The 120,876-nt window shown below is 37.5% G+C and overlaps 9 protein-coding genes across 17 annotated transcripts; all 9 read right to left on the reverse strand.

The window, feature by feature from the left end:
* Nucleotides 1–2,988: 2,988 nt before the first annotated feature.
* Nucleotides 2,989–3,729, reverse strand: LOC141376555 (E3 ubiquitin-protein ligase RBBP6-like). Its single transcript, XM_073916537.1, has 3 exons — nucleotides 3,595–3,729; nucleotides 3,352–3,491; nucleotides 2,989–3,256 (listed from the first exon to the last, which is right to left on the reverse strand). The coding sequence occupies exons 1-3, from the start codon at nucleotides 3,727–3,729 to the stop codon at nucleotides 3,082–3,084; spliced, it is 450 nt and encodes a 149-aa protein (XP_073772638.1). The 3' UTR covers nucleotides 2,989–3,081.
* A 30-nt stretch (nucleotides 3,730–3,759) lies between these two features.
* Nucleotides 3,760–4,778, reverse strand: si:dkey-27d5.5. The gene is made up of 4 exons (XM_073916540.1): nucleotides 4,573–4,778; nucleotides 4,272–4,371; nucleotides 4,088–4,163; nucleotides 3,760–3,856 (listed from the first exon to the last, which is right to left on the reverse strand). The coding sequence occupies exons 1-4, from the start codon at nucleotides 4,730–4,732 to the stop codon at nucleotides 3,764–3,766; spliced, it is 429 nt and encodes a 142-aa protein (XP_073772641.1). The 5' UTR covers nucleotides 4,733–4,778; the 3' UTR covers nucleotides 3,760–3,763.
* A 9,565-nt stretch (nucleotides 4,779–14,343) lies between these two features.
* si:dkey-27d5.4 lies at nucleotides 14,344–32,051 on the reverse strand. 4 transcript variants are annotated; one of them, XM_073916498.1, is made up of 7 exons: nucleotides 31,734–32,051; nucleotides 31,433–31,532; nucleotides 31,249–31,324; nucleotides 30,920–31,008; nucleotides 30,747–30,843; nucleotides 14,712–14,851; nucleotides 14,344–14,616 (listed from the first exon to the last, which is right to left on the reverse strand). In XM_073916498.1, the coding sequence occupies exons 1-7, from the start codon at nucleotides 31,891–31,893 to the stop codon at nucleotides 14,442–14,444; spliced, it is 837 nt and encodes a 278-aa protein (XP_073772599.1). In that variant the 5' UTR covers nucleotides 31,894–32,051; the 3' UTR covers nucleotides 14,344–14,441. The 4 variants fall into 4 exon arrangements, with proteins under 4 accessions (XP_073772599.1, XP_073772598.1, XP_021330346.3 ...); XM_073916497.1 differs by lacking the exon at nucleotides 14,712–14,851 and adding an exon at nucleotides 30,504–30,643; XM_073916499.1 differs by lacking the exons at nucleotides 14,344–14,616; nucleotides 14,712–14,851 and adding exons at nucleotides 30,142–30,408; nucleotides 30,504–30,643.
* LOC141376556 (E3 ubiquitin-protein ligase RBBP6-like) lies at nucleotides 15,035–16,796 on the reverse strand. Its single transcript, XM_073916539.1, has 4 exons — nucleotides 15,920–16,796; nucleotides 15,619–15,718; nucleotides 15,440–15,515; nucleotides 15,035–15,216 (listed from the first exon to the last, which is right to left on the reverse strand). The coding sequence occupies exons 1-4, from the start codon at nucleotides 16,077–16,079 to the stop codon at nucleotides 15,124–15,126; spliced, it is 429 nt and encodes a 142-aa protein (XP_073772640.1). The 5' UTR covers nucleotides 16,080–16,796; the 3' UTR covers nucleotides 15,035–15,123.
* An 11,133-nt stretch (nucleotides 32,052–43,184) lies between the features above and the next one.
* LOC141376553 (E3 ubiquitin-protein ligase RBBP6-like) lies at nucleotides 43,185–63,458 on the reverse strand. Of its 3 annotated transcripts, XM_073916511.1 has the most exons (7): nucleotides 62,923–63,431; nucleotides 62,622–62,721; nucleotides 62,443–62,518; nucleotides 62,124–62,212; nucleotides 61,951–62,047; nucleotides 61,708–61,847; nucleotides 59,834–61,612 (listed from the first exon to the last, which is right to left on the reverse strand). In XM_073916511.1, exons 1-7 carry the CDS (start codon nucleotides 63,080–63,082, stop codon nucleotides 61,438–61,440), a joined length of 837 nt encoding a protein of 278 aa, XP_073772612.1. In that variant the 5' UTR covers nucleotides 63,083–63,431; the 3' UTR covers nucleotides 59,834–61,437. The 3 variants fall into 3 exon arrangements, with proteins under 3 accessions (XP_073772614.1, XP_073772612.1, XP_073772613.1); XM_073916512.1 differs by lacking the exon at nucleotides 61,951–62,047 and having other exon boundaries at nucleotides 62,923–63,458; XM_073916513.1 differs by lacking the exons at nucleotides 59,834–61,612; nucleotides 61,708–61,847; nucleotides 61,951–62,047; ... (2 more) ...; nucleotides 62,622–62,721; nucleotides 62,923–63,431 and adding exons at nucleotides 43,185–43,451; nucleotides 43,547–43,686; nucleotides 43,790–43,924.
* LOC100005157 (E3 ubiquitin-protein ligase RBBP6-like) lies at nucleotides 43,870–45,277 on the reverse strand. The gene is made up of 4 exons (XM_068219429.2): nucleotides 44,741–45,277; nucleotides 44,442–44,541; nucleotides 44,258–44,333; nucleotides 43,870–44,051 (listed from the first exon to the last, which is right to left on the reverse strand). The coding sequence occupies exons 1-4, from the start codon at nucleotides 44,898–44,900 to the stop codon at nucleotides 43,959–43,961; spliced, it is 429 nt and encodes a 142-aa protein (XP_068075530.2). The 5' UTR covers nucleotides 44,901–45,277; the 3' UTR covers nucleotides 43,870–43,958.
* A 16,690-nt stretch (nucleotides 63,459–80,148) lies between the features above and the next one.
* Nucleotides 80,149–82,805, reverse strand: LOC141376550 (E3 ubiquitin-protein ligase RBBP6-like). 2 transcript variants are annotated; one of them, XM_073916500.1, is made up of 7 exons: nucleotides 81,738–82,791; nucleotides 81,439–81,538; nucleotides 81,260–81,335; nucleotides 80,933–81,021; nucleotides 80,760–80,856; nucleotides 80,517–80,656; nucleotides 80,149–80,421 (listed from the first exon to the last, which is right to left on the reverse strand). In XM_073916500.1, the coding sequence occupies exons 1-7, from the start codon at nucleotides 81,895–81,897 to the stop codon at nucleotides 80,247–80,249; spliced, it is 837 nt and encodes a 278-aa protein (XP_073772601.1). In that variant the 5' UTR covers nucleotides 81,898–82,791; the 3' UTR covers nucleotides 80,149–80,246. The 2 variants fall into 2 exon arrangements, with proteins under 2 accessions (XP_073772601.1, XP_073772602.1); XM_073916501.1 differs by lacking the exon at nucleotides 80,760–80,856 and having other exon boundaries at nucleotides 81,738–82,805.
* Nucleotides 82,806–92,844: 10,039 nt separating this feature from the next.
* si:dkey-27d5.14 lies at nucleotides 92,845–96,134 on the reverse strand. 2 transcript variants are annotated; one of them, XM_073916518.1, is made up of 7 exons: nucleotides 94,612–94,929; nucleotides 94,311–94,410; nucleotides 94,127–94,202; nucleotides 93,801–93,889; nucleotides 93,628–93,724; nucleotides 93,385–93,524; nucleotides 93,020–93,289 (listed from the first exon to the last, which is right to left on the reverse strand). In XM_073916518.1, the coding sequence occupies exons 1-7, from the start codon at nucleotides 94,769–94,771 to the stop codon at nucleotides 93,118–93,120; spliced, it is 834 nt and encodes a 277-aa protein (XP_073772619.1). In that variant the 5' UTR covers nucleotides 94,772–94,929; the 3' UTR covers nucleotides 93,020–93,117. The 2 variants fall into 2 exon arrangements, with proteins under 2 accessions (XP_017213790.3, XP_073772619.1); XM_017358301.4 differs by lacking the exon at nucleotides 93,628–93,724 and having other exon boundaries at nucleotides 92,845–93,289; nucleotides 94,612–96,134.
* An 8,733-nt stretch (nucleotides 96,135–104,867) lies between these two features.
* On the reverse strand, nucleotides 104,868–107,238 carry LOC137487325 (E3 ubiquitin-protein ligase RBBP6-like). 2 transcript variants are annotated; one of them, XM_073916524.1, is made up of 7 exons: nucleotides 106,421–106,948; nucleotides 106,120–106,219; nucleotides 105,936–106,011; nucleotides 105,649–105,737; nucleotides 105,476–105,572; nucleotides 105,233–105,372; nucleotides 104,868–105,137 (listed from the first exon to the last, which is right to left on the reverse strand). In XM_073916524.1, exons 1-7 carry the CDS (start codon nucleotides 106,578–106,580, stop codon nucleotides 104,966–104,968), a joined length of 834 nt encoding a protein of 277 aa, XP_073772625.1. In that variant the 5' UTR covers nucleotides 106,581–106,948; the 3' UTR covers nucleotides 104,868–104,965. The 2 variants fall into 2 exon arrangements, with proteins under 2 accessions (XP_073772625.1, XP_021330318.2); XM_021474643.3 differs by lacking the exon at nucleotides 105,476–105,572 and having other exon boundaries at nucleotides 106,421–107,238.
* Nucleotides 107,239–120,876: the final 13,638 nt, after the last annotated feature.

Consider the following 120,876-nt stretch of genomic DNA (forward strand, 5'->3'; position numbering starts at 1 on the left):
TAAAACTGAAGAAATAAAGATTTAGAGATGTATGATGACTATATGCATTATTAATAGTAAGTAATAATTAAAAGTTTACTAGCAGACTTCAGAAAGTTTATTTGTAAACAAAAATACAAAAATCATCTCAATTTCATGTCTATATTTTAAAAATATGCCTTAGACAGAAATATATTGAATTTAATTGAAAATATATCAAATTAAAAAATAAATATAGAGAATAATTTTACTTTAAACATAAATGGCACATTATAATTTTTGGCCCCATCAGAAACAAAAGTAACACACGGGTAGGTCACAACCAGATTTACTGGCTTCATCATGTTTGTTTTAATTATATCTGACTATGACATTGTTAATTTTTTTTTAATACCACCTGATATTGACGGTTAAAAAGCTTCCAGTACAAAATGGCATTTTTATTGATAAATTAGTTATAGAGTATTATGCCAAATGCAGTTTTAATCTAGAAAGTTTTGTTTAATAAAATAGAGGAGGGGGATATATTTAAGAAATTAATAACACTTAAAAATAGTAAAGCAACAGGGTTAGATAATATTCCAGTGCAGTTCCCTCAAAGACTCCCTAAATGCGTCACTCCGATGGTTACACATATTATCAATTTTTCTATTTGTCAAGGTAAAGTTGAAAAAAGCAAGAGTTATTCCTCTTTTTAAGAAAGGTAGTAGGTTTGAGGTTAATAATTCTAGGCTGGTATCAATTTTGAGTGCTTTGTCAAAAGGGAGGGAAAAAGTTATTTATTAGCAGATTGAAAAATATTGTTTAAAATGTGACGTATTGCAGAGTTTCAATCGGGTTTTAGAAAAATCATTCCACTGATTCAACAGTTTCTTTTATTTAACAAATTATATAAAGAGCGATATGGATAAAGGAAGTTAAGTGGGATGGTTTTCTTAGACCTGCAAAAAGCTTTCAATACAGTCGATCACAGGATATTGATTTTAAAAGTAAAGGCAATGGGTTTTGGTGTTTTGGCCTGTAAATGCATGAAGTCTTACCTTGAAAACAGATGTCAAATAGTAGATTTAAATGGTGTGTTTTCAGATTATTCGACCGTTTCTTATGGGGTTTCACAAGGCAGTGTTTTAGGTCCTTTGCTTTTTTAATATACATCAATGATTTGAAAATGGCCCGTTCAAAAAAGCTTTTGTTATTTGTGGATGATGCAGCAATAATTGTGTCTCATGAGAGGAAGGAATTTATTGAAAATGAAAAAAGTAAACAAACTGAGGAAGTCTCTTAATGGTTTAACCTTAATAAATTGTCCTTACACTTGTGTAAACCAGAATTTATTTTATATGGTTCAGCTGCGAAACTGAGAAAATGTGTCAGATCAGAGGTAAAAGTAGAGCATCAAATTAATGAACCCAAACATGAAGGGAAATATTTAGGTTCCATTTCAGACAGTAATTTGACAGGTGAGAAGATGGCTGTTATAGTCCATTCAAAAGTTCTAAAATTAAGTTTTTAGCAAGACAGACAGAGCTCTTAGATTTTCAAACTTTACAAATATTGGCTAGTGCATTAGTGCAGTCATACTTTGACTATGCTGCAGTCTTTTGGTACAGCAGTAGTTCCACAAAAATGAAAAATAAATTGCAGACGGCCCAAAATAAGTTGCAGAATTGTTATCAAAGTACTTCTACTGACACATTTAAATAATGAATATTATAGTCAAACTAATTTATTAAAAGTTGGAAAAAGGGTCACTTTTCTGAAATTGGTGATGGTGTTTAAGATTTTAAAATATTTAATTATTAAGTTTTAGTTAGTGAGGTACACTGTCATTCTACAAGAGCGAGTAGCAGGGGTATTTGTCCTTGTAGATTTAATAGTGAAACAGGTAGAAAGTCTTTTCTGTGTACTGTTGCTTGGAATATACTGCCGAGGAGTTTTAAAGAGATTCAATTTGAGAGTTTTTAGAGAGGAAATTAAAAAATGGCTGTTTTTCGGTTGAAGTTGAGGATTTTTGTTGTGCTGAGTTTCTGAGCTGATGATGTTTGCACTTTATGATTTGCTCGTTCATTTTTTAAGAATATCGATGACCACGATGGAAATCAGCCTGTGGCTTTATTGTGTATTTTATCCTCGACAGTTTTTAAGATATGAATGTCAAACTGGACTTGTTTGTGTATTTTTGTTAAAATTGTCAAATAAAATCAATCAATCAATTTATTCATTCATTTTCATTTAGCTTAGTCCCTTTATTAATCTGGGGTCGCCACAGCGGAATGAACTGCCAACTTATCCAGCATATTTTTTACACAGCGGATACCCTTCCAGCTGCAACCCAGTACTGGGAAATATCCATACACCCTCATTTACACACACACACACACACACACACACACACACACACACACACACACACACACTATGGCTAATTTAGTTTATTCATTCACCTACAGCATAGCACATGGGCTTGGAGCACCCAGAGGATGAACACGGAGAGAACAAACAAACTCCACACAGAAATGCCATCTGACCCAGTCGGGACTCCCACCAGCAGCCTTCCTACAGTGAGGCCATGTGTATATATATATATATAAAGATACATTATTTTTTCCCTTAATAGCTACATTTTAAAGAAATCTATTTGCTTAAGTCAGCTGAACAGTAAACAACAACAGCAATAGAAACCACCAAAGGACACCATATGAACACAGCCAAAATGACTTATTAGAGCATGCACATCTTTGTCATTCCAATGGATTTTTAAAAATATGTACATGCCGCCTTTTCTCTTTCCCCTTAATGAGGAAAACTATTGAATTCTATAAAAGCTGTTCAGCGTTTTATTTTTTTCAGATTAACATTCAATAAACTTAAACTAAAAGTTTTAGATTGTGAGCAGGACAGCACACTGGTTCTCCCGCAGCATGTTTGTTCATCATTTCTATCTTAATGTGTTGATCATTTTCTTTTGTGTTTCTGTATTGTGTGAAGGTCAACCAGTCCACAGTTTATGCTGCTATAATCTTTATTCAGTTTTATTCATAAACTATGTACAATATATACACTGTGCTCACGTCGACTCCAGGTCTCTTGGGTGAAGGTCTCTCAGTGACGTGGTCTCTTCTGGTCGCCGTGCGTCTCTGGTGGAGATGGGGAGCGGGAACGTTTCCCTCTGGCGTCCTGGACTGAAGATGCTGCACCAGCTGAGGAAGAGGAGGATAGTGGCTTGGTCTGGCAGGAGAAGGACGGCCTCTTTTTCTTCTCAGCAGCATAGGCCTCACTGAACAGATCGAGCGCAAACACACACAAGCAGACATAATGTGAGATTTTCACAAACAATAGAACATGCTGCAATGCCAAGTACAGTTTACTCACGCGTCTATGATGGGAATGACGTATTTGCGGCTGCCGTCCATCATGACTCCCTTTCGGTTTGGGTCGTCCACCTCCAACAGGAAGCTGCGGGGAATCCCTGTGCTCCTCCGGATGCGCTTAAGCGGAGCAGAGCTGCTGCCCTGTGAATTCATGAGTGACAGTCAAACTACAGAGCAAACAATCTGACTGATGGAGACAAGAGCTCAAGTTCACAGCAACCATAAGCTTAGAAAACCCAGTTACCCCTTTAGAGGGGCAGTGCCTAATGTGGTGTCCTGGGATCCCACAGTGAAAGCAGACATAGTTGGGTGGAAGAAGCCCAAGCAGTGTCATGGCCTCACTGATGAACATCAGAACCATGAGAATCAGCTCTAACATTTCTCACAAACCAAACCTGTCAGTGTCTGAACGCTCACCTGCTGGAGTAGTAGCACAGACTGGACTGGTACATCACCGCTTTTAGCTTGTCCTCCTCTGATGCCTTTGCCTCAGCCAGATTCTCAGTCTGTTTCACAGGCATTTGCACATTAGAATTTTATTTCACTGATTTGCTCTAAATAAACACCCTCAAATCTCCCTAAGAAGCTGTGTGTGTTTGTGTGTTTGTGTGTATTGTTGTTTGCTAAACACTGTGTATTGATATTCTGCACAACATGTCATTATGACGCCTCAAATGCAAACACTGCAGTTCAATACAGAGCAGCACAGTGGGGTGAATTAATCATTTGTTCAATACCTTCAACAGCTGCTCCAGTGAGAGGAGTGAAGAATCACCTGTTTGAGAAGATTTAGCTGATGGTCCAGCTTGATGTCTGCAAAACAAAACAAAGGAGCTTGTGTGACCAAAACACCACAGACAGACTCAAACTCTTGATATAACATCTATCAGAGGATGATTGCACTCATTTCACATAACTTACCCAACAAATCTTCTGTTGGAGGACTTAAGTCCAGCCGCAGGGACCCGTCTGATGATGACCGATGTGTTTTTAGGGATGAGAGCATCATCATCTGTGTATTCTGACAGCAAAATAAAGTTTGAATATAGTAATAATTATTTACCATGGTATACTTTGAGTGCCATTAGCATTTTAAAACACTCAGAACATCACTATATGTCACCATCAGAGTCATGATAACACATGTCAGCTTCTACAAGTCTGTCTGATAACACATCTAATGTTAGTGTATTATAGTTTAAGTGGCTTTTCCTCATCTCACCTTCATCAGTTTGGGCTTTGCTGATCTTCAGCTGGCAGAACTTCAGCCTCTCGCGCCTCATGATCTGCCGCTTCAGCTCTCCCGCAGTGATGTTGAGGCCCTCAAACTGGAGCGAGTCGTAGGTGAGTCGACTCTGAAACCTGTAATGAACACAAGACATACTGAACACAAAACACAGTGTGATAACAAGGGTCAAACCTGAATGAAGGGAGAAGAAGACGATCAATCGATGTATCCAACAATCAATAATCTGGGAATCAGTTGCCACGAAGGACGCCGAGATCAGATGCCAATGAGCGAAGTTCAAAACAACACAAAAAGAACCGTTGCCATGGATATTGACGATCACGTGACGAGGCGCTAAAAACTTCCGCGTTATTTTCTCATTAATAATAGTGAAATCATTACTATGATAATAATAAAATAAACAGCAGAACAGTTGGCCATCTCTGAATAATAAACAGTGGCGTTTCCTTACATGAATGATTCAGGACTCTGTATAGAGTCGGGCGAGTCACTGAATCAGTAGCTGCGTCCCAAATCGCATACTTATGCACTATTTTACGCCATTTTGTAGTATAAATAGTGTAAGTAGTGTGTTCACATTGAAAACTCTCAAAATAATAAGTGCACTTTAATTACCCGGATGATGCACTCATTCAGCCGGTATAATGAAGTGTGTAATGATGGACACTTCACGCACTCAACGACCGCAGGTTTGCTTACGTAGCGGAAGGGGCGGAGCTATCTGACGCACATGTTGAATAACTTTATTTATTTTGGATGGTGAGAGCAAAATTCTCCTACAAGAGTGATTATAGCGCCTCCCGATGGTGAATGCGGTTATACTCACGGCAGGTATTATTTGATAATTCAGTCGTTTATTTCACTGATTTGGCAACAGTCAAACGTCATCAGGGAAACGGTTTGAATTTCCGCTTAGTAAAAAAACATTAGTGTGCCATTTGGGACAACACTACATACATATACTATCCTGTTGAGTGTGTAAGTGCATAAGTACATAGTGCATGAGTGCATAGTGTATAGTGTGCCATTTGGGACGCAGCTAATGATTCGTGGCTGAATGAATCACTTAAAGCTTCACTCGATTAAAGAGGTCTCTTGCTGCCACCTATTGGCGATTTGTTTTTCCGTTTTAAAGTAATTTAACACTTTTTAAAAACACCTTTAAATGTATTTTCTACAAATGTTCATCTCTGTATGTTAAAATGATTTAAAACTCTCTAAGCTCATCATTTATTTGTTTGCCCTTGATCTTCATTATGTGTTACAGTTTTTTTTCCAATTGTTTTGCCACAAATTTCAGAACCCTGATGTCAATTAAAAAAACTCTAGACACAAAATCCTAAACAGTCACTACTTTTAACACTCTCCAGTGTTCTGCATACAGCATTCATTCCCTTAAAGAAGTCTTGCATTTGCAGGATCATTGATTCACATAATCCTTTTATAATACAAATACTACAGGAACACTACTTTAGATCACCAGCAGCACACAAGATGTACATCGCTTCAATATACAATCATTAACAATCATTAAATATTGTTGTTTAAAATATATGATACAGGTTTCATTATGGTCTATAAGTGTAAAGGGAAACAGTGCAGACAGTGGATATACTGAACTAGTTTTATTCATTCCATCATAATGTTGGTTTACTGTATTTTTTTTTTCTCACTTCACGTCCCCATATAGAAAGCTGATAAATGGCATGATATATGGTCCCATCTGCAAATTACATTATTATAAAATGTCATAATAGTCAATAATTTGTCAAAATAGTGAAAAAAATCATTGTTTATATTATTTTCAACCATATCATATATATATATATATATATATATATATATATATATATATATATATATATATATATATATATATATATATATATATATATATATATATATTTGTAGGGGTAAAATATATAACATAATGGATCATATATATATACGTAACATATATGTACATATTTGTAATTCTAATATTTTAACAAATGGCAATATTTTGACATGTATAACATATTTTATATATGTAAAATTCATATGAACTATTATGTCACATATGTAATTTGCATATATTTCTATATATCAGATTTCTATTTTGGGATTTTGTGTTACCATCAGTCTGGTCTTGTGGATTTGGTCACGGGTTCTCCTCTACATTTCAGTGGTGTTTTCATTACTCAGAAATCTTGGAAAGAACCTTCTGTCAATGTAAATCCAGGCCTGACATTGGTTTGCTGTGACTGGGCTTTCTTACAGTGATGTCAAATATATAAACATTGTCTGTAAAAGTGGTACACAGAACAAAGAAATCATAAATATGGACTAAGGATGAATAAAGATGACATCTATAGATAATGTAGTTCAGTTGGGTCATCTTCTGTGGTAACTGATGTCATTTGATCTATCCTGATTATTTCATCATCTAAACATGTAATATTGTACATCAGTTTCCCCACATCAACAATAATGCAGCAGTTATTCATCATTTGGAGTGCTTGTATCAGTTGATAATAACATCATGTGAAGTAAATGAATACATGGTTATTTCAATTGTAATGTTTGAGTTGCATTTTGAAATGGGATCAATTTGAAGTTTAATTGTGTTATATTGAAAAGGTGATTTTAGTTCAATGAATAAAGTATGTTTGACTTGTGTGTGTTGTATCCAAGCATTTGAAAAAAGAGTTAAAAGTTTTGCAAAAACGTACAATTTTGGCAAAGGTTGTGAATTTTGTGTCTAGACTTTTAAAAATTGACACCAAAGTTCTGAAATTTGTGGCAAAATAATTGTAAAAAACTGTAATAAAAAAAGAGAAAGGACAAATCTTATAGATGATGAGCACAAATCTGAAAGCATCTGTGGATCTGTCACAATCCACTCATTTATTATCATTACTGTGGGTTTCTTCATCACAAAAATAAGCCCATATACATGTAAATAAATAAAACACCACAAGCAGATTTAAAACATCAGAATCTGCAGAACAAGGATCAGCACTGACCTTTCCAAGAAGAAGAGCGACTGCAGCAGGCTTGAACTGAAAGGCTGATTCATATTATTGAGTGTTTCTAATTCAAAAACTCTTTTGTTTAGGGTTAGTGATTCAGATCTCATTTAATGTTTACAGAATATTGAAAAATGATTTACAGACCTAATTTGCATCAATGAATTAAAACAAAACAAGAAGACTGCAATGAATAATCCCTGATATAAGGATCATTTCTAATCATTTATCAGATTTACCATTGTTTTAATTATTACGAAAAATCTGTGAAATGCAAATTTTACTCATGCAAAAAAAATATTACAGACAATGGATTATCAAATTATGAATTCCTAATAGTGAAGGTGGCGAGGCAGTGGTGCAGTTTCTGTGTGGAGTTTGCATGTTCTCCCTGCCTTCACGTGGGTTTCCTCCGGGTGCTCCGGTTTCCCCCACAGTCCAAAGACATGCGGTACAGGTGAATTGGGTAGACTAAATTGTCCGTAGTGTATGAGTATGTGTGTGGATGTTTCCCAGAGATGGGTTGCGACTGGAAGGGCATCTGCTGCGAAAAAACTTGCTGGATAAGTTGGCGGTTCATTCCGCTTTTTAATAAAGGGACTAAGCCGACAAGAAAATTAATGAATGAATAATAGTGAAGGTATTATACTAATAGTGAACTATATTGCTATTGTAAGTGAATTATTAGCACAGGGTATTAAAGCATTAGTTCACTTCTATAAAAGTGAGTTTTCCTCCACTAGAGGTCGCTGTGATGATCAGATTCTCCATAGCTCTGATTCTCTCAGCTCTCGCCGGGTTCAGTCAGTGGCGCGCGCCTGTAATCCAAGCTACTGGGAGGCTGATCGCTTGAGCTCAGGGTTTCTGGGCTCCAGTGGACTATGTCGATTGGGTGTCCGCACTAAGTTCGGTATCGATATGGAGCTCCTGGGTGAGCTCGAGACCCCCAGGTCGTTTAAGGAGGAGTGAACCGGCCCAGGTCAAGTGGTCCTCACTGCAGAGCTATTTGGGCAGAGCTGAGCTCCAGCAAGGGGGAGCTTGAGCTCTCGCTCCTCCTTTCTTGCGCTTCTTCTACGAGTGATGTCACTGGGGGTAGGTGTACGCATTAAAACAGCTTATCCGCCTGTTAAGTGTGACGTCACGCGAAGCGGCTTCCGGGTCCAAGCGCTCTATTCAACTGAATGGGGAGACTCATGAAATGGTAATAATAAAGTTTTACAAAGCGATTTAAGGCTTTCGAAAATCACGATCGCAATATCATGCCTAATATCCGATGGCCAGAAAGTGATTTTTTTTTTTTTAAATTGTTACATTTTTGGTATTTTTTATGCAGCAAGCCCAGAGATTGTTGTGTACACTATGATTTTATATAAAATTAACTTTAATGTGTGATAGGAATAAAACGTGATCATAAACAAATGATTTCTCCACTCAAATGAGTGGCGGCTTGGACCCGGAAACAGTATACATACGTCACAAACACGTCACCATTTAACAAGCGGATAGGAGGAGGAGCTAGAGCTCATGCTCCCCCTCGCTGGAGATCAGCTCTGCTCAAATGGCTCTGCAGCGAGCAGCGTCTCGCCCAGGTCGGACACGGAGCAGCAGGCACGTGCACACATAGGGCTCAACCTGTGCAGTGCACATGCCCTTTTTAGTCTTGGATAGAAAGTGCCCTTCCAAAAGGATCAAAAGTGCCCCCGTGACGCGGCACACCTTCCGTCCCGCCCTTCAGTAGGCGTGCGACAACACCGCTCTTGAGTACGCGCGCGGCAACACAGCTGATCAGTACGCGCGCGATAACACCGCTCTTCAGTACGCGCGCATCCACTCTGCAGATCTGCAGCACCCAATTTTAATTTTTTAAAGTAAAGTAAAGTAAAGTAAATTTTACTTTAAACATAAATGGCACATTATAATTTTTGACCCCATCAGAAACAAAAGTAACACACGGGTAAGTCACAACCAGATTTACTGGCTTCATCATGTTTGTTTCAATTATATCTGACTATGACATTGTTAATTATTTTATTTAATACCAGCTGATATTGACGGTTAAAAAGCTTCCAGTACAAAATGGCATTTTTATTGATAAATTAGTTATAGAGTTTTAGTCTATAAAGTTTTGTGTTTAATAAAGTAGAAGAGGGGGATTTATTTAAGAAATTAATAACACCTAAAAATAGTAAAGCAACAGGGTTAGATAATATTCCAGTGCAGTTCCCTCAAAGACTCCCTAAGGGCTCTATTTTGACGGTCCATGCGCAGAGCGCAAAACACAGGGCGCAAAAGCTTTCAGGGTGTGTCAGAATGCATTTTTGCTAATTTAAGGACATGAAAATCCGCTTTGCGCCATAGCGCATGGTCTAAAAGGGTTGAGTTTATTTTCTTAATGAGTTATAGGTGTGTTTTGAGAATTAACCAATTAGAGTCTCATCTCCCATTACCTTTAAGAGCCAGCTGCGTCGCGTAAAGGAAGTCTAAGTGGAAAATCTGAGCATTTCACTAGCAAACAGTAAACAGTTTTTTTAACAGAAAACTGTTAAACAGAGCATCTACTGCGAGAGAATGAGAGATAAAAGATCACTTTCACTTTCGCTCTTGGATAGGGAAACCTTTACGCAAAGACATCAAATAGTCTATAAATAATTGTGTTTGTCAAGCGCAAATATTCGTTTCAAAACTATTTCTAAATTCAGTTCTAATTTCAAACAAACGAATAAATGATCAATATTAATGAAGTGTGCTCAAAAACCTGAGTTATATCCTAAAACACATGCTATGCCCCTTATGGTCTAAAACATGACAGGTGGGCAAATCTAAGCTTGTTTTTAATAAAACAAATATAAATATGGATTTAATAAATAATACTGCTAATAATAATAACATTATACAAAAGCAAATTGTTATGAATGAACTGATAAAGCCTCCCGAGATGAAGAAGACATAAAAGCAGTGATTTTTCATATCTATGTAGGCTAGAAAATAATATGTTTTGTAATATTTTAATCCTTTATATTTAAATCCTATATCTATTCTTTTTATATCCTGTATATATATATCCTTAATATTTAAATGTTTTTATATGTAAAGATATTTGCCTATTGCTCTCTTAGTGTGGTTTATTCATAAACTAATTTCGAGAGGATCACGGGCTTATAATCAAAACGGCTGGCTCCTTGTTAGCTACGTAATCAGCCCTATTAGATGATTACGCAAGCATTATAAATAACCTGAGTTTTTTACTCCAGTTATCTTCGTCTTGAAGCTTGCTTCCCGCTACAAAACGCTCCAGCATTGCACCATTTAACCTATCGATACAGAAGAACAAACAACAACAACAACAACAACAACAAACAAACAACAACAACTCCAGCCAGAACTCCACTCTCCCTGAGAATTCAGTCGCAGCCTCGCCAAAATTGAGCCAGAATTCCCGCAAAAACGCCGGTGCTGCCCACCAGCTCTTCCACCTCCAGTCCGCAGTCCACAACTCCACCTAAACTCTCTAGGCGTCGACGATCCAAAACATCGCAAAAGCCTAACTCACTGCTTCCTAGCGGTGCACCCTCGGTAACGTATAGCACGCTTTTAAGGGGAAGCATCGCGGAAATAACTAATCTCCATCAAAGACTAAACCCATTTATAAATCTTTTAAAAACAAGATTCGCGTGATTAGAAGATTCATAAGAACTCGCCCTTCAAGCCCGTCCACAAATCCATAAGTAAATCACTGCAAAGATCACGACATTAGTCCACGACATATTGATACGTCGATGAAGCGTGCTGTTATCATCCAAACTAGTCTCTGGTGTGCCGCAGTGTCTTCTCACAACACTGGTAAACAAACTTGGCCTACGATCTTGATTGACGCCCCATCGAGCCAATAGCTGAAGGAGCAGCGCCCTCATCCAATGCGCTTTTAAAACTCGATATGGTTCCGCCCTCTCAACAATTCATGAATGAACCCAGCCATAAAAGACTCGTGAATGAACTGAGACGGATATACTTGCGAATTAAGTTAAGATTAAGAAGTTAAGATTCCTAACATGTATTTAAACAAATGAAGTAAAGCCCATAACAAACATTCCATTCATACAGTTTCCACTAAGTAGTGAATTAAGTTAAGCGTTTGATGTTGGGATTTGATATAATAAATAAATAAATTGACAAAATAATAAATGAATGAATAAATAATAATAAGAATAATAATATAAAAAAATAATAATAAAATAAAAAAATAAATAAAATAAATTAAAAACCTCTGCCAGATCTAATAGCATTTAACTTCTGTAAAGACTATTACCCAACCAGTGAGAATTTAACACAAAAGTCCAATCGTAATACGCCAACGACCCATACTTGCATATACAGTGCCATATGTAACTTATAATGGCACGCCGGTTGGAGGTGAAAATGGTAAAGAAACTAACTTCTCGCTTGACTGCATGAATAGGACATTTAAATAAATCTTCAAGAAGAACTTCTAGGACCACCAGACAAGCTACACCCCAAATCCCCAGCTCTGCATCCACCTGCTATCCTGTGGGGGAACAAATGCCCACCTCTATCATCCTCGCACACTGCGACAACGAAGCTCACAATTGTCCATGCTCTTATTAAGATGCCTTGCATAGATATCAGCTACAACAATTTTGTCATGTCTGCTATACATGTATCATGTTGTAAAATTTAATTTCTGATTTTCTCTTGTTTCTCATTCCAGAGATTAGGACAGCCGGCCCAGAAGCTGACCTTCATCCAACCTATTACACTCCACATCCATTCCAAATGCAATCACAATCTACACAAGGATGCATTTCCAATCATACAGTCCACATCCACAATGCCATATTCACACTAGTCTTTGGGTTTTGAGATTCTCTGAATTAACATCAGTTGCAATCCCACAATCCACCTCACCATATCTGATCTGACTGGAGGAACACTATCTCTCTCCATTAAGCAAGCAAACCGATTAATTCGGCAAAGCACGTTCTATATACATTTTCGACATCCCTTCCCCCACTCACACAATTCAAATGTTTTAAAAGTGATACTAAGAATAAGCACAACTTGAACTATCCCATACACCCATACATTTTCACTCACCACAGTTCCAACTTATTTAGGGGTTGCCTAAATTTTTCTATTATTGCAGCAGGGATGCTCTAAGCAAGCTCTATACACTTACAAGTCCAATAACACTCGTCACACTGCCCTGCACTAATACAGCAATGACAGGTGAGAAGATGGCTGTTATAGTCCAATCAAAAGTTCTAAAATTAAGTTTTTAGCAAGACAGACAGAGCTTTTAGATTTTCAAACTTTACAAATATTGGCTAGTGCATTAGTGCAGTCATACTTTGACTATGCTGCAGTCTTTTGGTACAGCAGTAGTTCCACAAAAATTTAAAAAATAAATTGCAGACGGCCAAAAATAAGTTGCAGAATTGTTATCAAAGTACTTCCACACACACACACATTTAAATAATGAATATTATACTCAAATTAATATATTAAAAGTTGGAAAAAGGGTCACTTTTCTGAAATTGGTGATGGTGTTTCAGATTTTAAAGAAAATGGTCCCAAAATATTTACTTATTAAGTTTTAGTTAGTGAGGTACACTGTCATTCTACAAGAGCGAGTAGCAGGGGTATTTGTCCTTGTAGATTTAAGAGTGAAACAGGTAGAAAGTCTTTTCTGTGTACTGTTGCTTGGAATATACTGCCGAGGAGTTTTAAAGAGATTCAATTTGAGAGTTTTTAGAGAGGAAATTAAAAATGGCTGTTTTACGGTTGAAGTTGAGGATTTTTGTTGTGCTGAGTTTCTGAGCTGATGATGTTTGCACTTTATGATTTGCTCGTTCGTTTTTTAAGAATATCGACGACCACGATGGAAATCAGCCTGTGGCTTTATTGTGTATTTTATCCTCGACAGTTTTTAAGATATTAATGTCAAACTGGCCTTGTTTGTATATTTTTGTTAAAATTGTCAAATAAAATCAATCAATTTATTCATTCATTTTCATTTAGCTTAGTCCCTTTATTAATCTGGGGTCGCCACAGCGGAATGAACTGCCAACTTATCCAGCATATGTTTTACACAGCGGATACCCTTCCAGCTGCAACCCAGTACTGGGAAATATCCATACACCCTCATTCACACACATACACTATGGCTAATTTAGCTTATTCATTCACCTATATAGCACATGTCTTTGGAGCACCCAGAGGAAACCCACATGAACACGGAGAGAGCATGCAAACTCCACACGGAAATGCCATCTGACCCAGCCGGGACTCCCACCAGCGACCTTCCTACAGTGAGGCCATATATATAAAGAAATCTATTTGCTTAAGTCAGCTGAACAGTAAACAATAACAGCAATAGAAACCACCAAAGGACACCATATGAACACAGCCAAAATGACTTATAAGAGCAAGCACATCTTTGTCATTCCAATGGATTTTTAAAAATATGTACATGCCGCCTTTTCTTCCATGTTTCTTGAACTTTTCCCCTTAATGAGGAAAACTATTGAATACTATAAAAGCTGTTCAGCATTTTATTTTTTTCAGATTAACATTCAATAAACTTTAACTAAAAGTTTTAGATTCTGAGCAGGACAGCACACTGGTTCTCCCGCAGCATGTTTGTTCATCATTTCTATCTTAATGTGTTGATCATTTTCTGTTGTGTTTCTGTATTGTGTGAAGGTCAACCAGTCCACAGTTTATGCTGCTATAATCTTTATTCAGTTTTATTCATAAACTATGTACAATATATACACTGTGCTCACGTCGGCTCCAGGTCTCTTGGGTGAAGGTCTCTCAGTGACGTGGTCTCTTCTGGTCGCCGTGCGTCTCTGGTGGAGATGGGGAGCGGGAACGTTTCCCTCTGGCGTCCTGGACTGAAGATGCTGCACCAGCTGAGGAAGAGGAGGGCAGCGGCTTGGTCTGGCAGGAGAAGGACGGCCTCTTTTTCTTCTCAGCAGCATAGGCCTCACTGAACAGATCGAGCGCAAACACACACAAGCAGACATAATGTGAGATTTTCACAAACAATAGAACATGCTGCAATGCCAAGTACAGTTTACTCACGCGTCTATGATGGGAATGACGTATTTGCCGCTGCCGTCCATCATGACACCCTTTTGGTTTGGGTCGTCCACCTCCAACAGGAAGCTGCGGGGAATCCCTGTGCTCCTCCTGATGCGCTTGTGCGGAGCAGAGCTGCTGCCCTGTGAATTCATGAGTGACAGTCAAACGACAGAGCAAACAATCTGACTGATGGAGACAAGAGCTCAAGTTCACAGCAACCATAAGCTTAGAAAACCCAGTTACCCCTTTAGAGGGGCAGTGCCTAATGTGGTGTCCTGGGATCCCACAGTGAAAGCAGACATAGTTGGGTGGAAGAAGCCCAAGCAGTGTCATGGCCTCACTGATGAACATCAGAACCATGAGAATCAGCTCTAACATTTCTCACAAACCAAACCTGTCAGTGTCTGAACGCTCACCTGCTGGAGTAGTAGCACAGACTGGACTGGTACATCACCGCTTTTAGCTTGTCCTCCTCTGATGCCTTTGCCTCAGCCAGATTCTCAGTCTGTTTCACAGGCATTTGCACATTAGAATTTTATTTCACTGATTTGCTCTAAATAAACACCCTCAAATCTCCCTAAGAAGCTGTGTGTGTTTGTGTGTATTGTTGTTTGCTTTACACTGCGTATTGATATTCTGCACTACATGTCATTATGACTCCTCAAATGCAAACACTGCAGTTCAATACAGAGCAGCACAGTGGGGTGAATTAATCATTTGTTCAATACCTTCAACAGCTGCTCCAGTGAGAGGAGTAAAGAATCACCTGTTTGAAAAGATTTAGCTGATGGTCCAGCTTGATGTCTGCAAAACAAAGGAGCTTGTGTGACTAAAACACCACAGACAGACTCAAACTCTTGATATAACATCTATCAGAGGACGATTGCGCTCATTTCACATGACTTACCCAACAAATCTTCTGTTGGAGGACTTCAGTCCAGCCGCAGGGACCCGTCTGATGATGACCGATGTGTTTTTAGGGATGAGAGCATCATCATCTGTGTATTCTGACAGCAAAATAAAGTTTGAATATAGTAATAATCATTTACCATGGTATACTTTGAGCGCCATTAGCATTTAAAAACACTTAAAACATCACTATATGTCACCATCAGAGTCATGATAATAAATCACAGCTTCTACAAGTCTGTCTGATAATACATCTAATGTTAGTGTAATATAGTTTAAGTGGCTTTTCCTCATCTCACCTTCATCAGTTTGGGCTTTGCTGATCTTCAGCTGGCAGAACTTCAGCCTCTCGCGCCTCATGATCCGCCGCTTCAGCTCTCCCACAGTGATGTTGAGGCCCTCAAACTGGAGCGAGTCGTAGGTGAGTCGACTCTGAAACCTGTAATGAACACAAGACATACTGAACACAAAACACAGTGTGATAACAAGGGTCAAACCTGAATGAAGGGAGCAGCAGGCGATCAATCGATGTATCCAACAATCAATAATATCAATAATCTGGGAATCAGTTGCCACGAAGGACGCCCAGATCAGATGCCAATGACAGAGCGGAGTTCAAAACAACACAAAGAGAACCGTTGCCATGGATGCTGACGATCACGTGACGAGGCGCTGAAAAACTTCCGCGTTATTTTCTCATAAATAATAGTGAAATCATTACTATGATAATAATAAAATAAACAGCAGAACAGTTGGACATCTCTGAATAAAACACAGCTGCGTTCCCTTACACGAATGATTCAGGACTCTGTATAGAGTCGGGCGAGTCACTGAATCAGTGATTCGTGGCTGAATGAATCACTCAAAGCTTCACTCGATTAAAGCGGTCTCTTGCTGCCACCTATTGGCGATTTGTTTTTTCGTTTTAAAGTAATTTAACACTTTTTAAAAACACATTTAAATGTATTTTCTACAAATGTTCATCTCTGTATGTTATAAAATGATTTATAACTCTCTAAGCTCATCATTTATTTATTATTAAAATACTTTGTCTTGATATTAAGTAGATAACAGATCTATGGGGACCACATAAAAAATCTCCTAAATTGAGTAAGTATAGGGTTCTGCCACTTTAGGAGAGTGGTTAATCGCCTCTGTTTAATTACCAAGACTGACAAGCTTGTATTAAGAGATTGTATACCCGGCCGGTGCAAGACTCGAGATGCTATAGGAATCTGAGTAAATGAGAATAAGGTATAATAACAAATTAAAAGAATATTCAATCATAATCTAAAATAATGTGAAAGGAAACAAAATAATCTTATCAATGTTTTATAATTGGAGTCAGATAAAACGAGGATAAATATATTAATATTCTAAACCACCTCATACTAAAATTGGAGTCAGATATGAGTTAAGTTTAATATAAATCAACATTGTGCACTGGAAAGACCGAACATGCAGTGAACCTTCATCCACCATTGGATACCGTCATTGGACCAACTGGGTGGACCCTACACCCATATACAAATAAATAAAACACCACAAGCAGATTTAAAACGTCAGAATCTGCAGAACAAGGATCAGCACTGACCTTTCCAAGAAGAAGAGCGACTGCAGCAGGCTTGAACTGAAAGGCTGATTCATATTATTGAGTGTTTCTAATTCAAAAACTCTTTTGTTTAGGGTTAGTGATTCAGATCTCATTTAATGTTTACAGAATAATGAAAAATGATTTACAGACCTAATTTGCATCAATGAATTAAAACAAAACAAGAAGACTGCAATGAATAATCCCTGATATAAGGATCATTTCTAATCATTTATCAGATTTACCATTGTTTTAATTATTACGAAAAATCAGTGAAATGCAAATTTTACTCATGCAAAAAAAAAAAATATTACAGACAATGGATTATCAAGTTATGAATTCCAATAGTGAAGGTGGGGAGGCAGTAGCGCAGTTTCTGTGTGGAGTTTGCATTTTCCCCCTGCCTTCACGTGGGTTTCCTCCGGGTGCTCCGGTTTCCCCCACAGTCCAAAGACATGCGGTACAGGTGAATTGGGTAGACTAAATTGTCCATAGTGTATGAGTGTGTGTGTGTGTGGATGTTTCCCAAAGATGGGTTGCGGCTGGAAGGGCATCCGCTGCGTAAAAACTTGCTGGATAATAGTGAACTATAATGCTATTGTAAGTGAATGATTAGCACAGGTTATTAAAGCATTAGTTCACTTCTGTAAAAGTGAGTTTTCCTCCACTAGAGGTCGCTGTGATGATCAGATTCTCCACAGCTCTGATTCTCTCAGCTCTCACCGGGTTCAGTGGCGCGCTCCTGTAATCCAACCCAGCAAACATTTTTTTTTATTTATATTTTTATTTATTTTTTTTATTATGCTTTAAACAACATATACAAGACAATACAGCAAACAAAACAATGCCAGGGTGATAGAAAGTAAATGATAACAACAATACATAAAATAACATAAAATAAAATAACCATAAAAATAAGAGTATAAATACTTAACTAAGATTCTTACAAATATAAACAAGCAGGACCTTTACATTAATCAAAGATATTGAAACTAGAGCACAGTTGGACAGTTTTAATGGCCTTTCGATTAGCACTATGCTGAATAGTGCAAAAGTAATTTTTCAGTTCCTTATAAAACACAGTAAAACAAGTTTTTTTGTTGGAAAATTTACACTTATGAATATGAAACTTAATTAGCAAAATAAATAGGTTAATAACAAAAGCTTCATTATTCAAATTATCATAATTAAAATACCCAAAAATTACAGTTTCATAATGCATATTAAAGTTAAAGAGTACCCTTTTCTTTATAAAAACAGGAGCATCATACCAGAGCTTTTTAACATAACCACAGTGCCAGAAAAGGTGGGGTACAGCTTCCGAATGCAAAGAACAAAAAGAGCAATTTATATCAATATCCTTTTTAAATTTACTTAGGAAATGTTTAACCGGATAGAATTTATGAATTACTTTAAAAGATATTTCTTTTATCTTATTTGTAACCAAAAATTTGTGAGGCAATGACCAAATACTTTCCCATTTAGGAATTCTTACAAAATTATTCCAATAGGTAATAGAGCAAGGTTTAGATACAACTTGATTTACAAATAGAGAGCAAATAGATTTGTTATTTTTAGACTGAAGACAAATTTTACCACACGCTGTATCAACTAGATTGATTATGGGCTTATGAATCCAAGTTACACCTTTAAATAAGGAAACAATATTAGAATTAATTGCAGAGAAAACAAGAGAAAATTCCTTGGGAGTTACAGGAAAGTTAAAATGTACAAGAAACTCGTCATATGTCATAAGATACCCTTGAGTGTTAAACAATTGACAAACTAAAACAATACCCTTTTCAAACCACCTCTCCAAAAAGATACTCTTGCATTTATACAAAATACATCTATTGTTCCAAACAAAATAACGTTGTGGTGAAAAATTGTGCTTGTAGATCAGTTTCCACGCCAACAAGGCTTGAGCATGAAAAGCAGAGAGCTTCACTGGTAATTTCTCAATTTTATAATCGCATAATAACAAAAAGGAAAGACCTCCAAGTTGGTCAAAAATAAAATTGGGAATAAAATTCCAGAAAGAAGGTTTATTTAGACAAAACTTTAACCAATTAATTTTAAGAGTGTTATTTAGAGAAGAGAAATCCAAAAAGTCAAGACCCCCATTTTTAAGGGAATTTAAAACAACAGATTTGCGCATGTAGTGTACACGATTCTTCCATAAGAAGTTAAATAAAATCGTATCAATAGACTTGACTGTTTTATTATCTAGATATAAGGTTGAAGCAAAATAGATTAATCTAGAAATTCCTACTGCTATTGAAAGAAGAACTCTGCCCCTTAAGGACAAATCCCTTAATAACCAAAGATTGAATTTACTTTTTATCCTTTCGAAAACAGGGTTAAAGTTTAAGGAAACTCTGTCTTGTTCTTTTTTTGAAATGCCAACACCTAAAAAGTTAACGGCTTCTTTAACTGGTATACCTTCTACAGATAATAGGGGAGAGTTTTTTAAAGCTAATATTTCACATTTTTTAAGATTAAGGTGCAAACCCGAGGCTTTAGAGAACAATTGAATGGATTTGATAGCCTGATGAACCTGGTTTGAGTCTTTTAAAATTGGGCTGTATCGTCCGCTAACTGACTAATTAAAATATTTCATCCAGCAATTTGAATTCCATCTAGTTTACTTGCCTTAATAAAGTGACAGAAGGCTTGGCCTACTATAAGAAATAAGTATACAGAGGCTGGACAGCCCTGCCGAATTCCTCTTTCTAATAGAAATCTCTGTGTAGTTCCATGTCCTAATTTCACTGAGCTATTTCCCCCAGCATACATTGTACTCATTGCATTACAAAAGTAGGGTCCAAAACCGAATTTTTCTAAACAAAAATAGATGAAAGGATGCTCAATGGTGTCAAAAGCTTTGAAGAAATCCAAAAACAAAATTAAACTATCATCTTGAATAAAATCTGAATAATCAATTAGGTCAAAAACAAGTCTAATGTTATTAAAAATGTGACGATTTTTCATAAAACCTGACTGATTTTCATCAATAATGGAGTGTAAAACCAACTTAAAACGCTTTGAAAAAATAAGGGCAAACAATTTATAATCGTTATTAAGTAAACTGATGGGTCTCCAGTTATCTAAAAGAAGTGTGTCCTTTTTAGGTTTAGGTATCAAACAAATAACACCTTGTTTCATACTAACAGGAAGCTCAGAACACTTTAAACCTTCTATAAACACTTGGGGAAGGAACGGAGATACTAATTCAGAATATAGTTTATAAAATTCGGCTGTTATCCCATCACTACCAGGTGACTTGTTACTTTTTAAATGCAAAATTGCCTCCTTAACCTCACTAATAGTAATTGGTGAGTCACACACAGTTTTTTCATCATTACTAATAGAATTAATATCACCAAGAAATGTTGTAAAGGTATCCAGATCAGCTAGATTAAATTTTGATTTATACAAATTGGAATAAAACGTATAACAATGTTGGGAAATTTCTTTGGGATTTTCAGAGACAAGCTCTCCAATTTTTAATTGACAAATAGAGTTATGTTTTGACCTATTTTTTTTCAAGCTTGAAAAAATAGGAAGACATTTGTTCACCATGTTCAAGCCACCTTTGCCTTGACCTTATGAAAGCCCCTTCTGCTTTTAATTTGTATAAATTATCCAACTTGAATTGTAAATCAATTAAGTGTTCCTTCTGGTTATCAGAGAGATTTTCAGGCAGGATCCCGGTAATAGATGAAATTTCGCTGACAATATTAGTTTCCTCAAGACGCTTAGTTTTAGCCAAATTAGCACTAAATTTTCTGAAGAATTTTCCAATTTCATATTTTAACAGTTCCCAATTAATACCAAATGAGCTTTCCTGTTTAGCTTTATTCCAATAAAAACCTATAAGCCTTTCTAGCTCTACTTTAACCTCATTATGTTCAAGTAAAGAACTGTTCATTTTCCAATAAGAGCAGCCCTTGTTAAGTTTAGAATCAGAAGAAAATAAAATTTTAATGGAAACAGCCTTTTGATCTGTTAGTGGCGTTGTTGAGATATCAATATAAATATTATCTTTATCAAGGTTTCTGGAGACTAACCAAAAGTCAATTCTTGAAAGTCTAGAAGAATTTTTATTGCTCCATGTATAAGCTCTATTATTTACATTTTTAATCCTCCAAATATCTATAAGCTCTAACCTATCCATAAATGCTTTCAAAGTTGTATTTGAATTTGACGAGCGACCAGGTGGCCACCTATCAAGAGATTCATTTAGGACAGTATTAAAATCACCACCAATCACTAAATATGCATTTGGGAATTTTGACTGCCAATAAGTAAGCTTATCTTCTAAAATAAATAGTAATTGATCATATTCAGCTTTAGAATTATACCCATAGTAATTAACAAGAATAAGGTTCACATTATAACACTTTAAAATTAAAAAAATAAAATGCCCGCTTTCATCACAGTAAGTGTGCAACACATCACCTGCAAAATTATTTTTTAAACTGGATACTCCAGCAGAGTGGTTTGTACCATGTGAGAACCATATCTCCCTACCCCACTGCGATTTCCAAAAATTAACATCAGTGACTTCTGAATGAGACTCTTGAAAAAACACAAAATCAGAACTAAATTGCCTAGAAAACAAAAATAAGGCCTTGCGTTTAACAGCATCTCTTAAACCCCTGGCGTTTAAGGACACCACAGACAAAGACATTTAAAGAACACACAAACAATGGAACAATTAACCTGTTTAAGGAAAGTTCTGTTGGCTCAGATAACTTTGTAATTATTAAAAATATATATTCTCCAAAAAAGGTCTCAAAATAAAAAACCCTCAAAAGAGCAGCACCATCTTAAACGACAAAAATTAGCAAAAAGAACTTTTTTTATAACAAATAAAATATATATAATAAGAGGCATACTCTAAATTGTATGCAACAATTCCATGTCAATGTTTGAAAAGTGCACATTAAAAGTCAAAGTCAAAATGCTAAACGTCTGAAGGCACCATGTATGCAGGATAATTTCTCCCTGTCCTTGAATGTAAGCTCTGCCTCCGACAAAAAAGGCCGTCTTCCCATCCGCACATGCTTTTTGAACCTCGGGCCACAACTTTTTTCTCCTTTCACGGTCTCCCGCTGAGAAATCTTCCATGAACCGCAGACCACTCTCTTTCAAATATGAAGAATTCTTCGCGGCTTTCCAGATAGCATCTCTGTACGAACGAACAGAAAACTGCATAATGGTCACCCTGGGAGGCTCCTTGGGACCACCTTGCTGCATCTTCCCGAGACGATGGACCACATCAATAACATCTGAGAGCTTATCCTTTGCACTTGGAAGAACATTTTGGCAGATTTTGACAACTTCAAGCCGAATGTCTTGCACAGATTCAGGATTTCCAGCTATCCTCAAATTACGTCTTCTTAAATAAGTTTCCATATCATCTATCCTTCGCTGCATATGAGCCACAGGCTGTTCGACATCATCCATGCGTTTCTCAAGATTAGTAACTTTCTCAACGACAGCTTTCAGTTCAATGGACATATCCGAGATCTTTTTCTCTATTCCGTCTGATCGGCTGTTGATTAACTGAGTTATGTCTGACAACTGTGACGAGATATCAACTCGAGTGTCATCACTTGCTCTTTTCTTTATGACTGGTGATTTACACGGAGTGACAGGCAGTGCAGGAAACTCTTCTTCAGCTAAACAGAAGGCATCATCTTCGCTCATGCAGGAAACAACATAATCATGGCCCGTAGTGGCCGGTGAGCATGCGTTAAAGCTAACGCTAACGTTAGCCGTCTTAGCATCAGCCGAAGAATTACCTGAGTGACCACGTTTACGCCCCATGACAACGCGATTCCGGGAAAAACGTAGAATTAACAACTACATAAAACGATAAACACTATAAACGACAAGTTAAAAGTTCTTTTATACTATCTAAATACTTGTGGTGCAGGAGCTCGAACAAACACGTCTGATCAGGTAGCCATCTTGGCCGCCCCACCCAGCAAACATTTGGATGTCTGATTACTGTTGAAAAGACGTCGCTCCGTCACGTGTCGTCCTGGTTGAAAAGTAGTGCCAAAATGAAAATCCAACTGACGTCTTTTACGTCTTCTGGCCGTGAATCGCACGTCTTTTCTACACGGTCCCTGCACGTCGAAATATGTCATGTTCTGGACGTTTTCTGGTTGCTTTTAAAACGTATTATTTCTTTATAATAAGTGTTTTAATAGCCTAATTATACATATAAAATAATCAAACTTATTATTTAAAGCTGTGAAATTCAATCAGGTCCAATTTCAGTCCAGTTATACCTAAACGTCTTTATAGCATTGTAATCCTGGTAAACCATAAGTAATACATTATGTAAGGATGCAATAGTGTTATGATTAAGCAAATTATTTATTGTGCATATAGTAACAGATGTACATCACTGTTAAACAGACACATCTAATAAGAATAAATAAAACAACAACACAGGGTTAATTGTTGGGGTAGTAAAATATATTTTCCTGAAATATTGTGTAGAAATAAACACAAACAATGCAAGATAAATATGTACCTGTTTATCACTCTTTTAATCAGGCTCGGACAGAACATCCACCAACTCCGGACAGTTGCTGAACCTAAATGTGACACCAAAATCACAGTCAGAGCGATCCAGACAGACAGAGACATTCTTTCACATTTAAAACTTACACAGATCCAGTTCTTCTCTTCAGCTTTGATGAACACTTCACAGGATCTCGCTCTCAGAATCCAGTCTCTTAACAGAACATGTAGACCTGCTGGAGTTCACAATGACAATTACTGTAACAGAGCAGCAGCTGACATCAGGCTAATGATGACGTGAACTTTTCTAGTTGCAATTATTTACTAAAGCGTTTATCAGAATATGCAGTAATAAGATCACAATACTCACCATAGGTATAAAACTAGCTCTAGGTTTGCAAATGTGAACTCATACACATTATACACCTAAATAAACTTTTAAGCATTCAACAAGTTTCTCACCTACTCTGGAGTGTCCTCAGGGAGTGTGATGACAGAGGATCATTTGCACTGGAGACAATTCTACAGACAAACAAAACAACAGTGAGAAAGGTAATAATTCAATTATTTAATGAACAGAAAATAAATAAATGCAAAGCCTTATATGATTCTTACAGTCGGCCTGGAGAAAGAGTCTTGAATTCTGTCTGACAGATGACTGATTGTTATTGACCCTGCAAGACAAATTTGAACCTTAATGCAGTTTAATTAATTAACAGTACAAAAACTATTTTACAGGAGCAGTTAAAAGAAAAGTGGTTAGACTTTACCTGTTAAACCTCCACATGAGCTAATAACACCTACATGCATACATTTACCATTTTATGTTAGTGTAAAATATTAAGTAAATAACTTTTTTTATATACATGCTCATGAGTTTTGCTCTTATTGTTAATGACAGCCTATTAATGTAGGCTAAACTGAATCATCAATACTGGTATTGTAGTAAATGCTGGAGACATATCTACAATAGCATGATACTGTATAGCTTTTTGTTAGGTTTTCTAACAAATTCGTGCATTATTATCATTATTAAAATGTTTTATTTCTACACTATTCCACTCCAAACTCACCTGAAATGGTAATTTTCAGCTCTGACTGAACACACAGCAGGTGGATGCTGGAAAACATGTTGACCAGCTGTCTTCCAGGACCAGTGTAGGGAACCCCTGGTAAACTGCACCAGATTGCTGTAATAACATGACATATTGCCCAAACCTGACTTACTTTTAGCATAACGGCTAATTTTAGCCTAATCAAAGCAACGCCACATCGCTACTGACAATGTGCATCATTTATTTCAGTTCCTTCGAGTAAAACTCAATAATGTTATTAAACGAATACAAACTGTACTTACACGGTAGGAGATTTGTGATAATTGTCCAACTTTTCGCCGCGTCCTCATGTTCTCGTGGTGCTGAACAAAACCGGAAGAAAATGAGATTTGAAAACAGCGATGTTAGACATATCGCGAGATTTGTTAGCGTTAGGTGCAAAAAATAAATAATTGCATTATGGTTTTAGAAACAGTGACTTTACTATCCTTTCACCGCACAGGACACTTTATGAATGTAATTGGTCAGTTGACAAGATGTAAATAAAAGTGATTTCTGTATTTCATAAAGATAAATCTGTTTTTAATGAGTTTAGATGCTTGAAATCTGTCCACGAACCCACTTGGGACACACATATATTAAGTGTATACCCAGATGTAAGTGCAATACTTTTTAATATTTCATAATTTCAGCAAGGGTTTATGATCAATGACTGTAAAAAATATGGACGACGCGACAGCCCTTTTTCCCATTGAACGCCTTGAGGGCAAAACGCCTGCTTGACGGGCACAAACTGTCGCAAAAGACTGCTGAAATTGGAGCCAGACATGCGCAGAAGGACTGTCTGATGGAGCCAGAGGAGGAGCCGCGAAAATGAGCAGAGTCGAGCTTCCAATCAAACGCTTTATGTAAAATCAACTACGCCCCCCGAACTTCTCAGCATGCGTTTGCTGTCATATCAACACAAATGGATGTAATAACGTTAACAAATATGAGGGTTTTATATATTCAATCGCGCCAGCTCCAGGCCGCAGCGCATAACTTACTCGCGGCGTCGCGGGCTGATTCCGGCTCGCATGCGGCAGCGCCTGCTCGCTCGGCCGCCGCATCTGGCTCGATTGACTCGGGCTGGAATTGGGTAGTGAGTCCAGGCATCCGGAGTAGGTCCAGCAGAGGTAACATTAGTCAGTCTGAGCTCTAAGAGATAAGTCTCCGGCAGGCGAGAATCTAGCCGGAACTGTGTTTTGCTATCTGGGTGGCTAGGCGTGTATCAGCAAACTAATAAAGCCCGAAAAAAGCCCTGAACTTAGCGAATAAACAGTGTTCCACCAGGATCATGTATGTCAGAAACTATAGTTTACTGCTGAACTCATTTTGTCATGGTAAAATAACAGAAATCGAATAATAACATTTCAGTCTCCTGCCGAAGCTCAGACGCCGCGCTTTGAGAAACTGTCAATCACAGCTGTCAATCACGATGACACGCCCAGCATTAAATTACTGCTAAAAACAAACTGTTTACAAAAATGAAGATCTGCACCTATTTCAGCACAATAACCAGTGCCTTAATCGACCAGAACTATCTTTCGGGACATTTTATTGCAAGTGTAATATTTTTTTTTATTTGGGCTCAAGTCTCCTTCATTGACACGGAGGAGGCGGGCTTTATGACTTGTACTGCAACCAGCCCCCAGGGGGCGATCTAACGGCCGAAACCTTCACTCAAACGTAGGCTTGCGGCACACTTGTTTATGATGGACTATAAATGCACGTGTAAAGGACGTCATTTTTGGACTTAATCAGGACATGGTATATATTAAACTACGTGTACATTAAATCGTAAATACACGCAACCCCAAATATAAATAGACATGTTTAAATGTATACAAGCATATATTAATGCATTTTAGGACATGTTGTGCATTTGTGCCGTGCGTTCGCGACGAATTTTGGCTGTGGAAAGCACGTCGCTTTCAGACCATCAGTACACAGTTGATGCCGTCGCGGAGCGACATCTTTTGGCCGGGGAGAGCACATCGTCGTCCGACCAATGTTTACTGGGAAGCTACTGGGAGGCTGAGGCTGCGGATCGCTTGAGCTCAGGGCTTCTGGACTGCAGTGGACTATGTCGATCGGGTATCCGCACTAAGTTCGGTATCGATATGGTGCTCCCGGGTGAGCTCGGGACCGCCAGGTCGTTTAAGGAGGAGTGAACCGGCCCAGGTCGGAAACGGAGCAGTTCAAAGCTCCCGTGCCGATCAGTAGTGGGATCGTGCCTGTGAATAGACACTGCAGTTCAGCCTGAGCGACACAGAGAGATGCTTACTTTTACATTAGTTTTTTTTTTTTTTTTTACTTTGATTTGTCTTTCTAACTGTAAAACTGAAGAAATAAAGATTTAGAGATGTATGATGACTATGCAATATTAATAGTAAGTAATAATTAAAAGTTTACTAGCAGACTTCAGAAAGTTTATTTGTAAACAAAAATACAAAAATCATCTCAATTTCATGTCTATATTTTAAAAATATGCCTTAGACAGAAATATATTGAATTTAATTGAAAATATATCAAATTAAAAAATATATATAGAGAATAATTTTACTTTAAACATAAATGGCACATTATAATTTTTGACCCCATCAGAAACAAAAGTAACACACGGGTAGGTCACAACCAGATTTACTGGCTTCATCATGTTTGTTTTAATTATATCTGACTATGACATTGTTAATTATTTTTTAATACCACCTGATATTGACGGTTAAAAAGCTTCCAGTACAAAATGGCATTTTTATTGATAAATTATATTATAGAGTATTATGCCAAATGCAGTTTTAATCTAGAAAGTTTTGTTTAATAAAATAGAGGAGGGGGATATATTTAGGAAATTAATAACACTTAAAAATAGTAAAGCAACAGGGTTAGATAATATTCCAGTGCAGTTCCCTCAAAGACTCCCTAAATGCGTCACTCCGGTGGTTACACATATTATCAATTTTTCTATTTGTCAAGGTAAAGTTGAAAAAAGCAAGAGTTATTCCTCTTTTTAAGAAAGGTAGTAGGTTTGAGGTTAATAATTCTAGGCTGGTATCAATTTTGAGTGCTTTGTCAAAAGGGAGGGAAAAAGTTATTTATTAGCACATTGAAAAATATTGTTTAAAATGTGACGTATTGTAGAGTTTCAGTCGGGTTTTAGAAAAATCATTCCACTGATTCAACAGTTTCTTTTATTTAACAAATTATATAAAGAGCGATATGGATAAAGGAAGTTAAGTGGGATGGTTTTCTTAGACCTGCAAAAAGCTTTCAATACAGTCGATCACAGGATATTGATTTTAAAAGTAAAGGCAATGGGTTTTGGTGTTTTGGCCTATAAATGCATGAAGTCTTACCTTGAAAACAGATGTCAAATAGTAGATTTAAATGGTGTGTTTTCAGATTATTCGACCGTTTCTTATGGAGTTTCACAAGGCAGTGTTTTAGGTCCTTTGCTTTTTTAATATACATCAATGATTTGAAAATGGCCTGTTCAAAAAAGCTTTTGTTAAATGCGGATGATGCAGCAATAATTGTGTCTCATGAGAGGAAGGAATTTATTGAAAATGAAATAAGTAAACAAACTGAGGAAGTCTCTTAATGGTTTAACCTTAATAAATTGTCCTTACACTTGTGTAAACCAGAATTTATTTTATTTGGTTCAGCTGCGAAACTGAGAAAATGTGTCAGATCAGAGGTAAAAGTAGAGCATCAAATTAATGAACACAAACATGAAGGGAAATATTTAGGTTCCATTTCAGACAGTAATTTGACAGGTGAGAAGATGGCTGTTATAGTCCATTCAAAAGTTCTAAAATTAAGTTTTTAGCAAGACAGACAGAGCTCTTAGATTTCCAAACTTTACAAATATTGGCTAGTGCATTAGTGTGGTCATACTTTGACTATGCTGCAGTCTTTTGGTACAGCAGTAGTTCCACAAAAATGAAAAATAAATTGCAGACGGCCCAAAATAAGTTGCAGAATTGTTATCAAAGTACTTCCACTGACACATTTAAATAATGAATATTATAGTCAAATTAATTTATTAAAAGTTGGAAAAAGGGTCACTTTTCTGAAATTGGTGATGGTGTTTAAGATTTTAAAGAAAATGGTCCCAAAATATTTACTTATTAAGATTTAGTTAGTGAGGTACACTGTCATTCTACAAGAGCGAGTAGCAGGGGTATTTGTCCTTGTAGAATTAATAGTGAAACAGGTAGAAAGTCTTTTCTGTGTACTGTTGCTTGGAATATACTGCCGAGGAGTTTTAAAGAGATTCAATTTGAGAGTTTTTAGAGAGGAAATTAAAAAATGGCTGTTTTTGTTGAAGTTGAGGATTTTTGTTGTGCTGAGTTTCTGAGCTGATGATGTTTGCACTTTATGATTTGCTCGTTCATTTTTTAAGAATATCGATGACCACGATGGAAATCAGCCTGTGGCTTTATTGTGTATTTTATCCTCGACAGTTTTTAAGATATGAATGTCAAACTGGACTTGTTTGTATATTTTTGTTAAAATTGTTAAATAAAATAATTCAATCAATTTATTCCCAATTTACACAGCGGATACCCTTCCAGCTGCAACCCAGTACTGGGAAATATCCATACACCCTCATTCACACACACACACACACACACACACACACACACACACACACACACACACACACACATACACACACTATGGCTAATTTAGTTTATTCATTCACCTACAGCATAGCACATGGGTTTGGAGCACCCAGAGGAAACCCACATGAACACGGAGAGAACAAGCAAACTCCACACAGAAATGCCATCTGAACCAGTCGGGACTCCCACCAGCAGCCTTCCTACAGTAAGGCCATGTATATATATATATATAAAGATACATTATTTTTTCCCTTAATAGCTACATTTTAAAGAAATCTATTTGCTTAAGTCAGCTGAACAGTAAACAACAACATCAATAGAAACCACCAAAGGACACCATATGAACACAGCCAAAATGACTTATTAGAGCATGCACATCTTTGTCATTCCAATGGATTTTTAAAAATATGTACATGCCGCCTTTTCTTCCATGTTTCTTGAACTTTTCCCCTTTATGAGGAAAACTATTGAATTCTATAAAAGCTGTTCAGCGTTTTATTTTTTTCAGATTAACATTTAATAGACTTTAACTAAAAGTTTTAGATTGTGAGCAGGACAGCACACTGGTTCTCCCGCAGCATGTTTGTTCATCATTTCTATCTTAATGTGTTGATCATTTTCTTTTGTGTTTCTGTATTGTGTGAAGGTCAACCAGTCCACAGTTTATGCTGCTATAATCTTTATTCGGTTTTATTCTTAAACTATGTACAATATATACACTGTGCTCACGTCAGCTCCAGGTCTCTTGGGTGAAGGTCTCTCAGTGACGTGGTCTCTTCTGGTCTCCGTGCGTCTCTGGTGGAGATGGGGAGCGGGAACGTTTCCCTCTGGCGTCCTGGACTGAAGATGCTGCACCAGCTGAGGAAGAGGAGGACAGCGGCTTGGTCTGGCAGAAGGAAGGTCTCTTTTTCTTCTCAGCAGCATAGGCCTCACTGAACAGATCGAGCGCAAACACACACAAGCAGACATAATGTGAGATTTTCACAAACAATAGAACATGCTGCAATGCCAAGTACAGTTTACTCACGCGTCTATGATGGGAATGACGTATTTGCCGCTGCCGTCCATCATGACTCCCTTTCGGTTTGGGTCGTCCACCTCCAACAGGAAGCTGCGGGGAATCCCTGTGCTCCTCCGGATGCGCTTAAGCGGAGCAGAGCTGCTGCCCTGTGAATTCATGAGTGACAGTCAAACGACAGAGCAAACAATCTGACTGATGGAGACAAGAGCTCAAGTTCACAGCAACCATAAGCTTAGAAAACCCAGTTACCCCTTTAGAGGGGCAGTGCCTAATGTGGTGTCCTGGGATCCCACAGTGAAAGCAGACATAGTTGGGTGGAAGAAGCCCAAGCAGTGTCATGGCCTCACTGATGAACATCAGAACCATGAGAATCAGCTCTAACATTTCTCACAAACCAAACCTGTCAGTGTCTGAACGCTCACCTGCTGGAGTAGTAGCACAGACTGGACTGGTACATCACCGCTTTTAGCTTGTCCTCCTCTGATGCCTTTGCCTCAGCCAGATTCTCAGTCTGTTTCACAGGCATTTGCACATTAAAATTTTATTTTACTGATTTGCTCTAAATAAACACCCTCAAATCTCCCTAAGAAGCTGTGTGTGTTTGTGTGTGTGTGTTTGTGTGTATTGTTGTTGTTTGCTTTACACAGTGTATTGATATTCTGCACTACATGTCATTATGACGCCTCAAATGCAAACACTGCAGTTCAATACAGAGCAGCACAGTGGGGTGAATTAATCATTTGTTCAATACCTTCAACAGCTGCTCCAGTGAGAGGAGTGAAGAATCACCTGTTTGAGAAGATTTAGCTGATAATCCAGCTTGATGTCTGCAAAACAAAACAAAGGAGCTTGTGTGACCAAAACACCACAGACAGACTCAAACTCTTGATATAACATCTATCAGAGGAAGATTGCGCTCATTTCACATAACTTACCCAACAAATCTTCTGTTGGAGGACTTCAGTCCAGCCGCAGGGACCCGTCTGATGATGACCGATGTGTTTTTGGGGATGAGAGCATCATCATCTGTGTATTCTGACAGCAAAATAAAGTTTGAATATAGTAATAATCATTTACCATGGTATACTTTGAGTGCCATTAGCATTTTAAAACACTCAAAACATCACTATATGTCACCATCAGAGTCATGATAACACATCACAGCTTCTACAAGTCTGTCTGATAACACATCTAATGTTAGTGTAATATAGTTTAAGTGGCTTTTCCTCATCTCACCTTCATCAGTTTGGGCTTTGCTGATCTTCAGCTGGCAGAACTTCAGCCTCTCGCGCCTCATGATCTGCCGCTTCAGCTCTCCCACAGTGATGTTGAGGCCATCAAACTGGAGCGAGTCGTAGGTGAGTCGACTCTGAAACCTGTAATGAACACAAGACATACTGAACACAAACCACAGTGTGATAACAAGGGTCAAACCTGAATGATGGGAGAAGCAGACGATCAATCGATGTATCCAACAATCAATAATATCAATAATCTGGGAATCAGTTGCCACGAAGGACGCCGAGATCAGATGCCAATGACAGAGCGGAGTTCATAACAACACAAAAAGAACCGTTGCCATGGATGCTGACGATCACGTGACGAGGCGCCGAAAACTTCCGCGTTATTTTCTCATTAATAATAGTGAAATCATTACTATGATAATAATTAAATAAACAGCAGAACAGTTGGACATCTCTGAATAAAACACAGCTGCGTTTCCTTACACGAATGATTCTGGCCTTTGTAAAGAGTCGGGCGAGTCAATGAATCACGGATTCGTGGCTGAATGAATCACTCAAAGCTTCACTTGATTCAGCGGTCTCTTGCTGCCACCTATTGGCGATTTGTTTTTTCGTTTTTAAAGTAATTTAACACTTTTTTTAAAGCCACCTTCAAATTTATTTTCTACAAAAGTTTATTTCCGTGTGTTAAAAATGATTTAAAACTCTCTAATCTCATCATTTCCTGATGCGTTTATACTGTAAATCCCTTCATGTTTGCCTTTGATCTTCATTATGTGTTAAAATCAATAAAATATTAAAGTTGCCTCATCCAAATCCAAAGTTTAGTTCAAAGCTTTATTATACAGCAATGTGTGTGTGTGTGTGTGTGTGTGTGTGTGGGTGTGTGTGTGTGTGTGTGTGTGTGTGTGTGTGTGTGTGTGTGTGTGTGTGTGTGTGTGATTGTGGCAGTGGATTACAGTGAATGTAGAAGTGATCAGAAGTGTGTGATATTTATTGTCTCTGATAATCAAAAGAACATTTTAAGAGTCCAAAAGATTTACTGCCTGATGAAGCCTGTTATAATGCAATTATGATGACCCTATAAATCTAGAATGGTCAGAACAATAAAAAATTAGGGAAAGAGATTAATTAGTATTTCTCCTCTTTTTTTTTTTTGTATGTGTAAGTGCTCCTGGAAGAAAAAGTCTGCGTCTCTCTGTGTCACTCAGGCTGCACTGCAGTGTCTATTCTCAGGTGTGATCCCACTACTGATCAGCACGGGGGATTTGACCTGCTCCGTCGCCGACCTGGGCCGGTTCACCCCTCATAACACGACCTGGTGGTCCCAAGCTCCCCCAGGAGCACCATATCGATACCGAACTTAGTGTGGACACCTGATCAACATAGTCCACTGCAGTCCAGAAGCCCTGAGCTCAAGCGATCCGCAGCCTCAGCCTCCCAGTAGCTTGGATTACAGGCGCGCACCACTGAACCCGGCGAGAGCTGAGAGAATCAGAGCTGTGGAGAATCTGATCATCACAGCGACCTCTAATAGAGAAAATGATAAATGATGAAGTAAAGTTGACTTTTTATTGGTCTTATGGCACTGTTTGGATAAAAATAAACAGCAGTACGGTCCCAAATAAAATATAGTTATTTAAACTAAATACTATAGTATTTTAGAACCACATAGTAAAGTTTATTGTACTGAATAGTATAATCACAATGTTGTGCTATTTAAAGGCAACTGTGGTGCAGAGTCGGGTTGGAAGAAACTTCAAGCATTTCTGTTTTCGTGAGGTTAAGCTGAAGATGATGATCTTTCATCCAGTGTGAAATGTCCAACAGGCAGGCTGAGATGCGAGCTGGAACCGAGGGATCATCAGGGTGAAAAGAGAGGTATAGTTGGGTATCATCAGCATAGCAGTGGTAGGAGAATCCATGTTTCTGAATGACTGGTCCTAGAGATGTCGTGTAGATGGAGAAGAGAAGTGGCCCAAGAACAGAGCCTTGAGGTACCCCAGTGTTTAGATGCTGTGGGTTGGACACTTTTCCCCTCCAAGACACCCTGAATGATCTGTCAGAGAGGTAAGATCTGAACCATTGAATAACAGTGCCTGCAACCCCCAGTGACTCATTTATATATATTATATATATATATAATGATTAATACATATGGAAACAATATTTTCATAACTAAATTATTTATGATTTGCCGTTTAACAGCGAAACATCTCGTCAAATAGGCCACAGTTCATCAGGAAATGAAAATCTTTTAAATGACAACAGAAAAGCAGTTCAGCGACTAACATTCACTCATTCAGTGAGTATCTCATTTATTCATTCATTCATTCACTAATTGAATCAACACTTTTTCAGTCACTAAATATGGTGTCAGATGCAGATGTGGCCTCTAGTGTAATCCACAGTTCATATATTGCACAATGACGCTAAAGGCCATCATATTATAAAATACTGCAGGTTGTTGGTTGCAGATTAATAATCACAAACATAATTTTTTATCATAAAACAGCTAAAACATATTTAGTGTCAGAGAGGACAAAGTGGTTTTAGTTTACCTTTTATCTTTAATATTAAACAGCTTTTTAGTCTTTAGACCAGATTAAATAACTTGTGGTACTTGTATAAACAATGTTCAGCTCAGGATCAGTAATTCAGCATGATGTGCTGCTAAAGCTGAAACAGTCTATCAATTTATGCCACAGATTGTGTGAGATTCTGTCGAGTCTTATAGATGTTAAAAACACTGATGGAGGTCAAAACCGCATCTGACACCACAGTTAGTGGATGAGTAAGAGTAAACTGAATAATAAATATGTAACTCAGTTAATGATAGTTATTCACTGCATGAATGAATGTTAGATGAGGAACTGGTATTTAAGTGGAAAATTAAAACATTAAAGCTTTACTTTTTCAGAGGTTCACTGTTTGCACAATCTTAAATGGATAGTTCACCGCATAAATATGATTGTGACGATTATGAATTAACATTTTTGGGTCAATTATCCCTTAGCTCACATAAATTATCCCAGAGCATTATTTCAGCATCGATGATCATTCACAATAGTCACATCACAAGAAATACAAGGTTGAGTCTGGATTATAATTTAGCGTTTGCGTGTGTTTCTGAGGCCTGTGACTGTAAAAGCTTTAGGTCTAATAAAATGCATAATTTGTCATTTTAATTGCAAATCATTTTATTTAATTAAAAAAAATGAAGACAATAGCAGTATTATTTTACATTTCATTTTTACATTACTGTACCTGAATACTGTTTGACTCGTTGAAAAACAACAAAGCTCTGTTCATTTTATTTCAGAATTTCATATTGTATTTTTCTCTGCTCGTAGATTGTTTGTAATGTTTTATGCAGATGCACACCTAATATAAACAAATCACCCATTCTGTAATATGTTTTCTACAGCTATATGTATTATGATACAATAAACCACTTTTACTGTAGTAAAAAAAACTAAAGTATACTACAGTATTTATTACAATTTATCAGTTGATACAGAAAACAGAATGTTGTGGCACTCATAAAATGAGTTGTAAAGGCTAATAAATATGGTATAATAATCTTTAGTTCAAAAATACTATGTTGATACTAATTACTGTAATTTTTTTATTTGTGATCATACTGCTGTATATTATTATCTAATGTCATAAGGCTATGAAGTCAGTTTTTATTCATCATTCAGTTTTCCTCCACTAGAGGTCGCTGTGATGATCAGATTCTCCACAGCTCTGATTCTCTCAGCCCTCGCCGGGTTCAGTGGCGCGCGCCTGTAATCCAAGCTACAGGGAGGCTGAGGCTGCGGATCGCTTGAGCTCAGGGCTTCTGGGCTGCAGTGGACTATGTTGATCGGGTGTCCGCGTTAAGTTCGGTATCGATATGGTTCTTCTGGGGGAGCTCGGGACCACCAGGTCGTTTAAGGAGGGGTGAACCGGCCCAGGTCGGAGACGGAGCAGGTCAAATCCCCCGTGCTGATCAGTAGTGGGATCGCGCCTGTGAATAGACACTGCAGTGCAGCCTGAGCGACACAGAGAGACGCAGACTTTTACACTAGTTGTTTTTACTCTGATATATCTTTCTAACAGTAAAAAAGAAGCAATAAAGGTTTTGAGATGAATGACACAGAAATTATCTCAATTTCATGAGTATATTTTGAAAAGATGATGTTTTAGACAGAAATATGTTTTGCTGTGGTTACTAACTCATAAGTGTGGTCTATCAATATCGGGTGGTATTTAAAAAAATTATAGAAGAATTTCACTTTAGTTCTCTCCGTGTTGGTGTGGGTTTTCACTGGTTGGTCTGGTTTACCCCACAAGTCCAAAGACATGCGGTATAGGTGAATTGGGTAAGCTAAATTGTCTGTAGTGTATGGGTGTTTTCCAGTAATGGGTTGCAACATGGGAGGGCATCCTCTGCGTAAAACATATGCTGGAAAAACTGGCGGTTAATTCCGCTGTGGTGACCCCCGATTAATAAAGCGACTAAGCCGAAATGAAAATTAATGACTGAATGAATTTCACTTTAAACATAATTTACACATTGTTACTTTGAACCCATCATCTGATATTTGGCAGCTCCATCAAGGGTTCTGCATTGTGTTTTCTTTTTATTGTGGGTATAACCAGACAGGTATCAGCAGTTGTGACGGCTCTTTAATCACTCCTGATGTAAACAAAAGCAGAGATTTTACAGTGTGTCTTCGCCCTCATCACTTTTACATGCTTCAATCAGACAAATATAAATCAAAACCTCAATTAAAGTGAAAACACAAAAATAACGAACTATGTGAAATATGTGAAAAAGAAAGTTATACATAATATTGAAACATAAGAACTGGCTTCAAAAGACAAGTAAATATGATTTAAGATTAATTAGAGCTGCAGACACCCACCTCTCCCATGTGCAGTCAGTACAGAAAAGGAGGAGGCGGGTGCAGAACAGGAAATTAAAAAACTTAAGCTTTCTTAGAAATTTAAAGGAGCAGGTATACTTAATAAACACTTCAGGTAAAACACACATTTTGTGTAATTCTATAAATAAAGTGAACTATTATTTCCATACCTGTTACACAGGCCCGGATTGGCTAATCGGGAGCACCGGGAAAGTTTTTTGGCCGCGAGGGCCGGTGTCCCTAGCTGCTTGCACTCTCAGCAGTCGCACTTTTTTCATTTATTTATTTGACCATAGCCTCACTCTTTTTATTTATTTTCTCGCAGGCAGCAAAACGCAGCCGGCAGGTTAATGATGATCATTTAGCATTCGACCTTAAACAGCGGCACCTTAGTGAAAAAAAGAATTTGAATAATTAATATTAATGAATATTACACCTGCTCAATGAAAATCAGATGATTCACTACATTAATAAATCTGACATAACTTGATCAGAAATATAAAAAAGGGGTGAAAAAGATTAAGCCTTCAATAGAAAGTAACACTGTGGTTAAAAGAGTCTTGCAGATACCAGCGCAATATTTATTTATTCTTCCAAACTCACCAACATAACAGCTACATTGTGGTCCAGTGGTCAGTATGTTGTGTTGTGATGCTGCTGCTCTAACCTCTCCTGAGTAAAGTGTTATTTTTATTATTATTATTTCATTTTTAGTGTTAGGAGGACAATATAATACTGTTTGGGTTACTTATGTGGGTGTACATATTTTATTTAGATTTTTTGTGTGACCACCGTTACAAAAGACCGCATATCTATAAATAATTTTGCACAGAATATATTGTCAGATATTGCAGGAAGGGACAATGTGATGTTTAAAGTATAGCTTTGGAGATTTAGCTACCCTTTAATCTTCTCATATTTATGAAAAACATTTGAAGTTCTAATGCAGCTGTTTCCTTGAAAAAGACGTGATAGTGTCTTTAGAAACTGAATTGCAAATGACCTTATTTTAATATAGTCAGTCGTGAACAGAGGTGGGCCGGTCAAAGGCTTGAAACTGCAGGGCTGAAAAGAAGTCCCACTCCTGCCCTGCTGTTACAGTAACGGGCTGAATATGCTGTCATAGCCTGGAAAGCCAATGTTATCTGGCCTTTGTTACTTTCGTCCAGTGTTACTTTCGTCCCCGCTCTCCCCTACTATAAGGCACACAGAATCATTTATCGTGTACAGACATGAACAGTCATATAGGGGTTTCACTGTCACATTTCTGTCAAAAACAGTGAAAAGTTCAGGCTGATTTATACTTCTGCAACAAGTTATCACCGTGACCTATGGCACATGCCTTGCGTGAAGCCATGCACTTAAACTTCTGTGTTCTGTTAGTGTTGCTCTGCAATAACACTTCCAAAATGCTAGCTGGCAACAGGTTTTCCTTGTTCCTTTGTGTTGAGTTTTTGCTTGTTAATGCAAAATACTGTAGCTCAAACTCACTCATTCAGAGACGGGAACCAGGGAATGTGCAACAACTTTAATCATAAGGTAAACACAAAACAAAAGTTTCCATATAGAGCTCCTTTACCAGATTCAACACCTGTAAACACTCTCCCATGGCTCTCAGCCCTGACCACACATCTCAGCTCTACCAAGCTGACCATTCACAGAGTTTGTGATACGCATTGTCGTGATATATAGTTTTATTTTTTGAGAGGTCAGCGTCAGTGTCCATACTCCATACACGTAAACTTGATGCAGAAGTATAAATCAGCTTTAAAACGCATATGTGTGTGTGTCTGTGTGCGCACAGAAACTTTGTAATGACATTGTGTGTGACTCATCATTGCAGAAAGGCTTGAATTAACTCCACATTATAAAGTAATTCAAATACATATGAAAAGTGCTTGACTACCGTTCTTTTACAGTATTTTTCAATCATTTTGCCACAAATTGCAGAACCCTGATGTCAATTTTCAAAACTCTAGACACAAAACTCTGAACAGTCACTACGTTTAACACAAACTCTCCAGTGTTCAAAACTCTGCATGCTGCATTCATTTCCTTAAGGAAGTCTTGCATTAGCAGGATCATTGGTTCACATAATCCTATTATCATACAAATACTACAGGAACACAACTTTAGATCACCAGCACACAAAATGCACATTGTTTCAATAAACAATCATTAATAATCATTAAATATTGTTGTTTAAAATATATGATACAGGTTTCATGATGGTTTATACATAAGTGTAGAGGGAACGGTGCAGACAGTGGATATACTGATCTAGTTTTATTCGTTCCATCATAATGTAGGTTTACTGTAATGTTTTCCTCACTGCACATCCCCATATAGAAAGCTGATATATGGCAACATGTGCAAATTACATTATTATAACATGTCATAATATAGGTAAAATTATAGGTAAAATATTTTTAGGGGTAAAATATATAACATAATAGATCATATTTATATATATATATATATACGTAACATACATGTTTATATTTGTAATTCTAATAGTCACAGTTTTTCTCGATTGCTTGGATGCAGTTGTCAACTGAAACTCCACCTTTTCAAAACAGTAGACACACAGGCCTAAACAGCAGCACTCATGGTCAAAATGACACATTTTGCTTGCAAAAGGCACATATCGTGTCAAAACATTTAAAATATGAAACAAAAGCTAGTTTTACCTTCAAACAACACAACTTGCAAACAAATATATGAGCTCTTTGAATTAATCATTACACAATGGACAACAAAATACAAAATATAGAAGTCAGTGCACCACCATTGATTGTCATTGTAGCCTATTGCCAATGCCATTTGTTGTCTTTCTATTTGGGCCGTCAAGTTTGCCTTTTTGCAAAGAATTGGATCCAGAATAAGAAATGCTTTGATTAAATTTATATTGAATTCATGACAATTTTCAAACTGTGGCTGAAAACTAAAATACTGTAAAAACAGACAAAAATAATAAAATACTGTAAATATTAAACACATTTAAACCAATGTACAGTCAAATCTTTTGGGAGTATAGGACATAGCCACTATTGACCTCCTCCATCCATGCTGGCACAGAACAACACAGACCTTCCACCATTTATATAAGGTTTGCAGACTGATTGCTAATTGAAGACTTGAGTGTAGGAGTTTCAAATCGCTGCTTCAGTGAATTCAAACTGATCTTGGTAGTGTCTAATGGTTAGGAATAGATGGTCTCTGTTTGGTTACCATAGCTAAAACAATGGAGTTTGGACTGCTTGAATGACATCTGTGTTAACTGTTTTGAAAAATGCTAAGGAAAATGTGTCAACCCAATGAGAAAAGGTTTACAAATTTGCAAGACCTGTCTTCTGCTCTGCTGGGATAGTGAAAATGAAAATGAAGTGGAACCTAGTTTCTTTAACCAGGTCAAAGCAAACAAGAAAAACTGTAAAAAATGGCAATATTTTGACATGTATGACATTTTATATATGTAAAATTCTTATGAACTATTATGTCACATATGTAATTTGCATATATTTCTATATATCAGATTTCTATTTTAGGATCTGGGTTTCCATCTTTCTGGTCTTGTGGGTTTGGTTCTCCTCTACATCACAGTGGTGTTTTCATAAGTCAAAAATCTTGGAAAGAACCTTCTGTCAATGTGAATCCAGGCCTGATATTGCTGTGATTGGGCTTTCTCACATACATACAGTAATGTCAGATATGAAAACATTGTCTGTAAAAGTGGTACATGGAACAAAAAAATTAAGGATGAATAAAGATGTCATCTATAGATAATGTAGTTCAGTTGGGTCATCTTCTGTGGTAACTGATGTCATTTGATCTATCCTGATTATTTCATCATCTAAACATGTAATATTGTACAAAAGTTTCCATACATCCAGAGTAATGCAACAGTTAATTATTATTTTGAGTGCTTGTATCAGTTGATAATAACATCACGTGAAGTAAATGAATACATGGTTATTTCAATTGTAATGTTTGAGTTGCATTTTGAAATGGGATCAATTTGAAGTTTAATTGTGTTATATTAAAAAGGTGATCTGAGTTCAATGAACAAAGTATTTTTGACTTGTGTGCGTTTTATCCAAGCATTTGAAAAAAGAGTTAAGGGTTTTGCAAAAAAATGTGCAATTTTAGCAATGGTTGTGAATTTCGTATCTAGAGTTTTGAAAATTGACACCAGGGCCCGGTTTTTCAAAAGTAATCCACTAGGATTTTGGATAAGGGATTGGATCAAATCTTGAAAATGGGTTTTTTAAAAGAAAAAACGAATTACATAATCGGATTAGATCACGTAATCTAATCTTGGTTTTGATCCAGATCAAACCTTTAGTTTGGGTTTTTCAGATCTTTTTTGTAGGATCTGGATCATTTTGATCCAAAAAATCTGGATAGTGATTTCCTATCCTGTTTGAGCACTGGTTATCCAGATTTAGTGATCCTGAAAAATTCCTATCCGGATCAGATTGATCCAATTCGATGTTGCTTTGAAAAACTGGCTCAAAAAGTAAGCTGGATTACCTGATCACGGATCGCAAAAACATAATTACTAAATCTGGATCAATTTGATCCGGATTAAACCTTTTGAAAAACCGGGCCCAGCAGCTGACCGTTACAGATACAGCATGCAGCACCGAGGACCGTCTATCTCTACAGCTTCAGACAGGGTTTTATGACAACTTTTTAAATGTTTGCAATTAGGAATCCTTCTGCAGAAGACATGTCAGTGTTTATTTTTACGTAAAATGTTATTTTATGAAACATTTAATGTTGAGTGTTTATATGCATATTTTTATATATAATAAATGAATACACATTTAAATACATATGTTTGTGTGTTTTTGTTTCTCTGCTGAAGCACCGCAGTAAAAATTATCTTAGGGTCTCCTTTTGACCAGCAGCAACTCTGGTTAGTGGGTTCCCACTTAGGAAGAGGTCAAATTTCATTTTTACTGTTGATCATCAGTTGGCACCATTAAATCCTTTACATCCTTTACCCGTACAAAAGCGTGTCTGATTTTTATATGGAGTTCTGTGGAGTAAAACTGCAATTTATAGAGTACATGCATAAGTACACTTACTATGTTTACTATGTTCTGACAGCTGAGGTGCCTATTTTGTATTTTCTCCTACACATCAATATATGTGTGTAAAAGTCTCTCTTACAACCTCACACACTCACTAAACACCAAATAAAAGCAAGAAATCAAGCTTTTTTGAACTGTAACTGATGATCACCAGTAAAAATCACAAATCTTACCTCTTCCCAACAGGAAAAACCACCAACAATCAAGAATGCATGATTATACGCTGTCATGATGTTGCATTTAAAAATAATGGAAATCATTTGGGCAAAAACAGCCATGAACACAATGAAAGGGTGGTAAATTTGCTCAGAGTGTATTGTTGAGTTTTTAAAAAATTCTAAAAGTATTTTCCCAAAATATGTGTCAACAAGATTTGTCACCAAAAATCATCCCATTTGCTGAACCACAGAGAAAGTTGTTGTTAAATTAAGCCTCAAAATCAGCCCAGAGAGGACCAAAACTTCACCAACAGCACAGAAGGGTTAAACACCCCCAAATCCTTGATGGCATGGTTCTAAGAGGCAGTGCTCACTTCTGGACACAGGGGCAAGTGTAGCAAGTAGCAAGTGGAGATGTTTTGAACCTTCAGCTGACAGCCAGTGTAAGTGGAGAGGTAAGAGAGGTGTGACGTGGGCTCTCTTGGGATCATTGAAGACCAGATGAGCTGCAACATTTTGTTTGGCCAGGATTGATTAGATGAGCATGTCATCGGTGTAAATCAGAGATGCCCAAACTAGGGCCCGTGGGCCAAAGTGGATCCACGGTAACCTTTGATTTGGCCCTCCATCCCATCTGAGAAGAGAGGGAGAATGATGGGGAGTTTTGGGGGAAAGTATTTAACAGAGATTGTCATTTCTAATACAACATAACTTTATTTTTTAACTGTTGAGATACAAAAATAAACAAACTGAAATTAAACGTTTCAATGAAATGTTGTGAATGAATCAAATAAAATAAGTCACTTGAAGGAGAGCAGACATTACAGAAGACATCAGCAAGCGAAGGCAAAGTGTATTTTAGTGTTATAAATGGGATTGTTCATGTTTTATTGTAAGACTTTCATTCATTATAAAATGTATAATTATTAATACAATTAAATAATTTGAAATGTTGTAAATTACAGTATTCAGTGAATCATGTAAATTATATAATGAATAATAATAATAAATTAGGAAATTACATTGACAATTTTACAGTTTGGTAGATTTACCTCCAGCCCACCACCCTCAGACGAGTTTAGTTTTTGGCCTTTCATAAGAAAAAGTTTCCCTGAAGCACCTCTGAAATAAACTTTAACTAAAAGTTTTAGATTCTGAGCAGGACAGCACACTGGTTCTCCCGCAATATGTTTGTTCATCATTTCTATCTTAATGTGTTGATCATTTTCTGTTGTGTTTCTGTATTGTGTGAAGGTCAACCAGTCCACAGTTTATGCTGCTATAATCTTTATTCAGTTTTATTCATAAACTATGTACAATATATACACTGTGCTCACGTTGGCTCCAGGTCTCTTGGGTGAAGGTCTCTCAGTGACGTGGTCTCTTCTGGTCGCCGTGCGTCTCTGGTGAAGATGGGGAGCGGGAACGTTTCCCTCTGACGTCCTGGACTGAAGATGCTGTACCAGCTGAGGAAGAGGAGGACAGCGGCTTGGTCTGGCAGAAGGAAGGCCTCTTTTTCTTCTCAGCAGCATAGGCCTCACTGAACAGATCGAGCGCAAACACACACAAGCAGACATAATGTGAGATTTTCACAAACACTAGAACATGCTGCAATGCCAAGTACAGTTTACTCACGCGTCTATGATGGGAATGACGTATTTGCCGCTGCCATCCATCATGACTCCCTTTCGGTTTGGGTCGTCCACCTCCAACAGGAAGCTGCGGGGAATCCCTGTGCTCCTCCTGATGCGCTTTTGCGAAGCAGAGCTGCTGCCCTGTGAATTCATGAGTGACAGTCAAACGACAGAGCAAACAATCTGACTGATGGAGACAAGAGCTCAAGTTCACAGCAACCATAAGCTTAGAAAACCCAGTTACCCCTTTAGAGGGGCAGTGCCTAATGTGGTGTCCTGGGATCCCACAGTGAAAGCAGACATAGTTGGGTGGAAGAAGCCCAAGCAGTGTCATGGCCTCACTGATGAACATCAGAACCATGAGAATCAGCTCTAACATTTCTCACAAACCAAACCTGTCAGTGTCTGAACGCTCACCTGCTGGAGTAGTAGCACAGACTGGACTGGTACATCACCGCTTTTAGCTTGTCCTCCTCTGATGCCTTTGCTTCAGCCAGATTCTCAGTCTGTTTCACAGGCATTTGCACATTAGAATTTTATTTTACTGGTCTGCCTAAGAAGCTGTGTGTGTGTGTGTGTGTGTGTGTGCGTTTGTGTGTTTTACACTGTGTATTGATATTCTGCACTGCATGTCATTATGACGCCTCAAATGCAAACACTGCAGTTCAATACAGAGCAGAACAGTGGGGTGAATTAATCATTTGTTCAATACCTTCAACAGCTGCTCCAGTGAGAGGAGTGAAGAATCACCTGTTTGAGAAGATTTAGCTGATGGTCCAGCTTGATGTCTGCAAAACAAAACAAAGGAGCTTGTGTGACTAAAACACCACAGACAGACTCAAACTCTTGATATAACATCTATCAGAGGACGATTGCGCTCATTTCACATGACTTACCCAACAAATCTTCTGTTTGATGACTTTAGTCCAGCCGCAGGGACCCGTCTGATGATGACCGATGTGTTTTTGGGGATGAGAGCATCATCATCTGTGTATTCTGACAGCAAAATAAAGTTTATATATTAATAATCATTTACCATAGTATACTTTGAGTGCCATTAGCATTTTAAAACACTCAAAACATCACTATATGTCACCATCAGAGTCATGATAACACATGTCAGCTTCTACAAGTCTGTCTGATAACACATCTAATGTTAGTGTAGTATAGTTTAAGTGGCTTTTCCTCATCTCACCTTCATCAGTTTGGCCTTTGCTGATCTTCAGCTGGCAGAACTTCAGCCTCTCGCGCCTCATGATCTGCCGCTTCAGCTCTCCCACAGTGATGTTGAGGCCCTCAAACTGGAGCGAGTCGTAGGTGAGTCGACTCTGAAACCTGTAATGAACACAAGACATACTAAACACAAAACACAGTGTGATAACAAGGGTCAAACCTGAATGAAGGGAGCAGCAGGCGATCAATCGATGTATCCAACAATCAATAATATCAATAATCTGGGAATCAGTTGCCAGGAAGGACGCCGAGATCAGATGCCAATGACAGAGCAAGTTCAAAACAACACAAAAAGAACCGTTGCCATGGATGCTGACGATCACGTGACGAGGCGCTGAAAAACTTCCGCGTTATTTTCTCATAAATAATAGTGAAATCATTACTATGATAATAATAAAATAAACAGCAGAACAGTTGGACATCTCTGAATAATACACAGCTGCATTTCCTTACACGAATGATTCTGGCCTTTGTAAAGAGTCGGGCGAGTCAATGAATCAGTGATTCGTGGCTGAATGAATCACTCAAAGCTTCACTCGATTAAAGCGGTCTCTTGCTGCCACCTATTGGCGATTTGTTTTTCCGTTTTTAAAGTAATTTAACACTTTTTTTAAAGCCACCTTCAAATTTATTTTCTACAAAAGTTTATTTCCGTGTGTTAAAAATTATTTAAAACTCTCTAATCTCATCATTTCCTGCTGCGTTTATAATGTAAATCCATTCATGTTTGCCTTTGATCTTTATTACGTGTTAAAATCAATAAAATATTAAAGTTGCCTCATCCAAATCCAAAGTTTGGTTCAAAGCTTTATTATACAGCAATGTGTGTGTGTGTGTGTGTGTGTGTGTGTGTGTGTGTGTGTGTGTGTGTGTGTGTGTGTGTGTGTGTGTGCGTGTGTGTGTGTGTGTGATTGTGGCAGTGGATTACAGTGAATGTAGAAGTGATCAGAAGTGTGTGATATTTATTGTCTCTGATAATCAAAAGAACATTTTAAGAGTCCAAAAGATTTACTGCCTGATGAAGCCTGTTATAATGCAGTTATGATGACCCTATAAATCTAGAATGGTCAGAACAATAAAACATTAGGGAAAGAGATTAATTAGTATTTCTCCTCTTTTTTTGTATGTGTAAGTGCTCCTGGAAGAAAAGTCTGCATCTCTCTGTGTCACTCAGGCTGCAGTGCAGTGTCTATTCTCAGGTGTGATCCCACTACTGATCAGCACGGGGGATTTGACCTGCTTCGTCTCCGACCTGGGCCGGTTCACCCCTCATTACACGTCCTGGTGGTCCCAAGCTCCCCCAAGAGCACCATATCGATACCGAGCTTAGTGTGGACACCTGATCAACATAGTCCACTGCAGCCCAGAAGCCCTGAGCTCAAGCGATCCGCAGCCTCAGCCTCCCAGTAGCTTGGATTACAGGCGCGCGCCACTGAACCCGGCGAGAGCTGAGAGAATCAGAGCTGTGGAGAATCTGATCTTCACAGCGACCTCTAGTGGAGGAAATGATGAATGATGAAGTAAAGTTGACTTTTTATTGGTCTTATGGCACTGTTTGGATAAAAATAAACAGCAGTACGGTCCCAAATAAAATATAGTTATTTAAACTAAATACTATAGTATTTTAGAACCACATAGTAAAGTTTATTGTACTGAATAGTTAATCACAATGTTGTGCTATTTAAAGGCAACTGTGGTGCAGAGTCGGGTTGGAAGAGACTCCAAGCATTTCTGTTTTCGTGAGGTTAAGCTGAAGATGAGGATCTTTCATCCAGTGTGAAATGTCCGACAGGCAGGCTGAGATGCGAGCTGGAACCGAGGGATCATCAGGGTGAAAAGAGAGGTATAGTTGGGTATCATCAGCATAGCAGTGGTAGGAGAATCCATGTTTCTGAATGACTGGTCCTAGAGATGTCGTGTAGATGGAGAAGAGAAGTGGCCCAAGAACAGAGCCTTGAGGTACCCCAGTGTTTAGATGCTGTAGGTTGGACACTTTTCCCCTCAAAGACACCCTGAATGACCTGTCAGAGAGGTAAGATCTGAACCATTGAGTAACATTGCCTGCAACGCCCAGTGACTCATTTATATTATATATATAATGATTAATACATATAGAAACAATATTTTCATAACTAAATTATTTATGATTTGCCATTTAACAGCGAAACATCTCGTCAAATAGGCCACAGTTCATCAGGAAATGAAAAGCTTTTAAATGACAACAGAAAAGCAGTTCAGCGACTAACATTCACTCATTCAGTGAGTATCTCATTTATTCATTCATTCATTCACTAATTGAATCAACACTTTTTCAGTCACTTAATATGGTGTCAGATGCAGATGTGGCCTCTAGTGTAATCCACAGTTCATATATTGCACAATGACGCTAAAGGCCACCATATTATAAAATACTGCAGGTTGTTGGTTGCAGATTAATAATCACAAACATATTTTTTTATCATAAAACAGCTAAAACATATTTAGTGTCAGAGAGGACAAAGTGGTTTTAGTTTACCTTTTATCTTTAATATTAAACAGCTTTTTAGTCTTTAGACCAGATTAAATAACTTGTGGTACTTGTATAAACAATGTTCAGCTCAGGATCAGTAATTCAGCATGATGTGCTGCTAAAGCTGAAACAGTCTATCAATTTATGCCACAGATTGTGTGAGATTCTGTCGAGTCTTATAGATGTTAAAAACACTGATGGAGGTCAAAACCGCATCTGACACCACAGTTAGTGGATGAGTAAGAGTAAACTGAATAATAAATATGTAACTCAGTTAATGATAGTTATTCACTGCATGAATGAATGTTAGATGAGGAACTGGTATTTAAGTGGAAAATTAAAACATTAAAGCTTTACTTTTTCAGAGGTTCACTGTTTGCACAATCTTAAATGGATAGTTCACCGCATAAATATGATTGTGACGATTATGAATGAACATTTTTGGGTCAATTATCCCTTAAATCACATAAATTATCCCAGAGCATTATTTCAGCATCAATGATCATTCACAATAGTCACATCACAAGAAATACAAGGTTGAGTCTGGATTATAATTTAGCGTTTGCGTGTGTTTCTGAGGCCTGTGACTGTAAAAGCTTCAGGTTTAATAAATTGCATCATTTGTAATTTTAATTGCAAATAATTTTATTTAATTAAAAAAATGAAGACAATAGCAGTATTATTGTACATTTGAATATTACATTACTGTACCTGAATACTGTTAGACTTGTTAAAAAACAACAAAGCTCTGTTCATTTGATTTCAGAATTTTATATTGTATTTATCTCTGCTCGTAGATTGTTTGTAATTCAATTCAATTCAATTCAATTCAGCTTTATTTGTATAGCGCTTTTACAATGTAGATTGTGTCAAAGCAGCTTCACATAAATGGTCATAGTAACTGGAACAGTGTGGTTCAGGTTTTAGTGTTTAAGTTCAGTTCAGTTCAGTTTAGCTCAGTTCAGTGTGATTTAATCATTACTGAGAGTTCAAACACTGAAGAGCCAATTCATCGATGCGTAGCTCTACCAATCCCGAACCATGCGAGGCAGTGGCGACAGCGGAGAGGGAAAAAAAACTTCACCTGATGGGAGTGAAGAAAAAAAAACCTTGAGAGAACCAGACTCAGTTGGGCACGACCATTTTAATTTCTCCGCTGGCCAAAAGTCTTGTGCAGAACTTCATTCGCCGTGGTTTATGCTGGAAGATGGCCTCAATGAAGACTCGTCTGTCCCTGGAGCGTCGCTGGAATCAGACTCATGTTCTCCACTCCCCACGACCATCAGCGTAGCAGCAGCTCAGGATATGGCCTGGTCCCGGATATGGAATCCTTGGGATCATCACGTCGCTGGTCTTGGATCCAATCAGTGACTCCGCCTAATCTGAGGACCTCGGGATGAGTATCCCCAGGTGAACATAGAGAGAAAGAGAATAATTAGCGTAGCTGCTGTTCATAGTGTATATAAGCAAGATGTAGAAGCCAGTGTGGAACCCGCTAGGTGATGCACTGAGTGTATGCTTTACTAAACAGATAGGTCTTTAATCTAGTTTTGAACTGGGATAGTGTGTCTGAGCCTCGGACATTACCAGGAAGGCTATTCCAGAGTGTAGGAGCCATGAAAGAGAAGGCTCGACCTCCTTTACTTGATTTTGCTATTCTAGGTACTACCAGAAGCCCTGAATTTTGAGATCTTAAGGAGCGAGTTGGTTCGTAGCGAGACAGAAGGTTGGTTAGATAAACAGGAGCTAGATTATTTAGAGCTTTATAGGTGAGAAGTAATATTTTAAATTCAATACGAAATTTAACAGGCAGCCAGTGTAAGGAGGATAAAATTGGGGTTATATGATCATATTTTCTGGACCTGGTCAGAACTCTGGCTGCTGCATTTTGTACTAATTGAAGTTTGTTAATAGAGGATGCTGGGCAGCCAGCAAATAAAGCATTACAGTAATCCAGTCTCGAAGTCATAAAAGCATGGACTAGCTTTTCTGCATCTGAGATGGATAGCATATTTCGTAATTTAGCGATATTTCTCAGATGAAAGAAGGCAGTTTTTGTGACATGGGATATATGGTTTTTAAAAGTTAGATTGCTGTCTAATATGACACCCAAATCTTTTATAGTAGAGCTAAAGCTAACTTTGTATCCCTCTAATTGTAAATTGAGTTGCGAGATCTGCTGTGCAAATAATTGTAATGTTTTATGCAGATGCACACCTAATATAAACAAATCACCCATTCTGTAATATGTTTTCTACAGCTATATGTATTATGATACAATAAACCACTTTTACTGTAGTAAAAAAAAAAACTAAAGTATACTACAGTATTTATTACATTTTATTAGTTGATACAGAAAACAGAATGTTGTGGCACTCATAAAATGAGTTGTAAAGGCTAATAAATATGGTATAATAATCTTTAGTTCAAAAATACTATGTTGATACTAATTACTGTAATTTTTTTATTTGTGATCATACTGCTGTTTATTATTATCTAATGTCATAAGGCTATGAAGTCAGTTTTTATTCATCATTAATTTTTCCTTCACTAGAGGTCGCTGTGATGATCAGATTCTCCACAGCTCTGATTCTCTCAGCTCTCGCCGGGTTAAGTGGCGCGCGCCTGTAATCCAAGCTACTGGGAGGCTGAGGCTGCGGATCGCTTGAGCTCAGGGCTTCTGGGCTGCAGTGGACTATGTTGATCGGGTGTCCGCTCTAAGTTCGGTATCGATATGGTTCTCCTGGGAGAGCTCGGGACCACCAGGTCGTTTAAGGAGGGGTGAACCGGCCCAGGTCGGAGACGGAGCAGGTCAAATCCCCCGTGCTGATCAGTAGTGGGATCGCGCCTGTGAATAGACACTGCAGTGCAGCCTGAGCGACACAGAGAGACGCAGACTTTTACACTAGTTGTTTTTACTCTGATATATCTTTCTAACAGTAAAAAAGAAGCAATAAAGGTTTTGAGATGAATGACATGACTGTGTGTTAATAATTAGAAATAACTAAAAGTTTAGTTTTTTCGAGTGATGGGTTGCAGCTGGAAGGGCATCTGCTAAAAACGTGCTGGATAAGTTGGGGGTTCATTCCGCTGTGGTGAACCAACGAGACTAATCTGAAAAGAAAATGAATGAATGAATAAAAGTTTATTTGTAGATTAGACATTTTATTTGTAAACAGAAATACAGAAATTATCTCAATTTCATGAGTATATTTTGAAAAGATGATGTTTTAGACAGAAATATGTTTTGCTGTGGTTACTAACTCATAAGTGTGGTCTATCAATATCGGGTGGTATTTAAAAAATTATAGAAGAATTTCACTTTAGTTCTCCCCGTGTTGGTGTGGGTTTTCACTGGTTGGTCTGGTTTACCCCACAAGTCCAAAGACATGCGGTATAGGTGAATTGGGTAAGCTAAATTGTCTGTAGTGTATGGGTGTTTTCCAGTAATGGGTTGCAACATGGGAGGGCATCCTCTGCGTAAAACTTATGCTGGATAAGTTGGCGGTTCATTCCGCTGTGGTGACACCCGATTAATAAAGGGACTAAGCCGAAATGAAAATGAATGATTGAATGAATTTCACTTTAAACATAATTTACACATTGTTACTTTGAACCCATCATCTGATATTTGGCAGCTCCATCAAGGGTTCTGCATTGTGTTTTCTTTTTATTGTGGGAATAACCAGACAGGTATCAGCAGTTGTGACGGCTCTTTAATCACTCCTGATGTAAACAAAAGCACAGATTTTACAGTGTGTCTTCGCCCTCATCACTTTTACATGCTTCAATCAGACAAATAAAAATCAAAACCTCAATTAAAATGAAAACACAAAAATAACGAACTATGTGAAATATGTGAAAAAGAAAGTTATACATAATATTGAAACATAAAAACTGGCTTCAAAAGTCAAGTAAATATGATTTAAGATTAATTAGAGCTGCAGACACCCACCTCTCCCATGTGCAGTCAGTACAGAAAAGGAGGAGGCGGGTGCAGAACAGGAAATTAAAAAACTTAAGCTTTCTCAGAAATTTAAAGGAGCAGGTATACTTAATTAACACTTCAGGTAAAACACACATTTTGTGTAATTCTATAAATAAAGTGAACTATTATTTCTATACCTGTTACACAGGCCCGGATTGGCTAATCGGGAGCACCGGGAAAGTTTTTTGGCTGCGAGGGCCGGTGTCCCTAGCTGCTTGCACTCTCAGCAGTCGCACTTTTTTCATTTATTTATTTGACCATAGCCTCACTCTTTTTATTTATTTTCTCGCAGGCAGCAAAACGCAGCCGGCAGGTTAATGATGATCATTTAGCATTCGACCTTAAACTGCGGCACCTTAGTGAAAAAAAGAATTTGAATAATTAATATTAATGAATATTACACCTGCTCAATGAAAATCAGATGATTCACTACATTAATAAATCTGACATAACTTGATCAGAAATATAAAAAAGGGGTGAAAAAGATTAAGCCTTCAATAGAAAGTAACACTGTGGTTAAAAGAGTCTTGCAGATACCAGCGCAATACTTATTTATTCTTCCAAACTCACCAACATAACAGCTACATTGTGGTCCAGTGGTCAGTATGTTGTGTTGTGATGCTGCTGCTCTAACCTCTCCTGAGTAAAGTGTTATTTTTATTATTATTATTTCATTTTTAGTGTTAGGAGGACAATATAATACTGTTTGGGTTACTTATGTGGGTGTACATATTTTATTTAGATTTTTTTGTGTGACCACCGTTACAAAAGACTGCATATCTATAAATAATTTTGCACAGAATATATTTTCAGATATTGCAGGAAGGGACAATGTGATGTTTAAAGTATAGCTTTGGAGATTTAGCTACCCTTTAATCTTCTCATATTTATGAAAAACATTTGAAGTTCTAAAGCAGCTGTTTCCTTGAAAAAGACGTGATAGTGTCTTTAGAAACTGAATTGCAAATGACCTTATTTTAATATAGTCAGTCGTGAACAGAGGTGGGCCGGTCTAAGGCTTGAAACTGCAGGGCTGAAAAGAAATCCCACTCCTGCCCTGCTGTTACAGTAACGGGCTGAATATGCTGTCATAGCCTGGAAAGCCAATGTTATCTGGCCTTTGTTACTTTCGTCCAGCGTTACTTTCGTCCCCGCTCTCCCCTACTATAAGGCACACAGAATCATTTATCGTGTACAGACATGAACAGTCATATAGAGGTTTCACTGTCACATTTCTGTCAAAAACAGTGAAAAGTTCAGGCTGATTTATACTTCTGCAACAAGTTATCACCCTGACCTATGGCCAGGGGCGTACTGGCCATCTGGCAATTCTGGCAAATGCCAGAAGGGCCGGATCATTTTTTAAATGTGGGCCGGTCAGGTTTTTTTTTTTTTTTTTTTTTATGTATTGTTTTTACATGCTTTTACAAGCTTTTATCTCTTACAAGATGTGATATTATGATGATGATAATAATAATAATAATAATAATAATAATAATAATAATAATAAATGTTGAGCATTTGGTCCAAACGGCGACGACCGGCTGGTTTTGAGAGGGGCCGACCCAATCTGAGGTTACGCGGACGTAATCAAAATCTAGCAAGAATGTAAAACAAACAATAAGTGCCACACAAGCTAATTGTCAGAGATGGACCGTAAAAAGAAAAGGCGGGGCCGAAAAGCTCAGATAAAGAGCGCAAAAGGGCTCTAAAATCGAGAGGGTGGTCGCTGCAGAGCCATTTGAGCAGAGCTGGGCTCCAGCGAGGGGAAGCATGAGCTCTCGCTCTGCCTCCTGTAAGCTGTTTTAATGCGTCCACCAACCCCACCCCTAACCCTACCCCCAGTGACATCACTCGTAGAAGAAGTGCAAAAAAGGTGGAGCTCAAGCTCAAGCTCAAGCTCCCCCTCACTGGAGCTCAGCTTGCCCAAATGGCTCTGCAGCGAGCACCACTTGGCTAAAATCAGACGCTGCCAAATGCATAAAGTTACTGAAATGTATACGAACATTCGGCTGCTGCGTCGGAGGACAGCAGCGCAGTAGAGGAGGTAAGAAAACAGAAAATGTACTTCTAATTCATTATACTAAAACATACCAAGTAAATGTCTCGCCATTCACGCTACTTCTGACAGTTTGTGACAGTGCATTAAACACAGTGACTAACGTTACATTGTGTTTAACAGTTGTCAGCTTAGCGTAGAACTCCTGCACATTTTAATGTCATTATCAGCAATTAACGTGATTTCTGTTATACAGACTGCTGTATGCTACTAGGAATATATTCTAACATTCAAAAGAACTTAAAGCTATAGCCACAGTACTGTATGCATTTGTTGTGAACTCTGAACACATAGCTAGTCTTTAAACTATTACATTAAATACATGCATAGGTTACAGTACATAATCATCTCATTTTCAGGGAAATGAGATTCAATCTATCCAGAATTATTTTGACTCTTTATTCTTTCCACAACGTTTCCAACAAGTACTGAGTATGCAAGTGCTAGCAATCACTTTGGGTATCCTTGTGGGTTGGTGTGGTCTACAACAAATTAAAATAAACAAATTAAGGAATCAGAAAAAACTTATACAAATAAAGATACTAAAACTCTTCCATGTACAATCAACAAGGGGTATGAGATTACTGATGGCCAGAAACACTTCAAATTTAAAAATAAATTAACCCTTATGATAGGAGCCTGTGAATGTGTATCACACACACACACCTTTACACACAAATGGAGATGCAGCACTAGCAACACTTCAGCATAATTTCACAAATAACTATATATCATGAAGGATTAAAAATGTACAAATCCGCTGGTACACACAAATATTGCTGCTTTTTTCGTTTTTGCTTTATATTCTATTCATTTCGGTGCAACTGTTATTACTTAATTGTATTAATTTGTATACTGGGTTTCTGCAGTGTCTTAAAAAGTCTTAAAATGTCTTAAATTAAAAAAATATATATATATTAGGCCTTAAATAGTCTTAAGTTCACTGAAATATTGTGTTGTAGGTCTTAAATCATTTTAAACAGTTCTTAATTTCCCTTTATCCAAGTAAAGCTACCCAATCTGGCCAAATCAGTTTTTTTTATTGCAAAGAGATTCAGTTTAAAACAGCTGTTACATTATTTTCAGCAAATTCTCCAAATTAAATTCCCTAATCATGGAAGGAAAAATAAAGCAACTAATCCCTTTACATTATCTTCAATTAATACAAAAATTTACTAAAGTTACCAGACCATTAGAAAAAATCTTTTGTGTTTAGCCCTGTATAAGTCTAAAATTTTATTCATAATGGTCTTAAAAGGGTCTTGAAATGTTTTAAATTTGATTTGAAGAAACCTGCAGAAACCCTGTTATTCAAATGTTCAGAGCAGTCAGTAAGAAAACATTTTGCTGCAATCTTTACATCCAATACTGTGTTAATTAACTAGGGTATTGCCAATACCAGTGCTGTGAGAAAGGATGCTACGGTAGGCCTAGCAGAGACAGAAAGGAGTGTGGTAGAGGTAGAAAAAAACAAATAAACGTTACACACTGTACTTTGGGTTTGTAGTTAACTCTACAGTAGAGGTGAACTCATTACAAAAAAATGTAGTTAAGTCTACATAGTTACATTTGAGCTTAACTGTAGAATAGGCCATAATTGTTAATATTTATTCTTTAGGTGACCTATAATTGTTTCATAAGCACATATTTATTCAAAACTAGAATGAGTCAAGCCTAGCATAAGCAGTGATTCAAATAATGATGACACAGTGACTGCAGAGACCAGCAAGAAGCATGGACACAGTAAGAGTCAGGCAAGAGTGAGGAACAACTATAATCTCAGACAGCCATACAGACATATTAAAATTGCAGAGTTACAGAGGTAAAATGGATGAAAAGATGTAGAATCAGACAATGTGTTTACTGTCAACATAGTCTATAGACCGTGCCAATAAAGAACAACACTTCAGGGAATGACAAGTATTGTTTATGAACAAAAGTATGCTGAATGTAGTGCTGCATGTCCATTTGTTTGTAAAGGTGTGTGTGTGTGTGTGTGTGCGTGTGTGTGTGTGTGTGTGTGTGTGTGTGTGTTTGTGTGTGTGTGTGTGTGTGTGTGTGTGTGTGTGTGTGTGTGTGTGTGTGTGTGTGTGTGTGTGTTTGATACACATTCACAGGTTACTTCTATAATAAATAGCAGACAAATGGTATAAACAGGTAGCACACAGACTCTACGAGATTCACATATTATTTTAATTTAGTTTTACTGTATGAATTTGTTATAAACAGGTTGTTTTTGTTTTAGTCACATACATTAAATGTTTAAATATCTATTAGATATATATGGTTCTGCTTATATTATTTCACCATCTGTACACCAATATAAGTAGGAAATGTGCGTGTCCGTCTGTGGGGCTGTGTCGGTGTGGTAATGTGGGCTGGTGTGGCTACAGTGCCAGGGCCGAATTTTTGTCCCAGTCCGCCCCTGACTGGGAGGCTGAGGCTGCGGATCGCTTGAGCTCAGGGCTTCTGGACTGCAGTGGACTATGTCGATCGGGTGCCCGCACTAAGTTCGGTATCAATATGGTGCTCCTGGGTGAGCTTGGGACCGCCAGGTCGTTAAAGGAGGAGTGAACCGGCCGATCAGTAGTGGGATCGTGCCTGTGAATAGACACTGCAGTTCAGCCTGAGCGACACAGAGAGACGCAGACTTTTACATTTTTTTTTTAAACTTTGATTTGTCTTTCTAACTGTAAAACTGAAGAAATAAAGATTTAAAGATGTATGATGACTATGCATTATTAATAGTAAGTAATAATTAAAAGTTTACTAGCAGACTTCAGAAAGTTTATTTGTAAACAAAAATACAAAAATCATCTCAATTTCATGTCTATATTTTAAAAATATGCCTTAGACAGAAATATATTGAATTTAATTGAAAAAATATCAAATTAAAAAATATATATAGAGAATAATTTTACTTTAAACATAAATGGCACATTGTAATTTTTGGCCCCATCAGAAACAAAAGTAACACACGGGTAGGTCACAACCAGATTTACTGGCTTCATCATGTTTGTTTTAATTATATCTGACTATGACATTGTTAATTATTTTTTAATACCACCTGATATTGACGGTTAAAAAGCTTCCAGTACAAAATGGCATTTTTATTGATAAATTAGTTATAGAGTATTATGTCAAATGCAGTTTTAATCTAGAAAGTTTTGTTTAATAAAATAGAGGAGGGGGATATATTTAAGAAATTAATAACACTTATAAACAGTAAAGCAACAGGGTTAGATAATATTCCAGTGCAGTTCCCTCAAAGACTCCCTAAATGCGTCACTCCGATGGTTACACATATTATCAATTTTTCTATTTGTCAAGGTAAAGTTGAAAAAAGCAAGAGTTATTCCTCTTTTTAAGAAAGGTAGTAGGTTTGAGGTTAATAATTCTAGGCTGGTATCAATTTTGAGTGCTTTGTCAAAAGGGAGGGAAAAAGTTATTTATTAGCACATTGAAAAATATTGTTTAAAATGTGACGTATTGTAGAGTTTCAATCGGGTTTTAGAAAAATCATTCCACTGATTCAACAGTTTCTTTTATTTAACAAATTATATAAAGAGCGATATGGATAAAGGAAGTTAAGTGGGATGGTTTTCTTAGACCTGCAAAAAATTTTCAATACAGTCGATCACAGGATATTGATTTGAAAAGTAAAGGCAATGGGTTTTGGTGTTTTGGCCTGTAAATGCATGAAGTCTTACCTTGAAAACAGATGTCAAATAGTAGATTTAAATGGTGTGTTTTCAGATTATTCAACCGTTTCTTATGGGGTTTCACAAGGCAGTGTTTTAGGTCCTTTGCTTTTTTAATATACATCAATGATTTGAAAATGGCCTGTTCAAAAAAGCTTTTGTTAAATGCGGATGATGCAGCAATAATTGTGTCTCATGAGAGGAAGGAATTTATTGAAAATGAAATAAGTGAACAAACTGAGGAAGTCTCTTAATGGTTTAACCTTAATAAATTGTCCTTACACTTGTGTAAACCAGAATTTATTTTATTTGGTTCAGCTGCGAAACTGAGAAAATGTGTCAGATCAGAGGTAAAAGTAGAGCATCAAATTAATGAACCCAAACATGAAGGGAAATATTTAGGTTGCATTTCAGACAGTAATTTGACAGGTGAGAAGATGGCTGTTATAGTCCATTCAAAAGTTCTAAAATTAAGTTTTTAGCAAGACAGACAGAGCTCTTAGATTTCCAAACTTTACAAATATTGGCTAGTGCATTAGTGCAGTCATACTTTGACTATGCTGCAGTCTTTTGGTACAGCAGTAGTTCCACAAAAATGAAAAATAAATTGCAGACGGCCCAAAATAAGTTGCAGAATTGTTATCAAAGTACTTCTACTGACACATTTAAATAATGAATATTATAGTCAAATTAATTTATTAAAAGTTGGAAAAAGGGTCACTTTTCTGAAATTGGTGATGGTGTTTAAGATTTTAAAGAAAATGGTCCCAAAATATTTACTTATTAAGTTTTAGTTAGTGAGGTACACTGTCATTCTACAAGAGCGAGTAGCAGGGGTATTTGTCCTTGTAGATTTTGGAGTGAAACAGGTAGAAAGTCTTTTCTGTGTACTGTTGCTTGGAATATACTGCCGAAGAGTTTTAAATTGATTCAATTTGAGAGTTTTTAGAGAGGAAATTAAAAAATGGCTGTTTTTCGGTTGAAGTTGAGGATTTTTGTTGTGCTGAGTTTCTGAGCTGATGATGTTTGCACTTTATGATTTGCTCGTTCATTTTTTAAGAATATCGATGACCACGATGGAAATCAGCCTGTGGCTTTATTGTGTATTTTATCCTCGACAGTTTTTAAGATATGAATGTCAAACTGGACTTGTTTGTGTATTTTTGTTAAAATTGTTAAATAAAATCAATCAATCAATTTATTCATTCATTTTCATTTAGCTTAGTCCCTTTATTAATCTGGGGTCGCCACAGCGGAATGAACTGCCAACTTATCCAGCATATTTTTTACACAGCGGATACCCTTCCAGCTGCAACCCAGTACTGGGAAATATCCATACACCCTCATTCACACACACTCACACACACACACACACACACACACACACACACACACACACACACAGACTATGGCTAATTTAGTTTATTCATTCACCTACAGCATAGCACATGGGTTTGGAGCACCCAGAGGAAACCCACATGAACACGGAGAGAACAAGCAAACTCCACACAGAAATGCCATCTGACCCAGTCGGGACTCCCACCAGCAGCCTTCCTACAGTGAGGCCATGTGTGTATATATATATATATATATTTACAGGGCTGATAGTGGAAAAAATTCCTGAGCCTGAACTTTTTTTCCTTGCCCCTGAGGTGAGTAGGGGTGGGGGTACTATGTATGCAACGCACTTTTAACACATAACTTGTGGGCCCCTGGGCCCTAATATATTAACAGCCTATGTGTAACCCTGATCATCATTATTGTCAAGTGGCTCTTTTTAGACACATGCCAGTAATGTCAGTGACACATGCCAGTGTCAATGATCTTGTGACATGTGCCAGTAGGTGTCAGTATAAGCACGTTATAAGCACATTAATCTTATAAGTCTCTTTGCTTTAATATTTAAAAATCATTAGGCAAATGACACCTGTTATCTTACATGCATATATGTTATGAGTTTTCAACATGCATTTTATTATAACTTTTTAAAGGATATCATTTAAAATACCTTAAAATGAAAATAAGTTAAATAATAAAATAAATGAATGAATTAAAAACATAGAAAAGTCCATATTGTAGGGAACAAAGGAACTGCCAGGATGCAATAATATACAGTACAACAGATAAGTGTAACCCCTCCCATACATAAGCATGTCACAATAAATTTGACTGACATGTACTGTCAAATGACTATATTACGTACGGAAGTATGATTACGAATACATAAAATAAATGCTTTTAAATTAAAACATCGTGGAGTAGCTCAGCAAATAAACTAACTTGCGACGCGATAAATTAGGTTAAAAGTCGCGTAATGATTAAATATGGTTTTGCTCGTGTTAATTAATGTCATAAGCTTCGCCGGGTGTCGATGTCACTGCAGTGACATGCAGCGCGACACTCTGAGTGACACAGGTCACTACACATGCCACTAGCGAGTGACACATGACAGTGAAAAACCGGACGTGCCACCGGAAGTGTCACTACACTCAGTGGCATGTGCCAGTGTCATCTGTACGTCAGATGTCGTGTCACTCCATGTTAAAACTGCTACCGTGAATCCGCGTTCAAGCGCACACAATAAGCTAAAACTCGCCCCAAGCACCGGCAAAAACAAATAACAATGAATGTGTCGAGGAAAGAGTAAGGACATATCTTAATTATTTATTAATAAACTTATTCTGAGTCAGTGTCGCAAAGATCCTGACTGGCAATCTCCTCTTGGACTCGCCTTTAGAGTGAAATTCATCTTTACGGATTACATGAAGGAGTTTTTTTGTTTTCGATTTGTTTTATTTCGTTAAATAATAATTTAAAGCTTTCTATAAATATATTTATTATGTCTGTGAGGCATATACATTTTGCTTCATTTTGTTAAGCGCTCCTGTTCAAAAACCAGACGACAGAAAGCGCATAATTTTGGTTTTCTTTATTTTATAAAAACACTGTAACGTTTTTTGATGTATTACTCGTACTTTGTGAGCAAAAATGACGGATAACTTTAAATTGCTCCCACTGAAAAAATGCAAATGAATGCTCTGGCGCCCCTATGTCCTGCAAGCGTTTTATAAGCAAACTATGCGCCTAATAGCACACATTCTTTAACGTTTAAGCTACCATTGTTTTATACTTGAACTGTTTTATATCTTTTATTTTAGGCAAGTCGTGATGATCTGAGAAGGCAAACTGATCAAACAGACAATGATGGTCTTCCGCTGGGCGCTGTTCGTTAAAAAAACAAACGTATTTTTAACGAATAAAAAAATGCTCCAAACGTTTTTCTAAATAAGCTGAATAAAAAAAGAAACTAAATATAAACACTTTGCCATTAGGCTACATACAAAACTGAACTATTTCATAGCTGAGACACTAAGTTGTTTAAGGAGAAGGGGGAAATATATTTTTGTCCCATCTATTGCTTCACCGTTATTTCGAGAATAAACCCAGCGTAAATATGCAGATGTCATTCCCAAAACATATCAGCGTATATGTGCCGAAAACGAAAGTTTCATACAAATTCTGAATGGATTATAGCCTGGAAAGTGCAAAGCACGCTCCTCTTATTATCACTAAAAAGCGTCACTTATCTTAGTTCATAGAGATCTCACAAAGATCCGTTATAATTTATAAAGCTCTCTAAATTACACAATTAATCTTTTATTTACATGGCGTCTACACTCAAAAGATGATTCACGAGCACACAAAATGGCACTTAATAAAAACCAATCCGGCGCTTTCAGCAGTGAGTGAATTCTGTGAATCTAGAGAAATGACAGATCAATATCCGTGAACCTGATTTTTTTTTTTTCCCGCAGCCACAGTACGCCGGAAATCCGGCGTGGTGCCGGAACGCTATCACCCCTGTATATTTATAAAGATACATTATTTTTTCCCTTAATAGCTACATTTTAAAGAAATCTATTTGCTTAAGTCAGCTGAACAGTAAACAACAACAGCAATAGAAACCACCAAAGGACACCATATGAACTCAGCCAAAATGACTTATTAGAGCATGCACATCTATGTCATTCCAATGGATTTTTAAAAATATGTACATGCCGCCTTTTCTTCCATGTTTCTTGAACTTTTCCCCTTAATGATGAAAACTATTGAATACTATAAAAGCTGTTCAGCGTTTTATTTTTTTCAGATTAACATTCAATAAACTTAAACTAAAAGTTTTAGATTGTGAGCAGGACAGCACACTGGTTCTCCCGCAGCATGTTTGTTCATCATTTCTATCTTAATGTGTCGATCATTTTCTTTTGTGTTTCTGTATTGTGTGAAGGTCAACCAGTCCACAGTTTATGCTGCTATAATCTTTATTCAGTTTTATTCATAAACTATGTACAATATATACACTGTGCTCACGTCAGCTCCAGATCTCTTGGGTGAAGGTCTCTCAGTGACGTGGTCTCTTCTGGTCGCCGTGCGTCTCTGGTGGAGATGGGGAGCGGGAACGTTTCCCTCTGGCGTCCTGGACTGAAGATGCTGCACCAGCTGAGGAAGAGGAGGGCAGCGGCTTGGTCTGGCAGGAGAAGGATGACCTCTTTTTCTTCTCAGCAGCATAGGCCTCACTGAACAGATCGAGCGCAAACACACACAAGCAGACATAATGTGAGATTTTCACAAACACTAGAACATGCTGCAATGCCAAGTACAGTTTACTCACGCGTCTATGATGGGAATGACATATTTGCCGCTGCCGTCCATCATGACTCCCTTTCGGTTTGGGTCGTCCACCTCCAACAGGAAGCTGCGGGGAATCCCTGTGCTCCTCCGGATGCGCTTATGCGGAGCAGAGCTGCTGCCCTGTGAATTCATGAGTGACAGTCAAACGACAGAGCAAACAATCTGACTGATGGAGACAAGAGCTCAAGTTCACAGCAACCATAAGCTTAGAAAACCCAGTTACCCCTTTAGAGGGGCAGTGCCTAATGTGGTGTCCTGGGATCCCACAGTGAAAGCAGACATAGTTGGGTGGAAGAAGCCCAAGCAGTGTCATGGCCTCACTGATAAACATCAGAACCATGAGAATCAGCTCTAACATTTCTCACAAACCAAACCTGTCAGTGTCTGAACGCTCACCTGCTGGAGTAGTAGCACAGACTGGACTGGTACATCACCGCTTTTAGCTTGTCCTCCTCTGATGCCTTTGCCTCAGCCAAATTCTCAGTCTGTTTCACAGGCATTTGCACATTAGAATTTTATTTTACTGGTCTGCCTAAGAAGCTGTGTGTGTGTGTGTGTGTGTGTGTATGTGTGTGTGTGTGTGTGTGTGTGTGTTTGTGTGTTTTACACTGTGTATTGATATTCTGCACTACATGTCATTATGACGCCTCAAATGCAAACACTGCAGTTCAATACAGAGCAGCACAGTGGGGTGAATTAATCATTTGTTCAATACCTTCAACAGCTGCTCCAGTGAGAGGAGTGAAGAATCACCTGTTTGAGAAGATTTAGCTGATGGTCCAGCTTGATGTCTGCAAAACAAAGGAGCTTGTGTGACTAAAACACCACAGACAGACTCAAACTCTTGATATAACATCTATCAGAGGATGGTTGCGCTCATTTCACATGACTTACCCAACAAATCTTCTTTTGGAGGACTTCAGTCCAGCCGCAGGGACCCGTCTGATGATGACAGATGTGTTTTTGGGGATGAGAGCATCATCATCTGTGTATTCTGACAGCAAAATAAAGTTTGAATATAGTAATAATCATTTACCATGGTATACTTTGAGTGCCATTAGCATTTTAAAACACTCAAAACATCACTATATGTCACCATCAGAGTCATGATAACACATGTCAGCTTCTACAAGTCTGTCTAATAACACATCTAATGTTAGTGTAGTATAGTTTAAGTGGCTTTTCCTCATCTCACCTTCATCAGTTTGGGCTTTGCTGATCTTCAGCTGGCAGAACTTCAGCCTCTCGCGCCTCATGATCTGCCGCTTCAGCTCTCCCACAGTGATGTTGAGGCCCTCAAACTGGAGCGAGTCGTAGGTGAGTCGACTCTGAAACCTGTAATGAACACAAGACATACTAAACACAAAACACAGTGTGATCACAAAGGTCAAACCTGAATGAAGGGAGCAGCAGGCGATCAATCGATGTATCCAACAATCAATAATATCAATAATCTGGGAATCAGTTGCCACGAAGAACGCCGAGATCAGATGCCAATGACAGAGCAAGTTCAAAACAACACAAAAAGAACCGTTGCCATGGATGCTGACGATCACGTGACGAGGCGCTAAAAACTTCCGCGTTATTTTCTCATTAATAATAGTGAAATCATTACTATGATAATAATAAAATAAACAGCAGAACAGTTGTACATCTCTGAATAATACACAGTGGCGTTTCCTTACACGAATAATTCAGGACTCTGTATAAAGTCGGGCGAGTCACTGAATCAGTGATTCGTGGCTGAATGAATCACTTAAAGCTTCACTCGATTAAAGCGGTCTCTTGCTGCCACCTATTGGCGATTTGTTTTTCCTTTTTAAAGTTTTTTTTTTTTTTTTTTTTTGATGGTGCAATAGTTTTTTTTATTTTTTTTATTAGATCTTATAAGAACATACAGAAAAAAGAACAAATGACCGAACAAAGAAACATCTTATTCATCTAGAAAGTCCAAATAGCAGCATTCACACAAAAAACAGATAAAAAAAACAAATAAATATATATTAAAAAAATAATAAAATTGAAATAAATAAAAAGCAAAATACAATGCACTATAATACAAAGGGGTTAATCATCAAAAAATGCCTTTAACAGACTACACAGTTTAAGGGCTTTTTTATGTCTCATCAGCTTTAAGGAATTGAAGAAGACCATTAAATCCTTGTGGAAACGCAGAAAAGTGGGGGGGTTATTAAAAAATCTGCATTTATGAATGAAATAGTTTACCAAAGTCACAATATTGTTAACCAAAAATTCCAGCTCAGAATTCTGACAAAAAGATAAATATTTTACAGTTTTAAAATCAAAATCAGGTATTACATATTTTAATCTTAACCAAACAGTAATGTCATCCCATAACTTTTTTGAAAATTTGCATAAATAAAACAAATGTTCCAATGACTCTATGTCTGCTTCACAAAAGGTACAAACGTTACAATCCAAATTAAATCTGTGTCTGAGGAACTCATTACAAGGATAAATATCGTTAATAATTTTAAACTGAACTTCTTTTGCCTTTGGTAGAAGTGGAAAAGAGAGAAATCTTGTTCGAATTCGAACCACCTTGTCTTCTGGAAAATCTAAAACAAGGGGTCTTTTCTTAACTTTAGAAGGGAAAAGCTGTGTATTTACTAACCTTCTTAAGGTCTTATTATTACAGCTCTGCCCAGTAAAATTAATACCAGAAATAATAAGGTTGCCCAATCTTGGTATCACAGAAGAATAACCCAATTCCCCTTTGATTAGCTGAACCAAACCACCAGGAATAGCTTTCAACAAAGACAAATACAATTTCTAAGTACGAATAATATGGTATTTTTCACAAAAATCATCATAATTAAGGAAATTTCCAACCCCATCCAAAATTTGTAAAATAGACCAAACACCTTTGTCCATCCACTCTTGAAAAAACACAGATTTCCTCTTAATAAGTATATACTTATTATTCCACAAAGAACAGCTATGTGGCGAAAAATTATGTTTGTATATTAACTTCCAATACTGTAATACCTGACTATGAAAAGATGACAATTTACACTTTAACTTTGATGGCTCAAAATCGCATCTTAAAAGAAAGTCTATGCCCCCAAAGAAATCAAAAATTTTAGAAGAAAACCTAAACCAGAAAGAATGTTTATGTCGAAGGAAGGTTTGAAGCCACTTCAGCTTAAGGGTACCATTCATAACATCAAAATCAATTACATTCAATCCACCTTCAATGATTGGTTTCACTACATCTGATTTTCTTAGAAAATGATGCTTATTTTTCCATAGAAATTTATATTGCATTTGATTCAGATTTTTAACGCACCTATCAGAAATACTTAAAGAAAAAGCTGGGTAAATCATCCTGGAAAGTGCTTCTGACTTTTGTAAAACAATTCTACCAAAAATAGATAGATCCCTTTGAACCCACAAATTTAATATTTTTTGACTTTTTATCAAATTATCCATCAAATTAGCTTTTTCCCTATCTTTAGGGTCTTTAGAAATAACAACACCCAAGTATTTTACCTCATTTTTAACTGGAATATTGAACAGTTGTGTTTCGGTATGGTTATGGATTGCCATAAGCTCACATTTTTTTAAATTCAATTGCAGACCAGAAGCATTTGAAAAATGAGACACCAGATTAATGGCAACTGAAATCTGCTCTGCATTACTGAGAAACAGGGTGGTATCGTCTGCTAGTTGACTTATTATTAATTGACTCCCTAAAACATTCAAAGTTCTGATAGCTCTGCAATTTTTAACATACAATGCTAATAATTCAGCTACTAAAATAAATAAATATGGGCTTGTTGGATCCCCTTGTCTGATGCCTCTATTAATGTTAAACCTCTTCGAAGTCCCAAATGGTAATGATACTGAACTATTTATGTCTTTATATAACTTTTCTATTACTTTAACAAATTTATGAACAAAACCAAAAAAATTCAAAATAAAATTATGTTCTACAGTATCAAATGCCTTGTAGAAGTCAAGAAATAAAAACAAACCCATCCTCTTTAATTAAATGTCCATAATCAATTAGATCTAAGACAAGTCTAATGTTGTTGTGAATTAGCCTTCCTTTAATAAAACCAGACTGAGTTTCACTTATAACTTGATTCAATCTAAATTTCAATCTATTAGCTATAGCAGATGTAAGAATTTTATAATCCACATTGAGTAGAGTAATCGGCCTCAAATTCTCAATAATTCTTTTATCTTTGTTTGCCTTTGGAATAAGAATAATTAAGCCCTGTTTCATAGTTGTAAGTAAAGTATTAGAATTAAAACACTATTTTAATGCTGCAAATAACAAATGTTTTATATCCTCCCAAAAAAAATTTGTAGAAGTTAGTAGTCAAACCATCCTGACCAGGAGACTTACCCAAACACATTTTTTTAATAGCTGCTTTAAGTTCCTCTAGCTTCAAATCCTCATCACACATTTCTTTAAATTCAATATCTATCTGTGGGATATAATCTTTAACCTTTTCTAGAAATTGAATAGCATTATTTTCAGAATATGATGTAGAATAAATATTACTACAAAATGAATATATTTCCTCAGATATCAGTTTAGAATCCGTAATTATTGTATCCTTAATAACTAAAGTATGAATTGCATTACTTTGCTGTCTCCTCTTTTCTAATTGACAAAAGTAAGCTGTGTTCTTCTCTCCTTCTTCCATCCATTTTGCCCGAGACCTTACAAAAGCTCCTTGTGCTTTCATTACATACATGCTGTCTAATTTAGCTTGAAGAGTGATTCACTTTTCCACATCTTTAACCATATCGTGTGTTACAGCAATCATTAATTTCCTGAATTATTCTTTATTCTTTTTGCAATATATCGCTTCTCTTTTGTTTACCAAACCGAATAGAAATTTCCCTTGTTTTAAATTTAAAGTACTCCCATTTAATCCCACTGGAATTTAAAGAGAAATCATTCTCAACCTCACTAATTAGGTTTTTTAATTTGACTACAATAAACTTTATCCTTTAAAAGTTCTGCATTGAACTTCCAATAGTCTTTCTTAGTAGTATTTTTTCTTACTTGTGTCAAAGTTAATGAAATCAAACAGTGATCTGTCAATGGTGCAGCAGAAATTAAAACCTGGTTCGCAAGCTCCAGATATTCCTCAGTTATGAGCCAAAAATCTATTCGTGACCTAGATGACCCATTAGGTTTGATCCAAGAGAACTGATTGGTATTAGGATTCTTGACTCTCCATACATCTGAAATGATAAATGATGAAGTAAAGTTGACTTTTTATTGGTCTTATGGCACTGTTTGGATAAAAATAAACAGCAGTACGGTCCCAAATAAAATATAGTTATTTAAACTAAATACTATAGTATTTTAGAACCACATAGTAAAGTTTATTGTACTGAAAGTTAATCACAATGTTGTGCTATTTAAAGGCAACTGTGGTGCAGAGTCGGGTTGGAAGAAACTTCAAGCATTTCTGTTTTCGTGAGGTTAAGCTGAAGATGATGATCTTTCATCCAGTGTGAAATGTCCGACAGGCAGGCTGAGATGCGAGCTGGAACCGAGGGATCATCAGGGTGAAAAGAGAGGTATAGTTGGGTATCATCAGCATAGCAGTGGTAGGAGAATCCATGTTTCTGAATGACTGGTCCTAGAGATGTCGTGTAGATGGAGAAGAGAAGTGGCCCAAGAACAGAGCCTTGAGGTACCCCAGTGTTTAGATGCTGTAGGTTGGACACCTTTCCCCTCCAAGACACCCTGAATGACCTGTCAGAGAGGTAAGATCTGAACCATTGAATAACAGTGCCTGCAACGCCCAGTGACTCATATATATGATATATATATATATATATATATATATATATATATATATATATATATATATATATATATATATATATATATATATATAATGATTAATACATATAGAAACAATATTTTCATAACTAAATTATTTATGATTTGCCATTTAACAGCAAAACATCTCGTCAAATAGGCCACAGTTCATCAGGAAATGAAAAGCTTTTAAATGACAACAGAAAAGCAGTTCAGCGACTAACATTCACTCATTCAGTGAGTATCTCATTTATTCATTCATTCATTCACTAATTGAATCAACACTTTTTTAGTCACTAAATATGGTGTCAGATGCAGATGTGGCCTCTAGTGTAATCCACAGTTCATATATTGCACAATGACGCTAAAGGCCACCATATTATAAAATACTGCAGGTTGTTGGTTGCAGATTAATAATCACAAACATAATTTTTAAATCATAAAACAGCTAAAACATATTTAGTGTCAGAGAGGACAAAGTGGTTTTAGTTTACCTTTTATCTTTAATATTAAACAGCTTTTTAGTCTTTAGACCAGATTAAATAACTTGTGGTACTTGTATAAACAATGTTCAGCTCAGGATCAGTAATTCAGCATGATGTGCTGCTAAAGCTGAAACAGTCTATCAATTTATGCCACAGATTGTGTGAGATTCTGTCGAGTCTTATAGATGTTAAAAACACTGATGGAGGTCAAAACCGCATCTGACACCACAGTTAGTAGATGAGTAAGAGTAAACTGAATAATAAATATGTAACTCAGTTAATGATAGTTATTCACTGCATGAATGAATGTTAGATGAGGAACTGGTATTTAAGTGGAAAATTAAAACATTAAAGCTTTACTTTTTCAGAGGTTCACTGTTTGCACAATCTTAAATGGATAGTTCACCACATAAATATGATTGTGACGATTATGAATTAACATTTTTGGGTCAATTATCCCTTAGCTCACATAAATTATCCCAGAGCATTATTTCAGCATCAATGATCATTCACAATAGTCACATCACAAGAAATACAAGGTTGAGTCTGGATTATAATTTAGCGTTTGCGTGTGTTTCTGAGGCCTGCGACTGTAAAAGCTTTAGGTCTAATTAATTGCATAATTTGTCATTTTAATAGCAAATTATTTTATTTAATTAAAAAATAAAGACAATAGCAGTATTATTTTACATTTGATTATTACATTACTGTACCTGAATACTGTTAGACTCGTTGAAAAACAACAAAGCTCTGTTCATTTTATTTCAGAATTTTATATTGTATTTATCTCTGCGCGTAGATTGTTTGTAATGTTTTATGCAGATGCACACCTAATATAAACAAATCACCCATTCTGTAATATGTTTTCTACAGCTATATGTATTATGATACAATAAACCACTTTTACTGTAGTAAAAAAAACTAAAGTATACTACAGTATTTATTACAATTTATCAGTTGATACAGAAAACAGAATGTTGTGGCACTCATAAAATGAGTTGTAAAGGCTAATAAATATGGTATAATAATCTTTAGTTCAAAAATATTATGTTGATACTAATTACTGTAATTTTTTTATTTGTGATCATACTGCTGTTTATTATTATTTAATGTCATAAGGCTATGAAGTCAGTTTTTATTCATCATTCAGTTTTCCTCCACTAGAGGTCGCTGTGATGATCAGATTCTCCACAGCTCTGATTCTCTCAGCCCTCGCCGGGTTCAGTGGCGCGCGCCTGTAATCCAAGCTACTGGGAAGCTGAGCCTGCGGGTCGCTTGAGCTCAGGGCTTCTGGGCTATAGTGGACTATGTTGATCGGGTGTCCGCGCTAAGTTCAGTATCGATATGGTTCTCCTGGGGGAGCTCGGGACCACCAGGTCGTTTAAGGAGGGGTGAACCGACCCAGGTCGGAGACGGAGCAGGTCAAATCCCCCGTGCTGATCAGTAGTGGGATCGCGCCTGTAAATAGACACTGCAGTGCAGCCTGAGCGACACAGAGAGACGCAGACTTTTACACTAGTTGTTTTTTTTACTCTGATATATCTTTCTAACAGTAAAAAAAAAGAAGCAATAAAGGTTTTGAGATGAATGACATGGCTGTGTGTTAATAATTAGAAATAACTAAAAGTTTAGTTTTTTCGAGTGATGGGTTGCTGCTGGAAGGGCATCTGCTAAAAAGGTGCTGGATAAGTTGGGGGTTCATTCTGCTGTGGTGAACCAACGGGACTAAGCTGAAAAGAAAATGAATGAATGAATGAATAAAAGTTTATTTGTAGACTAGACATTTTATTTGTAAACAGAAATGAGTATATTTTGAAAAGATGATGTTTTAAACAGAAATATGTTTTGCTGTGGTTACTAACTCATAAGTGTGGTCTATCAATATCGGGTGGTATTTAAAAAATTTATAGAAGAATTTCACTTTAGTTCTCCCCGTGTTGGTGTGGGTTTTCACTGGTTGGTCTGGTTTACCCCACAAGTCCAAAGACATGCGGTATAGGTGAATTGGGTAAGCTAAATTGTCTGTAGTGTATGGGTGTTTTCCAGTAATGGGTTGCAACATGGGAGGGCATCCTCTGCGTAAAACTTATGCTGGATAAGTTGGCGGTTCATTCCGCTGTGGTGACACACGATTAATAAAGGGACTAAGCCGAAATGAAAATGAATGATTGAATGAATTTCACTTTAAACATAATTTACACATTGTTACTTTGAACCCATCATCTGATATTTGGCAGCTCCATCAAGGGTTCTGCATTGTGTTTTCTTTTTATTGTGGGAATAACCAGACAGGTATCAGCAGTTGTGACGGCTCTTTAATCACTCCTGATGTAAACAAAAGCACAGATTTTACAGTGTGTCTTCGCCCTCATCACTTTTACATGCTTCAATCAGACAAATATAAATCAAAACCTCAATTAAAGTGAAAACACAAAAATAACGAACTATGTGAAATATGTGAAAAAGAAAGTTATACATAATATTGAAACATAAAAACTGGCTTCAAAAGTCAAGTAAATATGATTTAAGATTAATTAGAGCTGCAGACACCCACCTCTCCCATGTGCAGTCAGTACAGAAAAGGAGGAGGCGGGTGCAGAACAGGAAATTAGAAAACTTAAGCTTTCTCAGAAATTTAAAGGAGCAGGTATACTTAATAAACACTTCAGGTAAAACACACATTTTGTGTAATTCTATAAATAAAGTGAACTATTATTTCTATACCTGTTACACAGGCCTGGATTGGCTAATCGGGAGCACCGGGAAAGTTTTTTGGCCGCGAGGGCCGGTGTCCCTAGCTGCTTGCACTCTCAGCAGTCGCACTTTTTTCATTTATTTATTTGACCATAGCCTCACTCTTTTTATTTATTTTCTCGCAGGCAGCAAAACGCAGCCGGCAGGTTAATGATGATCATTTAGCATTCGACCTTAAACAGCGGCACCTTAGTGAAAAAAAAATTTGAATAATTAATATTAATGAATATTACACCTGCTCAATGAAAATCAGATGATTCACTACATTAATAAATCTGACATAACTTGATCAGAAATATAAAAAAGGGGTGAAAAGATTAAGCCATCAATAGAAAGTAATACTGTGGTTAAAAGAGCCTTGCAGATACCAGCGCAATACTTATTTATTCTTCCAAACTCACCAACATAACAGCGACATTGTGGTCCAGTGGTCAGCATGTTGTGTTGTGATGCTGCTGCTCTAACCTCTCCTGAGTAAAGTGTTATTTTTATTATTATTATTTCATTTTTAGTGTTAGGAGGACAATATAATACTGTTTGGGTTACTTATGTGGGTGTACATATTTTATTTAGATTTTTTGCGTGACCACCGTTACAAAAGACCGCATATCTATAAATAATTTTGCACAGAATATATTGTCAGATATTGCAGGAAGGGACAATGTGATGTTTAAAGTATAGCTTTGGAGATTTAGCTACCCTTTAATCTTCTCATATTTATGAAAAACATTTGAAGTTCTAATGCAGCTGTTTCCTTGAAAAATACGTGATAGTGTCTTTAGAAACTGAATTGCAAATGACCTTATTTTAATATAGTCAGTCGTGAACAGAGGTGGGCCGGTCTAAGGCTTGAAACTGCAGGGCTGAAAAGAAGTCCCACTCCTGCCCTGCTGTTACAGTAACGGGCTAAATATGCTGTCATAGCCTGGAAAGCCAATGTTATCTGGCCTTTGTTACTTTCGTCCAGCGTTACTTTCGTCCCCGCTCTCCCCTACTATAAGGCACACAGAATCATTTATCGTGTACAGACATGAACAGTCATATAGGGGTTTCACTGTCACATTTCTGTCAAAAACAGTGAAAAGTTCAGGCTGATTTATACTTCTGCAACAAGTTATCACCGTGACCTATGGCCAGGGGCGGACTGGCCATCTGGCAATTCTGGCAAATGCCAGAAGGGCCGGATCATTTTTTAAATGTGGGCCGGTCAGGTTTTTTTTTTTTTTTTTTAATATGTATTGTTTTTACATGCTTTTACAAGCTTTTATCTCTTACAAGATGTGATATTATGATGATAATAATAATAATAATAATAATAATAATAATAATAAATGTTGAGCATTTGGTCCAATCGGCGACGACCGGCTGGTTTTGAGAGGGGCCGACCCAATCTGAGGTTACGCGGACGTAATCAAAATCTAGCAAGAATGTAAAACAAACAATAAGTGCCACACAAGCTAATTGTCAGAGATGGACCGTAAAAAGAAAAGGCAGGGCCGAAAAGCTCAGATAAAGAGCGCAAAAGGGCTCTAAAATCGAGAGGGTGGTCGCTGCAGAGCCATTTGAGCAGAGCTGGGCTCCAGCGAGGGGGAGCATGAGCTCTCGCTCTGCCTCCTGTAAGCTGTTTTAATGCGTACACCAACCCCACCCCTAACCCTACCCCCAGTGACATCACTCGTAGAAGAAGTGCAAAAAAGGTGGAGCTCAAGCTCAAGCTCCCCCTCACTGGAGCTCAGCTTGCCCAAATGGCTCTGCAGCGAGCACCACTTGGCTAAAATCAGACGCTGCCAAATGCATAAAGTTACTGAAATGTATACGAACATTCGGCTGCTGCGTCGGAGGACAGCAGCGCAGTAGAGGAGGTAAGAAAACAGAAAATGTACTTCTAATTCATTATACTAAAACATACCAAGTAAATGTCTCGCCATTCACGCTACTTCTGACAGTTTGTGACAGTGCATTAAACACAGTGACTAACGTTACATTGTGTTTAACAGTTGTCAGCTTAGCGTAGAACTCCTGCACATTTTAATGTCATTATCAGCAATTAACGTGATTTCTGTTATACAGACTGCTGTATGCTACTAGGAATATATTCTAACATTCAAAAGAACTTAAAGCTATAGCCACAGTACTGTATGCATTTGTTGTGAACTCTGAACACATAGCTAGTCTTTAAACTATTACATTAAATACATGCATAGGTTACAGTACATAATCATCTCATTGTCAGGGAAATGAGATTCAATCTATCCAGAATTATTTTGACTCTTTATTCTTTCCACAACGTTTCCAACAAGTACTGAGTATGCAAGTGCTATCAATCACTTTGGGTATCCTTGTGGGTTGGTGTGGTCTACAACAAATTAAAATAAACAAATTAAGGAATCAGAAAAAACTTATACAAATAAAGATACTAAAACTCTTCCATGTACAATCAACAAGGGGTATGAGATTACTGATTGCCAGAAACACTTCAAATTTAAAAATAAATTAACCCTTATGATAGGAGCCTGTGAATGTGTATCACACACACACACACCTTTACACACAAATGGAGATGCAGCACTAGCAACACTTCAGCATAATTTCACAAATAACTATATATCATGAAGGATTAAAAATGTACAAATCCGCTGGTACACACAAATATTGCTGCTTTTTTCGTTTTTGCTTTATATTCTATTCATTTCGGTGCAACTGTTATAACTTAATTGTATTAATTTGTATACAGGGTTTCTGCAGTGTCTTAAAAAGTCTTAAATTAAAAATATATATATAAATATTAGGCCTTAAATAGTCTTAAGTTCACTGAAATATTGTGTTAGGTCTTAAATCATTTTAAACAGTTCTTAATTTCCCTTTATCCAAGTAAAGCTACCCAATCTGGCCAAATCAGTTTTTTTTATTGCAAAGAGATTCAGTTTAAAACAGCTGTTACATTATTTTCAGCAAATTCTCCAAATTAAATTCTCTAATCATGGAAGGAAAAATAAAGCAACTAATCCCTTTACATTATCTTCAATTAATACAAAAACTATTTACTAAAGTTACCAGACCATTAGAAAAAATCCTTTGTGTTTAGCCCTGTATAAGTCTAAAATTTTATTCATAATGGTCTTAAAAGGGTCTTGAAATGTTTTAAATTTGATTTGAAGAAACCTGCAGAAACCCTGTTATTCAAATGTTCAGAGCAGTCAGTAAGAAAACATTTTGCAGCAATCCTTACATCCTATATTGTGTTAATTAACTAGGGTATTGCCAATACCAGTGCTGTGAGAAAGGATGCTACGGTAGGCCTAGCAGAGACAGAAAGGAGTGTGGTAGAGGTAGAAAAAAACAAATAAACGTTACACACTGTACTTTGGGTTTGTAGTTAACTCTACAGTAGAGGTGAACTCATTACAAAAAAATGTAGTTAAGTCTACATAGTTACATTTTAGCTTAACTGTAGAATAGGCCATAATTGTTAATATTTATTCTTTAGGTGACCTATAATTGTTTCATAAGCACATATTTTTTCAAAACTAGAATGAGTCAAGCCTAGCATAAGCAGTGATTCAAATAATGATGACACAGTGACTGCAGAGACCAGCAAAAAGCATGGACACAGTAAGAGCCAGGCAAGGGTGAGGAACAAGTATAATCTCAGACAGCCAGACAGACATATTAAAATTGCAGAGTTACAGAGTTAAAATGGATGAGAAGATGTAGAATCAGACAATGTGTTTACTGTCAACATAGTCTATAGACCGTGCCAATAAAGAACAACACTTCAGAGAATGACAAGTATTGTTTATGAACAAAAGTATGCTGAATGTAGTGCTGCATGTCCATTTGTTTGTAAAGGTGTGTGTGTGTGTGTGTGTGTGTGTGTGTGTGTGTGTGCGTGTGTGTGTGTGTGTGTGTGTGTATGTGTGTTTGATACACATTCACAGGTTACTTCTATAATAAATAGCAGACAAATGGTATAAACAGGTAGCACACAGACTCTACGAGATTCACATATTATTTTAATTTAGTTTTACTGTATGAATTTGTTATAAACAGGTTGTTTTTGTTCTAGTCACATACATTAAATGTTTAAATATCTATTAGATATATATGGTTCTGCTTATATTATTTCACCATCTGTACACCAATATAAGTAGGAAATGTGCGTGTCCGTCTGTGGGGCTGTGTCGGTGTGGTAATGTGGGCTGGTGTGGCTACAGTGCCAGGGCCGAATTTTTGTCCCAGTCCGCCCCTGACTGGGAGGCTGAGGCTGCGGATCGCTTGAGCTCAAGGCTTCTGGACTGCAGTGGACTATGTCGATCGGGTGCCCACACTAAGTTCGGTATCAATATGGTGCACCTGGGTGAGCTTGGGACCGCCAGGTCGTTAAAGGAGGAGTGAACCGGCCCAGGTCGGAAACGGAGCAGGTCAAAGCTCCCGTGCCGATCAGTAGTGGGATCGTGCCTGTGAATAGACACTTCAGTTCAGCCTGAGCGACACAGAGAGACGCAGACTTTTACACTAGATTTTTTTTTTTAAACTTTGATTTGTCTTTCTAACTGTAAAACTGAAGAAATAAAGATTTAGAGATGTATGATGACTATGCATTATTAATAGTAAGTAATAATTAAAAGTTTACTAGCAGACTTCAGAAAGTTTATTTGTAAACAAAAATACAAAAATCATCTCAATTTCATGTCTATATTTTAAAAATATGCCTTAGACAGAAATATATTGAATTTAATTGAAAATATATCAAATTAAAAAATATATATAGAGAATAATTTTACTTTAAACATAAATGGCACATTATAATTTTTGACCCCATCAGAAACAAAAGTAACACACGGGTAAGTCACAGCCAGATTTACTGGCTTCATCATGTTTGTTTTAATTATATCTGACTATGACATTGTTAATTATTTTTCAATACCACCTGATATTGACGGTTAAAAAGCTTCCAGTACAAAATGGCATTTTTATTGATAAATTAGTTATAGAGTATTATGCCAAATGCAGTTTTAATCTAGAAAGTTTTGTTTAATAAAATAGAGGAGGGGGATATATTTAAGAAATTAATAACACTTCAAAATAGTAAAGCAACAGGGTTAGATAATATTCCAGTGCAGTTCCCTCAAAGACTCCCTAAATGCGTCACTCCGATGGTTACACATATTATCAATTTTTCTATTTGTCAAGGTAAAGTTGAAAAAAGCAAGAGTTATTCCTCTTTTTAAGAAAGGTAGTAGGTTTGAGGTTAATAATTCTAGGCTGGTATCAATTTTGAGTGCTTTGTCAAAAGGGAGGGAAAAGTTATTTATTAGCACATTGAAAAATATTGTTTAAAATGTGACGTATTGTAGAGTTTCAATCGGGTTTTAGGAAAATCATTCCACTGATTCAACAGTTTATTTTATTTAACAAATTATATAAAGAGCGATATGGATAAAGGAAGTTAAGTGGGATGGTTTTCTTAGACCTGCAAAAAGCTTTCAATACAGTCGATCACAGGATATTGATTTTAAAAGTAAAGGCAATGGGTTTTGGTGTTTTGGCATGTAAATGCATGAAGTCTTACCTTGAAAACAGATGTCAAATAGTAGATTTAAATGGTGTATTTTCAGATTATTCGACCGTTTCTTATAGGGTTTCACAAGGCAGTGTTTTAGGTCCTTTGCTTTTTTAATATACATCAATGATTTGAAAATGGCCTGTTCAAAAAAAGCTTTTGTTAAATGCGGATGATGCAGCAATAATTGTGTCTCATGAGAGGAAGGAATTTATTGAAAATAAAATAAGTAAACAAACTGAGGAAGTCTCTTAATGGTTTAACCTTAATAAATTGTCCTTACACTTGTGTAAACCAGAATTTATTTTATTTGGTTCAGCTGCGAAACTGAGAAAATGTGTCAGATCAGAGGTAAAAGTAGAGCATCAAATTAATGAACCCAAACATGAAGGGAAATATTTAGGTTCCATTTCAGACAGTAATTTGACAGGTGAGAAGATGGCTGTTATAGTCCAATCAAAAGTTCTAAAATTAAGTTTTTAGCAAGACAGACAGAGCTCTTAGATTTCCAAACTTTACAAATATTGGCTAGTGCATTAGTGCAGTCATACTTTGACTATGCTGCAGTCTTTTGGTACAGCAGTAGTTCCACAAAAATGAAAAATAATTTGCAGACGGCCCAAAATAAGTTGCAGAATTGTTATCAAAGTACTTCTACTGACACATTTAAATAATGAATATTATAGTCAAACTAATTTATTAAAAGTTGGAAAAAGGGTCACTTTTCTGAAATTGGTGATGGTGTTTAAGATTTTAAAGAAAATGGTCCCAAAATATTTACTTATCAAGTTTTAGTTAGTGAGGTACACTGTCATTCTACAAGAGCGAGTAGCAGGGGTATTTGTCCTTGTAGATTTAAGAGTGAAACAGGTAGAAAGTCTTTTCTGTGTACTGTTGCTTGGAATATACTGCCGAGGAGTTTTAAAGAGATTCAATTTGAGAGTTTTTAGAGAGGAAATTAAAAATGGCTGTTTTACGGTTGAAGTTGAGGATTTTTGTTGTGCTGAGTTTCTGAGCTGATGATGTTTGCACTTTATGATTTGCTCGTTCATTTTTTAAGAATATCGATGACCACGATGGAAATCAGCCTGTGGCTTTATTGTGTATTTTATCCTCGACAGTTTTTAAGATATGAATGTCAAACTGGACTTGTTTGTATATTTTTGTTAAAATTGTTAAATAAAATCAATCAATTTATTCATTCATTTTCCTTTAGCTTAGTCCCTTTATTAATCTGGGGTCGCCACAGCGGAATGAACTGCCAACTTATCCAGCATATGTTTTACACAGCGGATACCCTTCCAGCTGCAACCCAGTACTGGGAAATATCCATACACCCTCATTCACACACACACACACACACACACACACACACTATGGCTAATTTAGTTTATTCATTCACCTACAGTATAGCACATGGGTTTGGAGCACCCAGAGGAAACCCACATGAACACGGAGAGAACAAGCAAACTCCACACAGAAATGCCATCTGACCCAGTCGGGACTCCCAGCAGCAGCCTTCCTACAGTGAGGCCATGTGTATATATATATATATATATATATATATATATATATAAAGATACATTATTTTTTCCCTTAATAGCTACATTTTAAAGAAATCTATTTGCTTAAGCCAGCTGAACAGTAAACAACAACAGCAATAGAAACCACCAAAGGACACCATATGAACACAGCCAAAATGACCTATTAGAGCAGTGGTTCCCAACCTGGGGTCAGCGCCCCCCTAAGGGGGGCGCCAGAGTTCACAGGGGGGGCGCGGGAGAGAATAAGTATTGAGGTAGAAAAAGGCATAAAAATGGTCCACTATTATAAAGGGCTTTGCAATTAATCGAAAATCTGATTTAGATTTCGGTTTCAAACGATTATAAAAAAGCATTAATCGAGATAAATGATTATTGCATCATATTTCGCCACAGTTGTACACGTGTTGCTCTTAAAAGCGCGAAAGAGCTTATGTGTGTGTGCAGCACGATCACGCAGTCAGAAGCATGCGGCCGGTCAGCATTCGCTCTCATTCGCACACTGAGACGAGCAGAGGAGCGCAGACATCTAAAGTCATCCTAACGTGAACGCTTTAATGGTCAAATAGGTGTCAAAACGCGGTGTTTAGTGATTATTTACATTAACCCTCATTTGTGTAATAAACGAGTTGAGGATCAAAAGACGTGAAAGAGAAACCATTAAAGATACAGCGCGCTATATAATCCTTCTGCCGCCTGTTTTTATTATTATTATTAAACAAACATAACGAGAAAACCTTTGCTGCTCTTGACTGAAGGACTGCTGTAGCTAAAGTGTTTTTCTTACAGTGAAGATGCTTAAAGCACAGTTTGTTTCATTTTTTTTTTCTATTGTATTCATTTCTCTTTCCTTTGCAGGGTGGAAAATAACTGTATGTATACAGTTGAAGTCAGAATTATTAGCCCTCTTGAAAATTAGCAAACCTTTTCCTGCCCAATTTCTGTTTCATGGAAAGAATATTTTATTAACTTATTTCTGAACATAATAGTTTTGATATCTCATTTCTAATTACTGATTTCTTTTTGTCTTTGCTATAATGACAGCACATAATATTTTACTAGATATTTTTCAAAATACAAGCATTCAGATTAAAGTGCAGTTCAAAGGCTTAATTAGAGTAATAAGGCAAGTCATTATAACGGTAGTTTATTCTGCAGACAATCAAAAATATATATTGCTTAAGGGGGCTAATAATATTGACCTTAAATTGGTTTCAAAATATTTAAACCTGTCTTTATTCTAGCTAAAATAAAACAAATAAAAGAAAAAATATTATAGGAAATACTGTTAAAATTCCTTGCTCTGTTAAACATAATTTGGGAAATATTTATAAAAAAAAAATCTCAGGAGCGCTAATAACTTTGACTTTACCTGGCAATGGTTTTGAATAATCGTGATTACAATTATGACCAAAATAATCGTGATTATGATTTTTCCCAAAATCGAGCAGCCCAAAAAATAAAAAATAATCTAAACACATGCTTAAAATTCCAACATAATAGTGAAAATAATTAAAATAAATAACTTTAAATAATTATTTAAATTTTGCTCACTCGGGCAATCTGCTTGTCAACGTGTCGTAAAGGCAAAATCAAAACAAAAATGGCAGACAAACGTAAATGCTGTGATTCTTCAGAGGCGAAGAAAAAGATTAGACAGTATGACAAAGCCTACCTAAATTTTGGTTTTATTGAAGGGCAAGACAAGTTAAAACTGATTAATTAATATTTTCTATACATATTACTATATATTAATATTACACAAACACACACACACACACATATATATATATATATATATATATATATATATATATATATATATATATATATATATATATATATATACACACAGTACATATGTGTGTGCGTGCGTGCGTGTGTATTTATATGGTGGGGGGGCTCCAATGTTTGTATATGTTTATGGGGGGGGCCCCAAAGAAAAAGGTTGGGAACCACTGTATTAGAGCATGCACATCTTTGTCATTCCAATGGATTTTTAAAAATATGTACATGCCGCCTTTTCTTTCATGTTTCTTGAACTTTTCCCCTTTATGAGGAAAACTATTGAATACTATAAAAGCTGTTCAGCGTTTTATTTTTTTTCAGATTAACATTTAATAAACTTAAACTAAAAGTTTTAGATTCTGAGCAGGACAGCACACTGGTTCTCCCGCAGCATGTTTGTTCATCATTTCTATCTTAATGTGTTGATCATTTTCTTTTGTGTTTCTGTATTGTGTGAAGGTCAACCAGTCCACAGTTTATGCTGCTATAATCTTTATTCAGTTTTATTCATAAACTATGTACAATATATACACTGTGCTCACGTCGGCTCCAGGTCTCTTGGGTGAAGGTCTCTCAGTGACGTGGTCTCTTCTGGTCTCCGTGCGTCTCTGGTGGAGATGAGGAACGGGAACGTTTCCCTCTGGCGTCCTGGACTGAAGATGCTGCACCAGCTGAGGAAGAGGAGGGCAGCGGCTTGGTCTGGCAGGAGAAGGACGGCCTCTTTTTCTTCTCAGCAGCATAGGCCTCACTGAACAGATCGAGCGCAAACACACACAAGCAGACATAATGTGAGATTTTCACAAACACTAGAACATGCTGCAATGCCAAGTACAGTTTACTCACGCGTCTATGATGGGAATGACGTATTTGCCGCTGCCGTCCATCATGACTCCCTTTCGGTTTGGGTCGTCCACCTCCAACAGGAAGCTGCGGGGAATCCCTGTGCTCCTCCGGATGCGCTTATGCGGAGCAGAGCTGCTGCCCTGTGAATTCATGAGTGACAGTCAAACGACAGAGCAAACAATCTGACTGATGGAGACAAGAGCTCAAGTTCACAGCAACCATAAGCTTAGAAAACCCAGTTACCCCTTTAGAGGGGCAGTGCCTAATGTGGTGTCCTGGGATCCCACAGTGAAAGCAGACATAGTTGGGTGGAAGAAGCCCAAGCAGTGTCATGGCCTCACTGATGAACATCAGAACCATGAGAATCAGCTCTAACATTTCTCACAAACCAAACCTGTCAGTGTCTGAACGCTCACCTGCTGGAGTAGTAGCACAGACTGGACTGGTACATCACCGCTTTTAGCTTGTCCTCCTCTGATGCCTTTGCCTCAGCCAGATTCTCAGTCTGTTTCACAGGCATTTGCACATTAGAATTTTATTTTACTGATCTGCCTAAGAAGCTGTGTGTGTGTGTGTGTGTGTGTGTGTGTGTGTGTGTGTGTGTGTGTGTGTGTGTGTTCGTTTGTGTGTTTTACACTGTGTATTGATATTCTGCACTACATGTCATTATGACGCCTCAAATGCAAACACTGCAGTTCAATACAGAGCAGCACAGTGGGGTGAATTAATCATTTGTTCAATACCTTCAACAGCTGCTCCAGTGAGAGGAGTGAAGAATCACCTGTTTGAGAAGATTTAGCTGATGGTCCAGCTTGATGGCTGCAAAACAAAGGAGCTTGTGTGACTAAAACACCACAGACAGACTCAAACTCTTGATATAACATCTATCAGAGGACGATTGCGCTTATTTCACATGACTTACCCAACAAATCTTCTGTTTGAGGACTTCAGTCCAGCAGCAGGGACCCGTCTGATGATGACCGACATGTTTTTGGGGATGAGAGCATCATCATCTGTGTATTCTGACAGCAAAATAAAGTTTATATATTAATAATCATTTACCATAGTATACTTTGAGTGCCATTAGCATTTTAAAACACTCAAAACATCACTATATGTCACCATCAGAGTCATGATAACACATGTCAGCTTCTACAAGTCTGTCTGATAACACATCTAATGTTAGTGTAGTATAGTTTAAGTGGCTTTTCCTCATCTCACCTTCATCAGTTTGGGCTTTGCTGATCTTCAGCTGGCAGAACTTAAGCCTCTCGCGCCTCATGATCTGCCGCTTCAGCTCTCCCACAGTGATGTTGAGGCCCTCAAACTGGAGCGAGTCGTAGGTGAGTCGACTCTGAAACCTGTAATGAACACAAGACATACTGAATACAAACCACAGTGTGATAACAAGGGTCAAACCTGAATGATGGGAGAAGCAGACGATCAATCGATGTATCCAACAATCAATAATCTGGGAATCAGTAGCCAAGAAGGACGCCGAGATCAGATGCCAATGAGCGAAGTTCAAAACAACACAAATAGAACCGTTGCCATGGATGTTGACGATCACGTGACAAGGCGCTAAAAACTTCCGCGTTATTTTCTCATTAATAATAGTGAAATCATTACTATGATAATAATAAAATAAACAGCAGAACAGTTGGCCATCTCTGAATAATACACAGTGGCGTTTCCTTACACGAATGATTCAGGACTCTGTATAGAGTCGGGCGAGTCACTGAATCAGTGATTCGTGGCTGAATGAATCACTTAAAGCTTTACTCGATTAAAGAGGTCTCTTGCTGCCACCTATTGGCGATTTGTTTTTCCGTTTTAAAGTAATTTAACACTTTTTAAAAACACCTTTAAATGTATTTTCTACAAATTTTCATCTCTGTATGTTAAAATGAATTAAAACTCTCTAAGCTCATCATTTATTTGTTTGCCCTTGATCTTCATTATGTGTTACAGTTTTTTTTCCAATTGTTTTGCCACAAATTTCAGAACCCTGATGTCAATTAAAAAAACTCTAGACACAAAATCCTAAACAGTCACTACTTTTAACACTCTCCAGTGTTCTGCATACAGCATTCATTCCCTTAAAGAAGTCTTGCATTTGCAGGATCATTGATTCACATAATCCTTTTATAATACAAATACTACAGGAACACTACTTTAGATCACCAGCAGCACACAAGATGTACATCGCTTCAATAAACAATCATTAACAATCATTAAATATTGTTGTTTAAAATATATGATACAGGTTTCATTATGGTCTATAAGTGTAAAGGGAAACAGTGCAGACAGTGGATATACTGAACTATTCAATTCAATTCAATTCAGCTTTATTTGTATAGCGCTTTTACAATGTAGATTGTGTCAAAGCAGCTTCACATAAATGGTCATAGTAACTGGAACAGTGTGGTTCAGTAACTGGAACAGTGTGGTTCAGGTTTTAGTGTTTAAGTTCAGTTCAGTTCAGTTTAGCTCAGTTCAGTGTGATTTAATCATTACTGAGAGTTCAAACACTGAAGAGCCAATTCATCGATGCGTAGCTCTACCAATCCTGAACCATGCGAGGCAGTGGCGACAGCGGAGAGGGAAAAAAAACTTCACCTGATGGGAGTGAAGAAAAAAAACCTTGAGAGAACCAGACTCAGTTGGGCACGACCATTTTAATTTCTCCGCTGGCCAAAAGTCTTGTGCAGAACTTCATTCGCCGTGGTTTATGCTGGAAGATGGCCTCAATGAAGACTCGTCTGTCCCTGGAGCGTCGCTGGAATCAGACACATGTTCTCCACTCCCCACGACCATCAGCGCAGCAGCAGCTCAGGATATGGCCTGGTCCCGGATATGGAATCCTTGGGATCATCACGTCGCTGGTCTTGGATCCAATCAGTGACTCCGCCTAATCTGAGGACCTCGGGATGAGTATCCCCAGGTGAAAATAGAGAATAAAGAGAATAATTAGCGTAGCTGCTGTTCATAGTGTATGTAAGCAAGATGCAGAAGCCAGTGTGGAACCCGCTAGGTGATGCATTGAGTGTATGCTTTACTAAACAGATAGGTCTTTAATCTAGTTTTGAACTGGGAGAGTGTGTCTGAGCCTCGGACATTACCAGGAAGGCTATTCCAGAGTGTAGGAGCCATGAAAGAGAAGGCTCGACCTCCTTTACTTGATTTTGCTATTCTAGGTACTACCAGAAGCCCTGAATTTTGAGATCTTAAGGAGCGAGTTGGTTCGTAGCGAGACAGAAGGTTGGTTAGATAAACAGGAGCTAGATTATTTAGAGCTTTATAGGTGAGAAGTAATATTTTAACTTCAATACGAAATTTAACAGGCAGCCAGTGTAAGGAGGATAAAATTGGGGTTATATGATCATATTTTCTAGACCTGGTCAGAACTCTGGCTGCTGCATTTTGTACTAATTGAAGTTTGTTAATAGAGGATGCTGGGCAGCCAGCAAATAGAGCATTACAGTAATCCAGTCTCGAAGTCATAAAAGCATGGACTAGCTTTTCTGCATCTGAGATGGATAGCATATTTCGTAATTTAGCGATATTTCTCAGATGAAAGAAGGCAGTTTTTGTGACATGGGATATATGGTTTTTAAAAGTTAGATTGCTGTCTAATATGACACCCAAATCTTTTATAGTAGAGCTAAAGCTAACTTTGTATCCCTCTAATTGTAAATTGAGTTGCGAGATCTGCTGTGTGCAAGATTTAGGCCCAATAAGTAATAATTCTGTTTTGTCTGAGTTTAAGAAAAGAAAATTGTTGGTCATCCAGTCTTTGATGTCTTTGATACACTCAGTTAGTTTAGAAAGTTCAGACGTCTCGTCAGGTTTAGTGGAAATATATAATTGAGTATCATCTGCATAGCAGTGAAAGCTGATCCCATGTCTTCTAATAATGTCTCCCAGAGGTAGCATGTAAATTGTAAACAGTAAAGGGCCTAAAACTGATCCTTGAGGCACCCCATACTTTACTGGGCAGATTTGTGAAGGCTGTCCATTAAGATTCACAAACTGGTAGCGGTCAGTTAAGTATGACTTAACTAGTTTTATTCATTCCATCATAATGTAGGTTTACTGTATTTTTTTTCTCACTTCACGTACCCATATAGAAAGCTGATAAATGGCATGATATATGGTCCCATCTGCAAATTACATTATTATAAAATGTCATAATAGTCAATAATTTGTCAAAATAGTGAAAAAAAATCATTGTTTATATTTTTTTCAACCATATCATATATATATATATATATATATATATATATATATATATATATATATATATATATATATATATATATATATATATATATATATTTGTAGGGGTAAAATATATAACATAATGGATCATATATATATACGTAACGTATATGTACATATTTGTAATTCTAATATTTTAACAAATGGCAATATTTTGACATGTATAACATATTTTATATATGTAAAATTCATATGAACTATTATGTCACATATGTAATTTGCATATATTTCTATATATCAGATTTCTATTTTGGGATTTTGTGTTACCATCAGTCTGGTCTTGTGGATTTGGTCACGGGTTCTCCTCTACATTTCAGTGGTGTTTTCATTACTCAGAAATCTTGGAAAGAACCTTCTGTCAATGTAAATCCAGGCCTGACATTCGTCTGCTGTGACTGGGCTTTCTTACAGTGATGTCAAATATATAAACATTGTCTGTAAAAGTGGTACACAGAACAAAGAAACCATAAATATGGACTAAGGATGAATAAAGACATCTATAGATACAGTTTTTCTAGTTTGCTTTGACCTGGTTAAAGAAACTAGGTTCCTCTTCATTTTCATTATCACTATCCCAGCAGAGCAGAGGACCGGTCTTGCAAATGTGTAAACCCTTTCTCATTGGGTTGACACATTTTCCCCACCATTTTTCCAAACAGTTAACACAGATGTCATTCAAGCAGTCCAAACTCCATTGTTTTAGTTTTGGTAACCAATCAGAATCCATCTATTCCTAACTATTAAAAACTACCAACATCAATATGAAATCACTGAAGCACCGGTTTGACACTCCTTCACACAAATTTTCAATTAGCCATCATTCTGCAAACCTTATAAAAACGATGGAAGGTCTGTGTAGTTCTGTGCCAGCATTGATGGAGGAGGTCAATATGGCTATGTCCTATACTCCCAATAGATTTGACTGTATATTAGTTTAGATGTGTTTTCTCTAATATTTACAGTATTTTATTACGTTTGTCTGTTTTTTTTATATACAGTATTTCAGTTTTCAGCCACAGTTTGAAAAATGTCATGAATTCAATATGAATTCAATCAAAGCACATCTTATTCTTGATCCAATTATTTGCAAAAAGGCGAATTTGACAGCCCAAATAGAGACAACAAATGCCATTGGCTATAAGCTACAATGGTAAGCAATGGTGGTGCATTTTGAGTTTTGTATTTTGTTGTGCATTGTGTAATGATTAATTGAAAGAGCTCATATACTTGTTTGCAAGTTGTGTTGTTTGAAGGTAAAACTAGCTTTTGTTGCATATGTGAAATGTTTTGACATGATGTGAGCCTTTTGCAACCATAATGTGTCATTTTGACCATGAGTACTGCTGTTTAGGGCTGTGTGTTAACTGTTTTGAAAAGGTGGAGTTTCAGTTGACAACTGCATCCAAGCAATCGAGAAAAACTGTAATGTAGTTCAGTTGGGTCATCTTCTGTGGTAACTGATGTCATTTGATCTATCCTGATTATTTCATCATCTAAACATGTAATATTGTACATCAGTTTCCCCACATCAAGAATAATGCAGCAGTTATTCATCATTTGGAGTGCTTGTATCAGTTGATAATAAGATCATGTGAAGTAAATTAATACATGGTTATTTCAAATGTAATGTTTGAGTTACATTTTGAAATGGGATCCATTTGAAGTTTAATTGTGTTATATTGAAAAGGTGATCTGAGTTCAATGAATAAAGTATGTTTGACTTGTGTGTGTTGTATCCAAGCATTTGTAAAAAGAGTTAAAAGTTTTGCAAAAATGTACTATTTTGGCAAAGGTTGTGAATTTTGTGTCTAGACTTTTGAAAATTGACACCAAAGTTCTGAAATTTGTGGCAAAACAATTGTAAAAACCTGTAATAAAAAAAGAGAAAGGATAAATCTCATAGATGATGAGCACAAATCTGAAAGCATCTGTGGATCTGTCACAATCCACTCATTTATTATCATTACTGTGGGTTTCTTCATCACAAAAATAAGCCCATGTAAGAAATGAAATATTACAAATATTTTTGATGTCTTTGACAATTCAAAACATGAGCTGAAAACAGAGACTGTTGACCACAACCCAGCAGGTGTGAATGCGGGAAAAACCAATTCCTGCTGCATTTGCATCTGAGTCTGCTGAAACTCGGCTTCAACCACCCCAACTCACACATATGGTCATTTCAATGTTTGAATGTTCCAGATTAACCTAAGTGACTTTATCTATCATGTTTGATATCATTTGAAATGTCTCAGTGTGATTGGTACAATGGTCTCATTCTCTCAGAAATAGACATAATCAAAACAATAAATATATAACTTCAGGCATCTTTTGAACCACTGTGAAGGGTGTGACTTTTCCACAGGAAGCACTAAATGCAAATGTCTTTTGTTATGCACACACCCCTGTCCTTGAGGGAATTCTTGGATTACTTAAGGTAAGGTTTGAGAAAGGCTCAGCGCGATTCTGCTTACCCCGATCAGCCCGTAACATGGAGCTTATGCTCCATGTTATGTATATTTTAAAGTCAGGAATGTATCTTTTAATCTTGGATTTATCTTTGGTAACTTGATGTATTTATTGATCTTTTATGAATTGACTGATTGAATTGGCATAATACACATTTACCTGACTAATAAATTGTTATGTTTTGAATTATTCAAACAGTCCTCGTGTTATTATCACTGATAAATGTTGTTGTCCATAGCAGTACAAGCCACTGTACAGGTTAGTAACGGACTAAAACATGTTAGACGGAGCAGTGTGGCACGCTATACAATGTTGCTAGAGATCCGACTAACATATTGGCATTACAGTTTTTCTCGATTGCTTGGATGCAGTTGTCAACTGAAACTCCACATTTTCAAAACAGTTAACACACAGGCCTAAACAGCAGCACTCATGGTCAAAATGACACATTATGCTTGCAAAAGGCACATATCGTGTCAAAACATATAACATATGCAACAAAAGCTAGTTTTACCTTCAAACAACACAACTTGCAAACAAGTATATGAGCTCTTTCAATTAATCATTACACAATGGACAACAAAATACAAAATGCAGAACTCAAAATGCACCACCATTGCTTGCCATTGTAGCTTATAGCCAATGGCATTTGTTGTCTCTATTTGGGCTGTCAAATTCGCCTTTTTGCAAAGAATTGGATCAAGAATAAGATGTGCTTTGATTGAATATATAATGAATTCATGACATTTTTCAAACTGTGGCTGAAAACTGAAATACTGTATATAAGAAAACAGACAAAAGTAATAAAATACTGTAAATATTAGAGAAAACACATGTAAACTAATGTACAGTCAAATCTATTGGGAGTATAGGACATAGCCATATTGACCTCCTCCATCAATGCTGGCACAGAACTACACAGACCTTCCATCGTTTATATAAGGTTTGCAGAATGATGGCTAATTGAAGATTTGTGTGAAGGAGTGTCAAACCGGTGCTTCAGTGATTTCATATTGATGTTGGTAGTTTTTAATAGTTAGGAATAGATGGATTCTGTTTGGTTACCAAAACTAAAACAATGGAGTTTGGACTGCTTGAATGACATCTGTGTTAACTGTTTGGAAAAATGGTGGGGAAAATGTGTCAACCCAATGAGAAAGGGTTTACACATTTGCAAGACCGGTCCTCTGCTCTGCTGGGATAGTGATAATGAAAATGAAGAGGAACCTAGTTTCTTTAACCAGGTCAAAGCAAACTAGAAAAACTGTAATTCAAGTATACTTAGACTGTAAAAGGCCAACTATGAGTTTTCTATTTAGAACAACAAAATATTGTTAAAACTAATCTAAATGTGGGTATTTAGGCCTTCATCTACAAACTTATAATCCTGTGCGATTATTATTAAAATACTTTGTCTTGATTAAGTAGATAACAGATCTATGGGGACCACATAAAAATCTCCTAAATTGAGTAAGTATAGGGTTCTGCCACTTTAGGAGAGTGGTTAATCGCCTCTGTTTAATGACCAAGACTGACAAGCTTGTATTAAGAGATTGTATACCCGGCCGGTGCAAGACTCGAGATGCTATCGGAATCTGAGTAAATGAGAATAAGGTATAATAACAAATTAAAAGAATATTCAATCATAATCTAAAATAATGTGAAAGGAAACAAAATAATCTTATCAATGTTTTATAATTGGAGTCAGATAAAACGAGGATAAATATATTATTATTCTAAACCACCTCATACTAAAATTGGAGTCAGATATGAGTTAAGTTTAATATAAATCAACATTGTGCACTGGAAAGACCGAACATGCAGTAAACCTTCATCCACCATTGGATACCGTCATTGGACCAACTGGGTTGACCCTACACCCATATACAAATAAATAAAACACCACAAGCAGATTTAAAACGTCAGAATCTGCAGAACAAGGATCAGCACTGACCTTTCCAAGAAGAAGAGCGACTGCAGCAGGCTTGAACTGAAAGGCTGATTCATATTATTGAGTGTTTCTAATTCAAAAACTCTTTTGTTTAGGGTTAGTGATTCAGATCTCATTTAATGTTTACAGAATAATGAAAAATGATTTACAGACCTAATTTGCATCAATGAATTAAAACAAAACAAGAAGACTGCAATGAATAATCCCTGATATAAGGATCATTTCTAATCATTTATCAGATTTACCATTGTTTTAATTATTACGAAAAATCAGTGAGATGCAAATTTTACTCATGCAAAAAAAATATTACAGACAATGGATTATCAAGTTATGAATTCCAATAGTGAAGGTGGCGAGGCAGTGGCGCAGTTTCTGTGTGGAGTTTGCATTTTCCCCCTGCCTTCACGTGGGTTTCCTCCGGGTGCTCCGGTTTCCCCCACAGTCCAAAGACATGCGGTACAGGTGAATTGGGTGGACTAAATTGTCCGTAGTGTATGAGTGTGTGTGTGTGTGTGTGGATGTTTCCCAAAGATGTGTTGCGGCTGGAAGGGTATCCGCTGCGTAAAAACTTGCTGGATAATAGTGAACTATAATGCTATTGTAAGTGAATGATTAGCACAGGTTATTAAAGCATTAGTTCACTTCTATAAAAGTGAGTTTTCCTCCACTTGAGGTCGCTGTGATGATCAGATTCTCCACAGCTCTGATTCTCTCAGCTCTAGCAGGGTTCAGTGGCGCGCGCCTGTAATCCAAGCTACTGGGAGGCTGAGGCTGCGGATCGCCTGAGCTCAGGGCTTCTGGACTGCAGTGGACTATGTCGATCGGGTGTTCGCACTAAGTTCGGTATCGATATGGTGCTCCTGGGTGAGCTCGGGACCGCCAGGTCGTTTAAGGAGGAGTGAACCGGCCCAGGTCGGAAACGGAGCAGGTCAAAGCTCCCGTGCCGATCAGTAGTGGGATCGTGCCTGTGAATAGACACTTCAGTTCAGCCTGAGCGACACAGAGAGACGCAGACTTTTACATAAAAATTTTTTTTTAAACTTTGATTTGTCTTTCTAACTGTAAAACTGAAGAAATAAAGATTTAGAGATGTATGATGACTATGCATTATTAATAGTAAGTAATAATTAAAAGTTTACTAGCAGACTTCAAAAAGTTTATTAGTAAACAAAAATACAAAAATCATCTCAATTTCATGTCTTTATTTTAAAAATATGCCTTAGACAGAAATATATTGAATTTAATTGAAAATATATCAAACTAAAAAATATATATAGAGAATAATTTTACTTTAAACATAAATGGCACATTATAATTTTTGGCCCCATCAGAAACAAAAGTAATACACGGGTAGGTCACAGCCAGATTTACTGGCTTCATCATGTTTGTTTTAATTATATCTGACTATGACATTGTTAATTATTTTTTTAATACCACCTGATATTGACGGTTAAAAAGCTTCCAGTACAAAATGGCATTTTTATTGATAAATTAGTTATAGAGTATTATGCCAAATGCAGTTTTAATCTAGAAAGTTTTGTTTAATAAAATAGAGGAGGGGGATATATTTAAGAAATTAATAACACTTCAAAATAGTAAAGCAACAGGGTTAGATAATATTCCAGTGCAGTTTCCTCAAAGACTCCCTAAATGCGTCACTCCGGTGGTTACACATATTATCAATTTTTCTATTTGTCAAGGTAAAGTTGAAAAAAGCAAGAGTTATTCCTCTTTTTAAGAAAGGTAGTAGGTTTAAGGTTAATAATTCTAGGCTGGTATCAATTTTGAGTGCTTTGTCAAAAGGGAGGGAAAAAGTTATTTATTAGCACATTGAAAAATATTGTTTAAAATGTGACGTATTGTAGAGTTTCAGTCGGGTTTTAGGAAAATCATTCCACTGATTCAACAGTTTCTTTTATTTAACAAATTATATAAAGAGCGATATGGATAAAGGAAGTTAAGTGGGATGGTTTTCTTAGACCTGCAAAAAGCTTTCAATACAGTCGATCACAGGATATTGATTTTAAAAGTAAAGGCAATGGGTTTTGGTAAACAAACTGAGGAAGTCTCTTGTTTAACCTTAATAAATTGTCCTTACACTTGTGTAAACCAGAATTTATTTTATTTGGTTCAGCTGCGAAACTGAGAAAATGTGTCAGATCAGAGGTAAAAGTAGAGCATCAAATTAATGAACACAAACATGAAGGGAAATATTTAGGTTGCATTTCAGACAGTAATTTGACAGGTGAGAAGATGGCTGTTATAGTCCATTCAAAAGTTCTAAAATTAAGTTTTTAGCAAGACAGACAGAGCTCTTAGATTTCCAAACTTTACAAATATTGGCTAGTGCATTAGTGCAGTCATACTTTGACTATGCTGCAGTCTTTTGGTACAGCAGTAGTTCCACAAAAATTTAACAAATAAATTGCAGACGGCCCAAAATAAGTTGCAGAATTGGTATCAACGTACTTCCACTGACACATTTAAATAATGAATATTATAGTCAAACTAATTTATTAAAAGTTGGAAAAAGGGTCACTTTTCTGAAATTGGTGATGGTGTTTAAGATTTTAAAATATTTACTTATTAAGTGTTAGTTAGTGAGGTACACTGTCATTCTACAAGAGCGAGTAGCAGGGGTATTTGTCCTTGTAGAATTAATAGTGAAACAGGTAGAAAGTCTTTTCTGTGTACTGTTGCTTGGAATATACTGCCGAGGAGTTTTATAGAGATTCAATTTGAGAGTTTTTAGAGAGGAAATTAAAAATGGCTGTTTTACGGTTGAAGTTGAGGATTTTTGTTGTGCTGAGTTTCTGAGCTGATGATGTTTGCACTTTATGATTTGCTCGTTCATTTTTTAAGAATATCGATGACCACGATGGAAATCAGCCTGTGGCTTTATTGTGTATTTTATCCTCGACAGTTTTTAAGATATGAATGTCAAACTGGACTTGTTTGTGTATTTTTGTTAAAATTGTTAAATAAAATCAATCAATTTATTCATTCATTTTCCTTTAGCTTAGTCCCTTTATTAATCTGGGGTCGCCACAGCGGAATGAACTGCCAACTTACCCAGCATATGTTTTACACAGTGGATACCCTTCCAGCTGCAACCCAGTACTGGGAAATATCCATACACCCTCATTCACACACACACACACACACACACACACACACACACACACACACACACACACACACACACTATGGCTAATTTAGTTTATTCATTCAACTACAGCATAGCACATGGGTTTGGAGCACCCAGAGGAAACCCACATGAACACGGAGAGAACAAGCAAACTCCACACAGAAATGCCATCTGACCCAGTCGGGACTCCCACCAGCAGCCTTCCTACAGTGAGGCCATGTGTATATATATATATATATAAAGATACATTATTTTTTCCCTTAATAGCTACATTTTAAAGAAATCTATTTGCTTAAGTCAGCTGAACAGTAAACAACAACAGCAATAGAAACCACCAAAGGACACCATATGAACACAGCCAAAATGACTTATTAGAGCATGCACATCTTTGTCATTCCAATGGATTTTTAAAAATATGTACATGCCGCCTTTTCTCTTTCCCCTTAATGAGGAAAACTATTGAATTCTATAAAAGCTGTTCAGCGTTTTATTTTTTTCAGATTAACATTCAATAAACTTAAACTAAAAGTTTTAGATTGTGAGCAGGACAGCACACTGGTTCTCCCGCAGCATGTTTGTTCATCATTTCTATCTTAATGTGTTGATCATTTTCTGTTGTGTTTCTGTATTGTGTGAAGGTCAACCAGTCCACAGTTTATGCTGCTATAATCTTTATTCAGTTTTATTCATAAACTATGTACAATATATACACTGTGCTCACATCGGCTCCAGGTCTCTTGGGTGAAGGTCTCTCAGTGACGTGGTCTCTTCTGGTCGCCGTGCGTCTCTGGTGGAGATGGGGAGCGGGAACGTTTCCCTCTGGCGTCCTGGACTGAAGATGCTGCACCAGCTGAGGAAGAGGAGGGCAGCGGCTTGGTCTGGCAGAAGGAAGGCCTCTTTTTCTTCTCAGCAGCATAGGCCTCACTGAACAGATCGAGCACAAACACACACAAGCAGACATAATGTGAGATTTTCACAAACACTAAAACATGCTGCAATGCCAAGTACAGTTTACTCACGCGTCTATGATGGGAATGACGTATTTGCCGCTGCCGTCCATCATGACTCCCTTTCGGTTTGGGTCGTCCACCTCCAACAGGAAGCTGCGGGGAATCCCTGTGCTCCTCCGGATGCGCTTGTGCGGAGCAGAGCTGCTGCCCTGTGAATTCATGAGTGACAGTCAAACGACAGAGCAAACAACCTGACTGATGGAGACAAGAGCTCAAGTTCACAGCAACCATAAGCTTAGAAAACCCAGTTACCCCTTTAGAGGGGCAGTGCCTAATGTGGTGTCCTGGGATCCCACAGTGAAAGCAGACATAGTTGGGTGGAAGAAGCCCAAGCAGTGTCATGGCCTCACTGATAAACATCAGAACCATGAGAATCAGCTCTAACATTTCTCACAAACCAAACCTGTCAGTGTCTGAACGCTCACCTGCTGGAGTAGTAGCACAGACTGGACTGGTACATCACCGCTTTTAGCTTGTCCTCCTCTGATGCCTTTGCCTCAGCCAGATTCTCAGTCTGTTTCACAGGCATTTGAACATTAGAATTTTATTTTACTGGTCTGCTCTAAATAAACACCCTCAAATCTCCCTAAGAAGCTGTGTGTGTTTGTGTGTGTGTGTTTGTGTGTATTGTTGTTTGCTTTACACTGTGTATTGATATTCTGCACTACATGTCATTATGACGCCTCAAATGCAAACACTGCAGTTCAATACAGAGCAGCACAGTGGGGTGAATTAATCATTTGTTCAATACCTTCAACAGCTGCTCCAGTGAGAGGAGTGAAGAATCACCTGTTTGAGAAGATTTAGCTGATGGTCCAGCTTGATGTCTGCAAAACAAAACAAAGGAGCTTGTGTGACTAAAACACCACAGACAGACTCAAACTCTTGATATAACATCTATCAGAGGACGATTGCGCTCATTTCACATGACTTACCCAACAAATCTTCTGTTGGAGGACTTCAGTCCAGCCGCAGGGACCCGTCTGATGATGACCGATGTGTTTTTGGGGATGAGAGCATCATCATCTGTGTATTCTGACAGCAAAATAAAGTTTGAATATAGTAATAATCATTTACCATGGTATACTTTGAGTGCCATTAGCATTTTAAAACACTCAAAACATCACTATATGTCACCATCAGAGTCATGATAACACATCACAGCTTCTACAAGTCTGTCTGATAACACATCTAATGTTAGTGTAGTATAGTTTAAGTGGCTTTTCCTCATCTCACCTTCATCAGTTTGGGCTTTGCTGATATTCAGCTGGCAGAACTTCAGCCTCTCGCGCCTCATGATCTGCCGCTTCAGCTCTCCCACAGTGATGTTGAGGCCCTCAAACTGGAGCGAGTCGTAGGTGAGTCGACTCTGAAACCTGTAATGAACACAAGACATACTGAACACAAAACACAGTGTGATAACAAGGGTCAAACCTGAATGATGGGAGAAGCAGACGATCAATCGATGTATCCAACAATCAATAATATCAATAATCTGGGAATCAGTTGCCACGAAGGACGCCGAGATCAGATGCCAATGACAGAGCGGAGTTCATAACAACACAAAAAGAACCGTTGCCATGGATGCTGACGATCACGTGACGAGGCGCCGAAAAACTTCCGCGTTATTTTCTCATAAATAATAGTGAAATCATTACTATGATAATAATTAAATAAACAGCAGAACAGTTGGACATCTCTGAATAAAACACAGCTGCGTTTCCTTACACGAATGATTCTGGCCTTTGTAAAGAGTCGGGCGAGTCAATGAATCAGTGATTCGTGGCTGAATGAATCACTCAAAGCTTCACTCGATTAAAGCGGTCTCTTGCTGCCACCTATTGGCGATTTATTTTTTCGTTTTTAAAGTAATTTAACACTTTTTTTAAAGCCACCTTCAAATTTATTTTCTACAAAAGTTTATTTCCGTGTGTTAAAAATGATTTAAAACTCTCTAATCTCATCATTTCCTGATGCGTTTATAATGTAAATCCCTTCATGTTTGCCTTTGATCTTCATTACGTGTTAAAATCAATAAAATATTAAAGTTGCCTCATCCAAATCCAAAGTTTGGTTCAAAGCTTTATTATACAGCAATGTGTGTGTGTGTGTGTGTGTGTGTGTGTGTGTGGGTGTGTGTGTGTGTGTGTGTGTGTGTGTGTGTGTGTGTGTGTGTGTGTGTGTGTGTGTGTGTGTGTGTGTGTGTGTGTGTGTGTGTGTGTGTGATTGTGGCAGTGGATTACAGTGAATGTAGAAGTGATCAGAAGTGTGTGATATTTATTGTTTCTGATAATCAAAAGAACATTTTAAGAGTCCAAAAGATTTACTGCCTGATGAAGCCTGTTATAATGCAGTTATGATGACCCTATAAATCTAGAATGGTCAGAACAATAAAAAATTAGGGAAAGAGATTAATTAGTATTTCTCCTCTTTATTTTGTATGTGTAAGTGCTCCTGGAAGAAAAGTCTGCGTCTCTCTGTGTCACTCAGGCTGCACTGCAGTGTCTATTCTCAGGTGTGATCCCACTACTGATCAGCACGGGGGATTTGACCTGCTTCGTCGCCGACCTGGGCCGGTTCACCCCTCATTACACGACCTGGTGGTCCCAAGCTCCCCCAGGAGCACCATATCGATACCGAACTTAGTGTGGACACCTGATCAACATAGTCCACTGCAGTCCAGAAGCCCTGAGCTCAAGCGATCCGCAGCCTCAGCCTCCCAGTAGCTTGGATTACAGGCGCGCGCCACTGAACCCGGCGAGAGCTGAGAGAATCAGAGCTGTGGAGAATCTGATCATCAAAGCGACCTCTAGTAGAGAAAATGATAAATGATGAAGTAAAGTTGACTTTTTATTGGTCTTATGGCACTGTTTGGATAAAAATAAACAGCAGTACGGTCCCAAATAAAATATAGTTATTTAAACTAAATACTATAGTATTTTAGAACCACATAGTAAAGTTTATTGTACTGAATAGTTAATCACAATGTTGTGCTATTTAAAGGCAACTGTGGTGCAGAGTCGGGTTGGAAGAAACTTCAAGCATTTCTGTTTTCGCAAGGTTAAGCTGAAGATGATGATCTTTCATCCAGTGTGAAATGTCCGACAGGCAGGCTGAGATGCGAGCTGGAACCGAGGGATCATCAGGGTGAAAAGAGAGGTAAAGTTGGGTATCATCAGCATAGCAGTGGTAGGAGAATCCATGTTTCTGAATGACTGGTCCTAGAGATGTCGTGTAGATGGAGAAGAGAAGTGGCCCAAGAACAGAGCCTTGAGGTACCCCAGTGTTTAGATGCTGTAGGTTGGACACCTTTCCCCTCCAAGACACCCTGAATGACCTGTCAGAGAGGTAAGATCTGAACCATTGAATAACAGTGCCTGCAACGCCCAGTGACTCATATATATTATATATATAATGATTAATACATATAGAAACAATATTTTCATAACTAAATTATTTATGATTTGCCATTTAACAGCAAAACATCTCGTCAAATAGGCCACAGTTCATCAGGAAATGAAAAGCTTTTAAATGACAACAGAAAAGCTGTTCAGCGACTAACATTCACTCATTCAGTGAGTATCTAATTTATTCATTCATTCATTCATTCACTAATTGAATCAACACTTTTTCAGTCACTAAATATGGTGTCAGATGCAGATGTGGCCTCTAGTGTAATCCACAGTTCATATATTGCACAATGACGCTAAAGGCCACCATATTATAAAATACTGCAGGTTGTTGGTTGCAGATTAATAATCACAAACATAATTTTTTATCATAAAACAGCTAAAACATATTTAGTGTCAGAGAGGACAAAGTGGTTTTAGTTTACCTTTTATCTTTAATATTAAACAGCTTTTTAGTCTTTAGACCAGAATAAATAACTTGTGGTACTTGTATAAACAATGTTCAGCTCAGGATCAGTAATTCAGCATGATGTGCTGCTAAAGCTGAAACAGTCTATCAATTTATGCCACAGATTGTGTGAGATTCTGTCGAGTCTTATAGATGTTAAAAACACTGATGGAGGTCAAAACCGCATCTGACACCACAGTTAGTAGATGAGTAAGAGTAAACTGAATAATAAATATGTAACTCAGTTAATGATAGTTATTCACTGCATGAATGAATGTTAGATGAGGAACTGGTATTTAAGTGGAAAATTAAAACATTAAAGCTTTACTTTTTCAGAGGTTCACTGTTTGCACAATCTTAAATGGATAGTTCACCACATAAATATGATTGTGACGATTATGAATTAACATTTTTGGGTCAATTATCCCTTAGCTCACATAAATTATCCCAGAGCATTATTTCAGCATCAATGATCATTCACAATAGTCACATCACAAGAAATACAAGGTTGAGTCTGGATTATAATTTAGCATTTGCGTGTGTTTCTGAGGCCTGCGACTGTAAAAGCTTCAGGTCTAATAAATTGCATAATTTGTCATTTTAATTGCAAATCATTTTATTTAATTTAAAAAAAATGAAGACAATAGCAGTATTATTTTACATTTGATTATTACATTACTGTACCTGAATACTGTTTGACTCGTTGAAAAACAACAAAGCTCTGTTCATTTTATTTCAGAATTTTATATTGTATTTTTCTCTGCTCGTAGATTGTTTGTAATGTTTTATGCAGATGCACACCTAATATAAACAAATCACCCATTCTGTAAAATGTTTTCTACAGCTATATGTATTATGATACAATAAACCACTTTTACTGTAGTAAAAAAAACTAAAGTATACTACAATATTTAATACATTTTATTAGTTGATACAGAAAACAGAATGTTGTGGCACTCATAAAATGAGTTGTAAAGGCTAATAAATATGGTTTAATAATCTTTAGTTCAAAAATACTATGTTGATACTAATTACTGTAATTTTTTTATTTGTGATCATACTGCTGTTTATTATTATCTAATGTCATAAGGCTATGAAGTCAGTTTTTATTCATCATTCAGTTTTCCTCCACTAGAGGTCGCTGTGATGATCAGATTCTCCACAGCTCTGATTCTCTCAGCTCTCGCCGGGTTCAGTGGCGCGCGCCTGTAATCCAAGCTACTGGGAGGCTGAGGCTGCGGATCGCTTGAGCTCAGGGCTTCTGGGCTGCAGTGGACTATGTTGATCGGGTGTCCGCGCTAAGTTCGGTATCGATATGGTTCTCCTGGGGGAGCTCGGGACCACCAGGTCGTTTAAGGAGGGGTGAACCGGCCCAGGTCGGAGACGGAGCAGGTCAAATCCCCCGTGCTGATCAGTAGTGGGATCGCGCCTGTGAATAGACACTGCAGTGCAGCCTGAGTGACACAGAGAGACGCAGACTTTTACACTAGTTTTTTTTTTTACTATGATATATCTTTCTAACAGTAAAAAAGAAGTAATAAAGGTTTTGAGATGAATGACATGGCTGTGTGTTAATAATTAGAAATAACTAAAAGTTTAGTTTTTTCGAGTGATGGGTGGGTTGCAGCTGAAAGGGCATCTGCTAAAAACGTGCTGGATAAGTTGGGGGTTCATTCCGCTGTGGTGAACCAACGAGACTAATCTGAAAAGAAAATGAATGAATGAATAAAAGTTTATTTGTAGATTAGACATTTTATTTGTAAACAGAAATACAGAAATTATCTCAATTTCATGAGTGTATTTTGAAAAGATGATGTTTTAGACAGAAATATGTTTTGCTGTGGTTACTAACTCATAAGTGTGGTCTATCAATATCGGGTGGTATTTTAAAAAATTATAGAAGAATTTCTGTTTAGTTCTCCCCGTGTTGGTGTGGGTTTTCACTGGTTGGTCTGGTTTGCCCCACAAGTCCAAAGACATGCGGTATAGGTGAATTGGGTAAGCTAAATTGTCTGTAGTGTATGGGTGTTTTCCAGTAATGGGTTGCAACATGGGAGGGCATCCTCTGCGTAAAACATATGCTGGAAAAAACTGGCGGTTCATTCCGCTGTGGTGACCCCCGATTAATAAAGCGACTAAGCCGAAATGAAAATGAATGATTGAATGAATTTCACTTTAAACATAATTTACACATTGTTACTTTGAACCCATCATCTGATATTTGGCAGCTCCATCAAGGGTTCTGCATTGTGTTTTCTTTTTATTGTGGGAATAACCAGACAGGTATCAGCAGTTGTGACGGCTCTTTAATCACTCCTGATGTAAACAAAAGCACAGATTTTACAGTGTGTCTTCGCCCTCATCACTTTTACATGCTTCAATCAGACAAATATAAATCAAAACCTCAATTAAAGTGAAAACACAAAAATAACGAACTATGTGAAATATGTGAAAAAGAAAGTTATACATAATATTGAAACATAAAAACTGGCTTCAAAAGTCAAGTAAATATGATTTAAGATTAATTAGAGCTGCAGACACCCACCTCTCCCATGTGCAGTCAGTACAGAAAAGGAGGAGGCGGGTGCAGAACAGGAAATTAAAAAACTTAAGCTTTCTTGGAAATTTAAAGGAGCAGGTATACTTAATAAACACTTCAGGTAAAACACACATTTTGTGTAATTCTATAAATAAAGTGAACTATTATTTCTATACCTGTTACACAGGCCTGGATTGGCTAATTGGGAGCACCGGGAAAGTTTTTTGGCCGCGAGGGCCGGTGTCCCTAGCTGCTTGCACTCTCAGCAGTCGCACTTTTTTCATTTATTTATTTGACCATAGCCTCACTCTTTTTATTTATTTTCTCGCAGGCAGCAAAACGCAGCCGGCAGGTTAATGATGATCATTTAGCATTCGACCTTAAACAGCGGCACCTTAGTGAAAAAAAGAATTTGAATAATTAATATTAATGAATATTACACCTGCTCAATGAAAATCAGATGATTCACTACATTAATAAATCTGACATAACTTGATCAGAAATATAAAAAAGGGGTGAAAAAGATTAAGCCTTCAATAGAAAGTAATACTGTGGTTAAAAGAGTCTTGCAGATACCAGCGCAATACTTATTTATTCTTCCAAACTCACCAACATAACAGCTACATTGTGGTCCAGTGGTCAGCATGTTGTGTTGTGATGCTGCTGCTCTAACCTCTCCTGAGTAAAGTGTTATTTTTATTATTATTATTTCATTTTTAGTGTTAGGAGGACAATATAATACTGTTTGGGTTACTTATGTGGGTGTACATATTTTATTTAGATTTTTTTGTGTGACCACCGTTACAAAAGACCGCATATCTATAAATAATTTTGCACAGAATATATTGTCAGATATTGCAGGAAGGGACAATGTGATGTTTAAAGTATAGCTTTGGAGATTTAGCTCTACTTTAATCTTCTCATATTTATGAAAAACATTTGAAGTTCTAATGCAGCTGTTTCCTTGAAAAAGACGTGATAGTGTCTTTAGAAACTGAATTGCAAATGACCTTATTTTAATATAGTCAGTCGTGAACAGAGGTGGGCCGGTCAAAGGCTTGAAACTCCAGGGCTGAAAAGAAGTCCCACTCCTGCCCTGCTGTTACAGTAACGGGCTGAATATGCTGTCATAGCCTGAAAAGCCAATGTTATCTGGCCTTTGTTACTTTCGTCCAGTGTTACTTTCGTCCCCGCTCTCCCCCACTATAAGGCACACAGAATCATTTATCGTGTACAGACATGAACAGTCATATAGGGGTTTCACTGTCACATTTCTGTCAAAAACAGTGAAAAGTTCAGGCTGATTTATACTTCTGCAACAAGTTATCACCGTGACCTATGGCACATGCCTTGCGTGAAGCCATGCACTTAAACTTCTGTGTTCTGTTAGTGTTGCTCTCCAATAACACTTCCAAAATGCTAGCTGGCAGCAGGTTTTCAATGTTCCTTTGTGTTGAGTTTCTTCTTGTTAATGCAACATACTGTAGCTCAAACTCACTCATTCATAGTCGGGAACCAGGGAATGTGCAACAACTTTAATCATAAGGCAAACACAAAACAAAAGTTTCCATATGGAGCTCCTTCACCGGATTCAACACCTGTAAATACTCTCCTGTAGCTCTCAGCCCTGACCACACATCTCAGCTCTACCAAGCTGACCATTCAAAGAGTTTGCGATACGCATTGTCGTGATATATAGTTTTATTTTTTGAGAGGTCAGCGTCAGTGTCCATACTCCATACACGTAAACTTGATGCAGAAGTATAAATCAGCTTTAAAACGCATATGTGTGTGTGTCTGTGTGCGCACAGGAACTTTGTAATGACATTGTGTGTGACTCATCATTGCAGAAAGGCTTGAATTAACTCCACATTATGAAGTAATTCAAATACATTATGAAAAGTGCTTGACTACCGTTCTCTTACAGTATTTTTCAATCATTTTGCCACAAATTGCAGAACCCTGATGTCAATTTTCAAAACTCTGGACACAAAACACTTAACAGTCACTACTTTTAACACAAACTCTCCAGTGTTCAAAACTCTGCATGCTGCATTCATTTCCTTAAGGAAGTCTTGCATTTGCAGGATCATTGGTTCACATAATCCTATTATCATACAAATACTACAGGAACACTACTTTAGATCACCAGCACACAAAATGCACATCGTTTCAATAAACAATCATTAACAATCATTAAATATTGTTGTTTAAATATATGATACAGGTTTCATGATGGTTTATATATAAGTGTAGAGGGAACAGTGCAGACAGTGGATATACTGATCTAGTTTTATTCATTCCATCATAATGTAGGTTTACTGTAATGTTTTCCTTACTGCACATCCCCATATAGAAAGCTGATATATGGCAACATGTGCAGATTACATTATTATAACATGTCATAATAGTCAATAATTTGTCAAAATAGTGCAAAAATCGTCGAGGCAGTGGTACAGTAGGTAGTGCTGTCGCCTCACAGCAAGAAGGTTGCTGGGTCGCTGGTTCGAACCTCAGCTCAGTTGGCGTTTCTGTGTGGAGTTTGCATGTCCTTCCTGCCTTTGCGTGGGTTTCCTCCCAGTGCTCCGGTTTCCCCCACAGTCCAAAGACATGTGGTACAGGTGAATTGGCTAGGCTAAATTGTCTGTAGTGTATGAGTGTGTGTGTGGATGTTTCCCAGAGATGTGTTGTGGCTGGAAGGGCATCCGCTGCGTAAAAACTTGCTGGATAAGTTGGCGGTTCATTCTGCTGTGGCGACCCCGGATTAATAAAGGGACCAAGCCGACAAGTAAATGAATGAATGAGTGCAAAAATCACTGTTTACATTTTTTTCAGCCATATCATACACACACACACACACACACACACACACACACACACACACACACACACACACACACACACACAATGAATACACATTTAAATACATATGTTTGTGTGTTTTTGTTTCTCTGCTGAAGCACCGCAGAAAAATTATGTTAGGGTCTCATTTTGACCAGCACCAACTCTGGTTAGTGGGTTCCCACTTAGGAAGAGGTCAAATTTCATTTTTACTGTTGATCATCAGTTGGCACCATTAAATCCTTTACATTGCCCCGTACAAAAGCGTGTCTGACTTTTATATGGAGTTCTGTGGAGTAAAACTGCAATTTATAGAGTGCATGCATAAGTACACTTACTATGTTTACTATGTTCTGACAGCTGAGGTGCCTATTTTGTATTTTCTCCTACACATCAATATATGTGTGTAAAAGTCTCTCTTACAACCTCACACACTCACTAAACACCAAATAAAAGCAAGAAATCAAGCTTTTTTGAACTGTAACTGATGATCACCAGTAAAAATCACAAATCTTACCTCTTCCCAACAGGAAAAACCACCAACAATCAAGAATGCATAATTATACGCTGTCATGACGTTGCATTTTTAAAATAATGGAAATCATTTGGGCAAAAACAGCCATGAACACAATGAAAGGGTGGTAAATTTGCTCAGAGTGTATTGTTGAGTTTTTAAAAAATTCTAAAAGTATTTTCCCAAAATATGTGTCAACAAGATTTGTCACCAAAAATCATCCCATTTGCTGAACCACAAAGAAAGTTGTTGGTAAATTAAGCCTCAAAATCAGCCCAGAGTGGACCAAAACTTCACCAACAGCACAGAAGGGTTAAACACCCCCAAATCCTTGATGGGATGGTTCTAAGAGGCAGTGCTCACTTCTGGACAGAGGGGCAAGTGTACCAAGTGTAAGTGGAGAGGTAAAGGCTGATTTATACTTCTGCGTCAAACGCTGGCGTATGCTACGGCGTTGGCGCATAGCCCTTCGCCGTGGCCGTCGCTGACGTGCACCTCTCAAAAATTGTAACTACATGTCGCAATGACTCGTAGCGCAAGCTCTGTGATTGGTCGGCTTGGTAGCGCTGACGAGTCTGGGCGGGGCCGAGAGCCGCGCGAATGGCGCGAGCGATTGTTTACAAGTGTGGAGTCCCGTGAAGGAGCTCCGGATGGAAAGTTTTGTTTTGTGTTTACCTCATAGTTAAAGTTGTTGCACATCTGCCGGTTCCTGCCTCAAAATGAGCGAGTTTGAGCCACTTGTACATCCCGGAAGTGTTCAGGAAAAGCAAAAAAGCAGTGAAGAAACTCGACACAGAGGAACATTTACACCTCACTGCCAACTAGCGTTTCGGAAGTGTTAATGCAGACCAACAGAGACAGTGCGCAGAAGTATAAATGCACAGCCACGCGCGTTGCATGCGCTGTGGGTTACGCCGGTCACTTGACGCAGAAGTATAAATCAGGCTTAAGAGAGGTGTGACGTGGGCTCTCTTGGGATCATTGAAGACCAGATGAGCTGCAACATTTTGTTTGGCCAGGATTGATTAGATGAGCATGTCATCGGTGTAAATCAGAGATGCCCAAACTAGGGCCCGTGGGCCAAAGTGGATCTACGGTAACCTTTGATTTGGCCCTCCATCCCATCTGAGAAGAGAGGGAGAATGATGGGGAGTTTTTGGGAAAAGTCTTTAACAGAGATTGTCATTTCTAATACAACATAACTTTGTTTTTTAACTGTTGAGATACAAAAATAAACAAACTGAAATTAAACGTTTCAATGAAATGTTGTGAATGAATCAAATTAAATAATAGTCACTTGAAGGAGAGCAGACATTACAGAAGACATCAGCAAGCGAAGGCAAAGTGTATTTTAAGTGTTATAAATGGGATTGTTCATGTTTTATTGTAAGACTTTCATTCATTATAAAATGTATAATTATTAATACAATTAAAGAATTTTAAATGTTGTAAATTACAGTATTCAGTGAATCATGTAAATTATATAATGAATAATAATAATTTTACAGTTTGGTAAATTTACCTCCAGCCCACCACCCTCAGACGAGTTTAGTTTTTGGCCTTTCATAAGAAAAAGTTTCCCTGAAGCACCTCTGAAATAGACTTTAACTAAAAGTTTTAGATTGTGAGCAGGACAGCACACTGGTTCTCCCGCAGCATGTTTGTTCATCATTTCTATCTTAATGTGTTGATCATTTTCTTTTGTGTTTCTGTATTGTGTGAAGGTCAACCAGTCCACAGTTTATGCTGCTATAATCTTTATTCAGTTTTATTCATAAACTATGTACAATATATACACTGTGCTCACGTCGGCTCCAGGTCTCTTGGGTGAAGGTCTCTCAGTGACGTGGTCTCTTCTGGTCGTTGTGCGTCTCTGGTGGAGATGGGGAGCGGGAACGTTTCCCTCTGGCGTCCTGGACTGAAGATGCTGCACTAGCTGAGGTAGAGGAGGGCAGTGGCTTGGTCTGGCAGAAGGAAGGCCTCTTTTTCTTCCCAGCAGCATAGGCCTCACTGAACAGATCAAGTGCAAACACACACAAGCAGACATAATGTGAGATTTTCACAAACAATAGAACATGCTGCAATGCCAAGTACAGTTTACTCACGCGTCTATGATGGGAATGACGTATTTGCCGCTGCCGTCCATCATGACTCCCTTTCGGTTTGGGTCGTCCACCTCCAACAGGAAGCTGCGGGGAATCCCTGTGCTCCTCCGGATGCGCTTGTGCGGAGCAGAGCTGCTGCCCTGTGAATTCATGAGTGACAGTCAAACGACAGAGCAAACAATCTGACTGATGGAGACAAGAGCTCAAGTTCACAGCAACCATAAGCTTAGAAAACCCAGTTACCCCTTTAGAGGGGCAGTGCCTAATGTGGTGTCCTGGGATCCCACAGTGAAAGCAGACATAGTTGGGTGGAAGAAGCCCAAGCAGTGTCATGGCCTCACTGATGAACATCAGAACCATGAGAATCAGCTCTAACATTTCTCACAAACCAAACCTGTCAGTGTCTGAACGCTCACCTGCTGGAGTAGTAGCACAGACTGGACTGGTACATCACCGCTTTTAGCTTGTCCTCCTCTGATGCCTTTGCCTCAGCCAGATTCTCAGTCTGTTTCACAGGCATTTGCACATTAGAATTTTATTTTACTGGTCTGCCTAAGAAGCTGTGTGTGTGTGTGTGTGTGTGTGTGTGTTTTTTTTTACACAGTGTATTGATATTCTGCACTACATGTCATTATGACGCCTCAAATGCAAACACTGCAGTTCAATACAGAGCAGCACAGTGAATTAATCATTTGTTCAATACCTTCAACAGCTGCTCCAGTGAGAGGAGTGAAGAATCACCTGTTTGAGAAGATTTTGCAGATGGTCCAGCTTGATGTCTGCAAAACAAAACAAAGGAGCTTGTGTGACTAAAACACCACAGACAGACTCAAACTCTTGATATAACATCTATCAGAGGACGATTGCACTCATTTCACATGACTTACCCAACAAATCTTCTGTTGGAGGACTTCAGTCCAGCAGCAGGGACCCGTCTGATGATGACCGATGTGTTTTTAGGGATGAGAGCATCATCATCTGTGTATTCTGACAGCAAAATAAAGTTTGAATATAGTAATAATCATTTACCATGGTATACTTTGAGTGCCATTAGCATTTTAAAACACTCAAATCATCACTATGTGTCATCATCAGAGTCATGATAACACATCACAGCTTCTACAAGTCTGTCTGATAACACATCTAATGTTAGTGTAATATAGTTTAAGTGGCTTTTCCTCATCTCACCTTCATCAGTTTGGGCTTTGCTGATCTTCAGCTGGCAGAACTTCAGCCTCTCGCGCCTCATGATCTGCCGCTTCAGCTCTCCCGCAGTGATGTTGAGGCCCTCAAACTGGAGCGAGTCGTAGGTGAGTCGACTCTGAAACCTGTAATGAACACAAGACATACTGAATACAAACCACAGTGTGATAAAAAGGGTCAAACCTGAATGATGGGAGAAGCAGACGATCAATCGATGTATCCAACAATCAATAATCTGGGAATCAGTTGCCACGAAGGACGCCGAGATCAGATGCCAATGACAGAGAGAAGTTCAAAACAACACAAAAAGAACCGTTGCCATGGATGCTGACGATCACGTGACGAGGCGCTAAAAACTTCCGCGTTATTTTCTCATTAATAATAGTGAAATCATTACAATGATAATAATTAAATAAACAGCAGAACAGTTGGCCATCTCTGAATAATACACAGTGGCGTTTCCTTACACGAATGGTTCAGGACTCTGTATAGAGTCGGGCGAGTCACTGAATCAGTGATTCGTGGCTGAATGAATCACTTAAAGCTTCACTCGATTAAAGAGGTCTCTTGCTGCCACCTATTGGCGATTTGTTTTTCCGTTTTAAAGTAATTTAACACTTTTTAAAAACACCTTTAAATGTATTTTCTACAAATGTTCATCTCTGTATGTTAAAATGATTTAAAACTCTCTAAGCTCATCATTTATTTGTTTGCCCTTGATCTTCATTATGTGTTACAGTTTTTTTTCCAATTGTTTTGCCACAAATTTCAGAACCCTGATGTCAATTAAAAAAACTCTAGACACAAAACCCTAAACAGTCACTACTTTTAACACTCTCCAGTGTTCTGCATACAGCATTCATTCCCTTAAAGAAGTCTTGCATTTGCAGGATCATTGATTCACATAATCCTTTTATAATACAAATACTACAGGAACACTACTTTAGATCACCAGCAGCACACAAGATGTACATCGCTTCAATAAACAATCATTAACAATCATTAAATATTGTTGTTTAAAATATATGATACAGGTTTCATTATGGCCTATAAGTGTAAAGGGAAACAGTGCAGACAGTGGATATACTGAACTAGTTTTATTCATTCCATCAAAATGTAGGTTTACTGTATTTTTTTCTCACTTCACGTCCCCATATAGAAAGCTGATAAATGGCATGATATATGGTCCCATCTGCAAATTACATTTTTATAAAGGGTCATAATAGTCAATAATTTGTTAAAATAGTGAAAAAATCATTATTTATATTTTTTTCAACCATATCATATATATATATATATATATATATATATATATATATATATATATATATATATATATATATATATATATATATATATATATATATATATTTGTAGGGGTAAAATATATAACATAATGGATCATATATATACGTAACATATATGTACATATTTGTAATTCTAATATTTTAACAAATGGCAATATTTTGACATGTATAACATATTTTATATATGTAAAATTCATATGAACTATTATGTCACATATGTAATTTGCATATATTTCTATATATCAGATTTCTATTTAGGGATTTTGTCTTACCATCAGTCTGGTCTTGTGGATTTGGTCACGGGTTCTCCTCTACATTTCAGTGGTGTTTTCATTACTCAGAAATCTTGGAAAGAACCTTCTGTCAATGTAAATCCAGGCCTGACATTGGTCTGCTGTGATTGGGCTTTCTTACAGTGATGTCAAATATATAAACATTGTCTGTAAAAGTGGTACACAGAACAAAGAAATCATAAATATGGACTAAGGATGAATAAAGATGACATCTATAGATAATGTAGTGCAGTTGGGTCATCTTCTGTGGTAACTGATGTCATTTGATCTATCCTGATTATTTCATCATCTAAACATGTAATATTGTACATCAGTTTCCCCACATCAACAATAATGCAGCAGTTATTCATCATTTGGAGTGCTTGTATCAGTTGATAATAACATCACGTGAAGTAAATGAATACATGGTTATTTCAAATGTAATGTTTGAGTTGCATTTTGAAATGGGATCAATTTGAAGTTTAATTGTGTTATATTGAAAAGGTGATCTTAGTTCAATGAATAAAGTATGTTTGACTTGTGTGTGTTGTATCCAAGCATTTGAAAAAATAGTTAAAAGTTTAGCAAAAATGTACAATTTTGGCAAAGGTTGTGAATTTTGCGTCTAGACTTTTGAAAATTGACACCAAAGTTCTGAAATTTGTGGCAAAACAATTGTAAAAACCTGTAATAAAAAAAAGAGAAAGGATAAATCTTATAGATGATGAGCACAAATCTGAAAGCATCTGTGGATCTGTCACAATCCACTCATTTATTATCATTACTGTGGGTTTCTTCCTCACAAAAATAAGCCCATGTAAGAATTGAAATATTACAAATATTTTTGATGTCTGACAATTCAAAACATGAGCTGAAAACAGAGACTGTTGTTCTGTCTTTTCATCTAGCAGCAATAATGACGACTGGAAAACTTTGTTTAGAAAGAAAATGAACTGTTTACTGAAGTTTTTGTATACTGAAGCAGGAGCAAAACTCCGAACACACACACTCTCTCACACTGAGTCAGTTGCCAATGGCTACAGGCGCGCTTTCAGTATCGCTAAGCATCATAGGAAAACTGTTCTTAAAGCAAAACAGCATATATAAATGAAAAGGTAAATAAAGTCACTTTATGACAATTACACGATAAATGGAGCATTACTCAATCACTCTTGCAGCTACATATCAATTTAAGTCATAACATCCTCCACCCCATGAACAACTGTTCATCTACTCAATCTCTAATGCATATAGCAATTGAATTGGTCTTCTCAAAACAGTCCCTGCAGATGTGCGAACAGCACATGCTCGAACTTTACCATCTCGCCCTGGAAACAAAAGTTCAATTTTTCCTAACTTCCAAGATTGCCTTGGCATGTTAGCTTCTCCAATGAGAACAATGTCCCCAATTTTCAGCTCAGTAGGTTTCTGTATGCGGCACGAATGTGCAGATTTCAGGTCTAACAGATAGTCCTTTCTCCAGCGGTTCCACAGGACGGTTATGAGTCGATTCCTGTATCTCCATCTCCGTGTCATATCCTCTTTGTTCACAGTGGGGTGATCATAGTCCGCAGGAAATGGTTTTGGTGGCAGTGAAGTTAGTCGCTCGCCAACTAGAAAGTGTGCAGGTGTAAGTGGCTGTGGGTCATCAAGTTCATTTTTGACAAAGGTAAGTGGTCTGGAGTTAAGTACAGCTTCTACTTCTGTAAGTAGTGTACACATCTCTTCAAAAGTTAGTGATGCTCTCCCAAGCACCTTTCTCAGACACGTCTTCACAGATCGAACTAACCTCTCCCAAAAGCTGCCCCACCAGGCTGCTCGCTCTACGATGAAACGCCAGGTGATGCCCTTCCCTGAGAAATATTCTAGAACTTGAGGATCTTTAATTGTTTGCCACAGCTCACTAAGATCTTGATTGGCTCTTTTGAATGTTTTGGCATTGTCTGAATAAATTGTCTTGCACAGTCCTCTTCTAGATACAAATCGCTTAAGTGCTAGCAGGAAGCTTTCTGTTGATTGGCTTGAAACCAGCTCCAAGTGCACTGCTCTGGTGACGGCACATGTGAACAATGCAATGTAGGCCTTGCATAACACACGATCATTTTTTACATACAGAGGACCTGCAAAATCAATGCCAGTCACTTCAAATGGAGGGGTCTCTACTATCCTATCTCGGGGCAAGGGGGCAGTGTCCTGTTGTGAGGGCTTTGCTTTAAATCTTTTGCACACAGCACATTTTGACAGAATAGTTTTCACAAGTTGTCGGCCTTGTAAAATCCAGTATTTACTCCTAATTTGTACTAGAGTGTCTCTTAAACCTGAATGCATTGTTAATTCATGGTTGTGCTGCACTAGCAGCTCACAGTATCTGGCCCTTTTAGGTAGAATCCATGGGTGCTTTTCCCTGTAACTGAATTTTGATTGTTGCAGTCTGCCTCCAACACAGATTAATTCATCGTCATCCAGGAAAGGTTTCAGTTCTTTTATTTTTGAGTCCGCATTTAGGCCTTTGTGAGCTTTTAGCAAAGTAATCTCATGCCTGAAGTTGCTGTCTTGTGTCACTTTTATCCAGTACTTTTCAGCCTCAAACATTTCATCTGCAGTTAACTCACCGCGTCTTTTAGAGCTTGATTTACTGTTGTGCATGAACCTCTTGATCCAAGCAGTTATTCGCAATACTCTGTTCAGTTTACTGTACTTTGCTAAATTTAACAAAGATTCCATTCCACTGTTGTCCTCGCAACTGTTAAGTTCATTTTCCTTTAGATTAGTCACAGTCTGACCTCTAGTGGGAAGGTCTGCGGGATTGTCTTTGCTCCTACAGTGTGACCACATTGCAGGGTTAGTTATAGACTGTATTTCAGCCACTCTGTTTGACACAAACTGTTTCCACTTGTAAGCTGGACTTTGAATCCACTGTAGTACGATCATAGAATCAGTCCACATGTGAAGTGATTGGGGATCCATATTCATCGGTTTTAACAAGCTGTTTCCTAGTCTTGCACCAATCACCGCACCCATAAGCTCATGACATGGCAGTGACATTTTCTTCAAAGGCGCTACCCTGGACTTGGAAGCGACAAGGCAAGTAGTCTTTGTTCCATCGTTCAGCTCTAGTAACAGGTAGGCAGCAGCACTATAGGCTCGTTCACTCGCATCACAGAACACGTGAAGTTGCTGTGCATCATGTCTGTGCTCGGATGTTATTCCATACCAGCGCGGGATGACTATGTGGTGGATCTGTGCTAGCTCTGAGCACCATTTTCTCCATTCTTTTTCAATGTCTGCAGGCAGCTCCTCATCCCAGCCGAGACCACGCGTCCACATCTCTTGAAATAGGCATTTGACTCGCACAGTGAAGGGAGTGAGGAATCCTATTGGGTCGAATATGCAAGCAGAGAGTTTCAGAATGGCTCTTTTTGTGTTCTCTCCCTTTGCTACAGCATCCAGTAATGCAGTCAAATCAAAGACAAAGTCATCTGTCTCAGTTCTACAAACCAGGCCTAATACCTTCAATACAGATCCTGGCTTTTCTTTATCTGGAACAACGTCATTTCTCACAGTTTTCCATCTTTCCTTTAACACATGACAGTTGGTTGTCCATTTGCACAGGTCCATGCCAGCAGTTGACATAATCTGTTTTGCAGTAGTTGTTATGGAGAAGGCCTTTTCAACATCACTTGCACTTGAGATGAAATCATCAACATATAGTGATTCTTTTATTATGTTTACTACCTCAGGATTCTGCTCTTCATATTTCTTCAGATGCTTTCTCACGGTAGCTGCAAGGAGAAATGGGCTGGGGACACTCCAAACACCACTCTCGTCATCCGTAGCACACGCAGCTTCTCGCCTTTATCCTCATGTGGTGGCACAGCAAGCCAGAGAAATCGTACTGCATCCCTGTCCTTCTCAGCAAGAGAAATCTGCAAGAAAGCCTTCTTGATGTCTGCTGTAAATGCGATTGCATTCAGTCTGAATTTGATTAATATGCTGAGAAGATCTGGGTTCAGATTAGGACCAGTTAGCAAACAGTCATTAAGTGATGGAGAATCAGTTTCATGTGATGATGCATCAAACACCACTCTGAGCTTTGTTGTTACCTTGTCTTCACGCAGAACAGCATGATGAGGCATGTAATATTTTGCAGTGGGCTGAGATGACTGATCCTCCACAACTTCTTCGACAATGCCCTGCTCAAGGTAGTCACACACAACTTCATTATATCTGTGATACAAAACTACATCTTACTGCAACCTTTTTTTCAGGCCCTCAAATCTTTTCTTAGCAATCCTGTAGTTATCAGGGAGTTCTGGTTTGTCAGGTCGCCATGGCAACTCAACTTCATATCGGCCATTTTTGTACTGAGTTGTCTTTTCAAATTTGTAAAGAGATTCCTCTTCCTCAGCACTGTCTGTCTGCTTCATGGTTATACCAAGAGACTCAATTTCCCAGAAGGCTTTTAGGTGATCTGAAACCAGTGTGTCTTCATTGACTTGACTATGCATACATGCTGCATCAGCAACACTGGACATTTTGACCAGGCCCTGCACTGACCATCCGAAAATGCTTTCAACAGCTACAAGAGCATCTGTTATTCTTTCCACATGGCCTGACACTATGTGCCAGTAATAGTCAGCACCAATCAACACAGATAACTCTGTGTCACAAGCATTGTCATCTTGGTAATCTGCTATCTGCAGCCCTTTTCTTCTCAGTTCTGCTTGTATGTGCTCACCTGGAATTTTCATCAGAGCAGTGCACACCTAGGGTGTCTGAAGTGCTTCTATTTCAATTTTCTGCTCCCTTTGTTGGGTGTTCTGGAGAGTTACCTTCACTGTATTTCGCTTTGTTGTCACTGGTTCTGCACAACCAAAGGTATGTAGAGTGAATGTTTCTCGTTTTATTACAGGTAATTTTAAAGCTCTGACAGCCCTTTCACTGATAAAGCTTCTCTGGCTGCCTCCATCTAATAAGCACCGAACGCTTATTCGTCCACCAGGCCTTCAGCCCAAGCTCTGACTGTCTGCAGCAACACACTGTGGTCTTGTTTAGTGGGCTGTATCTTTAATGAATGTGAGGTAAATGAGGAAACCACATTATCTTTGTCTACACTGTCAGGTGCATTTTTCTCTTTTTTCTCACATACAGCACTGTGATGTCTGCTTCCACATGAATTGCAGCTCACTTTGCCTTTACAGAACCTTGTGATATGTTTTGGTCCTAGACACAAAAAACATCGTCCCATTTTCATCAATTTTTCTTTCCGTGTAGCAATATCAGTTTCTGCACACAGCTCTGTTTTGTGTGTTGTGCTGTCACAGAAAACACAGCTCTGTGGTCTATGACTGGTAGTTTGAAGTACTGCAGCTGATGGAATGTGATGCTTTCTCTGCTTAAATTCAAATGATGTGTCTTGTTTTTTGAATGGTTTCTGATAGCTTTGATTGTCTTTGTAATTACTTGGTTTAAGCAGCTGCACAGTTCTCTCTCTGCTTAAAATCTCAGCTTGCAGGAATTTCATTATTTCTGCAACTTTCCATTCATCACTGTTTCCCCTCTGACGACTGTACTGCAGAGCAATATCATCTGGAACCATCTGTAGCAGAACGGGACATAACAGGCTTCCATAGGCATCTGATACGACACCCAGCAATTCTAAGCTGCGGATCTGCACTTCACACTCGTCATACAGCTGTCAGAGCAGTGACGTCATGGGATTTCCTTACGGGACAAAGATTCAGCAGCTTGGTCATATGCACGTTAATAAGCAGATCTTTTCGTCCGAATCGATTCAGCAGCAGATCAATAGCATGGTCGTAATTACTGTCTGTTAACATCAGCCGCGCTATGGCCTTTGAAGCAGCGCCGGTTAAATATGTCTTTAAGTAGTTAAACTTTTCCGTTTTGCTCAGCGCGTCATTTTTATGAATAGCTGCGTCAAATTGATTCCAAAAGTCCTGCCATTGGCCAATTTCTCTGTTAAACTTGTTTATAATTAACTTCGGTAACTTAACTGTCTGTCCTTGTCGTGGGGGGTCTGTGCTGCTCTGCCTGCTGCTTTCGCGGCTCTTCTGTATCACTCTGTGCGCGCGGGTTTTCACAGTGATAATCCTTCCTTTATATTCCTCAACATTCTCAACTTCATTCTCCAAATCATTTATTTCCGTTCCTTCTTCTATCTTAATATCCAACTCCAGCAGCGTTTCCTCTTTTGCAGATAACAGGGCTAACAGTTCACGCAAATGATCAACAATCGGATCTTCTTTGCTAACCTCTGTTTCAATGTCCTGCAAAAGTCTCGTTGTGGATCCGCGTACAGCTCTCCGTTTTCGGAGTAATCTCTCGAGCTGTTCCGCCATTTCGGATATTGCTTGCTAGTTTCCCGGGTTTCGGCACCAAACTTTCTGTTCTGTCTTTTCATCTAGCAGCAATAATGACGACTGGAAAACTTTGTTTAGAACGAAAATGAACTGTTTACTGAAGTTTTTGTATACTGAAGCAGGAGCAAAACTCCGAACACACTCACTCTCTCACACTGAGTCAGTTGCCAATGGTTACAGGAGCGCTTTCAGTAGCGCTAAGCATCATAGGAAAACTGTTCTTAAAGCAAAACAGCATATATAAATGCCAAGGTAAATACATTCACTTTATGACAATTAAACGATAAATGGAGCATTAATTAATCACTCTTGCAGCTACATATCAATTTAAGTCATAACAACTGTTGACCACAACCCAGCAGGTGGGAATGCGGGAAAAACCAATTCCTGCTGCATTTGCATCTGAGGCCCCGTTTACACTAGTGCGTTTTAGTTTTAAAACGGCGTTGTAGAATGAAAACGATCCGCGTCCACACTCGCGTTTTACCCAGCGTTTCTGAACTGCTCTCCGTCCACACCAAAACGCTGAAAACGCACATCACGTGACCACACACACACTCTCGGGCAAGCGCTCCAGCATTTCTACCCAGATGAGAGCTCTGCTTGTCGGACTGCTCATCAAGCACCTCCCGCTGGATCTAATCTCACTATATTAGCTAAACGTGATATTTCATTCATGTTGTTGTCTTTATCTAACGACATAGGCCAATTCCCTGACTTTGGTCATTGGAATCTATTAAGTTACTTGTTCACGGGTAACATGTTTTGGTTAAGCACAAAGATAAGTTAATGATTAATCCAGGTACATTGACTGATTGCTTGCCTTTATTTCCTACAATGTATAAACTTATTGTATGTTATACTTTTATAATTAACGATTATTAAAACTGATATTCAGCAAAAGAAAGGGTGCGTTTCGTATTTTCACTGAAATTGAAAGGAGGCAGTTGTTATCGGCTCCGTTTTGTTATAAATATCCACACAGTGAAGATGACGCTCATAAATGCAGCACGGCGCCTCAACATTTCTGCTGTCTGATAAGTTGCTAATATTAAAAAGAAAATAGGCAGTTCCTTAAATCATGTTTACATTTTATTGTTGAGAAAGTGAAACAACGTAGCCAAGGTGATGTGAATGAAGTTATAAAGTACACTGTTCCCTTTGAAGATTTACCCGTGTCCTCGGTATGTTTTCCATATCAAACTGAGAAGGGGGAGACTGCAGCCTTGATCAAACTTGCGAAGTCTTAACCTACAAGAAGAGGATGCGAGACTGAACTGTGTGTGGGCTACTTAATATTGAGGAAAAGCCCCAATCAGATTTTCAGATGTCTCCGTCTTTCCCCATCCACACTGAGACGGAGCAGCAGCGTTTTAGAATGAAAACGGCCTCTCCAGCGTTTTCAAAAAGCTCCGTTTTCGGCGCTCGAGAACTCCGGGGTAGTGTGGACGGATGGCGTAACCGTAGCAAAACTTATGCGTTTTCAAACTAAAACGCACTAGTGTAAACGGGGCCTGAGTCTGCTGAAACTCGGCTTCAACCACCCCAACTCACAAATATGGTCATTTCAATGTTTGAATGTTCCAGATTAACCTAAGTGACTTTATCTATCATGTTTGATATCATTTGAAATGTCTCAGTGCGATTGGTACAATGGTCTCATTCTCTCAGAAATAGACATAATCAAAACAATAAATATAGAACTTCAGGCATCTTTTGAACCACTGTGAAGGGTGTGACTTTTCCACAGGCAGTACTAAATGCAAATGTCTTTTGTTATGCACACACCCCTGTCCTTGAGGGAATTCTTGGATTACTTAAGGTAAGGTTTGAGAAAGGCTCAGCGCGATTCTGCTTACCCCGATCAGCCCGTAACATGGAGCTTATGCTCCATGTTATGTATATTTTAAAGTCAGGAACGCATCTTTTAATCTTGGATTTATCTTTGGTAACTTGATGTATTTATTGATCTTTTATGAATTGACTGATTGAATTGGCATAATACACATTTACCTGACTAATAAATTGTTATGTTTTGAATTATTCAAACAGTCCTCGTGTTATTATCACTGATAAATGTGGTTGTCCATAGCACTACAAGCCACTGTACAGGTTAGTAACGGACTAAAACATGTTAGACGGAGCAGTGTGGCACGCTATACAATGTTGCTAGAGATCCGACTAACATATTGGCATTAATTCAAGTATACTTAGACTGTAAAAGGCCAACTATGAGTTTTCTATTTAGAACAACAAAATATTGTTGAAACTAATCTAAATGTGGGTATTTAGGCCTTCATCTACAAACTTATAATCCTGTGCGATTATTATTAAAATACTTTGTCTTCATTAAGTAGATAAGAGATCTATGGGGACCACATAAAAATCTCCTAAATTGAGTAAGTATAGGGTTCTGCCACTTTAGGAGAGTGGTTAATCCCCTCTGTTTAATGACCAAGACTGACGAGCTTGTATTAAGAGATTGTATACCCGGCCGGTGCAAGACTCGAGATGCTATAGGAATCTGAGTAAATGAGAATAAGGTATAATAACAAATCAAAAGAATATTCAATCATAATCTAAAATAATGTGAAAGGAAACAAAATAATCTTATCAATGTTTTATAATTGGAGTCAGATAAAACGAGGATAAATATATTAATATTCTAAACCACCTCATACTAAAATTGGAGTCAGATATGAGTTAAGTTTAATATAAATCAACATTGTGCACTGGAAAGACCGAACATGCAGTGAACCTTCATCCACCATTGGATACCGTCATTGGACCAACTGGGTGGACCCTACACCCATATACAAATAAATAAAACACCACAAGCAGATTTAAAACGTCAGAATCTGCAGAACAAGGATCAGCACTGACCTTTCCAAGAAGAAGAGCGACTGCAGCAGGCTTGAACTGAAAGGCTGATTCATATTATTGAGTGTTTCTAATTCAAAATCTCTTTTGTTTAGGGTTAGTGATTCAGATCTCATTTAATGTTTACAGAATAATGAAAAATGATTTACAGACCTAATTTGCATCAATGAATTAAAACAAAACAAGAAGACTGCAATGAATAATCCCTGATATAAGGATCATTTCTAATCATTCATAAGATTTACCATTGTTTTAATTATTACGAAAAATCAGTGAGATGCAAATTTTACTCATGCAATAAAAATATTACAGACAATGGATTATCAAGTTATGAATTCCTAATAGTGAAGGTGGCGAGGCAGTGGCGCAGTTTCTGTGTGGAGTTTGCATTTTCCCCCTGCCTTCACGTGGGTTTCCTCCGGGTGCTCCGGTTTCCCCCACAGTCCAAAGACATGCCGTACAGGTGAATTGGGTAGACTAAATTGTCTGTAGTGTATGAGTGTGTGTGTGTGTGTGTGTGTGGATGTTTCCCAAAGATGTGTTGCGGCTGGAAGGGCATCCGCTGCGTAAAAACTTGCTGGATAATAGTGAACTATAATGCTATTGTAAGTGAATGATTATTAGCACAGGTTATTAAAGCATTAGTTTACTTCTATAAAAGTGAGTTTTCCTCCACTAGAGTTCGCTGTGATGATCAGATTCTCCACAGCTCTGATTCTCTCAGCTCTAGCCGGGTTCAGTGGCGCGCGCCTGTAATCCAAGCTACTGGGAGGCTGAGGCTGCGGATCGCTTGAGCTCAGGGCTTCTGGACTGCAGTGGACTATGTCGATCGGGTGTCCGCACTAAGTTCGGTATCGATATGGTGCTCCTGGGTGAGCTTGGGACCGCCAGGTCGTTTAAGGAGGAGTGAACCGGCCCAGGTCAGAAACGCAGCAGGTCAAAGCTCCCGTGCTGATCAGTAGTGGGATCGTGCCTGTGAATAGACACTTCAGTTCAGCCTGAGCGACACAGAGAGACGCAGACTTTTACATAATTTTTTTTTTAAACTTTGATTTGTCTTTCTAACTGTAAAACTGAAGAAATAAAGATTTAGAGATGCATGATGACTATGCATTATTAATAGTAAGTAATAATTAAAAGTTTACTAGCAGACTTCAGAAAGTTTATTTGTAAACAAAAATACAAAAATCATCTCAATTTCATGTCTATATTTTAAAAATATGCCTTAGACAGAAATATATTGAATTTAATTGAAAATATATCAAATTAAAAAATAAATATAGAGAATAATTTTACTTTAAACATAAATTGCACATTATAATTTTTGGCCCCATCAGAAACAAAAGTAACACACGGGTAGGTCACAACCAGATTTACTGGCTTCATCATGTTTGTTTTAATTATATCTGACTATGACATTGTTAATTATTTTTTTAATACCACCTGATATTGACGGTTAAAAAGCTTCCAGTACAAAATGGCATTTTTATTGATAAATTAGTTATAGAGTATTATGCCAAATGCAGTTTTAATCTAGAAAGTTTTGTTTAATAAAATAGAGGAGGGGGATATATTTAAGAAATTAATAACACTTCAAAATAGTAAAGCAACAGGGTTAGATAATATTCCAGTGCAGTTCCCTCAAAGACTCCCTAAATGCGTCACTCCGATGGTTACACATATTATCAATTTTTCTATTTGTCAAGGTAAAGTTGAAAAAAGCAAGAGTTATTCCTCTTTTTAAGAAAGGTAGTAGGTTTGAGGTTAATAATTCTAGGCTGGTATCAATTTTGAGTGCTTTGTCAAAAGGGAGGGAAAAAGTTATTTATTAGCACATTGAAAAATATTGTTTAAAATGTGACGTATTGTAGAGTTTCAATCGGGTTTTAGAAAAATCATTCCACTGATTCAACAGTTTCTTTTATTTAACAAATTATATAAAGAGCGATATGGATAAAGGAAGTTAAGTGGGATGGTTTTCTTAGACCTGCAAAAAGCTTTCAATACAGTCGATCACAGGATATTGATTTTAAAAGTAAAGGCAATGGGTTTTGGTGTTTTGGCCTGTAAATGCATGAAGTCTTACCTTGAAAACAGATGTCAAATAGTAGATTTAAATGGTGTGTTTTCAGATTATTCGACCGTTTCTTATGGGGTTTCACAAGGCAGTGTTTTAGGTCCTTTGCTTTTTTAATATACATCAATGATTTGAAAATGGCCTGTTCAAAAAAGCTTTTGTTAAATGCGGATGATGCAGCAATAATTGTGTCTCATGAGAGGAAAGAATTTATTGAAAATGAAAAAAGTAAACAAACTGAGGAAGTCTCTTAATGGTTTAACCTTATTAAATTGTCCTTACACTTGTGTAAACCAGAATTTATTTTATTTGGTTCAACTGCGAAACTGCGAAAATGTGTCAGATCAGAGGTAAAAGTAGAGCATCAAATTAATGAACACAAACATGAAGGGAAATATTTAGGTTGCATTTCAGACAGTAATTTGACAGGTGAGAAGATGGCTGTTATAGTCCAATCAAAAGTTCTAAAATTAAGTTTTTAGCAAGACAGACAGAGCTCTTAGATTTCCAAACTTTACAAATATTGGCTAGTGCATTAGTGCAGTCATACTTTGACTATGCTGCAGTCTTTTGCAGTAGTTCCACAAAAATTTTAAAAATAAATTGCAGACGGCCCAAAATAAGTTGCAGAATTGTTATCAAAGTACTTCTACTGACACATTTAAATAATAAATATTATAGTCAAACTAATTTATTAAAAGTTGGAAAAAGGGTCACTTTTCGGAAATTGGTGATGGTGTTTAAGATTTTAAAGAAAATGGTCCCAAAATATTTACTTATTAAGTTTTAGTTAGTGAGGTACACTGTCATTCTACAAGAGCGAGTAGCAGGGGTATTTGTCCTTGTAGAATTAATAGTGAAACAGGTAGAAAGTCTTTTCTGTGTACTGTTGCTTGGAATATACTGCCGAGGAGTTTTAAAGAGATTCAATTTGAGAGTTTTTAGAGAGGAAATTAAAAAATGGCTGTTTTACGGTTGAAGTTGAGGATTTTTGTTGTGCTGAGTTTCTGAGCTGATGATGTTTGCACTTTATGATTTGCTCGTTCATTTTTTAAGAATATCGATGACCACGATGGAAATCAGCCTGTGGCTTTATTGTGTATTTTATCCTCGACAGTTTTTAAGATATGAATGTCAAACTGGACTTGTTTGTATATTTTTGTTAAAATTGTCAAATAAAATCAATCAATCAATTTATTCATTCATTTTCATTTAGCTTAGTCCCTTTATTAATCTGGGGTCGCCACAGCGGAATGAACTGCCAACTTATCCAGCATATTTTTTACACAGCGGATACCCTTCCAGCTGCAACCCAGTACTGGGAAATATCCATACACCCTCATTCACACACACACACACACACACACACACACACACACACACACACACACACACACACACACACACACACACACACACACTATGGCTAATTTAGTTTATTCATTCACCTACAGCATAGCACATGGGTGGGTTTGGAGCACCCAGAGGATGAACACGGAGAGAACAAGCAAACTCCACACAA

The sequence above is a fragment of the Danio rerio genome, chromosome 11 (assembly GCF_049306965.1).
Source record: "Danio rerio strain Tuebingen ecotype United States chromosome 11, GRCz12tu, whole genome shotgun sequence".
NCBI lineage: Eukaryota > Metazoa > Chordata > Actinopteri > Cypriniformes > Danionidae > Danio > Danio rerio.

Coding starts and splice junctions, on each gene's coding strand:
- LOC141376555 (XM_073916537.1), bottom strand. CDS start 3,729: ATGTTAGAGCTGATTCTCATGGTTCTGATGTTCATCAGTGAGGCCATG. Junction 3,492..3,594: donor GGCACTGCCCCTCTAAAGGG/GTAACTGGGTTT, acceptor ATGAATTCACAG/GGCAGCAGCTCTGCTCCGCT. Junction 3,257..3,351: donor GTCATTCCCATCATAGACGC/GTGAGTAAACTG, acceptor CGATCTGTTCAG/TGAGGCCTATGCTGCTGAGA.
- si:dkey-27d5.5 (XM_073916540.1), bottom strand. CDS start 4,732: ATGTCTTGTGTTCATTACAGGTTTCAGAGTCGACTCACCTACGACTCG. Junction 4,372..4,572: donor CAAAGCCCAAACTGATGAAG/GTGAGATGAGGA, acceptor TTTTGCTGTCAG/AATACACAGATGATGATGCT. Junction 4,164..4,271: donor TCCAACAGAAGATTTGTTGG/GTAAGTTATGTG, acceptor TTTGTTTTGCAG/ACATCAAGCTGGACCATCAG.
- LOC141376556 (XM_073916539.1), bottom strand. CDS start 16,079: ATGTCTTGTGTTCATTACAGGTTTCAGAGTCGACTCACCTACGACTCG. Junction 15,719..15,919: donor CAAAGCCCAAACTGATGAAG/GTGAGATGAGGA, acceptor TTTTGCTGTCAG/AATACACAGATGATGATGCT. Junction 15,516..15,618: donor TCCAACAGAAGATTTGTTGG/GTAAGTCATGTG, acceptor TTTGTTTTGCAG/ACATCAAGCTGGACCATCAG.
- si:dkey-27d5.4 (XM_073916498.1), bottom strand. CDS start 31,893: ATGTCTTGTGTTCATTACAGGTTTCAGAGTCGACTCACCTACGACTCG. Junction 30,844..30,919: donor CTGTGCTACTACTCCAGCAG/GTGAGCGTTCAG, acceptor GATGTTCATCAG/TGAGGCCATGACACTGCTTG. Junction 14,617..14,711: donor GTCATTCCCATCATAGACGC/GTGAGTAAACTG, acceptor CGATCTGTTCAG/TGAGGCCTATGCTGCTGAGA.
- LOC100005157 (XM_068219429.2), bottom strand. CDS start 44,900: ATGTCTTGTGTTCATTACAGGTTTCAGAGTCGACTCACCTACGACTCG. Junction 44,542..44,740: donor CAAAGGCCAAACTGATGAAG/GTGAGATGAGGA, acceptor TTTTGCTGTCAG/AATACACAGATGATGATGCT. Junction 44,052..44,257: donor CACTGGAGCAGCTGTTGAAG/GTATTGAACAAA, acceptor CCTGTGAAACAG/ACTGAGAATCTGGCTGAAGC.
- LOC141376553 (XM_073916511.1), bottom strand. CDS start 63,082: ATGTCTTGTGTTCATTACAGGTTTCAGAGTCGACTCACCTACGACTCG. Junction 62,722..62,922: donor CAAAGCCCAAACTGATGAAG/GTGAGATGAGGA, acceptor TTTTGCTGTCAG/AATACACAGATGATGATGCT. Junction 62,519..62,621: donor TCCAAAAGAAGATTTGTTGG/GTAAGTCATGTG, acceptor TTTGTTTTGCAG/ACATCAAGCTGGACCATCAG.
- LOC141376550 (XM_073916500.1), bottom strand. CDS start 81,897: ATGTCTTGTGTTCATTACAGGTTTCAGAGTCGACTCACCTACGACTCG. Junction 81,022..81,259: donor CACTGGAGCAGCTGTTGAAG/GTATTGAACAAA, acceptor CCTGTGAAACAG/ACTGAGAATCTGGCTGAGGC. Junction 80,857..80,932: donor CTGTGCTACTACTCCAGCAG/GTGAGCGTTCAG, acceptor GATGTTCATCAG/TGAGGCCATGACACTGCTTG.
- si:dkey-27d5.14 (XM_073916518.1), bottom strand. CDS start 94,771: ATGTCTTGTGTTCATTACAGGTTTCAGAGTCGACTCACCTACGACTCG. Junction 94,203..94,310: donor TCCAACAGAAGATTTGTTGG/GTAAGTCATGTG, acceptor TTTGTTTTGCAG/ACATCAAGCTGGACCATCAG. Junction 93,525..93,627: donor GGCACTGCCCCTCTAAAGGG/GTAACTGGGTTT, acceptor ATGAATTCACAG/GGCAGCAGCTCTGCTCCGCA.
- LOC137487325 (XM_073916524.1), bottom strand. CDS start 106,580: ATGTCTTGTGTTCATTACAGGTTTCAGAGTCGACTCACCTACGACTCG. Junction 105,738..105,935: donor CACTGGAGCAGCTGTTGAAG/GTATTGAACAAA, acceptor CCTGTGAAACAG/ACTGAGAATCTGGCTGAGGC. Junction 105,573..105,648: donor CTGTGCTACTACTCCAGCAG/GTGAGCGTTCAG, acceptor GATGTTCATCAG/TGAGGCCATGACACTGCTTG.